The sequence below is a fragment of the Opisthocomus hoazin genome, chromosome 1 (assembly GCF_030867145.1).
Source record: "Opisthocomus hoazin isolate bOpiHoa1 chromosome 1, bOpiHoa1.hap1, whole genome shotgun sequence".
Lineage (NCBI taxonomy): Eukaryota > Metazoa > Chordata > Aves > Opisthocomiformes > Opisthocomidae > Opisthocomus > Opisthocomus hoazin.
The window spans coordinates 129,673,005-129,817,183 of NC_134414.1; positions in this window are offsets into that span (position 1 = coordinate 129,673,005).

The following is a 144,179-nucleotide window of genomic DNA, read 5'->3' on the forward strand; positions in this document are numbered from 1 at the left end:
TTTGCAGTAATTCAGCCTTGATTCTGAGAGTGGTTATTTGCAGCTGGACCCCTTGTAGAGCCCCAGTGAATTAAATTAGGTGAAGCAATTTCTAAGGCAATTTAAGGCCATTAAACATGACCAAAAGGTGATTAACATTGTTTGTGTGATTTACTGCCCTGGCTGAGCACCGTTTGGTTGAAAATGTCTTAGTCAAAGACACTTTTACGTGCAGCAGGGAGAGGACTTAATCCGTGATTTCAAAAACACTGATTTTAGCCAAATACGCAGGGCCAGATACAGACACTCTGACCATTACCGAAGTAGTGGCCCGAAGTATTCTTCTAAGGAAGAAACACTGGTCTCATTTCAGATCTAGCCCTGAAACCAGCAGGTCTCCACTGATAAACTGCGATGTAGTGTCAGAGCATTCCTAAGAAAAACCCTCTGTTTCTGCCACGAAGTTTCGTTCTTACAGGAGGCAGTTTTCAATGCAGAAGCAGACCCACAGCCACCAATTTGTGGAATGGCTGCAGTGTACCATAAACTTCCCCCTTCTCAGCCCCAGCATCTTCCCCTCCTCAGCCTTTCCAAAATGAGGAAACACACTTTGGAGCATATCTACACACACGGCTCCCTGTCAAAGACAGAGAAAATGCCTTAAGTATCAGAGACAACATTCACAATGCTCTCTAATCCAAATACTGATTTATGACAGTGTCCCTCTGTCACTGTTTCTCAAATAGGTAGGAAAGGGGTGTGCAGCAGAACCCTTGGAAAGCTGCTTCTAGTTGCTTAGGTTGTGCACCAAATTAAAAATCATCTCATTCAACAATTCTCTGGCCTAGGTTTGTTTGCTCCCTCTGCCAGATGCAACTTAGTGGCACCTGCTCACCTTCTGATTCGGAAGTGAGCTGGAAACACCTGTTCAGCTTTAATTCAATGAAGGTAAATCACTGCACGTCCCCTAGAAGCAAGGATCCATTATCGGTAACTACATTATCTGCAGCGTACTAAACATTTACTCTGAACACACTTACAGGAAGATAAGCAAAATAATAGGAAGCATCTCAGTAGAGCAGTTGCCAATCTAAATTTTTCCCTCTCTAGGAGCACCTAGCTGTGTGGGCAGGAGAGAGGAAAAGTGAGTTTACCATCAGGCTTTTGAAACCTGTAGACGAATCCAGATAATAAATCTGCATTAATGGATGAAGACTTGTAGCTCTACTCAAGAAGCAGTCTGCAGGAGGTGGAGGACTCATTTCAGGCTGCAAGAAGAAAAACATGCTTAATGGCTGCAGTTGTAAGAGAGAGAGCTGGTGTAGTTTAAGGAAGTAGGTTATCATGTTTCTCCAAAGCATGCGTGCCAGAGCTGCATAAGTGGGAGCAGGAGGTGGCCTCTTTGGGGTGCAGGTACTGTGGGGCACACAGCCGCGCAGGTCACTGCTTTTGCATCAGTGGATTGCAGGACAACTGTGATCTCGTGGCTGCTGCTGGGCTTGAGGGATTCAAAAAATGTCATGGGGGAAATAAACCCCGCTTTTGGCAGTGGAGGAAAATAGACCCAAAAAGGTCCCCTGAAAGAAAATGCAAATTGCATGTGAAGAGCGCAGGCACAGCTTTAGAACGTGTTTTCTTTTTGAGTCTCCCGAAGTCTACAACAATGCACAGCTAATGCATTAGCAGAGTGAGGCTTGCCTTCTCCTAACGAAGTCTGTTTCCCACCCAGCAACTACTCCATGCGCTGCTGCTTTTCGCTCATCCTCACATCTCCCAGCCCCAGTAACATCCAAGTCCCTTTCAGAGCCAAGCACATCGCAGTTCCCACTCTTCACCTGTTCACCAGCAAACCCTGCCTCATACTCTGCCTCAAACCCCATCCTAAAATCAGACAACAGACCTTAAAATTACAGAGCGGAGGTGTTTGCTCGGAGACGTGTCTCTCTGGGGAGCTCAGTGCAGCATCCACAGGCATGCTGCGCTGCTGGCCCTTAACACAATCGCTGGATTTTACTTTCATTCCTCTTTCTACAGCAGTCTCGAAGATGTTCATCTGCATCAGGACATAATAGGAGACAGTGCAGCTTTGCTCGCCGTTCACTACTTCCCATTTGACTCAGCTACCACCTTCTTTTTTTTTTTTACAGCTCAGTTTTGCAAAGCTCAACAGTGAAATTGCAACCCAACATAGTTCACATAAGGGGAGAATTACCTCAGAGGCATTAAGAGAGAGCGAAACCTTGCATCAGCTTTTGCGCAGGCACAGCAGCTGACATATGGCACAATGCAACAAGCAACCAAACCCAGAGCTATTTGGCAGTGACCTACACATCTGCTGGAGTAAGAACTAGGGCCTTAGGGCATAGTTCAAACCGAGCTAGTCTGAATGAGAAAATGCAACTTCCCCATGCTTTCTTATGGTGCATCCATCTGCGGTGCAGCTAATACTGGGAATTGGGCCATATCTGTTATAACACCCTATGTTACAAAACAGAACTCTAAAATTACGTTGTGGGGTTCTCTGCCTAATGCTGGATTAAATCTACTTAGTGTTCAAGTGACATTTTTTTTTTTAATTAAAATTTTCCTCTACTAGTAGACTGAAGATTCATTCTGGGGTCCCACAAAAGTCAAACCCAAACAGTTGTGTTCCACATTCCTAGCAGGAAATATTGCTTAAACAAAACTTTCCCCTGAGCAATGCCAAACTGATACAGTGGGTTTGGGAACTGGGGAGCAGAAAGACAAATTTTAGTTATAAAGGAACGAGGATTAGAATTTAGCAGTGGCCTGAAGGTGCAGAGTTGAAGAGAGGGGAAAATCAAGGTAATGCATCTGAGGAGCATGGAAAGAAGAACATGAAAAGGGAATACATTTTTTGCCACAATGAATTTAAGTGGCTGGCAATGGTATCTGGAAAGGCAGACACTAGGGAGGCAGTCAGAGGTGAGAAAGTAATTTGAAATGCATTGCCATAGAGATGCGCTGATGCAGGGATGACATCGAAGTGAATGTGAGAGCAGGGCTGTTGCAATACCAATGAAAAGCAAGAGGTAAGGACTGCCACAGGACAAGAGCAGGAACGGAGAGAAAGATAGGCATATGGAGGGAAAAGGCTGAAGGAGGACAGAGATTTGAGAAGCAAAAGGTGTCTGCCAGTATTGAAAGTGGTAAAGAAGTTCAAGGACGATATAACTGAAACAGGCTGAGCTCAGAGCAGTTCATATGAAGGGAGCTGCATGGTGCCTGGCTCATATCATCAGGAGACATGATACAGTCACAAGCTTACCGTCACAAAAGGGCTGAAACTGTAATGTATGTTTTCCAATCATCATTATGATTGAACTACAAGCAACAGTTTCCTCCCATGCTGAAAGAAGCTGCAAGTAGTAATCAGGGTGTTACTCTGTTCTCCTCTGAAAAGGTAGTCCTCTTTCTCACACAATTCAGAGAGTTGACTGGCTTGCGGTTTCTGCAGGGTGGTTTTGTGGTTTTTTTTTTCTTTTTTCTTTATTTGGAAAAATAATCTGCTGACATTGGTAGCATGACTTTAGCAGGTTCCTCTTTTCTCTGAAGGTCTTGCACTATTTCCCTGGGACACAAAACCAGCTCGTACTGGCAAGCACATACTAAGGCAAAGCAGGATAAGACTGCTGCTGAGAATTCCCTTGTGACAGAACGACAATGACACCACGGCAGGAAGCCGCCAGGAACTTCACAGGGTAAGTCCTAGAGTGAGGTAAGGGATGTTGCTGCTTCCAATACAGTGAAGTCACTTGAAAGACGCAGAAATTTCCAAAATTTGGAACAATGGCTTTCTGGAGGTGAACGATTCATAGCAGACAGAAAGAATTCAGGAAGAAGAGAATAATTTCCTTTGGGAGATATTTTCAGTGAAACTGGCCCCACTTCATAAAACCCAGGAAGCTATGGTTTTTCCTGCAACAAATCTCCATCACAGAAAATCAGTCAAACCCAAGACCAAATAAGAAGTTCCACTGCTAGGAGAAATATATTGTGTCAGGAAGCCAGCTTACTTCAAGGCCCCAAAGGATGGCAAAAAAATATAACTTAGCAGTGAACTCAGCCAATACATTAGTTTTTTGGGCTAGATCAGGAAGGCTCAAGTCAGCTTTCAGGAATTTCTGGCTATAAGCCCTGCTATTTGGAAGTCAGCAGGAAGAACAGAAAAGAAAGAGTCCACTGTGTGACGAAAAGAGAAAAGAAAACCCAGAGGACTAACAAGTAAAACCATGTAAATCCCAACTCTGAAATATGGAAGTTCACAGTCACTTCACCACATCATGCAGAAAATCCCTAGAGCAATTCAAGGAAGAAGGGTGCACTCATCATCATCGTCATCATCGTCATCATCATCATCATCTCTCTCAGACACACAGGCAAGCACACATACGCACAATAATACAGTTTTGTACTTACACACACTTCTGCTTCTCGGGATGAAAACAGGTACAAAGGGCAGCAAAGCCTTAATTCCTCAATGCAGAAGGGTGTCCATGTGCAATGTTGAGCTACAGCACTCTTGAGTGAAGTGCTGGTCGGACAGCGAGATGTTACGAATAACATCGTCTACTGCAGAAGGCCTGACGGAGGAAACCACTACGCAGGAGTGCAGAGCCACTGCTTTTATCCATAATACCAAACACTCAGAGAGGACAGAGTGTTTCCCTGTCCTTCTCAGAGATGTATGAGGGTGAGCAACCATCAGCACCATTTTACAGTGGTGGACATGCTCACAAATGTTGCCACATAGGCAATCATTGGTCTATCTGGACATAAGCAGCAAGTCTAATTCACTAGGTCACATTTTTTCACATACATTGATCTTTCGCTCGTGAGTCTGTAAAAACAAGAAAGTTGCAGAGTCCTCAACATCACCCCCATGTTACAGCAAGGGGGGGTACACATTTTCATTTAATTACACTCTGTTTCCTTCAGTGATGCTGGGGCACTGGGTAAAAGATTGTTGTGCTTACCACCTTCTCCACAACACTTGAGACAACCTGGAAAAGCTGCAACGAAAGCGTCTCATTGAAGGCTATGATATCCCATATTACAAACACACAATTTCATAGTAATTACATACATAATACAAATCACTTCTACATAAGGTAAAGAAAGCTATTCCTGTTATTGAGTGCAGAAGTCTGATTCAATTTTTTTACAACAGAATGCTCTCTAGAGCAAGCAAATTCTGTTTGGCTTTCTGCAGAAAACAATTACAGGCTTCAAGCAAAAGAGTCTTATGAAGGATTCAACAGTATCTCTCTGTAAATTATACTCTGGGGTTGGTGTTTTTCTCCCTGTTTGATGAGGTGAGGGGAACAGACACTCGCATAGAACATTTCAGTGAAGAAATACAATTCAAGAAAAAGCTTCATATAATTCAAAGACCAGGTATACACAGAGTTGGTCATTGACAGGCAAAAAATGGGGCAGAATTAGGGAACTGGGAGAGAATGAGGCAATGATCAAGGTACTTTTTGTGGGCTCCCATTAATCAGTACGATGCACTCTGGAGATGAGAGTGCATGCGTCTGTTTCCTAATGACTAGATTTGATTCCGCAGCTGATAGAAAAGAAACGGATGCAGCCACTAAGTGGCTGGGCCACCATGCTGGCTGACATAATTTACAGTATTAATATATCTATATAAAGAAGTCTGCTCATTCAGCATAATCATGGTTTTCTTGATTAGTTTGGTCACTATCCAGGTTTTTCTCACTGTTGTTTTTTTTTTTTTTACCTCTGCTCACCCTTCTCTGCCCCAGCCTGACCTGGCTATGGTTGGAGAACAAACACCTCAAAATTTTTTTTGCATTTATACTGTGAAGCCTAACAAGCATCTTCATTAAAAATCTTAGACATCATTAAGGTATTGTTTCTCATGTTGCCAGTTGTAATGGGGAACACAGAATGTATATTGTATTGCTTAGTTTTGCATTTGATTTCCCTACAGCAAAGCAGGAGAGGATAAGGAAGCAAGCAAAGTAGTAAACAGGAGTGGGTTTTTTTTTCCTCTTTCATAGCTGGATGGTCGTCAGACACCTGCTTCACGTGTCTAGTGATGTGCGTTCCCTCCAGCCTCCTAACACTTGATAGTCTAGAAATGATACCCACATCATCCAAATGGTCTATTTTATTCTCTAACCATAAATTATCGTTTCATCAGATGCGACCCTCGGTTAGATATGTCTCAACCTTTACACTACACACCTCCAGCCTTTATCAATGCTATTCTAAAGGGCAGGCATATTCGATTTAATAGTCTTTTTACTTTTCCCTTCATTTTTCTGTCTTTTGTGACTTAAACAATCAATCTTCTCTCTTTTCTCCCATTTTTTACTTGAGAACTTCTATATTTATTCTTGCTCCTGCCTGTATCTCCTTTGTCTCTAACAAACTGTCAGCAAATAACATTTTCTGCGTTGACACAGCTCTTTACCTTCTGATGGCAGGCCAGAGGCATTAGTGTAACTTAGCTCTGCCCTGGAGTCAGGGGAAAGGGGTTGTCACCTCCAGGGTAGTGACTTGGAAACAGATAAACTGCTTAGAGGAACTGGGACTGCTGCTCTTGCACTGGCGCTTCAGGATGCCTCCCTGAATCCCAGCTACCTTGTTCTCAAAACTATCCCCGTGTTTGGGTGTCCATCAGCTGGTTAGGACGATGCTGCAGGATGGTAGGTTAGGGTGTAGGTTAGGATGACTTCTCCAGCAGGGCAGTAAGATCTCCCCCTCTGTCACTTGCTTGCACAAACACAAATTTAATTTCTCTCACAAATGCCTCTGTAAGCAGGGAACTGTCGATGCTGATGGTGTGAAGTGGGATCCCAAAGCTATTCCCCAGTTTAAAGCCCATCACGACACAAATGGTAGAGGCCAGCTGAGGTCCTTGCAGCTTGCTGGAAATGGGACTAAACTCACCTCTAATCCCACCTCCCCTCTCCTCCCTGGCCATACCTGCAAAATGGCATGCAGAGGAACTCCCTGAGGCTGTGAAATGTTGAATGGCTCTTCCCATGTTGGTCACCCTCACTCTGTGCCACAGTGATCCAGTGCAGAGCTGAGTGGTGGAGAGCTTTTTCCTTTGTAAGCGTGTACCAAGACACTGCTCAGATGAGAAGCTGAGAAATGTGATTTGTCCCTTGTCCCCCTCCCTCTTTCGTTTATATTGCCTCCCCCTAACATAAAAGGGTCATTTCTGCAGCCTCTGCAGTCAGTAGAGATTTTATTGTAGAGCTCATCAGTCACAACATGGCTTATAAATACAAAACATCAGCACAGATCTGTCAAGTCTCTTCCTTGCTGCATGACAGTTACTTCTCTGTTCCCTCCCGGCGAGTCCCCTGCCTTTTCCACACTGCTGTGCAAAGTATGTTGAGCACCAAATCTTCAAGAACACAAATAGCTTGTGCAGTTCTTCAGAGAAGGGTGATTCCACAGAAACTCTTGGACTCCGTAATACATTCTAGAACTTTAATTCTGTTTGGACAATGGTTGTTTACAGGAGTGGGTGCAACTTGGACGAGAATGTGGAAATCCCTTTCTTCCACCAGCCACCACTCTGCTGGGTCATCTCACAGACCATGGAGTGGGATGCAGGATGTGAAGAGGGAGAATGACCCCTCGCTTGGCTGCTGTGCAGCTGCACAGCCTGTCTCTGGCTGCCCACGCCTGGGATCAAACAGCAGTGAGAAGCCTCTCCCCATACATGCACGACTGCTGTTGCAGGAGACGGTGGGCAAGTAACGGGCCTGAAGTTCTCATAATTCACCCCTTTCTATGACTTTCCCTTCTTCTCTTCCCTAGGTAAAGCTACACCTGATTTACACCAAACTAGGAAAGCACAGAAGTCAAAATGCAAATGCACAGGCAGGTTTTACTCAGAGGATACTCCTGGTTCTTTAGAAACCTCCAGGTTATGTCAAAACCTCCACTCTCTCTCACTGTCCACCTTCCTAGATCAAATTTCACAAAGCTGCAATTTATTTCCAGACTAACTTTTTCCCTGTAAGCCTGTCTTGCTGAGGTCCTGTGACTTGCACAGCAAGCACTTCTTTTAAATACCTGATCATGGTCACTGCAAGCTGATGTGGGATCCTCTGTCAAATCAATGTAGTGGAAATCTGGAAAGAGCCAACAGCTACCGTGTGTGCTTCCCTCTGACCCACTCCTGCACTGTGCCATTTTACATAGAAAGGTAATGTGTGTGACAAGGAGAAGGGAAGTCAGGTAACACACAGATGGTTACACAACAGGTAAAACAGGAAAACACTCTCCCTGATGAGGTTGTATACAACTTGTAGAAGTCATTCATTTCTGAAGGAGACAAGTAAAGCTGACTGAACAGTCAGAGTATATCTTGGGAATCTTCCCAGAAGTCCCATGTTTCATTTATCTCAGACCCTTAGCAAGGCTAACTTAAAGACCTTAAATATCTTAAAAACTAGGACTAAGCCACCTCGAAAAATACATTTCTACCATGTTGTCCCTAAGGCAAGACACTACTGACAATAGATTTCACATGGAAAAAATTAAGTTCTGCCTTTCTGTCCCACTCCCATTCAGACTCCTCTGCTTCCCAGGGGATGCAAACAGCTCCTCTTCCTCCAGGAATAGCTGAACTCAAAGAGCTCTCTTGTCTCACCGCAGGCTTTGGGTAAGGATCCCACCCTCGCCAACTTCAAAAGCTTCTGCTTACGACTTTCAGCATGAGAAGCTAGTCTTCATGTTTAGGTCTAACAAACCTATATTTTTCTGTAAAAGTAAGGACAAGTAGCTACCACTTGGTAAGGCCATGACTCTGCAAATAAAGTCATGTAGCTAAATCTGTCTGAATTCCCAAACCATCCATAAAATGATGGCCTAAAATCTGAAAGCAAAAGATGAGAAGAAGCACTTTTCACTTATTCTTATTTGGACCTCCATGTATACATCAGCAGAAGATTAACTTGTACATTGTACATCATGTTTCAGTTCTTTTACAGAAAAAAAACCTGTTTAAATATTTTCTTAACTGTTAAAGGGGATTTCTTTTTATAGGGCAGATAATGCAGTATTAAAGATGTAGTGGTCTGTTTAACACAGAGACAATAAAACATTTGAAGAATTGTAAATAAAAAATATAACCCAAACCCTATCTGAACTGACTACTGTACTGTCTGAAATATAAGGTTGATATTTTATCCCTTTTCCTACAAAGTCTCCCAGTTAATGTCTGTGCATATTTATAACATTTTAAATTAGTTACTCGCATTCTCCCACATTGTTCTACAAATAGAAGAAAAACTTATGAAAGAAGAGAGATTAAAAATTATAAAAATAAAACTTAGATTTGAAGTTTGTTTCCTAGTCCATATAACGAGATAAATCATGCAACATTTTGTCAGATTATAGTGCACTGTATTTCTTCCTATTTCAATAACAATAAAAAAGTGATTTAATGACAAAAGAGAATATTCCTACAGTTTCTTTCTAATGTTCTGTACAGCCTAATGACTTTTTTTTTTTTTTTTTTGTATGTAACATAAAAGGGATTTGGACTCTAGAGAAACTTAGTGAGAGACAAAATACCAAGCCTGGTATCTGCAGAGCCATCAGGTACCTGTTATCGCCATCAATTCAACAAATCACTTAAACGTGCCTATTCTCAGCACTGGCTGAAGCCCTATGGAGCTTAAGCACATGCTTAACGTTTTGTTGCATTAAAACTTGGACTAAGTAGTAATGACTGTGTTTTAATTTGGTTTGTTGCTGCTACCATTGATAAAGGCACTTGTTACTGCCTCTAGTAACAGTGTGTATTGCACTGTGGCCTTGAAAATTACTCCACAAGCAGAAATCCCACTGAAGTACATTAGCATGTGGTTCTTAAATGGAGCTAAGTAAGTATCCTAGTTCTCGCTATCTTCTTCAACAACATTGCTCTTTTGCATTTTTAGCTGCAGTTTTGCCATATTCTTCCCACACCTTCTCCCTGCAACCCTCTACAGCAAACACATCCTTGGGATGCTGCGGGAGCCCCATGAGCAGGCTAGGACATTACAAGAAGGTGTTGGTTCTGCTCACAAGGCTGGACCACAACGGTGGCCACCAAGGGAATGGTAGGAACATGACGTTGAAGCCAAACAGTGGAGGGAGTAGCTGGGAGGAGAGAAACAGTCTGGGAAACAGTTGTATAAAGCACTCACAGAACCAGTAATACAAGCTTAACTTCCCAAACTGCAAAGCTCAAGAGAGTTTGACAGGCAAAATGCATAAAACCAGTTCTGAAAGCAGGTCACCATGTGTAACTAGAAGAAAGCTCTTCAGAGATGTTTTATTTCCGAAGCTCTTACTCTCTCATCCACAGATCCACACACCAGACTTTTTGTGAGATAAATACATTTGCAGATAGGGGAAGTTTCTGGCCTTTCTCTGTGCCAGCATTTTGCAAGCTGCCAGGTCAAGTGTGTACCCCCTCCGCTCTCCCCCTCCCTTTACTCCTCACTCCCTGTTTCGGCTGCGGCTGCATCTGCTTCCGAAGGAAGGAGGCATATTTCGAATCTCTGGGAAACAGGAGACTATCAGTGCTCTGGCTCTTTCCAAAATTCACATAATTGATTAATGAACTTTTCCCCTCTGTTCATTTGCAGCAGCAGGAGGAGATGGAGGTAATTATGGCACTAGTAGCTGAAGGTTCAGTGCTGTGTGGTTACAATAGCCAAAAAGCTATGAAGAGAAATGCACATGATGTGAGGTTTTTAGGAGTTTGTCAGACCTCAGGAATGAAAGGGGTATCAGCAACAAGTCCTTGCAAGCTGTGCTGTTCATGGTCTTCTCATTGCCACACTATGCCTGACCGTGCAGAAGCCACGGAAATGGATGCCCCAGATAATTCCTGCCATTGCAGCTGAGCCTAACTGGAAGCTCAGGTTCAGAGACATATCACCACATATCTGGTCAAGTCCACTGCAGGACACGCTTAATCTACTTGTTACCCATCTCATAGTAAAGGCTGGAAGCAGACAAAATATTTGCAAGTGCACCATTTGCAGTGCCAAGCTCACAGCGAGTTCATTGGCATAAAAGCAAGCTCAGTTATCTTCAGGAGAAGGGACTTCAGAGGATAATTCAGCTATAATAGGATCCATGTTTTTTTCCTGCTGATCCCATGTCACTGTTTTACATACACGTGAGCATCTTTTATCAAACCTTCCTCCCGTCCCTCTTCTTTACAAAGAATACCAAGCCCTGCACAGATACAGAGTCACATTCCCTAAAGAGCCTGCAATTTGTAGATCTCACTTCTTAGAGGGGTTGCAAACAAACAGCTTGCTCTCCGTTGACAGCCACAGAAATCCACTGATATTTGCCATGACAGAAACTGGGGTTTAACTCTGTGCCTCAGCAAGAACAGGTGCTCAAGACCAAGTGGGGTACCCAGAGGCGCAGTTCTCTGACATCCAGGAAAAATGTCCATCACCTTTATTTCTGGGGGGTGTTGTAACGCATGCTCTGAAATCTTGGGCGCTAAGGGGATTAAATCAAGCCCTAGCTTATGGGTGCACTCTATTCATCCAGTAGTCAATTACCCCTTAACATTCCAAGCAAAAAGAAAGGTGTAATTTGTAACTAAGAGCACAAGAAAAGGAAACAAAATCGATATTAGAATATAACCAAGTATGGCAAGAGTTTCCAGCACAGGATTACAAACAGTATAAACAAAAACACTTGGAAAACAACTACACAGCAAGCTAAATCATCCTGGGATGATATACATCAAGAGGAGTGCTATACAGGAAGGCATAAGACACACATGAGCAACAAGAAATGAAAAAGGGAGAATGGAAACCATTTTTGTTTTGTTTTAAAACTACCTATCCAAAATTTTAGAATGTCTGTAAAACCACATAAAATGTGTACAAAACCACTAAAATGTTCATAAAACCATTACATACTTCTTCAAAGTATTTTAACCATTCTAAAGTTCCTCTTTGCATCTTTAGCAACGTGGGGCTTTCCAAAGGAACCTGTTGCCATACCCATTGCTCGAGACAAACACTTTGTTCAGCAGGATACTCACTTTCCTATCAGGTGAGTCAATCTTTGCAACTTTATGTGATGAAGAACAGCTGAAAATCTGTGATTTCCTCTTTTTTTTTTTTTTTTGCATGTGTTATTTTCCTCATTTCAATTAATTATCTAGAAGCACAATCAACTTAGCAGGGTGCCTTCAAAAATTCCTTCACTGCAGTGCTATACCACTGAGCAGAGAGTTTAACTAGATGATTTTATTAGGAAGCCAATTAACACTCAGGTCCCCAAAAAAGCAACTAATTCATCTTTTTATTTTGCCCCTCTGACCGAAATCCACATTGTGAGTCTGCAGTCAACCCCCTGTTACACATTGCTATTCCCTGACCAGAAAAGGCTTTTAAAGCCATGTGATCCTGGGTTTAAAGAAATATTATTGGCTTGTTCAGGGGAAAGCAGCCATCCCTTGTTGTACTCCTTACCAATAGGTAGAGAACAAATGAGAGAAGATGAATTAGAGTGCAGCTTCAAATAAGTGACTGTGAGCAATGACACTTGAAGCAAGAATTAGGATGGGTTTGCTGTCCATTACAGGAGACACAGCCTGAGCTACTCTGGTCAAAAAACAGGACAGTAGAGATGAAGGAAAGGGAGGGTGTTTCAAAGGAAAATGCTGCCTTTTGGTCAAAAAAATGACAACACCTCTTTGTACACAACCAGAAAATTTTGTGGGGTGCAATTTTTAGTAATAACACACCTTTTGCTGTCACAAATTGGTGCTGGACTTCTTTTCTGTTTCCTGAAATCCACATTTGCTGTCCCAAACTAGTTAGAACGGAAAATTTTTGATACAGGTTTTATGTCTTACTTCTATATAATTCCACTTTGACCTAATGTGTCTGTACAGGGGTTGCACTAAGAGGGTATTAGGTGGCAGAGAATTAAGTTTCCAAGGAGCAGAAATAGAAAAAAAAAATCAATTTAGTGGAAACTGAAATAGAGAAATGGAAAAGTAAGGAATGGTATGAAGGCATAGATTTACCAAGAGAGCACAATGAAGGGGCTATGCTACCAATATTAGCTCGGCCTGGCATACTGAATGACATCACAATTTAGCCTCCCACCAATTTGAACAAGGGCTGGCTCTGCCTTCCCCTGTTTCTGTCTTCTCCTGTTCTGTACCTTTATATTATCACCTGTGCTCAATACTTGTGTTTCAATACCATCTCTCCAGAAATGCTGTCTCCTCTCTGCAATGACCTTCAACTTTCTCCCTGTAAGGGCTTCTGTGCCGCACTGCTATTTGCCCATGCTGCTGGGGAGCTACAAAACCCAAAGGTCTGAAAGGAATTAACCAGGGCAGGAAGGAAGGAAGACATCAAAGACATTTATTTAGACACAGAAGTTGATAGAAGAGTTGAGAAAAATGAGATGTATTTTTACAAGATATCATATGGGAAAGCAAGTACATCAATAAATTAAAAGGAAGGATGGACTCATTAATAGCTCTGAAAGGCCAGATTTTCAGTTTCTGCTTCGGGAGACAGACTGAAGGAAACAATCTTGCACAGAACAAAAATAGCAGAAAGGTATGAAAAACACTTTCCAAACTCTCTGACAAGGTGACAAATTGCTAATAAATGGTCTCCAGCTCTAAAATGGTGCACTCCAAATTTGGAGTCCCCAAAACGCTAATAAAGGAGGAGGGGGATTTAGTCCAAGTCCAGATTACTTTCTTCAACTTCAGAACAAAAATCCCACAAAGCCAGGCTTTGTCTTCAAAGAATAACTCCTTTATCAGCAACCACAAGATATATGCAACTAACCCAACTGGTTAGTTGGCACTCTGTGAAGCCAGCTATCCAGGATCGATTCTAAACAGAAAGAGACAGGCACTGCCAGAAGACACATTGTCCTACTCCAATAAAAACTCACCTTCAGGAAGGAACTCATCCCGAGCTGCGTAAAGCTGGAAGCCCAGGTGGTTAGCTTACATAAGACACTTTTAGACAGTTTATTTCTCCACCCTCCAAAAGCTGGCCTATCTTTTCTTGGGATTTGGCCTTGTTTTCCTGTAGGTCTAAATTTTGGTTTTATAATGAAAAGAAAAGCAGTGAAGCTAAGCCCACTTTGGTTTTGCTGGGAAAGATTTGCGTATATTGAATCAGACACAAAGTAGCTAGCAGTATCTATGCCTGGCCAGAGAGATGAGGAGCAATGTTTTTAGCCCCAGTTCTTGGTACAGAGCTGGTGCAGAGCAGACAAAAAAACACCCACCCTAGTTATCTGCCTGAGTGGTGCTCAGATGAAGCAGCAGAGAGGACTGGGAAAACTAGGGCACAGTAAATTTAGGCACTGGCCTTACCCAGCTCCTGCTGCAAGGGGGTAAGTGGGAGACAGGCAAATCCCACTGCCTTATGGCAGCTCTCAGATGCTGGAGGTCTCAGCATCTTGCAAAGCCCCCTGACTTCTTCCCCCTTCTCCCATCTCATGATTTACTTTCTGACAGTGTCATAAGAATTACTGCTATCCCTTTCCCTAGCTTAGGTTAGCTGTATTTAAATTTCGCATGTTATTTACTGATGACCTTCACTTCAGAAGATATCTGCTTTTTGTAGCCTAGCCGTGTAAAGACTGACAGCAACCTTCATCAGAGGACAATTTCCAAATGAGGAAAGTATCCACGTGGGACTGTCAGAACCACTGAATTGATTTGTGCCTGCACCGCAGGTCAGATTTCAACCCATTTTTCTTGAAGACAAACTAGACTGATTTATCCTCAGGGGCCTTGCCCTCCACTCCTTACAAGCCTCAAAACCCAGAAATAAATGATGTATGTTCATTTAGTACACCCATATCATGTGAGGGCAATTGATTCAATTACATTATAGCTACTGGAAACAAAGCAGCCATATGGCGAGCTTTCTACCCCGAAGTAAAGGATGCTGCACAGCCACAGCTCTGCGCCGGGAGTCTGCTCCCCGCACGGACGCTGCCCCCGAAACAGGCTTCCTGTGTGGAGAAATGTCCCTGAGCCACAGCGGAGATCCGAGTTCAAAGCTGGTTAAGATAAGCGTCTAAACCTTCAGATACTTCCCTGAAGCTTCACCTGAACTATCCAGATCTCCGGAGTCTACAAAATCGCAATGAAAATTTCAAAAGGAAAGGATTTGTGTGTGCAAGTGTGTATGTATGTGCAGGCACATATGCACAGGCGTTTTATTACCTCGTAATGCTCGAAGAACAAGAAATAGATTGAGAGGAAAAGCAGTAACTGTACTATGTTTTGCTTCCTATGCCATGCACAGTGTTGGCTCTGAAGACATACAAAATTCAATTATAAGCCAAATCTAGCCTTAAATTGATACAGTTCTGCCGGCTTCAATGGAGCAACAGCAGAGTTATACTCCAGCCGCTGCTCTAAGCCCACCCATTTTCACACCCTCTCTGCTTTCCAGCAGGCAGTCTAGGCTGCCAGTTGGAGCTGGAAACTGCAAAGATTCACAGATATCTACAAAATCTGCATAGGAAGTAGTGTGGGGAAATTCAGCAAGGTTTATGAAACCTCGAAAATAAAGACAAAAAAACCCGAGGGCCCCCCTTCTCTATGAAGGGACCACTTGGTTGAAGGATTTTTGTCCTGATCATTTCAGCATTTAGCCAGAACCACCATATCAGGCTCAGGTTTTCTACATCTGAGCAAAACACCCTGTGGTCCAGAACAGGCCCACTGTTAAAAGTAGCCCTGGGAATAGGTATGAGTTGCTCCTAATGAACTGAAAATGTGACAGCAGCTTTGAGATTTTTGTGGTTTGCCTGCGAATTGGTTCTGACCATGAAAAGCCTGCTAGTTTACCTCAAGTAAGCAAAGCAGCTAACCTTAGAACAGGCAACATTTACTTGTACTTCCCAATACTTAGGACAGGAAATGCCTTAAATGTTGCACATACCGAGTTTACTGTAAACGTTTGCCTGTCGGAGGCATCTGACAAGTTTTTACAACCCTCAGCTGTCTGCAGGCAGAGTCACCCTAGCACTCGGGATTTCCCTGTCCTTTCCTTTTTGCCTGTTCTACAGACTTCTTCATGGAGAACATCTTTCTGCCCATTTCAGTTTCAAGGCTACTGTCCTAGCAGCGCTTGTAGAAAGGTGATTCTGGTTTCAACGGATCCTTTAATTATCTCTTTGTATTGATGGAAAGGTGAATCTCTCAGTTTATGTTTTGTTTTGTTAGCTGTCTAATGAGAGGCTCGAAGCCTCAAGACTATTCCTCAAATACTTTTCAAAGAGAAAGTCAGCAGGTAACATTTTACAGAATGATAAAAATGCATCTTGTACGGAACATGCCAGGACGCAGTGTCACTGTAGTCTTTTGCTACTATTTCTCTCCTAAAAAAAATTGGCAGAGGAGTCTTCCTGCCTGGCAGTTCACTGCGAACTTACCGGCTTGGGTATTTCCATGCTCATTCTTGCATGGGCCTCTAAGGAGCGACATTAAAACCTGCAGTGTGGCTTCTCCGCTTGGCCACACCAGCCCTGCCACAGCCGCGACCCCCAGCACCTAATAAATGCTTATAAATACCTCAAGGGTGGGTGTCAGGAGGATGGGGCCAAGCTCTTTTCAGTGGTGCCCAGTGACAGGACAAGGGGCAATGGGCACAAACTGAGGCACAGGAAGTTCCGTCTGAACAGGAGGAAGAACTTCTTCCCTCTGAAGGTAACGGAGCACTGGAACAGGCTGCCCAGATGGGCTGTGGAGTCTCCTTCTCTGGAGATATTCAAGACCCACTTGGACAAGGTCCTGTGCAGCCTGCTGTAGGTGAGCCTGCTTCAGTAGAGGGGTTGGACTAGATGACCCACAGAGGTCCCTTCCAACCCTGAACATTCTGTGATTCTGTGTGATTCTGTGGGTGGCAGCTGGGGAGGGGGGGACAGGGCACCCCTGCCCAAACAGCTGTGCTGCCCACCCAGGGACAGGGCAACGCTCCTGCTCCACACCAGCCGACACAGCCGCAACAGATCCATGAGGGTGAAGCAGGTCCTTGCCGGAGGTCGGAACCGGGGACAAAATGCCCCTGCCTGGGAAACGTAAACCAAGAGGTAACGCGTCACCACAGGTACTCGCTGGACAGAAGGGTGGTCTTCATGCACCTTTTCAAGGCTGTACTGGCATTGGGGTGATGTTTGGCTGGCTCTGCATACTGACACATCTCCCATAAGCCCTGGACACGACCCTGTGCCCTATATAGGCCTTATTCTCACGTAGCTTATACTGGCGTAACCTCACTGGTGACAGCACAGCTGTCTAACTGCACGTGAGGGAAGAACCTGAAGTCCCGTGTTCAAGGAATGAAAAAGTGTTGCTGGATTTACTCTACTGTACAAAAGGAGATGGGAATAGCATGTCAGGAGTTTGTATGATTGGCTACCAGAGCATGTCTGTAACGCATCCTTGTGCCACAGGTGAAACTCACCTAGGGCATTAAATCAGCACAATCTTCCCTAACTCAAACAAAACCTAGCAACCTAGGACTTAGGTCCTGCCACGATGCTGCTCTAGAAGTGAGAAAGGCAATTTCTAGATTTCTTTTTCAACTGTGAACCATTGCTAGTGAAGTCACGCAGTGTCTTTGTGGCTAGCGTTGTACCCAGGAGCAGAAGACAGGATGTCGAGGGAGGCTTTGCTAATCTCTCCCTTCAGGACCTTGCGTGATTACTCAGGCAGCTGCCTGCTGCTGGAGCCCCCCGCTGCCACCCCACCGCTGCAGCTGGGACACGTGCTGGCCAGGCATCCTTTAGCTCAGGCACCACAACTGCTGCTTGCTGCCACAACGCAGGTCTGGGGATGCCCGAGAGAAGGGAGTCAAGGCACTGGCATGGTTTCTGTTCTGGGTGGCCCCAGTGCTGCCCCAGGGATGCAGCCGCTATGGAAAGGAGCCTGTATCAGCCCAACTGTCCTCAGGGAAACAGCCATTTCTCAGAAGGGACTCAGGCAGCAACAAAAATAATAATCTCATTTAGGTGTGCTAATGACCCTGCCCCTGCCATCTCCGTCCTGAATACGTTTAGCTAACTACCTTCCAGAAAAGGTACAATAACACTCGAGCACCAGGAGTCCTATTAAATATCCATGGCCCAGCTGAGTACATTCTAGCTGAGTTTTTATTACAAACCACTATATGTCCTTGTCATTAAACAGGCTGCTAATTCATTATTTTGGACATTTACAGAATGCAGAAAGTATCTTAAAATAACATCTTAATTTATATTTTTAACATCTTGTCACCTCTAATTTTTATTTTATAAGGTCCATTAATGCTTAATGTCTGCTGCTGCATGGGAGCCTAGCTACAACGACAGCTATTGTTGCAAGTCCTTTATCTTTGATACATCCAATTGGTCAAACAATGAATTTAGTACAATATCTGTGAATCTAAAATATTCCTACTTTCACTATTGCTTCTGTGATAGGGGTAGATTTTTAATAATGCTCCACTTGAAGCATAAACCAACATACTACTTTTAAATTTTAGAGGACTTTTTGTCTTCTCCCAGGATCTCAGTATTTCATGTGTGTGAATGCAAGGGTAGCAAAATAATAATTGGTAACATTATTACATTATTTGTTAGTTGATAATACATTTGGAGTTTGGACAAGAAAAAGGCAAAACAAACACAACACTCCAAAGAAATAAAAATAACCTGGTTAGAAGGAAAAGGGAGAAGAATCTATTCTGACTCTTCATCAGTTGCATTACTCGTCTGCTCAAAAACGTGTTACTTATCCTTTATACACACACCATGTTTTCCCATTATTCAGAATTTTTGAAAAATGGACATACTTTTTAAGGTCTCAGATACAATCACCATATAGTAGGCTTGCAATCTTTTCATAACTTAACAAAAACGTATAGAATGTTGTAAATAACTGCATACATATAGGACATATTTTAAGCTTTAAAAATCTATCAGAATGGTTCTAAACCCAACATTAACTGGAAACCAGACAGTAAACATATTGAATGAGTCAAGCTGAGCCTGAATATTCTTTCTGAGTATGTGAGTTTTCCTTCTTTTCCAGCCTCTTGTTCCTTAACATAACAGGACCTGCCAGCCTCAAGTATCCTCCCTCTTATATGTGACCTTCATTAGGATTCACTCCCAGGTCTCCAGAAAGGTAACAAGGAAGTGGCTTCAGGAAATACCGCGTGTGGCATTACCGAAGCTAGAAAGACGTATTCCCTGACAACTATCTGTGCGCTGGCAGCCCACAGTCCTGCTGGTGAACTTTCATTAAACAATACGCTCCTTAAGTCTACGAGGCAGCAAGACAGTTTCCCTAGCAGCCAAGGAATTTTCTACCAAAACAAACCAAGGATCCATATATCGTAGTATCTTTCTTTTATACCAGTTAATGTTAAATACTTCAGAGGAAAGTGTAAACAATGGTCTTGATCTAGCGAAATAACATCTGCTTTTCTTTAAATGTGCTGAAGACCCCCAGCTTCAGCCTTCATTAAAAGAAAATCACAACTTCAGTAGCACCTAAAACATATGTTTAATATGTCAGTTCTGGGTTACTTGAACATATTTCTACTCTGCATGCAAAATGTTTCAGGAGGACTGAACCCTGTGCCTAAAGCTAAGTAGTACTTTAAGTGCTCCTCTGGCCAGGGAGAAATGAGAGCTCATAACTGTCATTGGTCAATCGGGTTATGTTGATACGACTGAATAAAAGCCAGTCAAGAACAGATCTTGGGCCCCAGGGCCGGAGAGTTGCCCTTTCTGTGGCAGGTTCGTCTTGGAAACAAATATTTGGAATAGTTCGAAGGGGAGCCAGGGGCTGAGCTGGCTCACAAAGCAGCAGGGACAAGGAGAGCCCAGGCTCTCCCTCCCTCCCTCCCTCCCTCTCTCCCTTCCTCTCTCCCTCCCTCCCTCTCTCCCTCCCACTTCTATTTAGCAGTACAGACATACACTCAGGATCCTACACCCCAGTTCTCCTCTTAATTTTCTGTTCAGGTAGCTCTACAGGTTTCACTTCTGTTATTCCTGCCTGCACCACTGCACGCCCCTCAAAGGCCCTAATAATCTTCTTACTTATGCAATCCTAAATCTCAGAGTTTTTATTTTTTTCAGGTCAGCATGCTAATGCCGTGAGGTAAACACGTATGTATATCCTGGGAATGTAAGGCTTCTTTGCATTACTGATGATGTGTCCGTTTCTGTTAATCCACCTCTTCCATCAGTGCCCAGGACCTGTCTGTTCCACTTTACTTATGTTCTGGAAATGTCAGTCATATACTTTGATTTGTTGTCAGATGATGAAAACAGAATTAAGCAAAACGTTCCTTGGGAACAAGAGCAAATCAGAGCTGTAACTGGACCTTCATAAAAATATGTTATTTAGAAACTTGTGGTTACCTCACTGATTTGATCAACCCAATTTACCTCAGGGGGCAATTACCATCTGAAATGTCATAGACTTTGTATATCATTTTGAATCTCCGGAAATAGTTCCTCCACTATTGATTTTCTTATGGCACAGTGGGGATGCTGGTGTAAAAAGCCTGGCTATAAATTGCTGGAGTTTAAAGCAAATATCAGTATTCTTGGAGCCACGTTCCAGACCTCCAACTGCTTGAGCTTGACAAGTTTGCCTTTAAAACTTCTGTATTTAAAATTTCTGAGTGCTGTAATCAGTGGCTGAAACAACAGCTACGATACTGTATGGAAAGAAGTAATGGTGGAAGTTTGGGGTTTTTTTTAATCTGTAAGTCTCATGTTTATTTTCTTCCCACACATTTCTAGTTTATAAGTTAAAGCATTTTTGGCAGTCATAGTCTGATTCTTTTTCATAAGGTGATGTGAGTGCTTCATATAATGCAGCCACACCAACATCCTTTTGCTCGATATTTCATAAAGAGATCTGATCTCAAAGGCAAAAGAAGAAAAAGGAAACATGATGGCAGACCACTGAAAACTGCACTTCAAACACCAAAAAAAAATAATTTCATCTTGCTTTTAAAAGTAAATCAGAAAGTGGTCCCCTTCTCAAAATTAAGGAACCTGCAGATCCATTTTACAGCAGCATGCTAACCAGCATTTTCTATCAATATTTTTACTGCTTCTGTTGAATGAGAAAAAAACAAGGCTGAGCTACGGAAAGAAACATAATTTACAATTTATGATTTAAACACACAAACGTCTATGGGAAAAAGACTGAAACATGTAGGAGAAAGAAGACTTAATTATACATTACATTTCAGAGGCCCTTTCAGCCCATACCTCAACAGTTCCTAGCTACTCAGTCAGTCACTTATTTTTAGATCTAAATTTCTCTCCATCACATAGGAACCTGTTATCTAATTTATAAGGTACTCCATCAAAACTTCCAATTTTTAACCACGAGGTAACAGAAAGCATCAAGCACGTTAACTAAACGACCTCTCAGGCAATTTTAAGGTCCACCTTTTCTAGTATTCTGTGTCCTTTATTTTACTCTCTTTGTTTTCTTTGCATCTTTACTGTAATTTTGCATCTATCACGCGACAGAGCCTGAGCAACATATCTAAATTACTTGTATTTAAGAACAAAGAGTCAAAAAACCCCAAAGCAATGCCACCCTGGGAAAAACAAATACTCATAGCTTCATGTGACAGAGCATAGGGTGCAGAAGTCACCTGGCAGCAACGGCCCCCTTGACCCAGAGATGCTCAGTAGCACAGTGATCCCTGCAAAGAAGGCAGCAGCCTCTGCGTACGTGTGAAAATGGTAATAACCACTGTGCAGTGGCAGCGTTTGGCCGGGGACAGGATGCAAAGCAGTGCTGCTGCTGAGAACAGCCCCCACGTTCAGCATCACCGCCATCCCGGGCAGCTGCCAAAGCCACCAGTCTCCTCCGCACCAGCTCCCTCCCGCTGCCGCTTTCTCGGGGCACCGGCTGGCTTTGGGAGAGGTGCAGGGCTCACACAATGCTCCCTCGCCCCCTTCACGCCACCGCAGCTGCTTTTCAGCTTGTGCAGAAAATCGCAAACCTGAGGCCACAGTGCAGTCCTTTCTCCTGCTGAAAAATTAGCTGGAGACTTCACTTTCCTGTGTATTGCAGTTGCCACCAAGATGTCACCAGACTGAAAACTGCTGTATAAAACAGGGCTCTCTTACTCCTCTCTGATGCACCCCCCTGGAAAAGTTTTACAGCCCTTGGACAAGTGCCGTTTCTCTGACAACCTCACCTTTGCTTTACGTGAACTGGGAACTATATACTAGATGGTGTGATCAAGAACTGATAATTACTGTCTTAAATTAATGCTACGGCCAGCATACACATAGAATATGTAATGCCTTCAGCAAAAATAGAAAGGCAAATACTTCTCTGCAAAGTCAAGGCAAGTGGTTCCTATTTGGCACTTCTAATACCTTTCTCTTACAGATCTGCTTTCATCCCTTAAAGCTCTTTAAAATAACACAGGAATATCTATTGTAACATTGTAAATAGTATTGCTCAGCTCTCTTTTCAGCAGAGGGAATAAAAGAGCTCACCTTGTAAAAATGGCTTCTTATCACTGTATTTCTTTTGTGACTTTCCATGCATTACACTTATCTTTCAACAAGAAAAAAAGGTATTCAGTCTCGTAAAATCCATGAAGCTTTTAACCATATTCCACTTCCTTTACATGTCCTTTAAAAAAATACGCAAGCTTTCCCAAATTGCTTCAGCTGGCAAACCCCAATCATCTGACTCGTCATGCCAAACTAAAGTAACTTAGTTGGATGCTAAAGAGATTGAAAAACAGCCTTTTGTGAGGAATTCTCCCCCTTACACCACACAATAACTTCCAGGCTGGTCAGTATCTCCCCTAGATCCAGTGTAGGCAAGATTGGTCTTATTCATTACCGAGGCGAAGTGAGAAGTTACCGCAAACTTGTTTTGCCAGTGAATTGAAAGACTAACATGAAGAGGAGAGAATGGCACTTATGCTTGGCAGAAACCAACAAAAATATTTAACTTTTTATTTTCTTTTTTTTTTTTTTCTAAGTCCTTTTTCCTGGAAAATTTTCTCAGTTAAAATAAAATTCAAATTTAGAGAGTAAGCTGAAAATACAACTTTTCTGATTCTTTATTTTTTTTTTCCCCCTCCCCAAGGACTATTTTGTCCACTCTCCCCAGATGCACTAGCCTCCTGCCCCAATGCCTCTGCAATCTAAACCCATAAATCAACAATACCAAAAATCACCATTCCTTGGTGTTACAAGGGAGCACCACAGCCCATGTCTCTCTGCTGGCAGGGACAAACAATGCAAACCAGAGCAGCGCATGCTGGGCACAAAACTTTCTGCACAACCCGTTTTAAACAGGCTCCACCTCTGCCCCACCACATCTGGTAAAACCAGCAGCATCTGGGCCTCAGCAAATGCAGAAGTTGGAACACACTTGCCCTTTATGTTTAGAGAAATGAAAGGGATCGAACCATCCCTCATTCTCTCTCCTCACCCCCTGAGGTGCACCCTGCTTCCGATCTCCGTGCTGAATGGGATAGAGAGGGGGAGCAGAGGGCAGAGTAGGGAATGCAGAGAGGATCAATTTCTGTGATTTTCACCACTGTAATTAACTGAGACCTTTGTACTACCTGACATCCTTCTGAGATCATTGTATACTTGTAGCATAGCTGTCAGTTCCTCTTAGCTGGTTTCGCTTATGAGTAAACTCAGTATCAGGAGGTGTGTTTTGTATCAGTGCCAGCCGACATACTTTCTGTTTGAGTTTACATCCTGCACTAAACAGTAGAAATGAGCTCAGTGATTTCCTATCTCTTTGCTCTCTTCCCAGCTTTTATTATAAGGAGGCAGAGAATAAATTATTACATCCTCCTCCCGCGTTACTTCCCAAGGTAGTAAGGTTAAACAGGTGGCTGAAAAATGGATGCTGACCCAGCTGCAGAACCAGGGTGGGAGGATGGCAATCCTGGGGCTGAAGCTGACGGAAGGAAGGTGGCAGAGCCAGGCTGCAGCCACCACCAGTCCTTCAGATCCGACAGCTTTGGAAAAGGGGAAGATGTCATCTACCAGCGGTGGGCCATCACGCCTTGAGACAGAGTGGGGCCTCACCAAGCCACAGCTCAGCCATGCACTCCTTCATCAGAACTGCTTGCCAAAGGGCACCTCATCACAGGATAAATACATTGTCCCTACTGAAAGCTGCCCAAATACACTGTCACACTCTCCTTCTCCTGTCCGAAAGGCTTGGCATGTGTGGAGGTGTGCACAGCAAGTTGCCCTTTCCACCATCTTAGGAGGGCTGTAATTCCCTTGGTGGCTAAGAAGGATACCTGCACATATTGGTGGTCTTGCTGTGTTGTACTTATGCACTACTTAAATTCCATTAAAATCTGATGCTTGTTAATTTAGGCACACAAAAAGGCAGACAAGTCCATCAAACAGTTGCTACTGACATTTTCCATGTTGAGGACTGGGCGACAGTAACAAGCAGAGGTGCCTATACTGCTGTGCGTCAATATTTTAAAAGCAGCTCCACAAATGCCACCATCTCTCAGCACCTAATAAACAGCTCACAAGGATGTCGTTGAAGCTGCCAAGCAGGGTTTTAAAACTAGAGTGTCTCGCAGGAGTCAAACTCACAGGTTGTGCTCAAAATGCCTCTCCCACCTTGCAGATGGATAAGGGAGGAAGACCACCACTGCCAGACAGCACAGGACTTGGCACAAGGAGGCCGAGGACACAGGAATGAAAAGAAATGGAACATGAGTGACACCAAGCATGACTGGGAGAGAAGCACTGGAAGAACTGCCAGTCTGGGGTGTTAGAAAATGGGCTATTTAGCAGGCTTGCCTGACCAAGAAGGACATGGAACTGTTGGAGTGGGTCCAAAGGAGGGCTACAAAAATGATCCGAGGGCTGGAGCACCTCTCGTATGAGGACAGGCTGAGAGAGTTGGGCTTGTTCAGCCTGGAGAAGAGAAGGCTGCGGGGAGACCTGATTACAGCCTTTCAGTACTTAAAAGGAGCCTATAGAAAAGATGGGGACAATCTTTTTAGCAGAGACAACAGTGACAGGACGAGGGGTAATGGTTTTAAACTAAAACAGGGTAGGTTTAGGCTAGATATAAGGAAGAAATGCTTTACAATGAGGGTGGTGAAACACTGGAACGGGTTGCCCAGAGAGGTAGTGGAGGCTCCATCCCTGGAAACATTCAAGACCAGGTTGGACAGGGCTCTGAGCAACCTGATCTAGTTAGCGGTGTCCCTGCTCGCTGCAGGGGGGTTGGACTAGATGACTTCTAGAGGTCGCTTCTGACCCAAAACTTTCTATGATTCTATGATTCTATGACCCAGCTGGGCAAGGCAGCAGCTCTGCAGTCTGAAGACCGAGTTCCCCCTCTCCTCCCCTTAAATTAGTCGACCCCCTTCTCTGCTGGCTGGCCTCTTAAAATCCCTTTCCATCAGGTGCCACTTCGGTAGGTGAACAACCCTCCCCAGGATCTCTCTTGGAAGCACAGGCAACACGATGCTGCCTAGTCGAGGGCGGAAGCCTCCACCAGGCACAGGGCACCAGCAGGCTCCTCTGCCCATTTGAGAAATATCTCAGACCCTAACTACTCAGGTAAAGAGTAGTGGGAGATTCAGGACGATGCCCATGAGAGGCACAGAGAACGAAAGTTTCCATGCCCCTCAGAGTTTAGCACTTGGGCATCGATAGAGACCTGTTGGCATGAAAAGAGATGTATCATTGTAAGACAAGGGTATGATTAACTTTATTGACAGTGTGGGTTAGAAGAAATGAATTGGTGCTAAGTGCTTTGAGACAGAACACTATGATGTATTTCCAAAGGGAACTTGGGAAAATAAACTTGACAAAACAAGCAAGGTTAATATGAAATCGGAGTTGGAAGCTGAATATAACATTTGATGCTTTGGTATTTGAATCAAGCCCGGATTTTGATTATCACATCGATCAGTTGATTAAACCTAGTCACCTGAAACCTGGTACTATGTGCTGTGCAGGACATCAGAAGATATTGTTTAAGCCAAGAAGCATAAAAGGTTATTGCATCTCAAATCTTCATTCCATGCTTATGCAGTGGTAATGCCATTTATAAAGATAGCAGGAATGTCACATTTGAACCAAGCAAGTGTTATGTATGGCTGAAAATGATGTTGACTTATTCTGGGTCGTGGGAGATTAACATTTTGGAAACTGCAGACATGTAGAAGACACGGTGTGTGCTGTATGGAGTCAGAGAACAAACCTGCTCTTGCAAGATTTCAAACTCCATTATGCAGACATGAAAAGTTTATCTAAACTTTTCAGATTCTATCAAATAAACTTTTGGTTGCTTATCTGAACCGACCCTCTGAAGACGCTTGGGATTATTCTGAATGCTGTCGTTGTTGCTGAAAATAATAACAAATTAAGAATTTAGCTTTAACTTTTGCATTTTTCCAGTCTGGGTTGCCTTATTGTGCAAGGGGGGAGGACAGATTCCAAAATCTTTGCCCATTTACATCAATGTTTCATTATATCTTGCTGGTTGCAGTAAATAGTTGCTCTCCAGTGCAAAGAAATCACAATTTGAGCCATAGAGTCACATTAGAAACTTTGCGAATTGAATTATGAAAGATTTTACTTGCTATTTCTAGTGAATATATTAAAAAACCCCCAAAACTGCCTCCCACAAGATTTCATTTTCAGAAGGACAATAAACTTGCTTCACGGTTTTGCTGATTTCTATCCCACTTAGGTCAGGAACTTCCCATAGCTCTGCGCTGTAAGAGAATAGCATCTGGTCAGTCCCGGAAAGCATAAAGTCAAGATGGACTTTCGATTTGCAGACTCCACCTCCTAGCCTGGATCAGTTGCCGCAAGGTCAGCAGATACTGAACTGTGCCTAGAGGTGGGGCTTTTTGTGAGAGCAGGGGTTGCTGGATTTTGCCTTTTTCCCAGACACTTCACCTTCTCCGCCCTTCCAGCCCTCCATGAGTAGGAGGGCACAGCGAAGCTGGGGCCGTGGTGACACCGGCCACCCCTCAGCTGGGAGGGCGAGGGCCTCTGATGTGAGCTGCAAGCTCGGAGCTTCAAGCAGAACGGGAAGTGCCGGAAAGGAGGGCTCAAGGCAATGGGGAATGGGCTTTAGGAGGGAGGTCTGCCACAGATAGGCAAGGGAAAGCTGCCAAGAAAGCAGGGTACCCAGGGGAGACTTTCTAGAAAGTAAAAATTTGGGGACAGTAAGGAAGAATGATGCATCAGTGCAGGGCCACCTTCCCGGTCAGCTGATGTTCTCTGGTCAGGCTGCCAGGGGAAGGACCACACATGCAGCTGCCAGGCACACATCCTCTTCTTTGTTTTCAGAAATGCAGCAATTTTGGGACCAGCACTGTGCTGCTGAGGCTGTGCTGCACTCAGGCATAGGTTCTTCACACACCACTGCCCTTCAGCTCCCATGGAGCTTCGTGGTCTTGGTGGAAACTTTCTTTCTGAAGAGCTCAAGCCACATTTTACAGCTCCTTCCTAGGTAAATAGAAGACCCTAACATCAGAAACTTGATCCTGAAACAGTTCCTAGGATTGACATAAGCAGAGATTTATAGCCTTAGACCATACAGGATCTTCCTCAGCTTCACCCTTCAATAAGATTCACTACAGCCCTTTCTAACCAGGGTGGCTGGGCTGTTTGCTCTTCTGCCAAACTGTAAAAAAATCCAGCTCAATTGTACCGAAGTTCTCCAAAAGACGGAAGGAAATACTGCCTGCCACTGATATCATACATTAAAAAAAAATAAAAACAAACCTCATTACCAAAGTTATCCAAAAAGTTACAGGATGCAAAAAAGTCATTGACTGAATTCTATAGGTACTGTCAACTGCAGTAAGGTACAGACAGAGCATATGGCTGAATTTACCAAATCAGTGCTAATACCTGTTCGACCACAATACGAAAGTTCTCTAATATTAAAGTTCAAATAAGTAACAAAATTTCACAAGGGAGGCCTATATGTACTGCACGTACTAATGCACACGTATGCACTGACTCTCCACAGGGTGGTAATTGACCATCAGCATGACGGCCTTTCATTTGGCTGTCTCAACAATAACGAACTAGTATGAGTTAGCTACTGTACTTGAAATATAGTTTGGAAATGCAAATAAGCTCAGCCTTGGAAAGGTCATGATTATCTAAACCCTCCTATTTAACCACAAGAACAATCTTTTGGCCTCCAGATGAAAAAGCACATAGAAATCTACTTGAAATCTACAGGAGAGAAATCTTTGCATTTCAGCACCTAAAACTCAGAGTGGATTCAAGGAACATTTGGAAATGTCTGTACTCTCTACACTCTGCGGTGTGCTAATGCCACCACATTCATAGCGTTCACAGACCTAGGCGTCAGCAACTAAACACAAACCTTACGTGTGATGCTGCAGTATTTACAGTAACCTGTGCTGCATGGAAAATCATGGCCCACAGCTGCAATTATACTTGTCACTCTCATTTGAATAAAAATTACACCTTGTCATTAGTACCCGGCAGAATAAAAAAAAAAAAAGTAAAACCTGTTTTTCTTAAGAGGAAAGGGGAAAAAAAGAAGCAATCTCACAGCAGAAGTTTAACATGTTCCCACATGTCAGCTGCTGGTTTTTGAGAGCCCTCACAGCCCGTGCCAGGTAGCCCTCTTTCATTCTCGAGCGGTGGCTTCCCAGCACAGTATTGCAGGGTTGCGCTTGCAGTGCTCCAGGCAACACTGGATGCTGGGGGTAGAAGGCTGCTGGTGAAAGAGGATCTCTACAGGCAGCTGCCAGCTGCATTTCATTAATATCGATACAAGCAGGGTTTGGGGTTGGTTAATATCAGTATGTTTAAGAATGTAAATTTCCTCCCTGACTTGTGACCGTAATGAGAAATTCCCATCAGTACCTCAAGCTGAGAGTCATTTATTTGTGAACAGCCAGTAAGTCATTGCCCAGACAGCTAAAATAAATCAGAATATCTATTTCCTGGAAATCTGAAGTAACTCTATTTGTTTTGCTGGCAAAATACACACAATAGAAATAATTTCAATGAATATTTTTGACCTTCTCTGTAGAAATCTTGATATTAGAGAAAGCTCAGAAATGGAAACATATCAAGATAGGCTTTGACTTTCAAAGAGAAAATACGTGGGTGCTGACACGAGCTGAAAGTGGCTGTCCACAAAGAGGCAAATGAATGCATGGCTCTTAACCCCGCAGCCCAGCTGAGTGCTCAGGATATCCTGACAGCAGTGCGAAACGTTTCCCTCTTTTACCCGAACAGAGGAGATCTCCCGCTGGTGTAGAGCCTGCATCATGGGGACACAATGGAAGCACACTGAAGGACATATTGTCCTTCAGCATGGCTGAAGGGCAACTTGCTCTTCTAATCCTCTTCCAGCGTGGTTTCCTCTCAGAGGTGACCTCTGCCAGGAAAATCCAGAATACCCATATAAACCATCCTCCTTCCACCCCCTCCTTCTTCCTGATTACAGAAGAGACAAGGTATCTTTAAGAGACTACCTCTTTCTCCTTCTCACCCTTCCTAGACCCTGCTCAGAGTGTGCATCACCTAAAACCGAGGGCCTGGCCATCACCAGGGAAGCAAACTGCTGGAGATCACCAAAGAGACACAGCCCTGCTGCCCACTAATTCTCTTACCCCATCATCCCTTTGTCTCCTCCCCAGCTGCCCCGCTTCCCATGGTATGTCCCTGTCCTGGTTTTTTGTTAAAACAGAACCAATTCTCTTTCAGTGAATCTTCCTTACAGCTGAGTTCTTCTAAGTAACTGCATTTCTCTGAAGCTGGCTGCACATTTTACAGACACTGTCCGCTCCAAAGCTGATAACACCTGATGTTTACAGTTACACTGAGCTAATGGTAGGAAAGGAATGCAGAAAAAGGCCCTTGTTTATCAGTATCACTATAGCAGCCAAAGTGACTGACAGATCTCTTAGGTGCCGCAAGTGAGGAGTTGGAAGGGGTTGCACTCGCAGGAAGGGGCAGACAGGACAGGTGACCCCACACTGACCAGCCAGGTATTCCATGCCATGGACATCACACTGAGTTTAAAGCTGGGGGATCACGAGGGTCTCGCTCTCTTCATCCTCGGCTGCCTTCTGAAGAGGACCCTGCTCGTTGTCCTGCCTGAAATCCTGAACCATATCCCAATCCGTGCATCCCTGAGTCTGGTTCCCGTCTGCTGCCAAGGCCAGTCTGGGACCCGAATCCAGGAAACTCAGTATCAGTTTTGTATATTTTGCATTATTTCTCTTATTATTAATATTATTAGTAGTACTATTAGTGCTATGAATAAAACTTTTTATATTTAATTTGTAAGTCTCTCTCCCTTTTCCTCCTTTTCCCTTCCTCTGGTGGGAGGGTGGGGTCAACAGAGAGCATCTGTCACTCAGTTTATTGACGCCCTGCTTTAAACCATGACTGTCCCTCTTTGGGTGCTTAATTCAGCTTTTCTGGTGCTAATAAGCGGAAGGCTTGCCCTCGCCCAGTGGGTTATATACAGCCACTGGCAGCAGCGCTGACGGTGGGAGTCTTCGTGCGTGGGAAACAGAAACTGCAGAGTGTGTTTCTGCTTTCCCTCCACAAGTGAACACTGGGCTGATGGTGAGGACTGTCTTTTTCAGCTTCTGTACAGGTGCAAGGAAAATTTCCTCTCCATCTCTTCAGGAAGCCCAATACCCCAAAGCATTTTTCAGGAGAGAAACAGAAACGTCTTTCACTGACTTCAGGGACAGCCGCTTGCAACATTTGAATGAGCCCGTATCTCTCAGCAAGGTTTATTTATGGGGAAGTCCCACAGAATCCCAGTGGAACCAGCTGGAGGTTCATATAAGGGCTCTCACCATGCGGTGCAGGATGCTCACAACAACAGCTGGGCAGAAGCTACAGGAAGATGTAAAGCATTCAGCGTGTTCTCAGACAGTAACCAGTAGCTGGCCAGCCATCTGAACTGCCTAAACTACAGGCTCCTCAGGCATGCCTTCGCTATGCTGTAGCCACTGCTCCAAGCAATTTCAAAGAGTACACAGGTTTTAAAAGCCCAACCAGAGCTGAAATGGCATGGAAACCTGCAAGCTGAGGGTACCTGCTGACTTAGGAGAGCAGCCAAAAGGAAGACTGACAGGAAGTACCTTAACTTCTGACAATAGCAGGTTCTGAGGCACTTAGTGTTTATAACAATTTCCAATTAACTCAGAGGTGGCTGACAGTGAAACTATAATGCAGGAATTTGAAGCACTTTGCATGAAAGGGAACAAGGTATGGTTGAAAACAAGCAGGTGCTGGGGGAAAGTGGAGAGACAGAAGAGCTCAAAACATTTCAAGAGCTCAAAACTGTCCTTATCCTGAAGAGCTCAGGGTAGCCACCATAACTAGAAACCTCACCAGGCACCGTTCCCTGTGTGTTGGTCTTAAGCGGCCAAAACCACCTTGCTGTGTCACACTGCAGGGCTGGAGCAGCCAAAGGTGCTAGTGGAGGAGGGCTGGCTTGGGAAGGACTCCTGCCCATGGTATCTCTGAGCATGCATGCGTTGGGTGCCTATCTGTGTTTGAACTGACTTGGTGGCCAGTGAGCACCTGCCTTTGTGGAAAGCTCATGTCAATGGGATGTCTCAGCCTTGATGGCACCTGCTCCAAGTGCTGGTGTGGGCTGCTCTCCCGAGACTGCTCCACATTAGGTCAGGGAGCCGACAGATTTTATTCCCCTCAAATCTGGTCACTGGCTATTTTTGTAGCTGACGTGGTCTAAATGACCAGACAACTCAAAATATGCAAAGCCCCATCTTAGAATCTGGAATCAGATTTCACTTTTTCCTGTTCGGACAGCCAATCTAATCCAGCCTGAGGGCAATGAACGATACCCCAGTGTTATAGAGGATCCCATACTACAGGCAAGGAGCAAGAGCAGAATGTGAATTTGCAAGCACTGTAGTGAAGAGCAACAGCCAAATCTGTGCCCAGTATTCAGAAAAAGAAGAAATAAGGTAAATATATAAAGCAAAACAAGTGAAAAGGGTCTGTCTGGTGGCACAGCTTCTGGATCAAGCTAGGCAGAGATTTACTTGTTTTGGTGGAGGCACCTACCCCTTGCTGTTAAGAGAAAGCATTAGAAGAAGACGCTGACACAAAAATGGAGATTGAACATATCTGGTTTCTCTAGAAACTCTATCCCCTACATAGTAATAGCTCACAATAGGTCTAAATTTAGTAGGTATGAATTTTAGCAATAAAAAGAAAGAGATTAAACAAGAAAACTCATTATCAGCCATCCAAGTGGTTGGTAGAAAGCAAATATCGAGTCGGACTCATATCTGCATTTAATACTGCTGCGGAACAACGCCAATGAAGGCAGCTCGTCACCTGTTTTGTTCAGTGAAAAGCAGAAAGCAAAACTGCCTACACTTTTGGAACCGATGTCAGAGTTACTGGAGGCATGCAGATAAACAGAGACAAGCAGAACAAACCCAATTAATGTGAGAGTCAGCACTCTGGCCATGCCAAATGAGGCAGTGTTTCCTGGTAGTTGGAAACAAATAGATATGAACAGCAATAATAATACCAGGAGATTAGAGGAGGTTCCCCCTCTCTATCAGACGTAAAGAACATCTGTATCGCCCCCAAGCTGTTTTTTCACCTAAAATATCTTGGACACGTTAAACCATAGCAAATATAGATAGCTGAGCCCTACAACATGATGATAGACTCAAATTCAGTAGGTATGAATTTGAGCAGTGAAGTATAAGTTCAGATGCTCATATCCAGAACTAATCCACTTATCTCTACCTGACCATAGTGATGGTGATACTCAGAAGGACTCAATAAACTACAGGCACTCCAGGGATTATTTGAGCATTGCTGTTTATATGTATTTGAAGAGGAGTTTTATGATATACTCAGGCTGATGAACCGTTCATATTTCTGACTGTACCTTTAAAAAGTCCTCACTTTGAACAAACTGAACCTGTTTATTGTATCACAGATGAATTCATATTGCACTGACACAATTGGTTATAATCCAGGCACAGGATGAAACCAGTCTCTGTCAGGCTCCTCGCCCCTGAACCACTGCTGAATTGCACACTGACCTTATAACCTGTTTGCTAGTCCAGCAGGGAAAGTGATGATGAAGCCCTTGACCCTGCTCCCCATCTCAGCATACTGCTTTTAGGCTGCAAGGGGGACCACCACACACCCCCTACTTGCAGCAGTCCTAAACCTGAAGCTGTGCCTGCCCCTGCCAATGCAGCTGGCATTTCTGCAGCTGCAGTCTAGTTCTGGGTGGGGAGGACAAGGAAGAGATAGCAAGAAATAATCTCAGTGATTATGTGAGACAGAGAATACATTCCCTTAAATAACCTCATCTGCCTGTTGAAGTTATCCGAGTATGCCTTTCTAATGTTGGCTAATGCCAGGTTAAGTTCAGTAGTTCACAGCTGCATATTGTGTGTGAGATTTGTCCTTAATTGAACAGCAAGCTCAGGGACTGCAGCTACATGTAATATCTGCTATGAAAACATATCCATCTCAAAAGATATTTTTCAAAGAGGCACATGCAATCTTACTAAAAGCGGGAACCCTAATGGCCATTTGCTCCATCATACACCAGCAGCATGTATGGCAGGAAAGGGAAAAGCTGCTTAGTTGCTTCTGTGATGTTTTTTATCTAGATGTTTGTATGTTTGGGAGAGTGGTCTGGTCCTGTTGCAGCTCTCAGACGAGTCGCTCTGCTAATGGACAGCAAGTGCATGGATAATATTATCAGCGATGCAGACCATGGTTCCTATATTGCCTTAATACGCCTCCAAACGAAGCTGGTAAATTACTTCCATTATAGGATTTAGATAGTATCCCATTACAGATCAAGCTTTTGGTTAAATGTCATTTCTTTGAAAGACATATTTGTTGTCAAGGCCCGCTTGTCAGCTTCAGCAGAGACTGAACAGAGTCCCAGACTTCCTTATTTAGTCCTTGAAGCGTTCCCTCTCACTAGCAATCAAAGGGTGGAACCATGAGAACCACAAAAGGCACGACGAGAAGAATGTCTCACATCAACGGAGGACTGCTAGCTAGACAGGTTTTTTCTAAGGTCTATCCCTGGACTACTGTAAACATGCAAGTGTCCTGGTCACATACTGAAAATTGTTTCTAGGCTGCATTGGGTAATTCTAAAATTAAAGGGACTATCTACCACTACACTATTATGCTAGAAAAATAATTCCATATATAGGCTGCTGATAAAGCGACTGGCCTTTCAGTACCTTTCCAGTGGTTTTCTCCTGACACCTCAGTGAAATTACAGACCCCATCTCAGCTGCGAAAGTACAGCCAGTCTATGCTGCATTTATTACTATATAGTGTGATTCTGTGATTCTGTGAAAGCAGATCTAAACAAAATAATTTTACACTTGTACTTGGAAAAAAAAAAATCCTCAAGAAAACCAAGCCATGAAAAGGCTTCTATTTGTATTAGAAAGTATAAATGTTCTTCCTTTTTTTTTTACACAATGAAGATATTTGTGTCCAGCCTATGCATTTTTCCAGAGTCTCTGTCATAAATTTTTACTTTACAGTTAATAAAAAGAGGCATTTCTTTTTAGCAAAGTCCCGGTGTATTAAAACTAAAGTGATGTGGCATATTAAAGGGACTTGCTAGTGTTAACTGTCTTTAAATATGGAATAAATTATGATGTATTCTTCAACATTTGTAGTATTCAATACAGCTAAAGCATATGGTGTTGTTTTATTCAAATGGTAAACTATGTGATCAGTAAAAATATATGGAAATTTAAACATCATGTCAGAGTTCAGAAAGGAGCTGTTAATCCTTGCAAACAGTTTTATTATAATAAGAAGCCAAATCAATTAATGATTTTGTTTCCTTATGTGTTTACTTGGTATTATGTATCCATTTAGAGGAATTAATTTGGTTATATTTCAGATTTACATATATATTTATATTTCTACATTATTATAAGGGAATGTGTCATTTTAATTTTGATTTGATAAGAAACAAGATTGGCAAAACCTGCTTAACTACTAAGCCTGGAGCTGAGATCAATCTCCATTTCACTTGAGGATTGAAAGCAGAAAGATTCTGGCTCTACAGCAGCTTTGTCAGCCTTGGCAATTTGCATTGTGTTACCCATGATAGTATGCACAAGGATCCATCTCCACAAATGCAATTTAAGAACAATGCTTTCAGTTATTTTTACTCCTTTCTCAGTATTTTTGGCAGCTGGAGTGCCTTTTTTTCCCTTGTTGTAGATAGATTACTTTTAACTTGTATTTAACTGAATAAAAAAAAACATCTTGAAAGGTAATAAATAAGTTGAGTTCCTGAGAGAAACTTTTCAGGGCTATTCATGCAAAGAGTGAAAACAAGAGGGATCTTGCTGGAACATGGTAGCAGCGTGCGCTGCTTTGGAGACTGAGCGTCTCTGTTGAGCAGAGGAGCAGGGAAAGCCGAGGCAGGTGCTCTGGGAGCGCTTTTCACCGCCCCCTGCCTGTTCTTATCAACCTGGTACTACCTGGATGACTTCTAAGTGCAAGCTGGCCACCGAGGCTCTGTGCTCCGTGCACTTCATGATGGCATTAGTATAACATCATAAATTTTCAGCTATGGGTCTTGCAGGAAGACGTAGACATTTGGGGCTGACTGCTGTACTGATTAGTATGCAGGGCTAGACATTTATGACTGCTAGGCAAAAATGTCTCCATCTTTACTGAGATGAGATGAGGATTACATCCACAGAACCTGAAAATTCAGTACAAGCCAAATACAAGAGTTAACCAATGCCCAGTACTCATCAAACACGGCTGTTGATGCAAGACCCTTTAACTACTTCATCAGGCTACCTGAGGGTTTAACTGTTGTGGAGGCATCTCCCTCCAAATCTGACTTCAGTCCCCTCGGTGTCCGGTGTCCGCTTGACGACTGTGCTCCTCCGACTCAGCCTGACTGCCGGCTGAGGCAAAATGCTCCAAATACCTCTGCTGTTCAGACAGCAAGCAATCGCAGAAAAAAGGCAAGCCTTATCTGTTGCCTCTGGGCAGAAGGACAGTGATAAGGGTATACTCAGGATTTTGCTCCAAGGCACAAAGAGAACAGTGTATTAACTTGCAGCTTAGCCAGTCTGCAAAGCGAGCTAGCCTTTCACCATCACCGTAGAAGCTCTCCGTTTGCAGGCAAGAGTCACGTTCCTTAAAAGAAAAGCCTGTATCACAAAGGAGATGGTGAAATCTGCATGTCTTTCTAGGAAATCACACAGATTCTGCTTTGATCCGAGCCAAAAACTCAACACTGGGGTGACTGGGTGAAAGTTTAAAACTGAACAGGAGTTAAAACTAAAAACTCAGTATTGTGTTACCTGCATGAGAAGTGAAAGTCGGCATTCAGCAAGTCAGGCTCAGCGCTCTAACTAAATCTTCTAACTTTAAATTCTCTGAGACTGGGGTGTGATGCCTCATTTTGCTGTCAATTGTTTGTCCTCAATACTATGCAAATTCAGCATGAATATTTCTTTCTTACAGTCATTTAATTTACACCATCCATTACCCCTGCCCGCGTGACTGACGTTTACTGCATGATGTCTGGTAAGTAGCGCTGGCGGCTGGGAGCCAGGAGACGTGGTGTCTATAGCTGATGTTACTATCTTTGGTAAGTCGCTTCATCTCTTCTATTGCATTCACTTGATCACGGTCATCATCTTCAATTGAGCTGTTTGAAGGGTCTGTATTATTACAGCTGTTACACCCAATACAACAAGGCTTGAATTATTTTCAGGGAACACAGCAATACAAGACTGTGAATTATTAGGTAGCATGCCTGACCTAAACTATTTGGCAGATACAGTCAGGGTTGAATGGCACGCTATCCAGGTCTTTTTTTCCACCCAGTCAGCAGTGTAGATAAGCAAAACATTTGCTGTCTATATTGAAAAAAATGTGCCTTGCCCATCGGCTGCAGAAATGGAGAGGAACAGGTGATTCATTTTGCTCCTTCTTTGATCATTAGCATTTTCTTATGGGCCTGACCCAAAGTCTGGTGCTGTTGACTGGAGACTTTTCCTTCTTTTTGTTCCCCTTCCAAGTAGGGAAGTGTTCTCCTAGTTCTCCTACAGATCTTCTAGCTCACTTACACTCCCCTGTTGAAACTGTTGGAAAACAGGTAGCAAAGCTGACACAGAGGAAGCCACAAATCCTGTTAATTACACAAATTTATACCAGGTAAACACGCTAGACCATCCTTTTCGCTCTTGATACTTCCAAATAGTATCCAGTGATACCTCTGATGTTCCTGAGAAAAATCATGATGCTGATATAAAAAAACCAAAGAAACTAATTTAGAAAATAGGAGAAGCCTCCAGTGCAATTCCTTTCACGCAGAATCAAACTTTAACCAGAAGTCTATCATAAGTTTGACATGGTTAAAGAGATGTTTTATGTTTTTCAGCCATTAGGACAAAAAGTCCTGAAAAGAGCTACATGACATCTTGCAAGAATACCTGTATCAAAGGCATCAGATTGTTTTCTAGTTCTCTTTTTACAGATCGGGTTTTAGAGATGTTGTGGATAGCAGCATCCTAACATTTGAAACTGAAATAAAACTTTGGGAATTCACACATCTCCTGAGATTTATTTCACAGGGATTGCAGCAAAATAAAATATTCTGGGTCCCCTAAATCCTCGTGCTAATCAACTTTCATCAAACTGTTCAGATGCACAGACTTCCCCAAATATTCCCAATATTAAAAGGACCATTTCTTATTTACTGAGCTCTAACCATGTCCTTGACATTTGGCAATTCATGAAGACCTCCCTACTTAGAGGAGCTGAGACCTGCTGGAAAGTCACGGGCAGGAGGAATTCAGAGACTCCCTCCCTCCTGCTGATCCTCCACCACTTTCCACTCAGGTATTGAAACTATTTTGAGCAAGTTGTTTCTAAAGTCTCTGTCTCACGGATGTTCCCCTACCCAAAGCTGTGATGGAGGGCACGCACTGTGCTACCTCCCTTCCCTGGCACCACAAGGCTGTCACCTCCCCTTGGCTTGTAGCAGTCCTGAAGCAAATAGACTCTGCAGCCTCCAATTGGCCTGTCAGTCCTCAAAGTACGGTATGTTTTTGGAGGAGTTGGTGTTGCAGAAGGCAGGTGTATATCACTGAAAAAGGAATCTCATTTCACAGCTATTTTTCTGCATCCTTAGTGCTTAATTTTAAGGTGATTTTTGCCCTGTTGTATTTCTGTAGCAGGCATAACTTAATTATTTGGCCAATTATAATATCAGGGAATATAACAACCATTACGTGAATGGGTGTTGAATCAGCAAATTTTCCACTCCACAGTAAGCAACAGGAAAGAGAGAGGAAAATGTATTAACTGAGCAAAATCTAATAAACATAATGCTACCTACAGATACGTGCTATTTAATCCCATGAAAGGATTTTATGCTTCTGTTCACATGGCAATATCAGATATCATCTCACTGAAGGAATTATTTACTCCAATGTGCAAGTGAAACATGAGGAAAATAATGTTTTTATTTTAACACCTGCATGCAAATAAAATGTTGTCTTTCTTGGTAATTCTCAAATGTGGTGGGAAATAATACTTGGGTGTTAACACATTTTAGGCTAGATCCAAGTGGAAAATGGTGCCATTGACTTCAATCTGAGCTTTCTAGACAAGTCTGTGAGCTTCTCTAGGACACAGCACATCTTCTATTTGTCTGTACAGACCTTCCCCAGCTGGGAGTAGACATGGGGTGTTACCGGCTACTGCCATACAGTGAGTAAGGATCTCTCATCATGAGTTCAATTAAAACGTGTCTGCCACACTTACTCTGCTGCTGTGGACAAGTCCAACGGTTGACAGGTTCCCCCCCAAATTCAGATATTTCAGTCCAGAGAAGCATGAATAATGAATTGGTCAGAAGCTGTGCTGGAAAAGGAGAAGGGGTAAAAAAAAACATACCAGGTTTAATTTTCCTCTGTATCCCCCACCTTGGGGGGCAGGGGGGGACACAGGACGGGACACAGACACAGAAAAGGGGATAGTTAAGCCTTTAGAAAATCAGCTAATTTTAGAAACAAACAAAATTCAAAAGAACTGGGGCTTCAGTTCAAGTGGCAAATGTCTGTACTGAATCTGAAGTCATCCAGTGTTCCACAAGTGTTAAATGTCTTTTCATTATTATCAGTTGTTACAGCTACATGTGATATTGATTATGTTAATAATTAGGGTAACATTTTCAAGAGGAAGTGTTAGATTTTCACAATCATTAATTGCGATTGGCTATACAATTACAGACTTATTAAGGTGGTATTTGATTCTTTAAACATGGTATTTTACATCAGCCACTATTTAGGATGTCAACGGGTCCAAGTTCGAACATTGACACTTTTAAAGCACACAACATTTTCTAAATATAAAATTGTCTGTAAATGTTCATTTACTAAATAGGATCCTCAAGTAGAAGGATTCTGCATGCCTATTATTAGGAATGAAGTCCACAGCATGCATCCAAGTCTTAATCTTTTAAAAACAACAGTTGGAGTTATGGTGACCTCCTCCAAAGCCCAAATACATATTTAAGCTGAATTTACTATTTTTGCTTCCACACAGGAAAAGACATCCTAAGAGCCATATATTATGTAGTCCTTGTCCAGAGCCTACTAAAGTAAATGGGAAGGGTCCTTTTACTCAGATACTTAATGCAGATCCTAAATTGGTCACTTTGAAAAGTGAAATTTTACACCACTTTAGATTACCTTCTCGTTTTAACTCCAAAGATTCAAACAAAGAGATGACTAGAGTGTTAATTGGAGATTTTTACTGCAGCTGGAAGTATCCATCTGTACAAGGTAACATTAGATATCAGGCTATAAATTCTGATTTTTCGTGAACTACACTTGGATTGCACATTTGTTTTTCTCATGAAAAACGGCTGACCCAAGAAAGATTTCAAGATATATCAAAATCAGGAATTTATTTATATTTAGCACTGACAAATCAGTGGAGCCTTGTTTTTAGTGTTTATAAAAGGCAAGAAAAATAAAGATGAGCTGTCACATTGCAAACACCACCTATTTCACATACCTGCAGCAAGTTCTATGGGGGCAGGTAAAACCAGATTTTTATCTTTTTTATACTTAGACACATCAGGCATCCCTAGAAGTGAAAGGGAATCTTGATAAAGCAACCACATCTAACTGTATTTTCAAAAGAATAAGCACATGGTACTGTAACACACGGCGTCTCCTTGCAATAAAATAAAAAAAAGGCTATGCTGAACGAGTCTCACATTTTTTCAGAATGTACTGTTATGCTGCTCTTGCAATTGCTCCTTCCTGGCCACATTTAGCACAGTGACAAATGCTTCCATAGCCCAGATTCACACTGCAAAGTTTTAACAACTGGTATACAAGTCCTGACAGACAAATTTCAGGAAACTAGCAAATTTATTTCTCTTTTAAGCCTGATTATATCTCCTTCCTTGAATAGCACAAGGTCTCAGAAAATACATGGTCATCGATATAACCTGCATAGATGTTGCACTGTGTCCCAGCAGCCCTCAACAAACAGTCATATACAGCATTTATATCCATGATTGTGACAAAGCCAATCAGGATTTTTAACTCCATCAGTCCCGTGACTCAGACAGCAGACACCTACATGTATTTCGCCGGTCTTTTGGAAATGCCTCTTCTCCAGCGGCCCATTCCTGTAACCCAACAGACAATGGTCCGCAGAAGACAAGAGCACCACTTCAGCTCTAGGATAAATGCAAGATCACCTCTGCCTGTGGGGACAGGAGACTGTCTCAGCTCCCCTCCAAGGTCAACCAGAGGAGCAAGGACAGCAGTTCTGATGTTGCAAGGAGGACAGACACCACCAGCTATGAGGCAGAGAAAGGTGGCTAGCACTTGGCCAGGGGAGCCCGCCCTGGCGAAGCAGAAGCACAATGTACACGACTTCTGAATTCATCAAAAACTGCCCTGATTCGGGAGCAGTCCTTCCTCTTTGGTGGTGTCTCCCTCTTCATGCTCAGGACCATTAGGAATGCATGAATGGGATGGAAGAGTCTCTGGGGAATAGGAAAGGGCAGAGGGGTGACACTGCCACAGGCCTTTTGAAAATCACCAGACTGAAACGTGCCATCAAACGAGGACAAGGGATGATGCGTAGATGAAATTCTACACTAGTAACATCTTGTCCCTACACACAGCACATAAACCTGTCCTCTCTCACATCCTCTTTAAAAATGGCAGTCTTTTGTAAAGTTGAAAAATAATGAACATGGAGAGTAGCTAGTTTATTTGAAAAAACCTGTCCTAGCTATGTCGCAAGAAACAGCAAGCTGTCTGGTAGGGTTTCAAATGCTGCAAAACAGAAATAACCCAGGAATCTATGTAATAAATTGGTAAAAATAATGAACTGGGTCCCTGAGCACCAAAATAACTGACATAAGGACATAAAAGTGTGTTCCCTGAAAAACTCACCCTTTTTTTTTTTTTTTTTTTTTTTAAGTCCCCAGTACTCATGCACTGAAAAACACAGAACTAAGTTCAAGACCAACTTCCCCACTCCAAACAGACAAAGCTGATGCAGAAGACGGCAAAGGAAATACTGGTTAAATTCCTTTCAGGAAGAATTACTTTCACCTGTTACACTATGCTAGCAAGGAATAAGATCCCTCTCTCCTTGAGCAGAATTTCTTGACCACTCTAACATTATTGCTTTTTAAGCTGATGTCCACAGTGTTTGCTAGCAGATGCTCATCAGTCCTTAGCTGCCCCGCTGCACGCTGGTAGAAAACATAGCCATGACTATACGTAAACAAACTGGCTCCATGGGTAGCTTGCACTTCTTTAGTGGTGCAAGAATGGGTAACAGGCAACTCTCGCATTCACAGATTCTCTTCTTTGCTCTGAATGAGCTAAGTTTGTTTATTTTTTAGATTTTTTGCACACACTAAAAATGTGTGATAAAGTTCAGTATAAAAGCCTGAGAACCAGTAGATGTTCCGTATCACCTTTTTTCCTTCCTTTTGACATAATCAACAACAGTCTAAACATTTCAGCTCTTTACACATGAAAAATTCCAAAAATAAGCAACAATTAAGCGTATGTTAAGACACAGTAGTAAAGTGATATTTTCCTCAGCTTCAGCACTCTTCAGTGACTCTGCTTGGTGCTTTGCTGTTGAAAATCAACAGATGGCACTTTGTTTCCTTCTCCCAGTCACCACATTCTCTTTGTTACGCCAAATACTCCACGACACATAAGAAGCAGCAGTAGCATGAAAACTGTATGCCTCAGGAGAGATGCAGGCGAGTCAGTCTGCTAGGAGCACACCAAAACGTTCCTTGGCTTTGGGGTGGAGTGAGACAACCTGGTCCCTCTAAGAGGAGCCCTAGGCTCACAACAGGATTGCTGGGTTCAGTATCCGCTTCAGATGGTGAACACAGGCATGGACTACACCAAGCCTGGCTTTTCACACCTGGGACTGGCCACAGCAGGCCTTGAGCTCTCTCTCGTCACCCTACAATAACGCAGCATTCACTGCTGGCATTACTCGGAAACAGCCACCGGGCTGAAACGCAGTCCTCTCAATACAATGGGCACCTTATGGTGGAAAAAAGAAAAGAAGGCAAGAAATAAATTATGCCTTGAGACTGCAGAAGTATCACAGGCTAGTGGTCTGCATTGGAGGGCTGGGTAAAATTCCCACCACCCAGCCTCCTGGATTCTGCTAGGTCTTCCAGGCTCCACCACCCCTACCGCCTGCAAGCCACTCCTGTGCACCATCTGCTTTTTCTTCCCAAAAAATCCCATCACTCTATCACACTGGTAATGATCATTTAAATTACACCAGAGCCAAGTGACACGATCATGGACAGGAGAGGTAGCTGCTGGGTGCTGAAGATTTTAAGCAATGAAGAAAAGAAAACATGGAAAGCCATCCCCACACCCACCTATGATTTCGTAAGGTCTCCTCTGTGCTTTTCTGTAAACCATAAAAAAAGCACATCCTGCAGGATACAATGCCAGAGGGCAGTTTGGGGAATGCTTGTGCTGTATGACTGCAGTGTACCAATCAGCCAGGAGACTGCACAAATTATGAGCTCAAGCAGCAAAATTTGTTTTTTTTCTGAGCACTTGTCAGGGTCAGCTGTTTGCATGCTGACAAAATTTGTAGCAGCAAGCTTTCTAGCATAAACATAGCCTCACTCACACTAAAGTGAACGGTCCTACAGCCCTCCTCTCCTGGGGTGTAAAGCCATCACTGAGAAGTGGGAAAACATGAGAATCAGACAAGATGCCTGATGCTTTATTAATAAAATGATACAGGAATGAGATAACTCATAAGCGCGGTAACCAATTTACTCCATATGGCTCAAACCCTGTTAATGTTTGGGATTATCTCTCACAAAAATGTATACAACTCATACCAAGAATTTGCCTCCCAGACTACTTTTTAATACACAGAGATTTTCAAGAGCATTTTCTGCTGGGCTAAGCTCTGCTTCCATCAAAATCGCTAGCACTCCGGTTTAATTTTGATGGGAGCAAAGCTAGGCCAAAATCCCACCCACAAAGTTTTCTTTACTAAATGCAGAGTGCTAATGCTGATATCGCCACAGTCATATGAAATCATGTGGCATACCCGTAGAAAAGTGAACTCAGGACTTTCTAGTAATACAGAGCCTCAAATAAGAACCTATTCCAGCTCAGCACAAATTATCTCTTCATGTGAATGACTTCTCATCAAATCCTAGTTACAAATGCTTAGGCAAGAGTATCTATATTACACTAATGCATTGGGGAACCAGAAATAAAGAAATCAGAGAAATCAAACACCAGCAAAAAGAGAACAAAAAAGCCTGGACATGCTTTGCATTCCTTTCCGAATTAGAAACATTGGCTGTTCTCGAAGCAGCCGGCTCAGCAGCTTGGAGCACAAGTCTCCCTTACAAAATCTCAGTGAGATAGGACTATCAGAATTAAGGAGGAGAGATAATGCATAAAAATGGAATTCAGCAAATAAATAAATGAATAAAAACATAGAGGACTAAACTTAGTTCAGCTCAGCAGACCTACCAACAAGGCACATCTTATCTCTGTAGTCTTATTAAAAAGCACAAAACCCCAACTTATTCGTTTTCAGTACACACTGAAATCAGTCAAAGTAAACTGTAGTTTGGTTGGAGATAGAGTTATTGTGGACCACAATTACATACAAAAAAATTGATATATCTAACTTCAAAGCTTTCTACACTGAACTAAAATGCGATAGCAAAGATAATTACATTGGTCCTTAAGCCTCTTCTACAAAGACAAAAATCTTGCCAAGTTGATTCTGCAATTTTTAATGTCTTTTAAGATAAATCATTTCCCCCACTACCCCTCATCAACCAGTAAGTCCCAGATTTTTGTAAAGAATTACTTAGAAAGACATGCCCACTTAAAATAAGAAATGGTTATTTTGCTTCGTTTTTTTCTTTTTTCCTTTCCTTTCTCATTTCTCCTCTCTCCTCTTCACTACTCCCACTACACGTAACACTTAAGATACCTCTAATTCGAAAGTTATAACAAGGGGAGCAAATTCAAAAATCATATTTGTGGGGGTTTTTTCCTCCTTCTAGTTATGTGTACTATTGACAAGATCTTGTAGAATTAATTGCCAGAGGTTTTTGCCATCGACATGTTAATGTGATTGAAATTGAATAAAATAACAACAATATTAGTCTTTTTCATTGCTTCTTATACTTAAATTGTTTAGTTACTTCCTCTGTTGTGTATAGGAAGCTCTGGTGCTGCAGCAAGGAAATTTTTTTTAATCTAATAATCCAAAGGGGTTGGTGTTGAATGGTGTACATGGGACCAGCCAAGGTCAGGGGACCAAGGCATCTTTAGAGAGGCATCTGGCAGAGGCAGTGCTTACAGGTTTACTTGCATTAATTTACATAGTATGAAGTTAGAGGCATTTCCCAATACCCATAACTGAGACCCTACGGACCAAGTTCTTGGAAGCCTCTTCCTCCCTGACAAAACTTATCCAGGAACCTTCTAAAGATCCATTTACATGCCTTATTTCCAACGTGGAAAATTAAAATCTGACTTTGTACACAATTTTGCAAAGACTGCTGACCTTTCCAAAAAACTACTGGAAAACATCCAACTGTTTTAGCCATGTACCCCCACGGAAGCGAGACTCCTGTGATTACAAGAAGGGGTGTGTATGCGTGTAAATGCATGCCTGGGCACTCACATGCCTATGGACATCTATCTCTTTTTCACCTTCCCTCTCCATCCTCCTCACAATCTTTGAGACAATTTCTAACGTATTTCACAGAGGAATAAAGCTCTTGAAGATACTCATCCCCTACAACGTAGTGAAAAAGAGGAGGTGAGTAATGACGAAAGATCTTACTAGACTCTCTGGTGAGGGAAAGGTGCTAGTGTGAGTTCACTGAGTATTAAATACCAAGCAATCTACACATGACATCATTCTTGAGGCACAAATTTGAAGAAAAAGAAGCCCCCACTGTTCATGCAGCTGCTTTTTTGCCTGTAACTCCTTGGACTCCTGATAGGCTTGCCTTTAGTTTTATGCACCCACTGATGCATGAATTGACCTCAGCAGCACCATGTACTTGAGCACTGTGAATAGCACAACGTAGGCTGCAGGTGTAGCAGACTGAAGAGTTTATATTAATGTAGTACCTGTTCAACAGCTGGTTAAAATCTGTCAGTTTACACGTTACTGATGTAGGAAAAATTTGGTCCAACACTGCAGTGGATTTTGAAACAACACTCTTGGCATGAGGTATAAATGGCAGCAGAATGTGGATTGACTTTTTAAATGTAGTTTTGAAGTAGGAGCTCAGGCTTTGGATACAGTCTTATGTACCTACCCCACCACTCCACAGGAACGCTGGCGGACCACATTCCCATAGAGGGATGGTAATAACCGCATACATCTGATGTGCCTGGTTATGCTGCCCAGATGTATTCACCCTTTTCTCCTGTGCAGACTGTGTGAAGCAGAAAAGGTGGCTCATACATTCGGTACTGATTCTCCCCTTTCTTCTGTAGGCTGTCCTGTATAACTAAACAAGCAGGGGAATTAAGTCAGCAGCTAATGACTGTCAGCCTGGGAGAAAAGCAGAACTGGAAAGCAATCCATGCTTGAGGACACAGGCATAAATTACTCCAGGTAAGCCCCACACATCATGTCAGCAGCTCTGCAGGATCTTCCTTCATGCATCTTCTACCCTGCCACAGCCCGTGGCAAAGGTTCATTTATCCCTTTGTCCCTGCAACTTTCTGAAGCAGAAGTGCCTTCAAGGGCTGTCCCTGGAACGATGCCACTTCAGCAACGTCCATAGCCCTAGAATAATTCTTATCATGCTTATTTCCTTCCCTCCTTAAAGTTGAATCTGTTATGGACTTTCATACAGTACCTACTGTTTTCACACTCATGTAATACAGGCTTTTACTGTCATGAATTCATGCATCAGCAGAGATGAAGAGAATAATTTGAGCTCTATACGTTTCTCTGTTTACATCCATTTCTTTAGGGAGAATACAAAATTCTCATTTGAAAGCCACAGGAAAAAGGGTCTTCAGGGAGTATTTCAAGCATAGTACTATAACATTATTACAGAAGTGCCCAGCGATTCTAAGGACATGCAATATTCTGGCTAACCTGTTGCAAATGTTCTGCTAGTGAGCTGATACAGCATGATCATGACAAATGAAGGCTTCTGGCCCACTTTATAGAGAGGTAAATAAAGACAACAGAACACGGCTTTGAGTTCAGGTTTAGACTTCAATGCTATGCATACAGTAGCGAAACAAGCCTTTCTGAAATGATGCACAGCAGTCAAAAGTGGCTCTTAATTACAGGTGTGTTGTCCCAGACCCACAGATTTCTGACTGTTAAATATTAGGTTGAAATTAAACTATACAGTGTCACGGGAATAATCTGTTGATTTTTCTTCTCCTTTGAGAATACATAGAGAGAAAGAAGTCTCAGAAGTTTTGCTCTTTTGTCATATCGAAGGCACAAGAAGCTTAGTGTTTAACACCAAATTTTATGGTTTTAAACCATTGGTTTACATTCGTCAGGTAGAGCAAATGATTCCATTTCATACTTCTGCAGGTGAGCTAAGAATCAGTCCCAGCTGATTTAAGCAGCTAATATGCAGTTACCTTAAGAGTTGATCAAACTCTTTCCAGTTTTCCATCCATTTTTTTAAAGAAAAAGGCAAGACAGTTTTGGGGTTTTTTTTGGTGGGTTTTTTTTTGGTTTGTTGTTTTTTTTTTTTTTTTAGGATCTTGGACTGGGTATTTTTTCACAGAGAATCTGTTTTCATCAAACTTTAGTTGCTGTCCTGTTAGAAACCTGCATTTATTTGCAAACAATGCAAACAGCTCTTCAGATAAGGGGCTACATACTGACACAGCCCCTAGCACGATGGAGTCTTGATGTCAGCTGGATGACACTTTAATGGAAACAGCAAAAACCACAGCCTGAGAACGACAGAGGTTTTAAGTTTCTATTGCCTTTTTCTTGTTATTCCATTAATTTTTATCCAGACTACGTAACTGACTTTGTTTTTAAATGACAAAGGCCTTTTGGAAGATTTTCACTAAGCTTTCTGTAGCTGCTGGATTAACAGGACGCTCGGACGCATTTTTTTTTTCTGTAACGCGAAGTATCCTGTCACTTCAAATTCAAAATGCAATAGCATTAGTTCAAGTACAGTTTGCTTGGTGTGAGTGAACACTTTACAGCACCTTTGACAGAAATTTCATTGTAAGTACAACGCAACATTTACCACTACAGAAACAAATCGCAGTCTTTAAGCAATGGGGCTACTTCATGTAGCAGCAGGGACTTTCAGAAGAACCGGAGGGTTTCATGAACTGGAAGGGGCACTACAGAAACGGCATTAGCAGAGTGAAGAAGGTTTAATGGAAAACATGGCAGCTCAGGATTAAAGGGCAGGCAAAGGTGAAACTACTTCAATGTGAGCTCCTGCTTTCTGCTCAGCAGATTTTGACTGGGCAAGCCTGAACTCTTTGCAAATACCTGTTGTTCCCTGTCCAGAAAAATCTATTAACTTCATTTCCTGATAATTTCTTTCCTCCCGCAAATACAGGGCTTCTTTGTGTACCTCTGGTGTAGAAAATATAACTCCTCAGCAACTGTCTCTCTTCAGCTGCATCCAGGGTTACGGCAATGCTCTTTTTTCCACAGAGAAAATTGCAATGATGCCACAGTGCATGGTGCCCCCGCAAATGATTTTAAGTAACTAATTAGCAATCAAGATTAAAGGAATATGGGCTGACCAGGAAAAGAAATTTATGAGTAGGCCTCCCACTAAATGGAAAGTCTTAGCACAGACATTTCCCCCCATATTCTACATTTATGTGTAGTCATTCACAAATCCCCACTTCCACTCCTCTGCTGGCTAGTTCCTGTCTACTGAACATCAATGCTTTCCTTTCTGTGGTGCTACAGAAATGTGCTTTCCCATGTCCAGCTCTAGTATGTGTCTTGCAAGCTTCCTTCCAACAAACCCCTCTCTTCATAATGTGACGTTAGATAGGAGTGGTGGAAGCATTTCATCCTCTACAGACTATTCTGAACCTTTCTCCTAGCTGAGAAAATAAAAGGAAAAAAAAAAAAAAGAAATGGTTCACTGGGGATTATTTGATCCCGTACTGCTTAACCATCAGCTGCCACTGGAGCTCCTTAGTGGGCCCTAAGACTGAACCCATTTTTCGCTCCCAGCACAGTTTCCCAGGCTGACAGCCCTGAGGATAGGCGTGAGAGGATGCGTGTGCTGCCTGCGACTGCCTGTGGTTCCCTTCTCCCACAGGGAGGGAGAAGACTCCAGTCGCCAGAGATGTCAATCAAGTGTTAAATCTGCAATAGCAAAGCATACTTTTAAGCCAGACATCTATTTAATAACACTTACTCCTTACTCAAAATTGCAGAAAAACCTGTCCATAATCAGATAACACGAAAAAGACTCTGACAGATGGCTGGTGACGTCTGTATCTGCCTCCTTCCCCCACACTTAGCCAATTTGCTGTGGCTTGCAAGAATCTGAGAGAGGCAGCCTCCAAGATGCAGGCACACTTGGCACCCCTGACCAGGCCGTTCATGTCACAATAGCGAGCGTAACCTGCTGGTTAAAGCTCAAAAGCAATTATTAAAAGAGTTCGGATGCTGTTCCTGGCCACACTGATCATTCGAGTGTGCTGCACAACCTGACAGGTGGTAGTTGCATAAGTTTGGGGATATTTTTTTGTAACACTATTGAAAATCTCATATCCTAACTTTTTTTCCCTGGGTTGGTAAATAAAGAATGTTGTGCAATGGATATAACTTATCTTTGACAGCATTGTGGCAGTTATACTGAAATTACTGAAACAAATAAAACCTCTGCAAATCTTCCTGCACTTCTGAAAACCAGAAAACGTACTGATGTCTATGGGTGTTCTCAAGGAACTGTAATTCATACTGGTACACTGCACATGAGTAAAGCCTGATGCTTACAAGCTGCGTCTGTCATGCAGTCCATCTGATTTGTTCAAGTGGTCATACTTGACCAGCACTGCATCTGAGCTGGTGAGGTTATTAATTGGCAATAAATAGAAATACACAATTTAAAACCCTTTCGACTAATGCAAACCCAGATAAAAGTGAGTTGGCAGATTTATTAGCAGCCAATATTATACTCAAAGAATGATTAGCCAGGACCCTTGACAGGCTGGAGATATATGATCTGGTATGGCAGCCTTTTTCCACATCTATCGAGAGCTGACTTTAGGTATGTGGTTGTTTATTTAGTGCTTGTCTAAATTGTTAGACTGATAGCCGTGAAATATGAAACTTTATCTTCAAAACTGAGCACAGGCTGGGAATTTTTTTATAATGCTGTACTGCACCTTAAACAAGGCTCTGGGGCTTATTGCTAAGAGCAGGACACGCGAGGGACTTGGTGCTTATTCACCAAGGAGATAGTGAGGAAGTCTAATGAGGTATTTCTTCACAATGTAGCAGGTATGAAAATACCTGGGGTATGCTTCACATATTTGATGTGTTTATGTCGAGTACAGAATTGGTCATTTTTAAAGTATCTTACAAACTTATCATGCTGCACATCTATATTTGCTTTATGTTGTACTTCGTCTTGAAGAATTAGGTATCCCTATAGTGATATCTTCGTGAAAACATTAGGGAGAAAAAGCACAAAGTAAGCTCTCCAAGGATAAAGAAAAGAGGAAGTGAGACACTTCTTCGCCCTCTCCCTCTTTTTCCCTTGCAAAGGGAATCAGTGTACAACTTGCTTAAAACTGAAGTCAGCTTTGCAAATTCACATTTGAGCAATAGCCTGATCCAGAAAAGTTAACAGATTAACTAATCAGAGTATCCTGAGGAAAGAGAAATTTGATTGTTTGCAGAAATGGGGAGTAAAGGAGAGTCATAAGCAAACTCAAGATGACAAAAGGGCCTTGAAATTCCAGTGAGCATCTAAATTTTGTGTGCCATCCTCAAATCTAAAAAGCATATGTTACTCAAGCATAAGTAACAGGACTGCAGCTGAGCTCTCAATAGAGCTGTAATAGAAAGAGAAACGTAGCATGGACAGAGGGAATTAACAGTTATTTTCTTTTATTATTCCCTGCTTTCTTGAATTCTTATTAGGAAATTTATAAGCATATATGGTTCTCAGAACAAATCCAGACACTAGGAACTTCAGAGAGTACTTTTTTTTATTACTAATGGCAATTATGCCTACAGGTGAAGTAACAGCTGAGTGATTCAAGTTACCCTGCTGTTTAATTTAATCAAAGGATTCATGAATCCTTTAACAAGACCTTTCAGAAAAAGGACAAAGACAATTTCCCTTATTAATGGGTTACAAAGAATACAAAGAATTTATTTCATGACACCTAATATATAGCATAGGTATATGAGGAGAGAAAGAGAAAAGGAGAGGAATCTGAAGGCATGCTGATTTTTTCTTCTGAAATTTTGTGGCATGTTCTTAAAGTACTGTCATCATCTAGAGGGTTTATAGATGCTACAAATTAGTCAAGACAATTGTGTGTTAAATTCACAAATTATGATTTTAACAGAAAGAGCATTTGACTGCTGCTTGTCTCTAGAGCACACAATACACATTAGGAAGAGTCAAGAGCCCATCTACTAACACTAAATCTTAGGAAGCTGGCCTGATATTTCATTATTTCTGCTGTTCCAAAGCCTATGGCTTGCATAACAAACTTGCAGTACTTGGGAATCAGAAGAAGCAGGAAAGATCTACTGATCTTTGGTGTGTTCCGTCTTCTCTGATGTCCAAAAGTATGGGAAATTTGAGACTAGACAATAATTTGAGAAGTTAGAGCAAACATGGTATTTAATAGAGCTCTGGTAGATTTTGAGCACCTTTCTTCTTGAGCACTAGTGCTCCTGAAGATAATAGGGTAGAATAAACCCTGGCTTATCAATAAGACAACTCAGTGCTACTGCTGTGTTCCTCATTTCATGAAAATATTGCAAGTTAACATACCAGCTCCAACATCAGAACAAGAGTTGCAATCACTCCTGTCTCTGCATTGTTTGATTTCTACCACTCTCAACACAAAGTTAACAAACAAAATACAAGGAAAGAGACAAACAAAACCAGTCTTTAGCCTGTCTCTTACAGTGACCAGCAAATAGCAATAATCTTCACAGCCTCCAGAAATACTCCAAGACGACTCACGAGTCTCTCAATTACAGAGGACCCTGGAGGGCTGCCCAGTTTCTGGCTGCATGGCCTGTCTCTCACTTGGCATAAGCATAGCCGCTACTCCTCAGACTGGCTATTTTAGCCATGATGGAGAAGTTACACTATGTGCAGCCCACAAAATAAATGCTCTGCCTTGGTGATTGATTGCCCAACAGCTCAGGTGCATGCCACATGGCTCTGGTTTCCTCACTGCCCAAACCTGAGCTCAGCAGGGCTCCTTCCCCAACTGTACCTGGGTTTTTGGAGAGAGGCATCATAGAAAGGTAGAGGCTACATGCCTACAGTCACACAGCAGGTCAGTGACAAACGTAACAGTAGAATAGTTTTCTATCCAAGACACCCTTCTTTCAAGATCCAACCTAGAAAGTCAAAGAATTAACAAGTGTGGCAACCTTTCACCTCAAGAGCTCATCTGTAGAAATTTCTGTTATGTTAAAGGCTAATTAGGGTCAAGCATACCACACTCAACAAGTCTTCCTATGTAAAGTCATTCACTCTCTGGAGGAGTAGGATTGGTTTCCACAGGACACTTGCCAGTATTTTGTTCAAACTACTTTCAGAAGTCACAAGCAATAGGGGTTTTTAGTAGTTCTTTTGCAAGATACTTCAGGTGTCTTGCCACCCGAAAACTCTAACTTGATTTTTGGCTTAAATGTATCTCCACTTAAGTTTTGTGTCCCCATGCCTCTTGATCATGCTTGGGTGCATCAAACTACATGTCTTTCATTCCTGGATATTTTTACAGCCTCTTCTAACATCATTTCTCCTTAGTCATTACCTAGTGATAGGATTGAAGTATTGAATTATTCCAATTGAGTCATTCCAATATTTTGTCCAAGTTCTTTCCTTCCACTCCCAGTATTTACTGCTTCCTACTGAACTCCCTCCAACGTGTTTAACTTTTTGATAACACAGGGCCTTAACTGAATTCAACACTCAGTGTACAATACGATACTGATTCACTACTTTTTCCTTTCTATCCCCCCACTATTTTTACACCCTTCTGAAGATCAGGTCCCTTTTTGGCATCTCAGTAAAACAACCAGATGAGTTTACTATCCAGTCTATCCTTTGGCACACAAAACATTAAATGTCCTGAGCTCCCAAGAAGAATAAAGAAATCTGGTGCTATATTTACACTCCTGAGGAGAAAGCTGGGCTCCTTTTAAAAATCTGCACCACCCCAGCACCACTGGAAACAATCTGAGACTCAGTGACTGTTGCCACCTTTGCTCCAAGAGCAAAGATGAGGATGATGTTTCTTAAGTGCCTTGAGTAGCTCGTGAATGAAGGCTGGGGTGCAAAGGAAGCTAGTATATACTGCTCTTTCATCATCACGGAAGAATGCAATAACAATGTTGGCGAGGATGGGCCAGGAGTGTGGGGTGCATCGCCGCTTCTCCCTTCCCATGCAGCAAGAGCTCCCCGACCTGCACCTCCTTCTGCCCACGGCCCCAGGGTGGAGGGCTGCTCCCTGGCTCTTCCCCAAAAGGGAGATGAGAGCATTTCAACTGGGGTGCTTGACATTCCCTCCTGGCCCAAAGTAAAGCTTTTAGCCTGTGCAGCCTCAATGCACAGGAAAATAGCGTCAGCTGTATTTCTGCAGGTAGAAAATGTATACTTCAGGAACAAGAGTTTTCAGTCAGCATTTATAAGCAAGCTGTTAATCAAAAGCTGAGGGGGTCTCCTGCTTCCCCACACTTCTGTTAGATGAGAGATGCCTGGAAGAGACTGGAACGAGGAGAAAAGTTTCAAGGCACGCTCCCCACTTAGCGTTTCTTGTGGGGACAGACCAAGTGCCCTGAGCAACTCCCGGCACTTGGCAGTGGGCACCGCGGCAGTGGCTGGGTCACTGCACGGAGCTGTGGCAGGAGGCTGAGCAATGGGCACCCGCGTCCCGCCGCCAGTCTCGACACCAGGGAGAGCCCAAGGGCAATCCCTCCCCAGCTCCGGCCGAGACAGGACGAAATTCTCCAACCCTGAAGTATCACCACATTAAATTCAGGGCGCTGGTTTTACTCCCTCGAGCACAGAGATAGGTCTGCCTGGTTCAGATGTCTGCTGCTGCTGCAGCAGATGTGTTTCACAAGTGTCCAAAATGAAGCTTGCCATAATTGCTCGCTGTAGCTTCACGCTGCGTATCCTTTATCACACTCCTTTTAAAATGCTGGTATTTTCTGAAGGAAAAGAAAACATCCTGTGCTATCTGGAATTTTCCATGGTTACACTTTGCCCTGAGGTAACCTGTCCCTCCAAGGAAACTTTCAGCATTATGCAATATTTTTTTAATTCTGTTGTTTGTATCTACAGAGGCAGGCACGTGAATGGAGGAACAAATAAGTTAAAGAATATCCTGAGATTTTTATCAGAGTGCAGAACTAGGATGACTCAAGACAACCACTCTGGAAAGTTTCAGACTTTTGTTAACAAAGGATTGCTGAAATTCCAGGATGATGGGGGGTCATCCTCAATCTTTCTCACAGAGGAAAATGTAATTTTAAGAGAGGAGTGTGACTGGAAATACCTAAAGGGAATGCCATTTTTAATTTTGAGATCCTGTCAAATTTGCTTTCATTAAGAGCTAAATGTTCAAGTAACTGCTTGAAGATAGGTTTTTTGTCAACATTTAGAAAAATGCACAAATATTAGCAGTTTAAAGAGCCACAACTTTGAACCCCACTACTAATGTTTAAATATACAATTCAGTTGTAACCACTGTTATCCAGATTGCACTTTTCTGAACATTTGAATCCCTAAGCTTCATGCACCTTTTCTGAAAGTGTGTTTATTCCTCCCAGAAGCAGCTCTAAACTCACTCTTCCCACTGCTCTGTATAAATATTGGACATAAAGTAATCTTCTGTGTTATTGTATAATTCTTGGACACACAGATACTATAATAGTATTATTACTAAACAATATGCTTACTCACACTGAACCTGCATGCACACACAGTCTGCAAAAGAGTTGGGGATCTGGTTCATCAAGATGAACAAGACCATCCTGTCATAAATGTATTTTTATTGTGAGATGGTTTGTATGTGGACAATTTAATTACTTGCTTGAGCAACAAAGTTCCCACAACAGTAAAGGCTGGCCAATCTACCCATTTCTCACTTGATTAACCTGCTGAAACTCGAGACACCTGTTCCAAACTAACAGATTTTTACAGAATGAGTATCAAAGGACTTGACTCTTTACCACCACCTTAGCATCATATTTCATGTGAGACAACCTTCCCAAAAATGCCTTTTATTCTCTGCGACAGACACATTTGCCTGGAGCTGTTATCAGGAAGAAAGCAGAACACCTTCTCAACAGGCAGATTTTTTTTTTTTTTTTTTTAAATATACTATCTCAAGGAAAAAAAAAATTAGAAAAGTATACTGATTAGCCATATCCAGAGGCTAAGAGGCCAGATCCTTTTGTTATTGATCTACTTGGATTAGGAATTCAGGAGATACATGTGTGCCTTTGCATGTCTGTGTTCTGCTGCTCTGTACTGTGTTTCTTTTGGGACTCATATGAAAACCTAAGTTCAAGGGTCTGTCATATTCATCTATTATTCTTAATATTACAGATGCCCATGAGTTGTAATACCCAAGATGCCAGAGGTATGTAAACATCTTCCAAAGAATTGTATTACACCCTACCACAGCAAAAAGTTACTCAAAAACAGAGGAAAGAACTGTAAACGTTATATCATGGGATTTAGAGCATCAATCCATCTGCTCTGGTGGTTCAACTTGCTTACCTATCGAGATCAAATTTTCAGCTGAGGGAATTTCAAATAAAATTAACCTCCTGCTTCTCTGCTATACCAGTTGGGGATCACTTTTCTCTTCAGCAGCCTGGGAGAACTCGTGATGTGAGCCATCCCTCAGGGCTTGCTCTGTGGTGCCTACTAAGTAATACTGCAGAGGCAAGGAGACTTCTGAACAAGCCCTTCAGTGGTGCTGTCCCAGCAGCAGATTTGCTGCAAGTAAAGAGACTTTCTGGTTTACAAAGGAGCAACAGTTTATGCCATTATATTAAGAATTCAAAGTAAACTATATAATTAAAATTAAAAAAACCCTTGTTTGTACTCCAGCTGTTGATTATCTCTGAGCCTGGTAGCAGTAGGTACTATTTACAAGAAATACTGCAGAGTTCATGCCAAAAGAGAACATAATGAGACAACCAGGCTAAAGACTAGACACTCTACACTTCACTCCTCCACAGACAGATATCCTAACGCTACCTGTTGACTCCTTACTTCTGGCATGCATAGGTTGCATCTGACTTTTCTCAAAGAAAATTCAACTTTCATGACAGACTAGTGACAACTGGGGAGTTTAAAGTCCTCTGTTTAGCCATGCAGAGATGCAAGCATGGATAACCCCACACACGGTTTTGTACATCATCCCAGACTGAAAGAAATGCCTACTGGCCAGTAAAGACAACTCTGCCTCCAACACTCAGCCCTTCACCCACCCATAAGATCTGGGTGAAGCCTCGACGAAGCCAGCACATCCTGCACTGTGAGAGAGTGAGCCTGATAACACCGTTAGTGTTGATATAGCTTAACCTCTAAACTGTGCCAGCCAAAGCAAGGTTTACCACCAAAATCACAGTTTTACGATGCCTATGCTTGGACTTTCAAATATAGAAATGCCATCACAAATCATAACTCCCATATAACACTGCTACGCGACTCACATTTTCAAGAACAGATTTGGCCTTCAGTCACAAGCCTTCTTTAAGCAAAACCAGTGCTCTGATGCAATTGCGGGCTGGTGTCAGTGGAAATTAAACAAACCCAGTATCCAAGAAGGAAAAACGTTCCATTGTCCATCACCAGTATGATGAAGTGCCCAGTCCCTGGTGGGAAACACAATTAACACTGGGTATGAATGAGTCATTGAATGATTTTAGCTCTCTGAAGGAAACGTTATTGCCTGCTTTTCCTTCAGATGTTCCACACTCCCCCAAAGACACCTAAGAGTACAAAATGTATTAAGTCTTGTTCCTAAGGGTCAGTATAGCATACCAACAGAAGAAATACATCTTATTGATAACTTTCGGCATGCATCATTTGCAATTCCATTCCACGGGCACTTGCTGACTGAAGCAATCTCAATAATAAAGGGGAAAAATATATATTCCTAGAAGACTATAATATGGAATGATCTAGGATGTAATACCCTTTAGCCACAGAGAAATGATGACTTTAAATGAATGAAACCAGTGCTGCTTATGTGGTGACAGGAGGATACTGCCTTTTTAACAAAAATATATATCTGTAATGAAAGCTAAGCTGTTATTATGTGTAAAGCAGCTGCAGAGAAAGTGATAGCATTAAAGGCATTAGAACAAAGATTATCTGTTCTCTGTAATTAAATCCTGTTTGCTGCTTTATACCAGATGACTCCTCAGGTCACACGAGCCCAATTCCAGCATCATCCTTGAAACTAGCCTGAAGAGGTTGGAGAGAGTCACTGGAAACCGCTCAACCTACAGGGATTTACTTGTTCTGTGGTTTCCACCCTGCCTTCTCTCTGTGGGAGTGGAGAGCCGTGACAGTGATCCCAACAGTATCTGAGAACAGGCTGGTCTTTGCACAGCTTCCACTTCCCGCACACCTTTTGCCAGTGACCTCTCATACATTTGAGATGATGACACATAAATATCACTTCCTTGCCAGAGCAGGCATATTATTCATATCCTAGTGGCAACAGCTGTATGACAAAACATTATCTCGTGGTCACTGAAGGGGGAATATCTGTCTCCCAGGAAGTGGGCACAGTGTCAGGCTATTCTCTGAATGGGTTGGGGGGACAGAGGAGTGTGTCAGCACGTCTGTGGCAAACACAGATACTCCTCAATGGCCTTTTGTCAGCCTGTCACTCTGGCCAGGCTATGGGATGAGCTCCACGGTCTCCAGCTTTGCTCCTCATTTGACACCACCTCACTTATTTCTTACCTAACACTCTTCTGCTAGAAGTAGTCACACAGGTTTAAAAACAAATAAAGGTTTTGCATGATCCAGGAGGAGGGGAAGAAAGACTGCTGCTAGTTCAAACTGTGATCCACATCACCGGTGATTTAAAAAAAAAAAAGAGGAAAAAAAAATCACTGCTGCTTGGTGGTTTATATGAGCTGCTGATCTAATCACAAGGGGAAAAATCTATTCACATGGATGCCCTCAACCGAGTAAGAGGGTCTCAACACTTGGAGGGCAGGAAGGCTGAACTTACCTTTCCTCCACCTAGGGTCCCTTTGGATTAGAGCTGGAGGTGAAAAGATGATAATGATGGAGTCAGACCCGAGTTGTACCATATCCCTTTACAGACAGAAAAAAAAGCAAAGGCTGACCCAGGCCACAATCCTTCCACTCCAACCATTCTTCTGCTAGACAAAGTAGCCTCCTTCTAATGCAGTCTTAAGGAAAGCAAGCTCCGACATTTACAATCCGTTTCACTTTATAATCACACCCAATTTTCAGCTTACAAGGCAAGGTTGTCCCTTCTTAAACTTAGCACTGAAAGAAGAAAGAAAAAATAGAGCAAGTTTGACTTGGGACACACAGTAGTTTGAAGAAATTCAGATATGAAATCCCTCTCTTTTCTCTTTTACACAGACAAAACAGGAGCATAAATGAACCAGCTCACCTGGAGCCAAGACTGAAGGAAAGCCTGGAGTCTTGTTAATTCACCAAGGAGCCATAGTAGTGCTAGTGGTGAGAGGGCACAGAAAATGGAAGAACCCCAGTTGTCCAAGGAAGCCTAGTGTCATCTGCGGCATGAAGCCAGGCTGGACTGGAAGCAGGCAAGCGTGGGGTAGCCTTTGCAGTTCAGCTGAAGTTCAGTCTCTGCTCCCTGCCCTCATTTTCCTTGACTTGGCCTCTCAGCTTTCTCCTTCTACCACCACTTCCACCCACATTCTGAAGGACATGGTGATCTGCCCAGGTGCTCATCACCTCCATCCGTTTTCAGGATTCCCCAGACCTTTGGGCTGCTTTACAATGAATGTAATTTACAGTGTGTCCTGACAGCCCTTCTTTATTATAAGAGACACACACATCGAGGGGAAGCCAACAGCAACACATGAACTTGTCAGGTAAATGAAGCCACCCCTTCTGGAGGTAACTCTGATGAACTGGAGAGAGTCAGAGCCAAAGCAAACAGTGAAGTCCTGGAGAGCCCAGGCCTCAGTGGCCAGCACAATAACTAACATGAGGAATGTTTTTTCTTAACCTGAACTTTTCCTCCCAAGCTTACAAAGGCTAATATATTCTACAAAACTTTGTAGCATTTACTTTCAGAGCTTTATTATCCTTTTTGCTGAGCAGTTAAAGGATATTCTGAGAAGCTATGCAGATGTGTAAACTAAACCAGAAAACTGATGAGAGAAAAAAAGAGAGCAAATGAAATTTTATGTGAATATGCATATGAAGCTGTGAGTGTTGTACAAATATAGCTTTCCTGTGCCACTGTTTCATGCTTCACAGCAGAGGACTGCTCAGTTGGTCCCAGGGAGCTAGGAGAGGAAGGCAGGTCAGCCACTCTTATTTCGCACAGCATGGCAACATGCTGCCAAGCCAAGTCTACAAAATCTTTTACAGCTGTAATGTAGGTGACCACTTTCCTACAGCCCCCATAAATTCTGTTTGCTCTCTGATGGGTCTTAGCTGCAAAGTATTATATGGCTTTTTTTTTTTTTTTTCTTTTTTTTTCAGTAGGGACTCTGACTTGCTTACTGAATCAACAGAGGAAAAACACAAACTATATAAAAAAGTGCCTACTGGAAATGCGGACAAGACTGGGAATACATGTGTGTAGAGAGGTAGAGGGTGCAATCAAAAGCAGAGAAAGAAGTAGGTCTTTTGTTACAGACCCTTATAACATATTTCAGGTATTGAAAGCCAAGGCAAACAGGAATGATAAAGACTGCTTTCTTGTACCCTTTTTACAAGGGCATGGTAAAATCAGGCATTCCAACTATTTAGTCCACTAGCCTGTCTCTGACACTTCAGCACAATGCATGAATAAATCATATGTTGATAAATCATGGATTTAACAAGAGTTTATTTCTTAATCAAGGGAATTAAAGGTTAGTTTATACCTCAGAGAATGAAGGTACATTTTTATGTTTTCACCCCACACAAAGCAATAAAATATTTTTAGCCATACACAAGTTGCATGTGGAGTCCTGTCTTTTCACTCTTCTTGATACTATCTAGCAGCATATATTACATGTTGGAAACATGCCACATTGAAAAAAAAGCAAAACAAAAAAAAAAAAAAAACAAAAAAACAACAAACCAAACTTTTCCAATCAGTTCCTTGTTTAACTAGATATTTGCATTCTAACATTAGCAGATTTTATTAGTATTAACATCCTTTAGGAGAATCAGGGAGAACATGATGTACAAAGACAAGCTGGAGAAATGGGTTTGTTCAGTCTGAAGAAGTGGCAAAATCATATACTATAACTTTCAACTACCTCACAGATATGTATAGAGAAGGCAGAGCCGGAGTCTTCTCAAGGGGTCAGATTTCTACGATGGGAGGTAACAGGTCCAAGTTGCAAGAAGGGAAACTTCAGTTAGATTTGGGGGGGAGAGGGGGAGTCACCGTGAGGGTGCTTTAAGACTGGAGGAGGTACATGGGAGCCTGGAGAACCTCCATCCTCAGAGATACTTAAACCCCACCTGGAGGAGGCTCTGATCTAATTTGCCCCTTCTTTGGGCAGGATAATCTCCAGCAGTCCCTTCCCACCTAAATTATCCTATGATGTTGCTGCCTCCCTTACTTTACTTCACATTAGTGTAGCTTCTTACTTGGATTCTTATAGTAGACTTTGATCAGTGTTAAATCTCTAACAGTGGAGAAAACACACCTGGTGTAAACAGCAACAGCACCAGTATTCTCCCAGAGTTTGTTCCATGACATGCACTTCAAAGAGCTCCAAGTTCATTGAAATGTATAGGTATTAAGTTTCTGTGACAAAAAAATTCACTCCAGATTTCATTCTGTATCCCAGAATAGATTCCAAATGGGTATCACTCATTCCTACCCTCCACTCCTAACTGTGTGCTGTAAGTGCATGGGTTTCATCCAAAACTATCATAAGGGCCATCCCAGGCAAAACAATCCCCACAGACATTGCCTGAAGTGTTTCAGCTAGCAATTTTTTGCAATGGAAGGAAATTCCTAGGAAAGCCTGTATCCTCCTGTCTTCAGGACGCAACCTCCAAGATTATACGCGAGTCCAAAACCTTGCCTCCAGTAGAGGAGCGGGGTAGGTAGCTGCTTAATATTAGATGAACGAGAATATTTTGGTGCTGAGGAAGACTTTCAAACTTGTTTTCCTTTTAGGAGGCATTAAGTGCTTGAAGGACAAAAAGGGCTTTAATATAAGCAAGTTTGAAAATACCAGAGAAGTATTATTATCAAAATGACTGAACATATTGCATTATGGACACTAGTCCATTTATCCCCAAGTTAAAATAGACATTTAAATCCAAACAAGGATGTTCTCAGTCAGACGTGCAGCAGAAGTTATTCTGTATTTTCTACAGCAAACCAAGTCCCATAGTCATTAAGTATTCAGATTCCTACCCTGTTAGGCTTCTGTTGACATACCTTTTCCTCTGCCCTCATTGCCACTTCACCCACTACCCTCCAGTCTCCTCCTCTCCGCCTTCTAGTTTTCCATGGGATAAATGTTTCTAGCATATGACACACTTCTACAGTTTCTGTATACCCACTCACACCATTGTGCTCTGTCTTTGTTAGTATCCTACCCGCTCTCTCTTCCTGATGTTTTTCCTCTTCATTTGTCATTGATATTTTCCTTTGTGTAGTTTAGGCTCCTTCTCCTCCACCCCATGTGCTTTCATTTTTCTTCTATTGTGATTAAGATTTCATTTTAATGCAAATTGCAAAGCAAAATATTGTTATTCCCAAATGCTATATACACACTCATATTTGAACGAGACAGAAACACTTCTCATCCCTTACCTTTTGTTCTAGGTTTTCCCACCTTGCTATGATGGTTTCTTTCTTCCTCTGGATTAATCTCCCATTTCTTTCTTTGATGCTCTTTTCTTTAATAGCACAATTGTTTTTCTTTGATGGTAAGTTAAACTTCTTTTCTTTATCAGTATTTAAAGCTTGATTGATGTTTGACTTCTTTTGTCACCATTTTCTTTGAGTACCTTATTTATTCTGTCCCACTCTTAGTCTGCTATTTTATTCCATCACCATTTATAAGAATACTCCTCAAAGATAATACTAAAGGAAACTACATTTTTTGAGGGCCAAATAATGTTATGTCCTTCTTATGTGTAAACACTAAAATTAGTAATAGTGTACACCTGCAAGATAGAGTACATAAGCTTTTTTTCTGTTTTTTTTATACTCCAGGCAGGTCTAGAGTCTGGGCTGCCACTAGTTTGCACTTTGAATATGCAAATAAAGAGAAAAGCAGGTGTTAAATATTGCACTTTAGAGCCACTTAGCAGTGTGAAAGCAGAAGCCCTACTTTCCCTTTCCCTCAGCCAGGCCATAACTGCAGCTAAGTAGAACACTACAGGTCCCCTTTCTAATGGAGTCTATAGGTCTGCAGTCAATTCATTGAAAAATGATGTTTGTGACCTTTCATTCTGGCATGAATGGCCACGAAACTCCATTTTCCATGAAGTATTGTCAAACATGGATATTTTATCAACTTAACTCTGAAAACTGGAAACCAGAAGCTCTGGAATTTAAATAACACCCTGATACATATTGAGATTGGTAAAATTACAGTTTTGCTTATTCAGCCACAACTTTGGACCTGATCTTGCATGTGCTGAAGTACATGGTTAACTCTAGGAAGAAAAGGAAGTTACAAAACCTACAAGAATTGTTTTCTATAGAAGAAAGAGGGTGTGGAAGATTTAAGCTAATAGTTCTGCTCTTGATAGTAATTGCTCCAGGCCTAGCAATTCCTTACAGACAATTCAATTAAATGCTGACAGGAACACAAATAGAGCTCACACGGTCTTCTAGTTCTTGCAGTTTTGCACTGATGCCGTCTTGTCTGGAAGTTACTGCGAGAGGCTGTTCTTACTGAACACATAACTACTAAATAACACGTAGGTGTTCAAAGCAATTAGAAGAACAATAAACCTAGGTTTCAAAACTTGAGTTTCCCAATCTCCAGAACTGACCTTGTCGTACCTGGCAACTTCATACTGGATAATGTATACCTTTGCATTCCAAACTTTTGATGGATTTTGCATTTCTCCCTTTTGGGTTTACGCTTGCATTCCTGAAGAGTCTTTGATGGTAACTGAAAGAGAATGCACTTGCTGTTGTGATGAAATTAGCAGCAATGAATCACCTGGACTGGAAATTTTTCAGTGTATAACCAGTCTATTTGTTCTAATCTCCTGTTATTGCACAGATATTTGCCTTTCTGAATTTAATCTTCTCAATGAATACCATTCAGTCACCACTTGTCTTTCCTAACTTAATGATAGAGTACAGTATTACACATATATCTATATAAAATATCAAGCACAGTTTTGAAATGCCAGTGTTTTTAATGGTAACAATTGTTTGCAAAGCAAGGCAAAACAGTGTTGTAGAGACATACAAATAGTCATGTAGACAGATCAAGTATTGTAATTTAGCATAAATTGACACAGCATGAAATCTGGGCTAGTTTTAAGTCTGTGGTAAAAAATTCCAAAGCAAGTATACCTATAATTAATGTTATAATAAGACAGACTGAAAATTTAGAAACTGCACTAGGATGGAAGGAAATTTGAGAGTATTGCTTGCAAAATTAATAGCAAGGAATTTAAGGAAATACTTCAATCATCTCAAAACAGAGCCTTATAAAAGGAGGTTAAGCTTAAAAAATATCAAAAGCTGTTAACATATGGAAGTGCCCACTTACGCCTCTCAAAAACCTTTAACTGACTGCCAGCAATATTGTTGCAGAACCTTCTGATGCAATTAATGCATGTTTGTATTTATCGTCTCCAACTAGGGAAATGTGCCTTTCAGACACTCATCAAAAATACATACGCACATGCATAGCATCACTACACAACAAAATCTGTGTGTGGGCACAGCAGTTGTTCATTGCCCAGTTGCGCTGGATGAGTGTGATGTAAAATAACTGGCAACAGTTTCTGAGGCAGATTAAGCATTTATACTCAAAGTAGTCAAAATATATTAGAACATAAGAAATCCACATCTACATCTGCTTAAATTCTGGGGCTGAACAGGTTACTGCCCATAGTGTACTTGTGACTGACTCTGATACCCGTTATTAGTGTTTGGCAAATATGTATAGAAACCAGTAAGCCCTTGCCTATCAAAACTGGTGGTGAGGGTGGGTTTCTGCTTGCGTCATAAATTTTCATGTGAATACCCCTGTTGAAGCTTTACCACAAGATTCTGCAGTATCACAAAAATATCTAATGAACCTACCTCCAGCAAGTACTCGCCATAAAAACAACTCAAATAGTATCCCATGATTCAAGCAAGCAAAACAGTGGTATTATAATAGCTTTATTTGGGTCTACGTTTCACTAAAATTTCTTGATGTACTTTGCAATCCCAACATTTCTTGGACTTCTTTGATGAGAAATCTGTCCTCAGATCAGCTCTTTCTCATTACCTGAAACTTTTTTATACTCTTTCTTTCATAACTGAGACTATAGCTATGCTTACTCTTTCCAATGTTTCACTTGCTTAAAAAAAAAAAAAAACTACTAGCAATCCAAGTTGGTTTTATTTTTGTATCTCTCAGCAAGTTCTAATAAAGTAAATTGAGCAATATTCTCAGTTTATTGTATTGATAAACAGACTGTAAAGTGTTTTATGATATGGTACTTCTCGTATGAAAGACACTAGACTAACATAAATTGCAATTGTAACTGTAAAGTACTAAAATATATTTTCCCTCTAGGGCTCTCTAGTATATTTGGCTGAAAAAAATAAAATAAAATAAAATAGACTTGTTTATTGTGTATATTTTTTGTAGTGTAATTAAATGTCTCTATGGTTTCCACTCAGAAACTAAGTCCTCTTTCCCTACTCAAAGCAGTCTAAAGGCCCACAAATAACTTTGCACAGAAGTCTCATTCCAAATTGGAGGTGAAAAAGCACTTTCTTTTTCAGTTTCTCCAAATTGTCTCCAGAGGAATGGATCTTTCAGCACTTGCAGCCCTGTCATTTCCAGGCCATGGTAATAGTCATTATTAAAAAAAAGCATCAGACTCTTGAGTCAATCTTTCCTACTGTCCCATTGATATTGTCTCACTGTAATCTGGACCTACGACGCAAAGAATTCCGTTCTCCACCCGCACTGGTGTCAAGTGGATTCTTTGTGGTGATTACTTTGGATCCCATCCAAAGTGAGTATCAGGCTAGAACGTATCTTCCCTCCAGGATTAGGACTTCTCAGTGTGGCAACTCCTGTACCCTAAGGGATGTAAAACCATCACACCACCTCCAGTGGTGGCTGGAGGCAGCTGTCCAGACTGGTGAAGACACAGCGGTGCTCTGCCTCTGTGGCGGGACACCCCAGCCCAGGCACAGGTCCCACGGCGCTGGATCACACCAATGCAACTGGAGCTCCGCAACACCTACACCTACAGTGAAACTGAGGACAAACTCAGTCCTTGGTGGTTTATTGGAGAAAAATAGAAATTTGCAGGGATGTGGTAACATAGCTACAGACTCCACTTCGCCACGTTTTGAAGCCGAGCTCTTCAAAGACATCAGGACCTACTCTGATCCCTCTTGCAGTGCTCACCAGCAGTAAAATTACTGAAGTGACTGGAACTACTGAAGGGTGGTGAGAGGAAGCAGCGTGAATCAGAGCAGTATCCAGACCCAAGGGTAGTAGTCTTTGTTCAGTAAATACAATCCTTCCAGTTTCATATCTCCTTGCTTTAAGAGCACTTCCCACCCAGACCTCCCATTAAGAAGGAAGTGCTAATGGAGCTGTTGTAATTCTTCTTCACACAAAAGGCAGCAGTTGAAGTAATGGATCACTGAGGAAAGAACACTCACAGAAAAGTCAGAGGACAGGTAATGCATCTTTGAAATAAAGGTGGAGGTGAGATGCTTAAAAAATTAACCTCCTCCTCAATTTTGGTCTTCCTTTAATATAATGATGATAAATCCATTACTTGTTTGAAGGTTCAGAGCAGCTGCATAATGAATCTGCCTTGATACACAGGAAAGTGCAAATTCACCATTACACTTCAACAGCTTGTGCTCCACTCTGAATGAGATGGAGGATTATACAAGCCCCAAAACACTCCCTGGAGTAGCTGAATTGAGCTGGTAGAATTAAAGCTGAAACAGTCACAGCTGACTCCTGTTACATGTTTAAGCACACAATGTTAAGCCCTTCTTTTGACACAGACTTCCATAAGCTTTGATTGTAGTTACAGAAGATTTCAGATGGGACTTCCCTCAGTCTCAGCCCAACAGCTTGCCTAAAAAAGGGAAAAAAACACCTCCCTAGTCACATAAGAAGGATCTGCTTGATTCTCCGTGGCTCTTTCTAGATCCCAAAACTCTCTCCTATAATTCAGGATGAATTTTGATGCCTGGAACAGTATTATTTCCTAAATCTTTCTTGAGCAGTGGTCTATCTTGGATCTGAACCTACAATTTTAATTCGAAAACATTATTGTATCACGTGTATTCTCCAGTTCTTACTCTTGCCTAAGCCTTCTTTAATGTTCTCCATCCACTTCTTTTTCTCTTTCCGTGAGCATCTTTTAACAGATAAAAACCTCATTGCTCAAATATAGCATAGAATGAATGTTTTGCATTGTCCCATTGATTCATTCTTCAACCAGAGAATCATGCTTAACGGATTGGACACCCATGAGGTACAATTTGTCTCACGTCTGTATCTCTTTGTACCCATCATGACACTATATTGGCTCACAGCAGCCAACCTCTTCTATCCTGGACTTTCTGTAAAGGTCATGTCTTACGATAAAGCAAAGTCTGATAAGAGCACAGAATTTAAGGCTTGCAAAGCTGATCCTACACCTCCATGATAAAGCTGGAATAGCAGAAGTAATATTAGCAGTACAGATTACCTTGCTCTCCCAAACTCTGAGCAATGTTTGAAGAGGAGGAGAAAAAAAACCACAACAAACACAGGCAAGCACATATCACAAAAGTGTTTAAAATCTGAGGCAGTGATAGAATTTAGCCTTAACTCGTACATAACTGATACAAGCCGTAAATTGGGCCAGAGCAACAGGGGCCCCCTTGGCCACGCAAGTGTGCTAACTGCTGAGATTGACTTTGGGTAACACGCAGCATTTGACAAGTAGGACTTCTCACCACTAGCCTGAAGGAAGGAGGAACAGGTACCTAAAGTGACACATTTCTTCAGCATCCTAGCAGTAACTAGTGTGTGCACCAGGTTTTGCACTCTGCAGAATCTCAGTGAGGAAAAAAAAGAAAAGGCAGATCCCCATACAAGCCCACTTCTCTTCCTCCTCACGTACACACATTTCGGGGAGAACAAAAGGAGGAAAGATATCCTATCACAGTATGTTTTGTGATAGCCCTGGGTATGATCAGAATTTATCTATGTTCTTACTGAATTAAGATGGTACTATATTGCAGACCTCCTCAAAGTACTTTTATTTTAGAATGAGAGTTTTCCTTTAAGGTTTCTTGAGAAATCTGTTGGTCGGTGCACACAAAATCCATCTGTTCCCCAAAGATCACCTCCAGACTGCAGAGCACTGACTTTAATAATGCATACCCTTCTTGTTGTGTGTTTTCCTTTTTACCTGGGAAGTGTACTGAGTGGTTTTGATGTTTCTTTGTAGTCATGACAGAGGATGCATCAAACTTTAACCTAAGCATCTTGCACGTGGGGAAAATAAAACACCCCCCCCCAAAGGAGTCCTTATGTACACTTTTTGAGATATGAAGGCCTCACTTCTATCACCATTTCATCAGCTAAAATTTGCTACAGTCCAAAAGCAAGCAGGTAGGTAGCCTACACCAAGCGGAAGGAACACGTGGTTCCTCTGTACACTGCAGAACTAATGAAGACTAGCTGCCCTCTGTGTAGATTCCCAGGTGTCTAATAAAGGATGAGTATTTTAGTTGGCTCCCCAGAGGCAGACCCTAACAGGATCTTTCTGCTCTTCCTGGTCACCTATCTGCACAGAACTTACAAGATAATCTGAGGTCATTTCTCTTCTATGCAACTAAATTGAATTTTGCCACTGAGTTTGCAGATTGCTTGGAAGGGAGAATGAGCATACAAAAGCACAACTGAGTCTGCTCTTTCCCTTAGAACACCAGGCTAAAAATCCTGTTTAGGTGGGGAGAGGTGGAGGGAAGGTGACACACATTAGGGGTGACAAACATCAGCAGACAAAGGAGAAACAGCATTAGGACAAAGCAAAGAAAGGAACCAAAAGGCCAGTAAATCCATAAACACCAAATGTTTATTGAGAAGCCTTTTAGTCCTTTACCTCCAAATTCCACTTTACAATACAAACCTGAGTAAGCAATGTTTCTCCAGGTTGGCACGAAAATACAAATGTAGCCTTTTTTCTTCAGAATATAAATAATATACTTATGTCCAAGGAAACAAGGAATTACTTATCAGTAAATAAGGGATCCCGTGCCTTCATTTAGTGACTTTATTGCTACTTTGTTCAGTAGGAATAATTCTAAATTATTCCCCAATGCATATAGTTGTATGACAATTCTGCCACTTCCTACCAGGGTCTAGGGATTGAATCTGGCCTTCTTCCACCCTTTCCTATTGGAGGTAAACCAGCTGTTCAGTCAGGAAACACTTCAGCAAAAGACATGCAGATTTCTTCTGATGTTTGCTCACAGAACAATGCAGGTTGCACGTTGCCTCTATTGCTGTAGCTTCTGGGGAAAAGGAAAAGGGTGAGCATCTGCAGAAGAAGAAAAGAGAAGAAAGGATTCTAAACGGGGACTCTGTTACAGGTCGTAGCCTATGACTTCTTTCCTGCCATGACCCCGCCCTAGCAAGAAGAGAGGATGATGCTTTAACCAGGGTTAGTGAACAGTTGCTGAGTGAAGTGGTCTGAGGGGCATGGATAAAAATTTCCAAAGGCAATTTGTCCACTGTGACTTTAGGTCTGACCACAGTGCCCTATATCTCTAGTATCTGGACTCCAGATTAGCAAACTCTTTATACGTGCTGCTATTCTGGTGCCTTCAATGGGAAACTACTCAAAGAAGAAGCTAGGAATGTGTTTCAATGCCTGCATGTAGACACCTACATAGACGATGCTGTGGGATGGATTAAGTCAATAGAAAGATCTCTACCCAGCAAGGCTTCCCTTTGTTTTAATTCTGGAGATATCTGCTAGAGACGACCGGAGTGCAAACACCACAAACTCTTTGGGACTTTTAACTTGTGAGTTTTTAGGCACAAAGGTGATTTATGGCAGAAAGAAGGGGCTATTTTCAATGCCATTTGTTGACAGAGGAGATAAGCATTTGACCTGGTGCTGTAAGCTCATTTTGTAAGCATTGTGTATTACAGCGTTTTAAGAGCATAGCTAAACTGGAGATTTGTCTGTTTCCCTTAGCTGGGTTGTTCCCCTCTGGATCAAACAGTCTCCCTGAAGAGACAGAGAGGGAGATTGTCTGCTCCTTGAAGAGTAACCACCATGCTTAGGTCCAGCTGTAAAGTGAGGTGAGAGGAAAGGATAGCTGCAGGAAGAGACAAGCCTGCTGCACAATTCCAAAATACTATGTGCAGCTGAGTGGACATTCAGACAATCATGCTTTACTAATAGAAGGGGGCTTGCGTGTAGACTGGAAAACTAAAACCCTTTATCCAGGTTCAAGGCAACACTGGAAGAGATTGCGAATAAGAGCCAAAGACTTCACAGGAATGTTGGCTCTCCCTCGAAACAAAAGAAACTTGTGTTGTGCATTTGAGGGGGAGAAGAGGCAGGAAATCTAAGTCCAGTTTGACGTATCATGGTTTTTTATTCTCTGCAATGAAAACACTTCTAATGGCTCTATTTTTCCATTTTATGCCACATTTTTCTGGTTGACCAAAGCCCAATCTTACTCTCTACAACAAAGAAACTGGAAAATGTCTTAAGTTTGCTGGCACACCTGTTCATTCCAGTGCAATGCAGATGGGCAGTATGAAATAAGCTTGCTATCATTATAGAAGACCACATTTAGCATGATTCAGTGGGGCTATTTCAATACTAGCTACAGCAAAGACAAGGATCAAATGCAACTGAACAGCTCTGAACAGCTTCTGAAATAGATACCTCCATGTAACATATCTTCACATGGTGCCTCCTATTATTTTTGCAAAATAAAATGCAATGGAGCAAGTTCATTAACAACATTCTTCAGAATGTGTAGGGTCTATATGGAGAGGGTGGAGCATTTTTCTGAAGTACTACCAACCCTCTGAACCATTCGTACCCTCCTCCCAAGTGTTGCTGTGACTCACATGACTGTTGGCTGGAAAACAAACATTGCTACCATTGATGACCTTGTTAATTTAACCCTCATTCTACCTTCCATTCTGATTTTTTTTCTCCTAACTTTTCTTCTTGGTCCTCTGGTTGGGAAGTTGCAGGTGAGTGGGAGATCCAGGTGCACTCTCTGTGTACATGGCAACTTGCTGTGAATGCCCTCTTCCTTTCAGGATCTTATTGCACACCTCTTCGTGGATTCATCTGGAGGTGCCACATACTCACTCCCTCCCTGCCTCCCTGTCCCTTGAAGATAAAGTGTGCTGCACAGGACAGAACTAACTAAGGAGGGATGAATGGAAGGAAAAAGAGGATAAAAAGTTTTTGCAGAGACGCTGTGATGTATCCAGCTGTTTCCTCTCTTGCGCTGTTTCTCAAGGGTCTGTATGGATTGGCTTCCTGCTGAGCAGTGGAAAGGGGAAACTGGGCTAAGGTAAATGCAGTCTCAGAGGGACACTTGTAGTTCTCCTCATTTAGACCAAATTGAAGCCTCACTCCTCTTGCCAGGCCTCTGTCACTAAGTTAGTACCTGACTCCTAATATCTCCCTGCAGCTGTTAACAAAATATGCCTTCACTTTCTCAGATGCCTGGTATATAAACGTGGAGCTAAATTTTCTCTTCAGCAGTTCTAAGCCATTAAGCTTTCCACATTACTCTACCTGTCTAATCATCCAACCCTTCATCTCTGGGGAGTTTAAAATAATGCCCAAATCACAAGTAATGAAAATGAGTTTCTTTCCTAATCTCACATCTTGCCAGCAATCCTTCACAACAGGTGATGCTGCCTTTATGATACTGATGAGAAATAAAAGCAGGTTCTACCAAACTTATCTTCCTTCTCTTGGTCATCTCCACATCAAGCTGAAAAGACAGAACTAAGAACTGTACAAAGGTACAGCTAATGGGGATAAAACTACGTACAGCTGAAGACTGTAATTGTTCTCTGTACCTTAAGCATATGAGTTGTCATGTAATGTGAAAATAAATAATGCATATTGCGTGTATTGACTTGAATCCTAACCACATTTGTAAAACAATATTAAGACCAGTGACTAAGCATAAAGCCCATGATTACAAACCAAACCTCAGTCTTTGTATGAGTCACATTTTTTTAAGCAGTATAACAACTTTAAATGTACACACTGAGAGGCAAGACTCACTGGCAATGGAGAAAGCTCTCCCAAAGTCCATTCCTATTTCAACCACAAAATAAAGACTATATCTACAAAATCTACCTTGACTTTTCAAAATTTAAAACTTCACTACACAGAAAAATTACACTTTATGCCACACCAATGGAAAAATGTATTCTTGATTTATTTTTACTGACTGAGACCTTTCTCAAGTAGCTGTATTTTCTAATAACTGGCCCAGCACATTATAATCTCTTTATTTCAAAATTATGTAAGTTTGACAGATGAGAAATGCTATTTGCCACTGAACAGGAATTGATACATACAGTACCATTAGTGCTTTAATACTCAAAAATATTATGGAGTTTAAGGGTTTGAGCTTCTTATTTACCGATCTAAACATGACGGGGCAGTCACTTTCAACTTTTTGTCAAAATGTCATACTTGGGAATTCCGGCTCGTCTAGCTCAAGACTACAAATTTTTCGCTCTTGTTCTCCACCTGCCTATTTCCGCAAGGTCCTGTTCATGCAAAGTTTTGTGCATGAAAGGATAGAAGGAATCATGATAAGGGAAAATGCCAGTAGAATATTATCTCTTTCTACATATACTTGTACTTTATGACTACCAATAAGAAGTCCTATTACACCTCGCTTTTGTCTACTGTGTTATGTCTACCTTTCCAATGCAATACGAACGGAGAAGGATAGCTTTGCTTGATGCCTTTTCATAATTACGAAGTCTTTAAAGTCACTCCTTTCAGATAAATATAGGTAGACAATGACTAGTATTCAGTGAAACTGATGAATACTACATTGAATGCAAAATGTATGTAAAGCCACAAAGAGAAAAATGTCATATTTCACACTGAAGCCTTCACATGTCTTCAGGCCTTTGTGTGACTTTCTGTCTTCATTGCTGAATATACATAACTTTTCAAAGATCTTTTCAAAGAGCTGCCAAAGAGGTAATTCACATTTTTATAAAAGGAGAGGATAAAATGTTTAATTCTAGTGTTAAATGTATTCATCCCCACCCCTGGCATCACCCTTTTCTGTAAATAAATGATTTTTTTGAGAATGAATGTTTTGAACTGCTACATTTTTCTTGGTTTGAGTCAAAACTGATTGTTGAGGTTGCTAGCCACACAGGAAAACAGAGGGGAAAAAGCCAGACCATCCTACACCTGTTACAATTTTTTCACACTGAATTTGACAGGAAAACTGTCTGTAGTTACCATTACTTTTTTTCTTACCGAAGACCAGAACTTTAATTGCATCCATAACTTCTCTTATCAACACATCTGTATCCAACTGTGCTAACACTTGCTCACCTTCAACTTTTTTTGTTTTGGGAATGTTTCTTTGTGGTTCTAAATGACATAAATTTGGTTTCCTCATCAAGAAGCTCATTTCGTTGCAGCTTGATTGCAAGTAATTTGCCCTAACTGTCTCCGTCTTTTAATTGTTTGTGCCTTTTTCTAATCTATAAACTGTAACTTCAGGCAGGCCATTTTTGTCTTACCATTTCCTCTTTGGAAAGGCATATCTAATAACCCACCTCATATCCTGTGGCTTTAGGCATCTGAAATCATATGAACAGAAGGGATAGACCATTGATTCAACTCCAAGTTCATTTGAAAAAAATACCTCCATAAAATCTCCTTTTTAAGAAATAGGAAAATAAAACTTCATCCTTGAAGTTTCGTTTGGTGGAGAATAAATATGCATCATCATTGGTACAGAACTGACTCCCTATTCTGTTTCCACAGCATTTCCTTGTGACCTCCAAGTGCCACTCTGGGTACTGCTATAGTCCTTGAGTTAATCAGAGTCCAATGAATTTTATTCCCACAGTTTTGAATTGGCACCATTTACCCTACTGGAGACAGAATACATGATCTCATTAGAGTCTCTGGACTTCGTCAAGCCTATGCATAAGGCAGCTTTTTTTTTTTTTTTAAGTAATCTCATTAGAAGTTCTACTAAATACGGTATCCATATCAAATCTTTTTAATTCCTCCCACCTAATCCCCTTTACCCCCAAATTGTAACATAAATGTATTAGCCAGATTAGTAGCACATTCAGGAGAAATCTCTTCTAAAACAAGAGAACTATATGTATTTTTCTTGATCCCCAAACTTTGGTTTGTGTTAATTATTCTAAAGCTGGCTGACAGTGTGAATAATACTTCCCCCCCCCCTCCAGTCTGAATAGCAATTAAGGAATTTGCATTCGTTGCTTCTTTTTCTTACAAAATAAGATTTTCTCTGCATTTTTTGTTCTGAGCAAGTGCCTGCTCTGACTCCCACTGAAGTCTGTGGCCAAGATCCCAAATGAATGTTTTCAGCTGTGTCTTACTGTATAGCACTTGCATAAAGCACTAAACACACACAGGAGTACGGCAGCCTTGGAATGGGGAAAGAATGCCAAGCACAGCAGGGTTTCCTTCTCTGAAATTTCCTTAGACAGGTGTTTTCTCACATGATCTCAAGCCCATGGTTAGCTACTGCCCTTGCCTGGTGGAGACCAGGGATTCCACCCAGAGGAGTACTCTTGACAAAAAGACTGAGGAGCATTTTCTGACTGTGATGATAAAGTTTGGAAAGCTTTATCACAGTCTTGAGAAATTTTCCTTTCCATTGTTTCAACCATTGAAAATATTGAAACTACATTACAAAATGAAGACCACATTCATGCAGTCAAGCTTCAAACAAATACCAACGAAAAGCTTGGAACCAATCTCTGGCAGCTTTCTGTGAGTGAATCAGCAGATGCGTGCACATATACTCAGAGAAACGTGCACTAGACACATGAGTGTATGTATTGTCCCTTCAGAGCTCTCTTGTCTATTGTCACATGTATTCTTCATGGATAAATAAAAGGAAGTAAAGTGACTAGACAGTCTGCACAGATTATTGACATTGCCAATAGTCAGCTATTTTGAGAAGAACACATACTGGCTGAGAAGTTCTATATTATAAGCTAAGTGGCTCATGGCTTCTTGTATGACCTTGAAAATTATTAAAGTGTTCCTGAAGCTCTTCTAGTTTTCTTCAAAATGTTTTCAGATCATACTGGAAGCCTCATGAGTTGATTACACTGCAGTATCTCACACTTAAACTATGGGGAGACTTCCATCTGGCAAAGCCAAATTGGGATGAAAGAATGCCAAGATCCCTCATAACCAACATAATCAAGTACTTTATTATATTACTAAAAAGAAGGTAAAAAATACTTTTAATTCTCAGAAAGAGGTTAATTTTATGTGAAAGCTCTGACTTTCTCCCCACCCGCCATGCATACACACACACCTGAAACAAGGATGCAACTTTCAGTTCCCTGAATCCAGTTAGGAAAAGAAACTCCAGCTAGCTTATGGAAATAAACTGCTTATGCCTAAAAGACTCAGAATGCCAAGTCCCATTTTCAAATGTGATATAAGTTCTTGGGAGCCTAAAGGACACAGGAGTTAACAGGACTGAATTGTTAAAACACTTCTAAATAAGTAGTATTAGCATAACATTTCTGAAAGTCCCTTGGTGACAAAGCAGTGCAAGTCCCATTTGGAGACTTTACAATGGGCTCCCAGATCTCATTTGCAGGGGGACCCATGCTCTTCCACCAAATGAAATTTCTGTATCACTTACAAAAAGTCCTTTGGGCTCCTTTACTCCCTATTCCCATCACAGCTAGTGAGAGACTGGGCTGTCTGAGAATGCAGAATAAGGTATTTAGGATGTTAAAAATATTAATTCTACAAGTAACGTATCGGGTCTCTGGATTAATGAAGAAGATATGGTTAATAACAGGGAAGACACCAACAAAATGCCACTAGCATGCTAAGTGGGAATAACATAATACACCATGACCATATGGACTCAAGAGAGTGATTACATATGAGTAACCCATCTGATCTTTCATGTTTCCAGGCTTTTGTCTCAGATAGCCATTTTTCTCTGCTATTACCAGCTTTTTGTTCTAATGAAGAACATCCTTCCCTTTCAGCATCCTTATTATGTCTAAGTAATCATTATACACGGATACAGAAGCGGGTGAATTCCTCAAAGCAGATGCATGCCAAGAAACAGTAAAACTTCCTTTCTGCAAGACCAGAACAACAGGCTCATTTGATACTAGAAGATAATTTCAAATTTGTCTGGTTTTAGTGGACACTCCCATAATTTTAACATGATTCACACAGTGGAGAGAGTGAAGAACTGCATTTTAAAAAAATAAAAGCTTTTATTTCTTCTAGAATGATATCTTTCATTGAAAAAATACAGAAGGAAAGAGACTTGTATTTGGTCATTGCATCGATAGACTCGTTGGTTAGATCAAGTGAAGGGGAAGCACACTGAACAAAGCAGGACCTGGCTTGTGGAGATACAGAGTATATCCCATTGTGGAATAATATCATCTCAGGGCTCTCCACAAACATGAATTTCCCTTCTGTCTTTATGTCTGCATTGAAAACCAAAGAAACAGCTTTCTGTATGAAATTAATGATCAGCCCTTAAACAGATTTTACGCAAGGGGCAGAGGCAAGAAGAATGGAATAGCAGAATGGAAGACATAATTGGGACTGGAGGATAAGAAGGCAGATTGTGTTTTCCAGGAGAAAATAACAGACTTCTACTTTTCCTAGCTTTGTGGAACTTCATAAAAATGTCCACACAGAAATGCCTGCTAATGTCGGTTTCAGGCATTCCTACATTGTTCACTTTGTTTTAAAAAGAGGCGAAGAAGAAAGGGCCAGGTCAAAGTTGGGGGACATTTAAACAAGTGAAGAGATGCACTTGTTCATCTCAAGTGAGGAAAAACCTGGAATAATTCCAGCTAGATCTGAGTCAGAGGAAATTTTTCTACTATAAAAAGGAGATTAAAACCAGGTGTCACTGCAGTCAGTAACAGCTTCTTTGTAGTTCATCTTTTAATATTCAGGGGAGCTATTCAGACCCAGTGTACCCCTTTCTAATGGGTGCTGCAGAAACATGAAAGATTACGGTTTCATACGACTTGTGATACCAAACTGTAGCCTTTTGGGAGACTTTACAACCTGTAAGAAGCTCATCCTGTGTACGATAAAGAATCCAATACACCTCAGAGTAGCATTTGGTTCTATTGGTTACTGGCTGTAGATGCAGAACTTCAGAGCTTGCAGGAGTGTCTTTTATGCCCATTTATAAACTGATTACACCATGCTGGTACCAAAATTCTTAAGACAATTTGCTCCGTTGCTGTAAGGCAATGATTTTACTCACTTGCTCATGTTTGATGTTGAATGTTTTCTTAACCCAGATGAAGGAGTCTTCTGGACATAGCAAATCTGATTGAAAGAAAATTTTCCTAAAATACTGGCTAGGGAGTTCCAGCCATGCCAGAGAGAGACAGATCTCTGACGAGTTCCTCTCTGTGGCTCTGAGAAGAGCTATTTGCTTAGACTGAAGGCATAGATGGGCAAAATTCCACTATGTGATCCAAAGCATATTCTTTCGCAAAATTGCATGAGATCAAAGTTTGCTATGCTTTTAGGGAAAGAAAAATGTCAATCAGCTGACTAAAAAATGAGCTCTTTGCAGCAAACATTATTTTTTTTTCTTTTCTGTACACAGAAAAATTCCTCTCCTCTATACAGAAGAAAGGGCATTAAGAAAACACATTTTTGCTTTCTCTGAAGGTGTGAGTTCCCCACTGAAGACAGGTTTTCCCATGTAGTTGTGGGTTTTTGAAATCTTGGAACCGATTTTTTTTCTCAATTAGTAGCTTGTAGTCACTTTAACCCTATTAAAACCTCTTGTTCTGCTCCAGATTGACACTGGAGCATCTCTGACAAAGACCAGCGCCTGCACCTGAGGATTAATTCCTTTTACCCTGTGCAGCAACAAAAGTTCTCGTTTTCTTGGGAAAGTTTGAGACAGTCTTCTGATGTGCTATGTAGTTATTAATGTTGCTTGATATTTGCTGTGACAGTTACTCTGTACCCTCTTTAATCATCTTCATCATGGTTCACAGCTCTTTTTTCCCTTCGTTTCACTTTTGCCTATGCTTCTTAGGGAGAATGATGCAACACAGGAGTTGATAAATCTTTCAGCCCTTCATGTATTTCCCCCCTTTATATCCACTTCCAAAATTTCGCTATCTGGCAATTTTTTCCTACTGTTCAATAAAAGAACAGAGAAATGTTCAAGATGCAAATACTACTGGAGTATAGTATTTTTAAAATATTCTGACTCTCATGGGAGAAAACTAGTTTGCAGCCCACATCCATTCAACAGGTAATTTGGTTATGCATTAAAAGGGCTCCTGCAATACTTCAGAAAAAGTATTTAAAAATCATATTGTGAACATTAGCTGCCTGCCTTTATTCTGTCTGGCTGCCTTTCCTTTGTAGTCATTGATAACACTTCAAGAAGCAATCTCTGCTACACAAGAGCTTTCCCCTCTCATGACACTTTTTGGGATGATGTCATACTTCATCACCTACCTTCCATTTCCCAGGACAAACTGTTCCCTGTGAAGCTGTACCTGTGTCCTTCTCATCTGCTGTCAGTGAGGCTCTCATTTCTGCCTGACTGGGTGCAGTGTAGGAGTACAGATTCTCCAAGCAATATCACTGTCATCTACAACTCCCCCAACAGCCTTGTTCCATCAGTTGCTGCCAGAGCAGGGGTACAGTCTGGTTTGGACACCCATGCTCTGGGCTTAAGATTTTAGGTCCGATCAGTTCCCCAAGAGGGACCGGCAAAGATTTTAGGCTATGGGCTAGCTCCTTCCAATACGATCTAGGGGTCAGCAGTCAGAGAGGCCAGAGGACTGCAATCTTTCAACTGAAAAAGGAGTGACCTTCAATCAACTGGAGTGATTGCAAAACTTCCCAGAGGGCCAGGACGCCATCCACCTTTTCAGTCTGCCTGGAAATGGCAGCAATAGAGACAGCCAAGAAAACCCGTTACACAAAGCTTTCTTCCAGCCCTGTTAACCTATTTCTTACGTCACGGGACAGTGTCCACATTCCATGAGGGTCTCTATTGAATCACGTGTTTGTGTTTACACATGCTCTCATGATTACACAGACAGGGATTTGCAAAAACTCATGATACTCTACGTGGTTGGTATTACTGAGAAGGCTGGTGAACAGCCAAGCTTTGACATCCTTCACAACAGTGCAGTTTGGAGATCAAGAAAACCTGCACCAATCTGGGGTATTCACAAGAAAAAAAACAAAAAACAAAATCCAACCAATCCTAATGACAAAACAAAAAAATTGAAAAGGAGAGAGAAATTCTCTAGTCATCTGTCAGGCATGTAAAAAATGCTGTTGTACTTCAAGTTTTACAAACAGCAACCCTCACTTCAATTCTTGGGATCAAACTTCTGTTTCTCTCAATCACATTAAATGCATTCTTTTCATGTCAGTAGATTGCATACATCACAGAAAAGAAATGGCTCTTGATATCTGTTGGTTTCAAAGTCAGATGATTACGATCAAAGTTTAGCATCTCTGCGCCTTACAGGGAAAATCCATTTAGAAATACGACAGGGGAAGCAAAAGCGGAGCTACTCCACTTTGATTTCCAGTCAGGGTATATATAGGAACTGAAAACACACAGGTATGATCTTTTTCTTGTTCTTCATGCACTGCAGTATTCATGGGAGAGTCTCAGGGCGGCTGCTTTCCCCACACGCATACCCTTTATGTCTCAGCTTACAGAAAAACCACATGTAGGTGGAAATGCAGAGCTTTTATAAGGTGACTTTCTCCCTTTCAGTAAAAATTTCTGTCCAGCTATACCCTGCCACATGTGACAACAGTCTCCAGCTCAGCTGCTGCATCAAAACACACATGAGACACTGCAGCCTCCCAAGCACCTCTCTCTATCACAGCATCTGACTCTTTCTAATTAATTTCCTTTGTTGCACAGAGAGCATCCAGGAGCTAATTGTTCTGATGAGACAGATAAAACATCAAAGGATGTTTTAAAACGTGTTTAAAAATGTGGCACGTTGACAGTACTGCAGTCTGAAGCCCACCAGAATTCAACCAGCCTGTGCCAGGGAAAGCTGGTCTTTGGGGCCTCGTCAGGGTGTTGGAGCACTGCCTCAACAGCCCGCCTTTGCAGGGGAGTAAGAGCTTGTTGTACGGTTCAGTCTCCATACTTTTGCTTCCTTAGCTGAGGCTGTTGATAAGCGTGCAAGCTCTCTCAATTTTAGGGGAAGGTTTGTATGTGAAGTGATAGAAGATGACCCCTGCTCTTTTACCTTCCCACTCTAAACCCTCTCCCTGCCCCCCACGCTCAGTCTCACTAATTTCAAGTAAGCCTAAGTGGCCGTCAGACATTAATAATGAGTTTTTGCAATTGGCAAGCTGGATGGATTTGAACTACTGACCCAAGAATTAAAATGCTTCGTATGTAGTTATCTGTGCATCCAGTAATTTGTCTGTATCTCACTAAGAGCACAGCAGATAGCTTTGATTTCTGATCAGATCCTTCCACTTCTCTACAAAAATAGCAGTACCTCAACCAGAAACAGGATGCACTCAAGACCTCGCTCCCTGATGTTTATTTCTACTCTAACAGAACAAAAAGGTAATATAAAAATCTGTCAGCCCAATTCTAGCCCCTTAAAAAAGTTTTTCACTTAAAAAGATTGTTCACGCGATGAACAACAAGAAGTCTGAAAAAAGGAAAAGCCAAGGAGAGGGAGAGATTAAGACCCTGATACATTACATAGGACATGGTCATTTGGCTTCATGGGACTTACATAGATGCACAAGTGCCATCACAAACAGTATTGCCTCTTTGAAATGGGGCCTTGGAAAACAGGGAAATGGAGCAAGCACAAAGAAAACATGGGAGTCTTTTAAACTATCTGAAAAGGAAGCAGAGGAAAAGAAAAATGGCTGAAAGAAACAAAGGAAATGGGGAACAAATGAACTGTGCACAAGATGCTACAAAAGAAAAACACAAAGTCACGGTAGCATGGGGAGAGATGCAAGGAGAACATTGAGCTATACAGAAGGAGCTGCTGGAAACCACAACACAGATGAGGCACTGCACCCTGGCAGAAAACAGGAGCCCTCACACTCTGCAAAACAGCATGTTCCTTCCCCATCTCCTGTGCTCCCAGCACTGAGGGACTTAGTCCCAGTTCCCCACAGCTTTGTAGGAAAGAGGAGTGGAAAATTTCTATGCAAAATGCCTTTGGGCCCTGCAGAATTTACAGCAGATATCAAGACAAAATTCTCTCCTGTCCCTGGACTGTCAGCATTTTTTTCGGGATGCAGGTTGGTGGTACTGTTTTGATAACAAAGCTTGTTGATACAGGTACAAAGGAGGCTCTTGGAGGTCAAATGCCACCCTTGGAAATGGAGCGACAAGTTTAACAGACTCACAATGTTGTTTTTAATGTTTACCTTAAACAATACATGAAGCTTGCAGGATAAAAGAAAAACAGAGTTATAAACATGAACTGGAACAGGTTTTTCAGAGTTCTATTTAAAACACAAATATGAAAAGGAAACAGAGAAAATAATCATGTATGAATAGAAAAAATAACAAAACTGAAAAGCTGCTATTAAAACTGCAAGGGGGAAAGTATTCAGAGCAGATATATGTCCTGTCACTTAGTATTTTTTATGACTCAGGCTGAGTAACTGAAAGAACCAGCCAGTCCAATCTGACTGGAAAGGCTATTTTCCCGTGTTAGATCTCAGACTTTGTTTTAGGTTATTTTCAGCGCTGTTGATGGAATGAGATGAAGAGATTAAGTTTCACCTACACTGCACTAAAGATATGTGGACAGAATTCATCTCCAGATCCAAGCTCAGGCCCAGGCCCAGAGCTACGGCAGTACCAGGCACAGTGTTTTTGGTGGCCACCACTGTGAGCGCTCACAGCATGCTCAGCACCTCTCAGCATTTGGCCTTACAAGTGTGGGTTTGAAAACAAGTTTTGGCTGGATGGTTCTCTCCCAAGGATAGATAGAGTTTCACTGAAAACTTTGCCACATGCTGTGTGACATTATGTTCATAACATGTTCTGTTATCCTGGGATTTTAGACTTCTTTACCATGAGACAAACACCACATCCCTAAAATATAAATACTTAAGAGATACAGAGAGAACCAATATGAGAGAATACAGATATTTATAATGAGTGTTTGAAAATAAACCTTTCTGACCTGGGATCTGGTTATATTTTTTCCTTTTAAAATGGGGACAAAATGTCAGCAGTTTCCTCATTTTCTTCCCTTCAACTACAATTCTGAAATGTTTCCAATCCGATGTTGACTCAATAGAGTCCTTTTCAACATACATTTTTAAAGCACATTTCAAAAAATGAAAAGTCATTGCAAAGTAGAACTTCAAGTTTCTGATTTGTAAAAAGGCCTTCAAAACTTCTTATTAGAAATGATGAAATTTCAGCATAATTGAAATGGTATTATATTTATATGAATCAAAATGGAAAGTGTTCTTGAAGAAAGTTTTACAGTTGGCTATAATATTCACTGTAAATTTGACACAACAAGAAACACATTGATCTTCTGACCACACGACCTAGTTAGCCTGGGCAACACAGGGGCTTCATCAGGATTTCCTCCCTGGAAAGGAAGTACATCCTGCTAGAAGTCGAGCTCCCGTTTATCAGCTCCATCTCACTGTGAGGTGAGGGGTCTTGCCCAAGAACATGGAGAAGACAGAGATGAAGGTGGATTGACCTCCACTGCTGTTGATTGCTAATCGTGCATTCAGAACATGGTTTCCCCTTACGGGGAGCAATGGAGAAGAGAAAGAACCAGTAGTACATACAATTTACAAGGAACCTGGAAGTCTCATTACGATGACAGCAGTTCCTTGGGATAATAATGCATGAAAATGGCAACACATCCTCATGTGATGGAGATGATATCCTTCTGTAGCAGACTTTTGCAGCTGGGAACTCAGGTACACTAATTGGAGGAATTGGCCAAATTTACTTACATATCAGCATCCTGATGTTGAAAAAGGCTGTAACTAGTGTTTGGCTCTTCCCCCCACTCCCCTTTTCAAACCGGGAGATATGCTTCATGTCTTACATCCTCCCAGCCCTACTCTGTAGCCTTCTGTTTATATGATAACGGTGAAACATTGCTTTTTTCACAAGCTAGAAGCCGGATTTCTTTTCTATTCATCTATTACAGAGCGAGAATAAGAAAATGAATACTCTTATATCCATTATATATATCAAGAGACTAAATCTACCTTTTTATTCCAAGAGCTAGAGATGACTGCATAGCTCATGAATTACAAAGCAATTTTGAGACACAACAGCAGCAGAAACAGTAGTAGTGTTTGGCACAATGTACCACACAGATGCAGTATCCAGAGATTGACAAGTAAAGGGAATTTCTATCTATTTATCCGTCCATCACATTACTGTGTGGCTTTTACTTCCAATGTAAGAAAATGAAATCTTATTTTACATGCTATTTTTTTCTATGCATACTCGACTTAAACGCTGTTGATTTATGAAACCTATATCAGTGGCATAAAATATAACTGTCACAGAATTTGGAGAGGTATGTTCACACAAATATGCTGGAATACCTGAATCTGTGAATTAAGATGCATAGTATAAAAATAATAAATATATTGTTACCATAAATTAAAGATGTAAAGATTTTTTTCTTACTTGTTGGCAAAGGAAGCGATCTCTCCAGTGTCAGGATTGAACTGCAGGGCACTAATAAAACATGACACAAATAACAAATAAATTTCCTCTGTATTGAATGGTTTGAGATTTATTGAGGTCTCTTATACAAAGATCTATTGGGAGTTATATAATCTAACATATAAAATTTACAGCTAGGAGATAAAATGTGGGTAAAATAACCATTACCTTACAATATTATTTCAACTCTTGCATCTAATTTGAATATTGTTTAATACAAAACATGCAGCTTTTGTGTAGAAAGCATTTACACTGAGTGAAAGTCATGACAGTATTTTGAAACTGAATTACGAAAAGAAGCGAGTACATTAAGTTTTCCTGACATTTTACAAGTACATAGATTTACATATAAACTAGTGACCAACTCTCTTTAAGCTACATGGGCTTTTCATTCATTTGTACACATGCATTTTCTTCCAGTTCTCAACAGATTTCTACCATTTTTAGCAAACAGTTTAAGTTATACAGTTAAGTATACTGTCTTGGCTAATTTAAACTGTATGGAGCAGATCCTCAGCTGGAGACAGAGCACAGAGGTGAAATGATTTATGCCATCTCAAAATCTGGCCAAGTTCAGCCTGAAAATAAATTCTAACTAACCTGACTGCATGGATATCAGTGTAAGTGAGTACAGATTGTAGCTTTGTTTTCATTCATGGTAGTGTCAATTCAGAGATAAAACAATGACTTTCATATTGTCTTGAATATAAACCAGCATGACAAAAAACAACAGGTTCTTTAGACCTAATTTTACTTCTGCTTGATTCTATGCTCATGAAACTGCACTGACATAAAAGTGCGGTCACTCCCTATTTATACAAGTATACATAGAAGCAGAAATAACTTCACATTTTATTCTGCTTCTGTTCTGTTTTGCAGAGCTTGCCAGGGCAGATACCACATTTCTCCAAACTTCATTATCCTTTGATATTGTCAATCTAACTGAAAAATGAATTAACCCCTGTTCAATAAGCATAACTTAATTTTCAAGAAATTTCCCATATGGAAAATTTGGATATAGAAGATTGCTACCAGCAAACCTGAGCCTTTTACTGTGAAAGTTATTCAGGAAAGCCTGAGATACAAAAGATCCTTCTTTCCTGCAAATTTAAAAAGGTTCTCCGTATTTTCTGGTTTTCAACTACTCTCATTTAAAGAGGTCCTGAAAAATATTGTCACCCACTGAGGAGACCAATTTGCTTTCCCCTGCAACATACAAACTTTTTTGGAAAGAATTCCACGTTAAGGCAAGGCACACTGGAAATCCAAATCTTCCCTGGAAGCCCAAAGAGGTTGGTTATTTGCAGTGATGGGGCAACCTTCCTCCATGCTATCAGACCACCTTTCAAACAGTGTTCAACGCTGATCTCCAGAAGGTGAGAAGCAAACAGATTTATAGATTTTCCAGATCCCCTGACTGTTCTGCCCAGATGGGTTAACAATATTAAATAGCTGTTCACCTAGATGTTTATTTATCAGAAAGTTGACACCTACTCTAGATTATTTAACAAAGAACTACCAGCGGCTGTCAGAGGCAATGGTGTGTTTAGTGTTTACCTTGAAGCCAGATGCAATCATTGACCTTGAGGTTAAAGGCTTGGTAACCTGATCCTAGTCCTCTGAGCCCTTCCCGTTACAGAGTTTAGGTAAGAAGTATCTTGATGAGTTTCTTTACAAAGAAGCCCCAAAGATTTTTCTACTAATGCTTTCTCTGACCGTTTTTTACCACTCTAACTCTTCTTCTCTGTGGGCTTAGGGACCCTGCTGTTCTGAGTTCTATAAAATAGTATAAAATCTCCCTTCCGCTCTTATGTTCAGGCACTTATTTTTAGTTTGTGAGCTCGTGTGTTGCTCAGCAGAGACAAGATCCTATACCTACTATAACGATGGACTGAGGTGTTCCTCCTTCTTTTCTCCCCAAAAAGCGTGCGGGGAATGCAGGCTGTTCTAGCCCAGTCACGCGCAACAAACCATCCCCAAAGTCATGTGCTCTGCTGAGGTCAGAGGTACATAGACCTTTTGGTCCAAAGGTTGCCCTTTAGGGCTTTGGTAATGATCTGGTGTAATACTGTAGTGTTCATCTTTCTGCCAAAGATAGCCATTTATCTTATAACTCTTTCGTGCCTGCTTTTATTTGTTTGATATTTGACTGCCCCATCTGCAGAACTGTTCAGGGACACTTTGACAAATAACCTATCCCCAAAACAACCCTCCACTTCTGGATGAAATGGTTTGCCCACACCATTCCCTGTGGGAGGACCCACATAGTGTCAATCACATGTCTGGAGTAAGCTCATGTACCTCAAGGGCAATAATTTGGGCTGGGACCATAATGGTTAATGCAAGTTAACGGTTTGGGCAACTGGGGTGCCTCCTGTCATTTTGATATTGCATTTTGTTGTCTCCATTTTGTTTTACCTTTTAATTTATCTGTGTGTAAAGTGGGTTTGGTACTTACACTTACCTCTCCATAAGGAGTGGTGTTTAGACCTAATGAATACATGCTTTTTGAACTCCCTGGATGAAAGAAAATATGTAAGAGCAAATTATCCTCTTGTCTATCCTCTCTGAAGTCTAACCTACTTTGATGTGATTGTGATTTATGTCACTTGTCGTGTGCATTGTAGGAGGAGTTCTCACAGCAATGAATGTAAGTAAACCTTTGAGTAACACAAAGTAACTCGTGAACGTGTAAGTTGAAACACAGGATGGAAATTATTATTTTAGGCATAGTTCCAGGATTTGGTTAAAGTATAATTAGTTTTTAAATTATTTGCTCTGCATTTTCAGATACAAGCTAGATTTCATATCCTCCTTGACTCATTAGAGGCCAGAGCCTCAGGCTGGTATAAATCATCAGTACTTTATTGATACCAGTAGAGCCGTCCTGTTTTGTACTTAGCTGAGCACCCATTCCAGTGAGGTGTATTCACAAAACATAGCCAGGGGCAGTACTCCATCGAGATGGTCGGTAAAAGTAAGGTGAATAAAAGCTGCCAAATATGAAAGCTGAAATTTCAAAATTTTATGGTCTCATTAATAAAGTGGAGAGAGACTGACAAATATGAAAGTTGAAATTATTAAATTTTATAGTCTTACTTATAGGGTAACTGTACAGGTTAAGTAAAGCATCTCTCGATTTGTACCACCATTCACCTTTGACCTTTGCACTAAGAATGCTTTAAGGAACTGTTATCAATTCCTTATAAATATATTAATATAAATATTAATATGTCTATTGCTCTGATGTAAGCCTGAGAAGGGCTGAGAATTAATGTAGACTTTGAGAAGTAGTTCCTACTCTTTTATCTCTGCAGGTGACCAAATTCGAGTCAGTCATGCAAGCAGGTGAGCAGGTTTGTTCACACATGGCTATCCGGATTGCCTTGCTGTTCTGTCTGTTTAGTTAGCACTGGAGTACCACATTGCTATGGGCTCTCTCTGCAGGAATAATATTGATTTCTGTTAAATGCTTTCCCCTAGGAGAAAACAAAAGAAAAGCTTCCATTTTTCTAGTCCTACAATGAAAAGTTAATGGGGAACAGAGTTTACAGCAAGGGAAAAGGAAGAAAAAAAGGGGGAAGAAAAGAGGAGGGAGCATATTTGAATGGTGCAAAGGAAGAAGGATGGATGTCAGAAGGATCTATATCAGAAAGGTAGTTTTTCAGTTCCATCTCTCCTGGAAAGTTCACTGGCTCGGAAGAACTCAGGTCCTCATGAACTACTACCACAAAGCTTTCACAGGCAATCCGCAGGATTTTTCTTCTTTTTAAATCTCCAAAACCTCAGTTTGATCTCCCTGGACTCCTTCATGAGTGCATAATATTTCTAGAGACAGTATACTACATGTACCTTCCTACAAGGTCAATACCACATATGTGAATACAGGAAGCAAGAGGAGGAGAACAGCAGCTGGAACTAGAAGACCAAATGCAATTCAGTGACTGAGCTGGTTTTTCCTTCACACCCACAGTTTCCAAGAAGTAGCTGATTCATTACAACAATTCTGCCCAAAGCTCTGTCTTTTTGTGATTATTTAAAAAAAAAAATGGCTCTCAAACAATCTTGCTTTGATGGAAATTACGAGCAGGTAAAATATGCCTACAGATTCAGGCATTTGCCCTATTTACTGCTCTTCCTTTTCACCTACCCTCTTTCCACCTTCATTTTAAATGAGAGGGACTTGCACTTCATCCCTGTAAACTCAATAGCAAAACCTTAACTGGCTTCAATGGAACAAACACTTTCAATCATAACAGAATACTGATGATACTTGCTATTTTATTAAACTACTGAATTTTTTCCACTCCATGAAGCATTTTCCTCCCCTCCTTTTTGTTCCACCGAATGACCAATTTAATCTGTTTAATCTGTAATTAAACACAATCTTAAACATGTAAGTTCTTTCCCTTGATAATATTCCTACCTTTGAGACTGATTTTCTTTACTGCCAAAACATCTTTCTGCCAATGAATTTTTTTTTACATTATTATTACAATCAGCCTTAGCTTGTACAAAAAGCACAGCAGAGTCTCCTTCCAAAATCTGCTTTTAAGGAAAATAAGACTCGGCCAATAATAAGAACGATATTTTTTTCCCAAAGATGTTCATGAGGGGAGGAGGGGTAATTTTCCAGCACACTCTCAATTCTGATTACCGTAAGAAGTATTTGAAGTGTTCAGCCCTTTGGTTTCAATGTGTGCTCTAATGAGTGCACTTTAGTGCAGACTCTGAAATACCAAGTTTCTGAAATTAAAAAAAAAAAAGTTCCTTTGTGTGGTAGTAATCCAGATTAAAAGTTAAGGAGTCTGAAGCCTAGACAACACTCGTTCCACCTTTGCTGATACCCATTCCCTGGATGTGTAAGCAGAGGCTGGTTGGATCGCAACAGGTAACAGACAGGAGGCCGTTCTGCAAGAAGCATCATTTTGTAAGTGTTTTGTTTATATAGTCCTCTATTTCTGGCCATGTTTAGGGACAGGATCCAGCTAGGCTATTAGGATCTGCAGTCTAATTTGTATATTCTTCAGATTCATCCCACCACAAGAAAATAGCATCAATACAAATAGCCTTGAACAGTGCCCCTTGTCCAGGGAACTGGGAGCATTTGGTACTTCCGAAAATCGGACCACTGATTCAGAAATTGATGAACACCAAAGAAGTAGTTAAAGTCTGAACATTTAAGACCATCTGTGCCACACTGCTCCATTATCTTCTGCAATGCCATTACAGGGATGCAGTTTAAAGTACAAAAGGGTTTTTTCATCAGAAAAGGTGACAGTACCTGATAGGCGTAATTCCCCTCTAGATGAAATTATGTCACTGGCTCCATTAGACAGTGGGATTAGGCTTCTGTTGCTCTGCATGGGCATATTTTGAATTTCTGCTAGCTAGCAGTGCTCTCAGACAAGAGATTAATAGTGCTAACCATTTTATTTAATATTAAGGCAGAGACACTCCTTTTGATATGCCATTTAGGTTAAATGCATTCTCCTTCCGTTCAACTTGTCTGATACTGTAATGTTAAGCCAAGAACTTATCTAAGTAAAAAGATTAAACATATCTCTGAGGAATGCACAACATCATTACAGTTGAATCATGAGGTTAAAGTGTTGCACTGAGGTTGCAAAATATCAGATAGAGAAGAGATTGAAAGGATAAATCCTTACTCATTTAGCATAGTTGCCCTATTCCACCTGCTAATGAACTCAGTATGTAAAGTGCATTGGAAAGGGGCTCTGGTAGATGTTTCAGTACAGGTTACATTGCACTCTTCTATGGAAACTGATGGCTTGTTGTAATCAATTTTTAGGCTTGTTTTTCACTTGGGATCAGAGGAATGTAATTCAAACATAAAGAGATTTGCCAATAATTCATTCTTAAAGAGCCCTATAAAGATATGTGGCCAATACTGTGGCCTCTTTCAGGAAAAATAATGGTTAGACATCTTGCATGAAATTACCATTTCATTAACGTACCGATTGTTCTGAATTAAACACAGTACCATATTCATCTTAGAGCTGCAGATATAAGCCTTATCACCTGCCATAGCATTACATTTTATTCGCCTCTGGAAACAGACTTGTGTTTATATACTTGAGCATTAAAAGCCCAATGAAGAAAACCACTTCACCACATGCTTAAGCAATTTAGTGGAGCAGGGTCAAACTTGGGCACTAACCCTCTTCGCTGGTGAGCATTTCAAAAGCAAGCAGACCAATTTTAAAACAATTAGGGAGACATTGTAAGGTGAGACTGCATCAAAGAGTAATTAAACTGCACTGTTACTGGATAATATTAGGGACACAAGGATATTTTCCAGCCTTTCCCAGCAAGTTTGTATGCATAAGCTAAATGTAATGTTACTTTAAGGCAGCACATTCTGCAGATGGGAAATACAGCCTGACATTGCCTTAAAGTTCAGGATGGTATTTTTTAGTCAGTCAGAAATGAGGGGATTCTGCCACATTTTGCATTATGCAAGTTGTACATGACAATACTTCTTTCTTAAGCTGCCAGAAGCATCCAAATGTGGGCTTTTAACCAACAGTCAGACTGAAGGTGTATTGGAAACAGATCACCAAACTTATCTAATTTAGACAATGAGTACGTGCCTTGAGTGTTGTCCAAATGAAATTCCCATGACCTCATGGCTGTGGCCTTTGTTTCCCTTAGAAGTGGATGAAGATTTCAGTGAAACAGTTGATAGCTATCTCAGAAAACAGTCTGTAGGTCCATGAAAAAACTGTATTTTCTATGAAGGCTGAGCTTCTGATTTCACCATACAGCTCTGCTGGGTCTGTGGTTTCCCGGTGTATCCGCTTTGAACAGGGTCTAAGCATAGCCAACGGGGCCAGGAGCCTAAATTCTACACCCACTTCTACCACGGGTTTGTCCTTGTAGTGCTAATACCCAAAAAACAAGTACTTCCCTAGTCAGGAAGACTAATGAGCCTCATTTCCTGTAAATTTATGGCTCATGGCTAATTGGATTTGGCTGTTGGGAAGATGAAAGAGCCACCTGAAGTTTTTCTTGCAGCTGTAGCTGCTCTATGAGCTTCCTGAGTCAGTGGATTCTCGGGTCTCTAGTAAAGATTCAACTCTTCCTGCTTCTTCTTCCTCATTTGTCAAAGGCACTTTCTCCTGAGCTCACACATCTATTTTCATACAATTTTTTAGGATTGCTTTTCCTACATTCCACCCACATCAAACTTGATTGGAATTGGACAGTACGTCAGAATATCCTAGTGTGAGTACAGGTGATGCAAGAACAGAAGTCTTGCTTCCATAAAAAAATTAGCTTTTAGAGGGCAGCCTAGGTCTACAGTGCAAACTCTTTGTCCCATTCCAGAAATAAGGAGTCAGGAGCTCAGAAAAAATAGAAGTGAAGACTGGGCAAGCAGCACTAGCATCACAACAAGGGCTAAGAACCGTGACCTAAATTTGCAGCATGCAGCAGAACTGAAGAGACTGGGGCAGGGATTTCTGTCTGGAAATTTGACAATTTCTCAGCATCCATAACAAGCGGTCTTCAGAGACACTTGGCCTTAGGTGCTGTCTTATCTGGCTGTTTATTCCCTAGGGAATATGTTTCACTAATTAGAAATCACTATTACTGCCTGGAAACTAGAAGACTGACAAGAGACCATTGCTTTACCTCATACCACTCAGGAACCATTGGACAGCTGCTGACGTGACTTTTCAGGGGGGTACGCAGAAGGCAATGGAGGGGAAGATCTTCCTTTCCCCTCTTCTTCTTTAGCTCTCCAAAACTTCTGCTTCTTAAGTCAGCTCCTGAGCCACCTCCTCCTCCCCTCTCCCCCGTCAGTGAATTATTTACCCTTCCTGTGTCTTAGATTCCTCTTTGGCACAATGAAGTCAGTGTTACACTATCACAAACATCTGCAGCTATCCTGATGGGTACTAAAAAACTCCAGGGTGTATTACTAGCTGTATTTGATAGGTAAGAAAATTAAGATTGAGAGAATTTCACTGACTTGGTCTGACAGGAATCATGGTTCAATGCCTTCATACGAGCCTTACGTGACAACACACATCAAAACACAGGGGTTTGTGTAACTGGGTTATAGAAAAGCAACAGCGACTTCTGTTGGTAGGGCTGTCATTCGCTTAACAGGTTAGTCTAATTCTGACCCAACCTCCCCACTTAAATTCCTCTAGCAACCTCTATTTACTGTGATCTAGAAAGTCCAACACAACTTACTGCTAGCTGGCAGAATGCTTTGGGCATGTGTCTTAAGCTTTGAGATCCCTGAAAATCTTCTAAGGGCTTTTATGTCTGCTGACGGGTGAGAAAAGAGGCAGCAGAGAGAGAGAGAGAGAATGGAGGGGAAGAACATGAGATCCTTCAAAAAATATCTTTGACTGGAGATGTCAGAGTACAGGGAGTCAGAAAAAGGTTGGAGATTTCTGGAGTTTTTTCTCCCCAGAAAATTAGAGGTGAATGAAACAAGTACCTTCAGTCATTATTAAGGATGAAAACTATCACCCAAAAATATCCATGAAAAGGAACAAATGAATAAATGCAAGCGAAAAATTCGTAAACCAGCACAACTCCTGAAACATCAATTTAATATACTCCACTGGGAAATATTTATATGCATTCAACATCAGCTGAAATTTCACAGGGGTTGTCTTATGTAACCGCAAGGTTGCATTAACAAGTCTGAAGGTGACAAAAGCATGAATGAATGTGGTAAATTCTTTATGCGTGAAAGAAACAAGGCCAACAAAGGCCTAAAAAAATCCCCAGACCTTTAGTTTATTTTGTTTTTCAGGTGCCCAAGGCAGTGGACTACCTAACTGTATATTTTTTGCTGTGCTGGGTTTGCATTACTACAAACCTTTACAGCATTATATTAAATTCTAAAAGTGAGTCAGGGATTTGCCTCTGCATTTCAAGCCGTAATTCAAGAGGTAGAGAAAGAATTATTTAACAGAGAAAATGAAAATATTATTTTATTAGCACTATAGCCACAAGTGAACAAGGAAAACAAAGCAATTAAAATAGGAACTGTGGATATATTGGCAGAAAATAAAACACATCAAGCAAGATAAAAGCCACAGTAACTTAGTGTGGACCCACCTAGCTTCTTAATGTCCATCTATGAACATACACAAACTGAGGAGGTACAAGTGTATATAGACACACTGATTTTAGAGAGGTCTGTGCAGGTTTCTATGTTGTTGCTCTTATGGGGTTTTTTGAGAGAATCCTGCCCAACATGCTTTCCTCTTTCTGCTCTTCACAGTGATATGAAACAGAGGAGATCTTAGCCAAAGCTGAAATGAATGCAACAATTTTTTCATGACAATTACAGTTACTAAGTGTTTGGCAAACAGATCTAGAGTACCCATGCTGCCCGTTGCTGAGGCCAGTCTCCCCTCCACTACAGTCAGCCAGGTCACATAATCCCACTCATGGTACTTACTGAGACCTCCCACACACGCATTCAGTCCTGGACTTCCAGTACTCTATTGCATACACTGGATGGAAACCTGATTCTAACCCTAAGCTGTGATCCACAGCCAAATTATGCCACTTAGTCTTCTGTCTGCATTGTGTTTTTGCTTTTGTGGCTTGCACTTTCCTTCAGGATTATAAAGAGTAAGCAGATACTTCTTAGACTTTATTCTACTAGGCTAAGCCAACCAAGCCTTTTCATCTTCCTTGTAAGACAACTCTTCAGTCTTTCAGTGATCTAAATACTTTTCTTTTTCCGTTTTATATGTACCAGCTTCAGTTCTTCTTCTTGAATAAGACACTTACTACACAAGAGGCATTGCTTTGTCAGTGACCTGTGCCTGTGCTCAGAGACGTTCCCTGCCTCCACTGCAAACACCCTCCCAACACTTCTCTGCATCACACCTGCCTTCCTCACGGTTGGAAAGCACTAGTTGTCATCATTGTCTGTGCATTAATTACTGCGTGCAGATCTTTCCCTTATTTCCAAGTGCCAATACCAGGATGACAGCAGGCACATACACACAACCCAAACACCTGTAGTATCACTTACTACAATATGTTATCTCAGCCCATGATACTCTGTTGCAGTAAAAACCAGGTAAAATAAATCTCTACTATTCAGACTCATAATATGAAATATTCAACCCGTAATACCCATGTGTTATTAGACAGAGTGCTACTGGGCAGCTTCGGATACAAAATTGGTCTCCAATTAGCATTTTCTCTTCTATTTTTTTCACATCAGGGACCAGCAGGAAATCAATGAATGGCAGCTAAGCAATGAGAGAAATAGAAGCATTTGAAAGGAAAAATCATCAAGTCAATAATAATGCTGTTCCTATTATTAAGGAAAAACATAAGTGTTGTATAAGTGAGCCTTATGGTTTTGTATGCCAGTCCATAAATATGTAGTTCTACAGACAGGAATCAAAACTAAGTGATTCACTGCAACAGATATTATTAAAGAATATGTCTGGAAATACTTTCTCCCTCCCTTCTCGACAAAAATTTTCTTCTCTTGCATACATACGTCATTGTTGTCATACCAGAGAACTTTCAGTGGAGCACATATGAAACCTTAGAGTCACTACAATGAAATATGCAAAAGAGAGAAGAATGGAAGACAACTTTGCAGTGTTGATCACAGTAATTCCTTCTGTAGATAAAAGCTGGAGGGATAGTAATTAATGGTGTAATTATCGAGTTAGAAATTGATAAGCACCCTATAGGAGCTTGGAAAAAGAGGGAGGAGGCAGGCAGAAATCAAAGCTTCCCCAGGACATAACCTAATATGTAAGAACGTCATACATTTAAATACAAAAATAGATCAGCTTCCTTTTGATGCAAAATTGGAAGATGTCTCCTGAATTTATCTTTAAAATGAAAATAAAACCAACCACCACCATAAAATGCTGATATTCCCTAATGAACTGTGGATGTTAGGGAGAAAAAATAACATCTAAAGTATGCAAACACTCTAAGACACACATATATATTGCTCTACAGCCCACTGAAGCTGCTGCAGGGATACTCTGTGTTAACCTAGAAGAACTTTGGATTAGTCCAGGTTGTACTGAAGCAAAAGCAGACTTGCAGAAAATATCAAGAGTTCAAGCGTCTGGGTCTTTCCAATAACGTTAAATAAGAAGGGGACTCAGATGCTAAAGATGCAGGAAATTCCATCCTAAGGTGATCCTTGTTCAAAAGGCACTTTAAAACATTTACCCCTTTTTCTGGTAAGAGTTTGAAAATAGATTTTCTACTCACAACAAAACGATCAGCATTCCCACTGGCCAAAGGCATGACTGAAGTTCTGGGGGAGTAGTTCTTTCTTCCCCTGCTACACTTCATCAGATGGGTAATTCTCACTAGTACAAGTCGCAGCCACGGGATGTCCTCTAGATGTAGGTAGGAAGGATGAAAGGTCCACAATATGTAGGAGTGTTAGTGACCTCCTCATGTGTTTTGAGCTATTCAACGCACTGCCGCTCTGCTTCTGCTACCTGAAAAGAGCTCAGCATTTTTCGTTTTTATGTTGCTATTTTTCCCATTCCTCCATTTCAGGTAAAAAGTCTCTATAGCAACTGGTTTGCATCCTGATGCATCTGAAGTATGGGGACAAAAGAGACACAGTTTACTTCAAAAGATGCTTTCATTTCCAAAAGTCACTTCTTAAACAGTGTGTGTGCCATGTATGTATAGACTTTGTACATACTAAAAGGTCTAGAATTCACCTGGATACCTGGGACCTCCCACAAAATGTTAGGAGTAAGTGCCTTATCTGAGATTCCTGATGGAACCTGGCTCAGCAAGCTCTGTGCTCCCACCCTCTGGAAAACTGAACCCCAATGTCTGGTCCAGAAGTAATCCAAATGAATAGTCATGTTCATTCTTCAAACTGCACAGAAGTATGCTGGAAACATGCAGGAGCTTTTAGCCCACGGTTTCTCAAAGGTAAAGCATTATTTCCTTTCCATGTGGTGGCATTGCAGTAAAGTCTTTACCTTTCATTACAATGAGAAAGAAAGACAGTGAACAACAGCTTTGAAACGAACATATAATAACAATAAATCAGTTATTTAAAGTACTTAATTCAAAAGTATTTTGTCTCTAGTTTATAATGAAAAAATACGCATATGAAAGATTTCTCTGTTACAATAACACTGTTCCCAAAAATTGCCATTTTGCCCTCACATTGGCAATGCTTACTTATCAGCTGCAGCTCTGAAAATTAGCAAGTACATGCCTTTTGCCTTTTAGGCTAATTTAATTAAAAGCTATACTAGATTGTATTATACCACCTTAAAATACTGTTGTAAGAAACAGTCAGGGGAACCACTCCCCAGCTGCTTTATAACAATGCATAATTCTCTTTAACTTTCCAAGCAGCGAACAATGCTGGTTTATCATAACTACTTGGAAGGTTGCCATGCTACAACCTAACACTTCTTTTCTTTATTATTGAAATTTCTTGCTTCTTAAACTCAGAGAATGGATACCCAATGGACTAGGGAGAATATTTGATGTGATTCTGACACCTTTGAGAAAACCAGGCTTCACTGTTTGCTTGTCACTCATCGAACATGGAAAAGCTCAGGAAATACATAAACACTCCAATAATTGTGCAGTGCCTTTGGATGTAAGCATCTGTGATATATAGCTATATAATGGTTACGGGGAAGGTGCACTGAACAGAGAAAGTATGGTGTGTGCAGCTAAAACATCATGTTTGGTGTGTCTGCAAGTGTCTGCTCTCTCCAAAACCACACATAACATTTTGTTGAGTTCACATAGTTCAGAAGTAGTTCAGCTTGCACATTACATGTAGAGGTTATCTACAGAGGTAACTAAAAGTGACCATAAACTTCAAGATGAACAGGTATAGGTCAATTTTTATAATAAGGCAGATTTCTACTGCCTGAAATATTTATTTGCGTATCAAAGATTACAGAAAAGAAAAGGAGTTGCTCTAGCTGGAACTAGCATTAAACTACCTCACCTCTGTCAGCCTCACCTCTGTGCCTGGGAAGATCATGGAACAGATCTTCCTAGAAGATACGCTAAGGCACATGGAGGCCAGGGAGGTCATTCGAGACAGCCTGCATGGCTTCACCAAGGGCAAGTCCTGCCTCACCAACCTAGTGGCTTTCTATGATGGTGTAACAACAACAGTGGACAAGGGAAAACCAATGGACGTCATCTATCTGGATTTTTGTAAAGCCTTTGACACAGTCCCCCACAACATCCTTCTCTCTAAATTGGAGAGCCATGGATTTCACGGGTGGACTGTTCAGTGGATAAGGAATTGGTTGGATGGTCGCAGCCAAAGGGTAGTGGTCAACAGCTCAATGTCCGGATGGAGACCAGTGACGAGTGCAGTCCCTCAGGGGTCTGTACTGGGACCGGTGCTGTTCAATATATTTATCAATTACATGGACAATGACATCGAGTGTACCCTCAGCAAGTTTGCAGATGGCACCAAGCTGAGTGGTACGGTTGAGACACCAGAAGGACGGGATGCCATCCAGAGGGACCTGCACAAGCTGGAGAGGTGGGCCTGTGTGAACCTCATGAGGTTCAACAAGGCCAAGTGCAAGGTCCTACATCCGGGTCGGGGTAATCCCCGGTATCAATACAGGCTGGGGGATGAAAGGATCGAGAGCAGCCCTGCTGAGAGGGACTTGGGGGTACTGATAGATGAAAGGCTGGACATGAGCCAGCAATGTGCGCTGGCAGCCCAGAGGGCCAACCGTGTCCTGGGCTGCATCAAGAGAAGCGTGGCCAGCAGGTCGAGGGAGGTGATTCTGCCCCTCTACTCTGCTCTGGTGAGACCTCACCTGGAGTACTGTGTTCAGCTCTGGAGCCCTCAGCACAAGAAGGACATGGAACTGTTGGAGCAGGTCCAAAGGAGGGCTACAAAAATGATCCGAGGGCTGGAGCACCTCTCCTATGAGGACAGGCTGAGAGAGTTGGGCTTGTTCAGCCTGGAGAAGAGAAGGCTGCGGGGAGACCTGATTGCAGCCTTTCAGTACTTAAAGGGAGCCTATAGGAAAGATGGTGACAATCTTTTTAGTAGAGACAGTAGTGACAGGACAAGGGGTAATGGTTTTAAACTAAAACAGGGTAGATTTGGGCTAGATATAAGGAAGAAATTCTTTACAATGAGGGTGGTGAAACACTGGAACGGGTTGCCCAGAGAGGTAGTGGAGGCCCCATCCCTGGAAACATTCAAGACCAGGGTGGACAGGACTCTGAGCAACCTGATCTAGTTAGCGGTGTCCCTGCTTTCTGCGGGGGGGTTGGACTAGATGACCTCTAGGGGTCCCTTCTGACCCAAAACTTTCTATGATTCTATGATTCTACCTTGTGATCTTACTTTACTGAAAATACAGTCCATGCCTCATAATCTTCATGTATGTTTGTTTTCATTCTGTTAAGTAGCATTGCAAGCATTTAATTCCTGACAGGGGAAAAAATACCTAAATTCCTTGGAGGCTGGGGATTTTAGGGAACATCTCATCATGGACAAGACTGATTTTCACTGCCAGACAGAAAAGCACTGATACATAGGCTGGCCAGCATCGTGTTTGACCCACAGGCTAAGAAAGTTTTATTTCACCACAAGCAGAAGAGAAGGAGTTGACTAGGAACCCATGTGAGCGGTGCAATGTGCTTAGCACAACTCCTTGCCTGCGTAGGAAACTGTGGATACACCGTTGCAGGACTGGGTCTACTGTATTTTCAAGAACATTAACAATGGAAATTCATGGCTGAGTTCAGATAGCTTCTGGATAATTTGTCCGCTAGGTGACAAGGATCTTGATGCTAAAAAGAAATAATACTGAAATGGATGAAAAGATTTCTACTTTTGGTGAAATGGAATATCTGCAGTTTAAAGAACAATTTTCTTTTTACAGGGCTCTGGTTCATTCTAGTATTTGAATACCAGAAGGTTTGGGTTTGGATTTTTGGGGGGTTTATTTGGGTTTCTTTACTAGTTTTACACTAATATCAATGATGACACCACACAATACTGCAGATTTAGAGAGACATAGAAATGAATTAGGTTCTTTGTATTTTTCTTTTTTCTCTTAGATATTCACTTATCTCTGTGAGTAGCCAAATCTACAGGAGAATCACTCAGATACTTCTATTCATTTCAACTGAAAAAAAAAGAAAGAAAAAGAAAAAAGAACTCAAAGATGATGAGCGTCATTGTCGCTGATGAAAAATCTTTTACCTTTAACAAAAAAAAGGCCACCAAATTCTGTGATCTCCATGAATCTTTACTCGGTCAAAATTCCTATTAAAGCCAATAGGAATTTTACCTAATAAAAGAGAGAAAGATTTTCCCCAAAACTACAGTATTTTACAAAAATATTTCAAAACCTGCACTTGTGATAGGGTTATCTAGAAACGCTTCTGGAATGGTTATACTAGTTTCCCATAATAGTGTTGCAGCCAATGTTTGTACAAATGTAGACATGAATCAGGTTAAAATTACCCTCAACTTGACTTCAAAATTCTGGAATCAATATTTAGGTTAGTAATTAATTAAGCTAAATTACTTACATTTAATTAATTAAACTAAATGGACTTAGCTTAAACTTTGGAAGAACCAAAAGAAGGGTATCTTTGTCAGGCAGGGTTTTTCTGCTCTTCAGATTTTCTGTTGTCTTTTTCTGTGCCTTAAAATTACTACGTAGCTTGTCATGCCTGAATCTCTCTAGTCTGCTTATATTGCAACTAGGATATACCTAATAGTTACAGAAAGGGTTCAAAGACAAGTTGTTGGTTTTTTTTTTACCTCATTGATTCCTTACATGACCCCCAGTAAATTCCTTAATTTCAGCCTATGTATTTGTTTAAAAAGCAAAAGTTACACCCACAACAATAATTGAAACCTCACAAATGGTGACGCAAAATTTAATTGACATATAAACATGCTTAGGTGACAGAGAGACTAAGTACCTTGTGACTTATCCCTTGGAGTAGTGCACAACCACAAAAAACAAAATTCCCCACATAGTACACCTGATAAATTAGACACATGTAGCTTAGACGCTGTATTGGATTTGCATGGCAAGGTTTCGGAAGCAGGGGGGCTACAGGGGTGACTTCTGTGAGAAGCTGCCAGAAGCTTCCCCTGTGTCTGATGTAGCCAATGCCAGCCAGACCTAAGCTGGTCCCAATGATGGCCAAGGCCAAGCCCATCAGCAAGGGTGGTAGTGCCTCTGTGATAACATATTTAAGAAGGGAGAAAAAAACCTGTGTAAGGGCATTTTACAGCAGGAGAAAGGAGTGAGAATATGTGAGAGAATCAACTCTGCAGACACCAAGGTCAGTGAAGAAGGAGGGGGAGGAGGTGCTCCAGGCACTGGAGCAGAGATTCCCCTGCAGCCTGTGGAACAGACCATGGTAAGGCAGGCTGTCCCCTGCAGTCCATGGAGGTCCATGGTGGAGCAGATATCCACCTGTAGCCTGTGGAAGGGACCCCATGCCAGAGCAGGTGGAGGCACCCAAAGGAGACTGTGACGTCCTTTGGAAAGCCCGTGCTGGACCAGGCTCCTGGTGGGACCTGTGGACCCATGGAGAGAGGAGTCCACACTGGAACAGGTTTACTGGCAGGACTTGTGACCCCGTGGGGGACCCACACTGGAGCAGTTTGTGAGGAGCTGCAGCCTGTGGGAAGGACCCATGTTGGAGAAGTTCATGGAGGACTGTCACTCATGGGAGGAACCCCATGCTGGAGCAGAGGAAGAGTGTGAGGAGGAAGGAGCGGCAAAAATAACATGAGATGAAGTGGGCGGAACCCCCATTCTCCATCCCCCTGCACTGCTCGGGGGGAGGAGCTAGAGAATTCAGGATTGAAGTCAAGCCCAGGAAGAAGGGAAGGGTGGGGGGAAGATGTTTTTAAGGTTTGGTTTTATTTCTCATTATACTACTCCGATTTGATTGGTGATAAATGAAACTATTTTCCCCAAATTTAGTCTGTTTTGACCATGACAGTCATTGCCGAGTGATGTCTCCCTGTTCTTATCTCGACCCACAAGCCTTTCATCATATTTTTTCTCCCCTGTCCAGTTGAGGAGGGGGAGTGAGAGAGCGGCTTTGGTGGGCACCTGGTGTCCAACCAGGCTAAACCACGACAGATGCCACTCAGTTTTTGTAGCTAGGCTATAAAGGTCTTTGTTTGTGTGCATATGGATTCGAACACCAATTTATATACTGCTGTTATTCTTACTATTCCCATGTATTTTTCTTTTACTGAGAAGGTTCCAGCCATCAGATGGATTAATGACATGTTGCTTCATAACAACAAGTCAAGTGTTCCTCCTCATGAAAAGATAAAATAAAATAAAACACTTCACTAACAAGATTCATTAAAAGGAAAAGCAGCCTGATTCAAACCGAGATCCAGCCTAGTGCACCTGCTGCACAGCCTGCCTACTAGCTCCAGCTGTGGGTGGTGAGGAGGGTTAAAGAGCTGGATACAATCCAGCGGTGCTTGCTCGCACACAATGTGTTATCCTTTGGAGAACACACTAGGATGCAGAACAAATCCCCACAAAAGACTTTATGCAATTTCCATGTTAACTTTTTTTTCCTAAATCACAAAAGAAGGTCTTGCTGTCAAGAAAATGTGAAATTAACTAATGCATTTTTCAGGCCTTCCCGTGCTGCTATTTCCCGCCTCCTCTCTTATCCACCAACACAAGCTGCTAGAAACAGTAAAAGCACAAATTGCAGAAACACCAGGTTAAAGATCTGAGCCTGCTAAGTGATAGGAATCCTCAAGTCAAATCAGTGAACCCTGGGGATGCTCATGTCTTAGTTCAAACCTTCAGCAGCTCCTAGACCCAACCTCCAAAGCATCAGTTGCAGACCTCTTTTAGCCAATCTACCATGACACAGTGAATATTTTAGCATCTGTGTGACATTATCATTGCATTTTTACACCTCTCCCATCCACCCACACCTTTACCATCGTGACATAAAACACATGGGAAATGGCTTCAGAAAACTGGTAGACACAAACAAGTGGCACAGGTTTTTTTTTCTAAAGCAACACATGCAAATCCACTACAGGTCTCATTATTTATGTTTCCCTTCTGTTTGTCTAGTAGTACAGCTATTTGCACTGGTTCTGTCATAGGTTGCAATATAGGCAGCTAAATGTCGTCTTCCTACTGAAACAGCAAAAGCTTTGATTTCTGAGCCTGGATCCATGTGCAATGCCTCCTCCTTGTGTTTTCTTATCTTACTGATTTTAGTTCTGAGCTGATGCATCTCTAGATCGCATGGCACGCTTTGTAGTGCCAATGTTGTGAATAAACAAGTACTCGATGTCAGGTGCGGTAACTAACATCCATCCAATGCCACAAGTACCAGGGTTTTTTCCATACTCTTTCTCACAAGAGATCGCTGTGATGGTTCTTAGCAAGCATCAGGGCTGGGACTGAAGACTATGACGAGCCTTTAATCTTAGAAATGACAAATAGAGAAGTCCTAAAATAAAAAGGTTGGAAGAGATGGAAAGGGATCTTTCTAAGCCTGTCAGACTGCTAGAGCTAACTAAAATCTAACTCATCTGCTTCGGAGCACTTCAGGAGGTAAAAGATAAATTTTTTTAGTGTGAGACTTTTGAAGTTATCCTATAGGGCACAGTCATTGCAGTTTCATGTGTTAGGGACAGATTCTGGGCTTCTTAATCACAAATTCAGTAATATAAGTAGTCCTCTTAAATCCCGTGCTGAGTAAGAAAACAATTTTTGAATACCCTATGTAATAAGGTATAGAGATCTTTTTCAGCGCTCAAGCTGAATGCTGCTCTGAGCAGCCACATTTTCAGACATTTTGTGAGAAGGAAAGAAATTTGGCACGTATGAAGGGAGAAGCTGTTCCAGCCATGAGGGCCAGCATGAAAGGCTGGCTGAGGACACAAAGAAAGCAGTCAGATAGGAAGTGAAGGCAAACTGGTGTGAAAGAGAGGGGTGTAGAAGAACTGGGGAAAGGAGAACAGAGCAAGCTCTAGCTGCAGTCTGGTCTATGTGACCAGTCCACAAAAATGAGTTACCGAACAAACTTATGAGGAATGACTGAGAAAAGTATCCACCGCACAAACAATCTGCACACAGCTAGAACTTGGGATCCAGCTTCATTTAAATTATTATTTTTTCTTCAGCCCACACATTTGTGTGTTACTGATGAAGATTTATTTTCTCTATTAAGTCATAGCAGACCTCAGCCTAAATAATACCAGTACTGAACCCATGACCTTTTAAGCCCTGCTGTCAAGCAGGGGGGCTGCAATAATGAGAAGCAGAGCTAACATCGAACTGGCAGGGTACAATGGCCCCATTATCGAGTTTGCCTGCACTTGTCTGACACTGGGTAAAATCCCCTGAACGATGTCAAGATCTCTTAAATGTCAAGTCTTCCTGGGTCTGGGCACTTCTGCCTGAAATCTCCTAAAAGAGCAGCAGGGTCTGGACTGCAAAGAGTGATTGCAGGCTGTTTACAGAGGAAAGCGAGCAGGGGTAAATGAACAGAAGAAAAGCATGCCTGGGAAAAGTGATTTTTGCAGCAATCATCTGTGAGATTTTGCCTGGTAATTAACTTAGGAATCATGCAATTGTTGCAAAGAGTTGACCTGAGGCTGCCCTCTGGTTTGTGAGCTAAATTTTGTGTTTACTAGCTACCTTGGGAGAGGTGGAGCAGATTGAAAGTAGTGGTGTTGAGGAGTATTTATTAACAAATCACTTTTAAAGTGGAGGGCAAATAGCCAATGAAATCTGGCTTGTGTATTTAATAAGGTTCTGTCAGCATATGGTACCACTCGGGGGACATGAAGGAGGCACTTTTGTTACACATGTACGTGTGACTGGCAAGGAAGCCATAATGAGAAAACTGAAGCAAAAATAAATGTTTCTTCTAAATACATTTGAGCAGAGGAAATGAAGCAACACTGAAACTATTCAAACATTCATTAGAGATCATACTACTTCTTGTGAATTTTGAGCTGCACCTTGCAAGATGAATGCTTCGAACTCCCTGTAGTAGAAATGGGAATATGCAAAACAAACAAACAAATGCATGAGTAGAACTTTTTTTTTTTGTTGAAGTCATTTGAGCAAAATACTATTAATCACAAGTCAAGACTTTGGAAAAAAAAAAATTATCCACAATAAAGTGATTTGATACGAATGGACTCATCCCATGTCCATGCTCCAAAACTCCTGCTAACTTCACAGGGTGCCCATCCCGAATCTGTTGCATCGTTTTTGTTCTTCAATCAGAGTCCACTATTTTAACAACTTAACTGAGAGTCACAGAAAACTCATAAACTGCAAAAGGAGAAGAAAGAAGAAAAATATGTCCAATGTGAACTTGGAAATGTTCCTAGCATTCCCGTTCTACTCTTGGAAAGATTTCAAAGGACTTTGGCTCAAGTTTGTGAACATGGGGATGGTATTAAGAACAACAGAAGTCTTCAGCAGATTAGTTGTTTTGCACTAATTCCCTAGAAGAATATAATACTTCAAGAGTGCTAGTTGATCCTTGTGGTAGGTACTCTCAATAACTGCAGTAACTTCATTGTAGACAAGTCTTTAGTCCTTCATTTACTACCCACCACACACTGTGGGCACTTACACTTGTTTGGCAGAGTATTGGACTGTTTTAACTGCAGCACACAGCCCAGCTGAACTAGATATTTGCAGAAGTAGTGCTATGATCAGGAATTATTCCACTTCTTCTGATGTATCTTGTATTGCTGGATGAACAGTCCAAAAAAGTCACATCTAAATCCATGACACATACAGGTAAAATGATACAACTATCTCCTGCAGTCACATTTTTCTTTGCTCCTTATATCTGTTGTGAACTCACATGGAACCAGAATGGATTCAAACTTTTTTTTTTTTTTTTTTTTTTTTTTTAATAAGGAACAGAACTCATAGCACACTCCAGAGAAAAATTACAATAATATGAAGTTGAACACGACACAATTCTTTCACGGTCTGATACTCTTCAATCTTGAATCAAAGGCGGAAAGGTAAGGAGAAGGAAAGCTAAGACCAGTGATTCTTCCATGTGCGAAGCCAGCTCTGCTGCCAGATTTAGTAGTTACTTGCCTCCCAAAAGCAGCCATGGTGTGTGACCAGAAATTCAGGCCACAGAAAATTACAGCTCCAAAAGACAAGCCTCATCAATTATTGTTTAGAAAACACTTCCATTAAAAGCATGTTTTCAAGTACTCGGAACATTCTTAAAAATTAAGAAAAAGAAAGAAAGAAAGAAAGGGTGGGGTAGGGAAGAGAAACTACCCTTGGACAGAATACCTATAGTCCTGTGTCCAACAGACTTTTTACGAATTCTTTTTAGCTCTTTTAGAGGTTCCAAGTAATTCTTACAAGTTCATTTGTACTGCCTTATTTTTATGTTATTATTTTTTTCTCTTTAATAAAATTTAGAAGTAAATCCAGGCTCTGATTTTATTACCTTTAGTGGCCTTTATCTTATGGTCCCTTCTCTTTGTTCTTACTTTCTGTGTCTTCATTTATCAAATGCTGCTACATTTGGTGATCAAATATTTGAGTAGGATCACTATCCATTATTTTACAGCTTTATGGCTGACATTCACTTAAAAAACTACAGGGTGGAAGACAGATCTTTTTTGTAGAGCTCCTAGTAAATAGGCATTAATCTAGTTTGAAGATCTCATTATTTAAGTCAAGATCTACTTTTAGTTCTAGGAACATGCATGCAAAATGTTCTCAACAATATGTCTGATGATTCTTTTAGGATGTGCACCAAGAGGCCATGAGTCTCCTGAAAAAAAGTATTCATTATTCACAAGTATTCACTGAGACTTATCACTCATCTTCCGCATTGCCTGCATGCAGTTCGTTGTGCAGACTAAGATCTGAATTTCCAGCTGCTTTTACTAAACACAAGTCATAGTGTTCATTTCAGTTTTTTGGTTGGCCAAGTATAGCCTGTGAAAGAATTAGTTTGAGCAAACACTAATGACGGAGTGTAAAAAACTCCACCACCTTCCAGTGATGACTCTGCAATACAAATTTGATATTCACTATTGTGAAATATACTCATATTTTGGATGACAGAATACATACCACACACAAAAAAATGCACCAATACTGTAAAAAAGAATTTGCTTAAGAGACTCTTGGCTTTGTGTGTAATGACCCAGCTGTCATTATTGCCATGGCTACAAATTCTGCTTGCCTGTTGGGCTGCAGAGTGATGTTGTATTGGTTGGGTATCAAGAGCCTGATCTTGCTGCTGATCGGCATGGCTGGGAGTGTGCTGCATACAGCAGAATGTGGCTGGGCTCTAACTGGCCCCAGAGCAGAGCTGCAGACACGGCAGAAGGAGGAGAGGCATCTTTATTAGGAAGGAACATACGTTGTGAGGGCTTGGGGTCTGCTCGTATCCCGTATGGACATCTTCCCATTCACTGCGAATCTGCATCTGAAAGCGCTGTGAGCAGCTGGAGCAGCTATGTGAGCGGGAAGCAGAGGGCCCAGGGCCTGACACCACCCACTGCACCACTGCTCTCGCAGGTCTCATTCCTCCAAGAGTATCAGTAGGCTGATCAACCTGGTCTAGTTGAAGATATCTCTGCTTATTGCAGGAGGGTTGGACTAGATGACATTCAAATGTCCCTTCCAACTCAAACTATTCTATGATTCTACGTTTTCTTTTTAGAGGTGTGCAACTGCAACAGTAGTGCGGCATGTGCTCTACCATGAAATTCAGACGTGCCTAAGAATTTCAGGACAAACAACAGTAACTTCTTCATCCTCTTTGCTTTATTTTTTATCATTCAAAATGAGGTTTTCCTTTTAATGCAAATGACAAGTTAGGGTTTGGCAGTAGATATTTTGCTAAAGCAACAGCCTTAAGTTTCAAAAAAAAATCTTAAAATAAGTGCAATCTTTGTAGAAGTCCAGAAAGAAAACATTTGTAAACTTGAAGAGAAAGGGGGAGCGAGGGGAGAGCCTGATAAGAGAGAGTGAACAAAAATGTCTAGCTTGATAGCCATGGTGAAAGCACTCCACAAAAAAGTGCAACATGGGCAACTGTACTCCCATGCCAGTCACCTACAGCTGTAAATAAAATAAGGTCCACTGATATTATGGTCTTCTAAAGAATTTGCTTCTGCTACACTTAAAATGCTTGGCCAGAGCTACCCTGAGTATAAGTGGGCCAGGACTCCAATGCTTTTGACCTTTCCTGGCCAGAAAAAGTGTTTTTAGAAAGTAACTTTAAAGTTGTGCATGTTGAATACCTGCTGACATGAAATTTTAATTTCCCACTGGCAGATGAATGAGCCCTAAGTGCTTGCTTGTCCATCCAATTAGTAGGAAGAGAAAAAAACAAAAGAAAAAAGAAAGTGGAAGAAAGTATGCTATTTGAGTTCTCTGAACAATCATAACTTAGCAATCTAGTTCAATGCTACAATATTTGTAATCAGTCTATACGGTAAAAACAAAAAGTATTTTTTATTGAACAAGTTTGAATAATGGATAAATTTAAGGAAATTGTAATCTGTTTTGCTGAGAAGAAAAGCAGGCTAAACTAATTGAATAAATTATTCATCGTAAATTATGGGCTCAAGTCTGTTTCTGTGTCTTCATATATATACATTCATTTTCTGTCATCTCTGCTGAGCTTGCTAATGAGGATACCAATTAGTAACAATGGTACTGGCAGTTTTATTTTAGATATACTTGTCTCTGCATTTCCTGGTTTTGTCTGGTACCAAAAGTTGATGTACTAAAAGGACATGGATTCTTCCATTTCAAACAAAATCAGAAAATACTCAAAGTCTAAAAAAATAATAGCAAATAGACCACTTGTCTGAGCTTTACAGCTTGATCCTTCGGTCAGAAGTTTGAATCCATTTCAGCAAGCGCCCAGGCTTTGGTATAAGCATTTGGAATAAGCCTTCCAATGTTCGCAGTTGTTGCTTATCTCTAGTTATGAAACAGCAAAACACGTATCTGCCCGCAGTAACAGAGAGACCTCCAACTTACGGTATGTAAAATACAGCTTATTCTATAGCAAATACTTGTGCTTGTGTAGTGATTTGGAAAGATACATGCTGCATTTCTGACTTGGGTAAATCAATGTAAAGTCAGCCAAAGAAAAACCCATCTGAGGCCTCACAAGAGACTCACTGGTATGGGGACTTGAGCTGCTTCACATACAGACAGTACAGCATGAAGTGTTCAGCAAAGCCCTTAGTTTTTTAAATTAAATCCAAGTCTTCCAAAAGCTTGAGGCGACACTGAAATAAAGAAGTCTAGGGTAGAACAATTTGATCTGATTTTATTTGTCTACAATGTAAGTTATCTGTCAGAGACTGCCCTCCATGGCTGCTTTTATAACAACGCTTTTATTGCAGTTCCTCCTACTTCAGGTGTCTGCTCAGGCTGAGGTGAACTACTGGGCCAGCTACTTTCACTCCATGGACTGCAAAGTAAAGTATGGAGGTGACTAGCTCAGGTGAAGTCAACCACAATGTAGATGCCGGGCTGACCACAGCCCCTTGTGCCTCAGGACCAAATTAGAGCTGGATGAGGAACTGTATGTGGTAATGCCTGTGAGCAGATACTGAACAATAACATGCATTGTCCATTCATAGAAAATGCTGTCCTCAGTATTCAGAAAAAAAATTATCAAATGCACAAATAATGAGCAAGACATTTAAAGGCTCAGTACCTGCTGCCTTCCTCTAAAACCAAACTAGGATGTGAAACCACTAAAGCCCAGAAAAAGATGACATAGAGTATTTGTACAAGTCTCAGTTATTTCAACTCCCTTGCCCAGAGGAAAAAAATTAGATAACTGAAGCAACAGAGACTACATCTTTACTGATAAGTAAAATTGTCCAAGGTCTATTGTGTTGTCCAAAGTGAGGAACATGGCTTATGTCTGCATAGCTGAGCTGTCTTTGACTTCCCAGCCCAGTGTGGCCTCACGCGTGTCAGTTGTTTAAAACACTTTCTGACCAGCAGTACTCTTTGAATTGTGTCTAGGCTTTGTTTGGAGAAATACTAATTGTCATGGGCCAAATCTGCTAGGGAGCCTGCTAACAATTTAGCAGTGTGCGTCTCTGGGGAGCACCAGTTCAAGATTATCCCTTTATCTCCTCAGCTTCCTAGCCTAATCTCATTAGGGCTAGCTTTGATTATCTGGCCTTAATGTACCTATTCAATGAGGTAAAGATTAAATGATTAAATTTTCCCAGGAAAGGTGATGGAGCAGCTTATCCTGGAGGCCATCATCAAGCAAGTGGAGGAAAAGAAGGTTATCAGGAGTAGTCAGCATGGATTCACCAAGGGGAAATCATGCCTGACCAATCTAATAGCTTTCTACGATGACATGACTGGCTGGGTAGATGAAGGGAGAGCCATGGATGTTGTCTACCTCGACTTCAGCAAGGCTATCGACACAGTCTCCCATAATATCCTCCTAGGGAAGCTCAGGAAGTATGGGCTGGATGAGTGGTCGGTGAAGTGGATAGAGAACTGGCTGAATGGCAGAACTCAGAGGGTTGTCATCAGTGACGCTGAGTCTATTTGGAGGCTGGTAACAAGTGGTGTCCCCCAGGGGTCAGTACTGGGCCCAGTCTTGTTTAACTTCTTCATCAACGACCTGGATGAAGAGTTAGAATGTACCCTCAGCAAGGTTGCTGATGACACCAAACTGGGACATGTGGTAGATGCACTGGAAGGCTGTGCTGCCATTCAGCGTGACCTGGATAGGCTGGAAAGCTGGGCAGAGAGGAACCCGATGAGGTTCAACAAAGGCAAATGTAGGGTCCTGCACCTGGGGAGGAACAACCCCATGCACCAGTACAGGCTTGGGGTGGACCTGCTGGAGAGCAGCTCTGCGGAGAGGGACGTGGGTGTCCTGGTGGACAACAGGTTAACCATGAGCCAGCAGTGTGCCCTGGCTGCCAAGAAAGCCAATGGGATCCTGGGGTGCATCAAGAAGAGTGTGGCCAGCAGGACGAGGGAGGTTCTCCTTCCCCTCTACACTGCCCTAGTGAGACCTCATCTAGAGTACTGTGTCCAGTTCTGGGCTCCCCAGTTCAAGAAAGATGAAGAGCTACTGGAGAGAGTCCAGCGGAGGGCTACAAGGATGATGAGGGGACTGGAGCATCTCCCCTACGAGGAGAGGCTGAGGGAACTGGGCTTGTTCAGCCTGAAGAAGAGAAGGCTGCGAGGGGACCTTATAAATGCTTACAAATATCTGAAGGGTGGGTGTCAGGAGGATGGGGCCAAGCTCTTTTCAGTGGTGCCCAGTGACAGGACAAGGGGCAATGGGCACAAACTGAGGCACAGGAAGTTCCGTCTGAACATGAGGAAGAACTTCTTCTCTCTGAGGGTGACGGACCACTGGAACAGGCTGCCCAGGGAAGCTGTGGAGTCTCCTTCTCTGGAGGTATTCATGACCCACCTGGACAAGGTCCTGTGCAGCTTACTGTAGGTGACCCTGCTTCGGCAGGAGGGTTGGACTAGATGACCCACAGTGGTCCCTTCCAACCCCTACCATTCTGTGATTCTGTGACAGACACCACACCAAGGGTAAAACTGGAAACCTTCAGGCTTTATGCAGGTACATCTTCACCTAAAACTCATGCACTTGCTTTGTTACACTCTCATATCCTACATCAGTCAAGCTTGCGGAGCCCCAATCCTTTCATTGGTTGCTCTGTTTATATAGTGACTGGGAAAGGTCTACTTTGTACTCTTCCTGTTCCAAACACTATCCTTTTCCTTGGAAAACACATACAAATACAGCTTACACAGTGTGATATGAAAGAGCCAGTGGAAAAACTGTAGACTGACAGTGTCTCTTCCAAAACTCTCCTCTCGACTCTTTCATTGAATTTATTTGAACAACATTCATCGAAATGTCAGCTTGCAGTTACCATTTCCATGGCATTTTTATTTGGTTTTCAAATGAGTTGACTTTATCTGCTAAGCTAACTCATGACTGTTCTCTGTGTGGTCTGCTGACTTCTCTTCATATCTGCATAGCTCACCCTCAATGTGTGCCTGATCTCACACAGGGCAGTCACAGACAGGCAGCCAGCTGCAGCAGAGACTGATACATTTTCTTATGGTAAGACTACGGACAGATCTCTTGCCATGTGTTGCAAGGTTTTGAGCCAATGAAATTCAACACAAACTCTCAGGGTATAGCACTGCAGATATTACTTAGTCACATAATTGCTCAGTCTAAAATGACAGGGAATCCAGCTAGTGCATTGAGCATGAATACATGGCTACCTTTGTTATCTTTCACAAACTCTCGGTTGTTATATATCTCTTTGCAGTCAGCTGGAACAGCATCTCTGGTAAACTCAGAATTTCTGAAGAATGATGAAACTTTTTGTTAAGTAGTAATGTAATAAAGAAGGAACACTATAAAATCAGAACAAAACTTCCTCATAAATGAAAATGTCAGAACAACAGCTTATGCCAGGGATTTGTTATCATTTGGCTCCTAGTCCTTTGACTTTAATCAAGGTTGGATATGATGGTGTTCAAATCCCTCACTGACTGTGTCTTTAGAGAGAGAGGAACTCAAAGATGTGGTAGCAGAGTGTATTCTGTTCATTCTCAGGTAGTAGTCAGCAAGAAGGTTCACCTGAGCCTGAAGGTTCTCCTGGTGGCACTGGTGTCAAGAGAAAAATCCTAACGTCACACTAAAGAATAAGGCTGAGGACTTGGATGTGGGCACTGCTGTCACTGCCATCCTTTCCTGAAGGTCACTGATGTGACCACCTGGGCTTAGTATTCTCCAGAGACTGCCTATCAATCTATGCTGTCTATCAAAATACTTATGGGATTAATTGCTATACTTTTCTGTGTAGCCCTGGGGAATCACACTGACAGAGGACTGTTTCAAGGGGAATGGCAGGGAAAATGATCCTGAAGTTCCTTTCTGTCAACTGCTCTGCACGGATGAACACACTTGTTAGAGGTGTTGACCAGGGAGGGGAGGGTGTGTGCATGCAACAGGACTTCTCAAAGATCTACAGAGACAGAAGGAGACTGCTTTATTTTCTATACTTCATAACCTGTGATTTGCTGGATCATTATTCAGCTTGGTTTCTGTTGCCATGTAAAAATTACAGAGACCCAGTACTCCCTGGTAAAGTGTGAATGCCAGGTTATCTTTGTTTCCTGCTTACAGATTCTCTTAGTTCCTTGCTAAATGCCCCCAGTGACAGCAGAGTTGACAACGCCACAGTTTGCATCACATAGACAAGTTGTTAGGAGCCAAAAGAAAGCTGATTCTTTCCTACATTAGTGTGATTTTCAGTATAATTAATCTCTGCAGTCTAAATGGCATGAGACTGGATACATCTTCTTGTTTTTAAACTTACCAGCTACCCTTGCTGAAAAAGCAGTCTTATTTTAGTTGCCTTTTATGTTGCAATCCCCTAAATTATGCAGATGGTATTCTGCATACACTGTGGTTCATCATTCATCCCTGTAAATCTTGTTTTAAAGAATAGTAAAAATCATACTTTTTACTGTGTGAACAGTAAGTAACAAATAACACAAAACCAGAGGATTGTCATTCTGCAGATTACCTGCTGCAAAACAACTTCAAATTCACTTTATCCATTATTAACTGTTCTTTCAGATATTTGAAACTTACTCAGCTCTTCAACCATCTGCCTCATATCAGCTAAACTTAAGGGCAAGTAACTAGCATGAACTAATGAAGTAATATTTATATACTTCACTAATTATAACTACAAGAGAGGGAGAAAGCAGCTATTAAATGACAATCAGATCTCTGAAGGACTTCAAGAAGAATGAAGAGGGACAACACTTACAAATCAATGAGTAAGTGGAACCGTGCATTTATAAAATCTTCCCCATTTAGTAATCACAAAGCAACGTAGCTCCTTTGTCCCACTTATACAGGAAAGTGGCAGGCCTCTAATTCTGAAAGACTTAGTGAGGAAATGCTTTTTTGAAACCCAAAACAGTAACCCGCAAGTATGTTAAGTGTCAAAAACTGTTTTTTACTGAATTTGAGTTGAAAGATGATTTTTCAAAATCTAATTTCTTATCAAGATGCATTACTAACTTCAGCTAAGGGTTTTAACTTGCTCAGGCTTTAGCCTGAACTAGCCTTCAGAGAAACACACTTAAAGCCCAAGCAATAAAGAAGCAATCAGGTACATCAGGGAGTAAGAACTCCTGTGGACTACACAGTTGTTGGATCAGTTCAATGTCATGTTTGGTGCAGATGGCCTGGAGAAAGTAATACAGTCCAATATGAGTGCTTAAAGCCAGACTCCTAAATTCACTCACCCATGAAGAACCTGAAATATATGTGCCCTGTTATACCAAGGAAGGACAGATTGAACTGTTGTCAACAGGAGACACTCGACAACTTTGAGAAAGTTAAGCATTTTCATTCTGGTGCTTAAGTACATATTTGTGAGCCTAAAGTGGGTTTCAATAACCTGGCCAGGATGTATGGAAACACATACAAGGTTTCTAACACTGTCCATTCAGAGCCAGCAGTCCCTGACCTGTTAAGGTCTCCATAAATTGCACCTTCCTGTTGCTGCTGAGTTGCAATTGATCAGCCTTGTTCGGGAGTGTATGCAGAGGCACTGCCCTTTGCTAACCTGTTGCATTTAAGGGCTGTGTCTTGAAAATAATTTATGGGACTTTGTGCCCATCCATCAGAGCACAGGAGAACAAGAAGCAGAGTTTGCAAAACATGACCTGACACTGCTGGAAACTGCATAGTACACTAAAACCAACCATCTTCTCCCCAGAGCCCTGGTTCAGCAAGGTAGCTACCCAGGTAGCTACCCAGGTAGCTTCTGTGACTTCAGTACAATCAATTACGCTCTGAATTCTGCATGTATTGAAAACTTTGTTGAATCATGGCAGCTGCTGCTACCAGTGTGCACACTCATTGTGTGGACACCTACTAAAAGAATTCAGCACATGAGATTACCACAGCCCAATTCAACTGAAAGCTTAAAGTTTCACTGCAGAGTTTCACAGAGCAACTGTGGGGAACCAGAGTACCCAGCCACAATACCACAGCAATGTACATTTGTCTGAAAACGACCCTAGCCGAACAATGCCTGCACAAATGGTTTTTTGCATTATTTCAGTCAATGGCAAAAGGAAAAGAGTATTTGTTGCAGCAGAATTAAAATGAAGAAAAAAATTACCCTGACAATATAAACATGGCATCTAATTTTCTTTAGTTTATGTAGCCACTGCTAACCTCTCTTAAAAATGCATCAATTTCTAAGGAAAATTTTCTACATTCCCTTTCATTCCTTGGCTAGTATTACTTTCTGATTTTAGTATGAATGTGTTTATTGCTTTGGTCAGGATAAAAATATTACCCCAAAATAATGTCAATACCACCACTGATCTAGCTGTGACTGCTCCCTTCAAAATTACAGGCAACAGGCATCTGTGCCCAGAAAAGTACAAATTTTCAAAAATATCAGAGCATTTATGGAAAGCCATGCTGAACATGGCAGGGAGGTACAAGACGAGCACTGTGCCAAGCACACTGCTCACAGTAGCATGCCCACTGCATTCCTTAACACTGTATGTACAGTGACCTTAGTACTGGTTTTTGAGATATAACACTACAGCTTTGATCCAACTGCTACTGTCTTGCAAACTGTTTGCAAAATTCTTTGCCTTTTTTGGGAAAAAACAGGTAATCAGACGTGCACACAACCTAGGCCAAATTCTAGATATCTCAAAGTCATTACACAGATGCTTAAAAGAGGAAAAACCAAATATACTAGCTAGAAATAAGAGTGACACAACGGGCTAAGGAAGACTGGCATTCTGTTTTTAATGCTACAGCCCACTGGTGCTTCTCTTGGGCAGATACATCTGATCCTAAACTTTGTGTTGGAAAGCATGACCACACCAATTAATATATTGATGTTATTGAAAGACAAAAGAAAAGATGAAGATTTTCTATAACCAGTCAGGAAATGACACAGCACTTATTACCAGAACATGGCAATTTCTGTTTGCTACACTTTTAATTGACTACTTGCACTAAGAAGTTAAGCAGATTTTGTAGATATTTTCTAAAACATGCGTGACAGCTTGCTATTCTGAAATTCTGCATGTACACAGGGATTTTTTCTCTTGGGAAAGAGACATATTATAAAACTTCCTGAGGCCACAGAAAGAGGGAATTTTTTTTCTCCAACGCTATCATGGACTCTATCTTCACCGCCTGAGTAAGTGTTCTAATTTCTGCTATTTATAAGCCTGGTTGTTCCTAGCACGACATTAGCACAAGTTGCCTTGACAAATGCAGAGGGGGAATTATTCTGAGAAGGGTGTTAGGAAAACCATCCAAGTGTGGCAAATATATTAAATAAAAGCCTTATTGAAATAAATATATGAGATGAAAGGCTACAATAGTTCCTTCTTCACTGACAGGTTAATATCTCAGTGTTTAAAGGCAGATAAACAAGAGTGGGTGAGAACAGTTGATGGGTTTTGAGATGCCAAACCTGAACTTTTCTCTATACTGGACTCCCATAACTCCTGTTTCTAGGCTGTACAAAGTGATGACTTTTAGAGAAACACAGGCAGCCTAGGAGCTCAAGCCTCTTATCTTGGGTACATAATATTTTGAGTCCTACTTATAGCCTTCCAGGTTTACAGGTCTCAGTACTAGTATCAAGCCATATCCTGAATTTACCCTGCTTAGGTTTAGCCCCCACAGTTCCAGATGCTTCCTACACCACTGCTTGCAAGTGGTTCTACAGACTGGTCTCCACAGTGCTGTCACTGGAGAAAAAGCTCTCGCTTCGTGCACTGCTTTTGCACCAGTTTGTATCTTGGCCTAAGGTAAAAGGACGGGGGTAGAGACTGGGAGACAGAAATACAGAGAAGGAGGTTGGGCTGAACACCAGAAAGGAACAATTCTGGCAATAACCCTCCAAGAGTATTCTGAATGTGTAGGTTCTGCTGATGCTCTTACTCAATCCAGGCAAAAATTGACCTAAGTACAAACCATGTTATAAAAGGCATAAGTGAGGACACAAAGATTTTGGCTCATTTTTCTTCTTTTTTCTCTATTTAAGGAAGAAAAGTAGCCAATACCATCATTCATGGCACTCAAAGGGCTCTGGAAGAGACGTTTAAATCCTTATGCCTTAATCCAGTGAGTTGTTGTGTACAAGCATGACTCTAAAAAATACTCACCTCAAAGCAGTCAGTACATTAGGGAAGCAGTAAGGATTGTTATGGGTTTGCATGGCAAGGTTTTGATAGCTGAGGGGCTATAGAGGTGGCTTCTGTGAGAAGCTGCCAGAAGCTTCGCCCATGTCTGATAAAGCCAGTGCCAGATGGCTCTAAGATGGACCTGACACTGGACAAGGCCAAGCCAATCAGTGACAGTGGTAGCGCCTCTGTGATAACATATTTAAGAAAGGGAAAAAAAAAACCTGCAGGGAAATGGCAGTCGAGAGGAGTGAGACGATGTGAGAGAAACAACTCTGCAGACACCAAGGTCAGTGAAGAAGGAGGGGGAGGAGGTGCTCCAGGCACTGGAGCAGAGACTTTTCCCTTGCAGCTTGTGATGAAGACCATGGGGAGGCAGGCTGTCCCCCTGCAGCCCATGGAGGTCTACAATGGAGCAGATATCCACCTGCAGCTTGTGGAAGGGACCCCACGCCAGAGCAGGTGGATGCCTGAAGGAAGCTGTGACCCCGTGGGGAGTCTGTGATGGAGCAGACTCCTGCCAGGACCTGTGGACCTGTGGAGAGAGGAGCCCACATCGGAGCAGGTTTTCTGGCAGGACTTGTGACCCCGTGGAGGACCCACGCTGGAGCAGCCTGTTGCTGAAGGACTGCACACCATGGAAGGGACCCACGCTGGGGCAGTTCGTGAAGAGCTGCAGCCTGTGGGGAGGACTCATGGTGGAGAAGTTTGTGGAGAACTGTCTCCCATGAGAGGGATCTCATGCTGGAGCAGGGGAAGAGTGTGAGGAAGTCTTCTTCCTGAGGAGGAAGGAGCAGCAGAGACAACGTGTGGTGAACTGACTGTAACCACCATTTCCCGTCTTGTGCCGCTCTGGGGGGAAGAGGTAGAGAAATGGGAGTGAAGTTGAGCCCAGGAAGAAGGGAGGGGCTGGGGGAAGGTGTTTGAAGATCTGGTTTTATTTCTCATTATCCTGCTCTGGTTTGATTTGTGATAAATTAAACTTTCCTTTTGTCCCCAAGTTCAATCTGTTTTGTCCATGACAGTAATCGGTGAGTGATCTCTCCTTGTCCTTGTCTCGACCCTCAAGCCTTTCATCATATTTCCTCTCCCCTGTCCATTTGAGGAGGGGGAGTGACAGAGAGGTTTTGGTGGACACCTGGAATTTATCCAGGCCAAATCAAAGCAAGAATCATGCAGAAAGAGAATTTGAATCTGAGTTCCCAAGACTGCAGATCTGAGCTCCAATCAGAATTATTTTCTTTTAAGACAGTTTTATGGGAGAGGAAAGCACGTTCTTGCCCAGATTGGTTAGAAGTTGGCACAGCTCTCAGATTTAGAACATCTATTTGCAGGGGGACGTAAGAAACTGGAAGACTCCTACCCCTGCATGGCCCTTCACAGCCATGTGGGTCAATATGGCTCTATACCACAATCTCTGATGGACTTTGTCGTTTCCCTAAACCAAGAGCTGCAAAACTTTTTGTCATTTGGCTGAGAGCATCAGGATCTAATGCTTTGAAAATGCAAGTGGTGAAATTTACAGGTCTACATAAAACATCTCAGAGATATTCAAATATGACCAAAATTTGGTGAGAAAGACAACATAACTTTGGGTAAATATTGGCAGTAATAGCAGCAATGGCATGAAAAAAAAACCAAAACAAACCAAGTGAACTAAGAGAGCAGACTTGGGAAAAAAATACCAGACCTTATATCAACAGTGATGGTATTGATTCTTTAAAATTCATCCACTATTTGAACAGAGAAGAACTGAATACTAGACAGACAGATAGACTGTAAGGGCAATAAAAAGGAGTGGATGAGCTGGGAGTTTCACCACTGAACTTCTTTCCCAGTAACAGCAGCAGAAAAAAACCACAATAGTGTAGGTTTCCAGAGCACCAAAGACTTTGTTAATTGGCAGTATAATCTGTGCTGCCTTTAATGATGGTTTATTCTGCTCTGGATGTCAGGAGAAGAAAACAAGAAGGGCATTTGGAAGCCGTATGAAAAATAACCACAGTTTTAGGGCATATGGACTTGAAAAATGTACAGCTGTTGATGGATTAAAACACACACACACACACAACTCCCATAAACATTCAGAGAATAATAGATGGAAGGAAAATAGCTAATAAGAGAGTGAAAGATTTTGTTTATAGACTTGATTGGTTGACTAGGGTGTAATTAGGGGACCTGCTTCCAATCCATCCTATGTAAAATAATTGGTGTGTACAGGAGAAGGATTTGCTCATAATAAATGGATCTTCTCACGATGGAGCAGAATGATATCAGTGTGAATACACTAGAATGACAGCATAATTTAACAGGAGTGATGCTGGAGGGTGGATGTTATTAGCTTCAGAAATTCTGAAGGCATGTTATACTTGCAGGCACATCTTACTTTCACACAGAAGGTGCACAAGGTAAAAGAAATGGCAGTCTTATAGATCAGAAGTTTTAAAGGAGTTAATTAGATTGCACTAATCTTTCAGCTGTACTGCTGCCAAGCTGTGCTAGGTGCTGCAGAAAGAAATGTGGTCGGCCTTGGTTCAGGCAAAATTGTTCATGTCTCTTTGGAGAATGTCCTTAGGTGTGGAGAATGTCCTTACTGTTCTCCCAGAGCTGAGCCAACCAAGGCAGGTGAGAATAATAGAGAATACAATCACCCCCTCCCCCCAAAAAAAACCCAGATGTAAACAATCATTGTGTTGTTCTGTCCCCACCCCCCCAAAAAAAAAACCCTCAGACTCAGGGATGTTTTATTTAGTACCACTGGCCATTAGATTCAGGAAGCTACTCTGATTCTTTCTAGCATACTTCAGGTTCCCACAGCTGCTGAGCAGTGAGGAGCTAGGTCTGGCTACAGAAGAGGCACCTAAGTTGATTACAGGCCTTGAGTAAAATGATCTTCATCCATGACCCTAGTGGAGTTTTTAAATCTCCTCTGTATTTCTAAAGGGTTGAGATGTGTTCAATGCATGCACTGCTGTCAGCATTGTCCTTGCGTTTATGAATCGTCTTTGACGAATTTGGTATTCTGATCAGAATTAGAGCAGTTCAGATGCACTCTGACTTAGCAGTAACCAAGCATTTAGCATTATATGTTAAAAGTGCTCTTACAGACAGGCTTGTGAAAAGCTATCCCCACCAACCCTACCAAAAACCCTACCAATCGCTCTTGGGGACTGAGGATCTGGAGACGGTCCTTCCAGTTGAGAAGGGTGATATAATGGCAGATCAGCATTCCAGTACTTCTGTCACTACTAGGTATTTTTTTCCCGCAAGCTGTGGGCAAGGCTACTGAAAACAGAAACAGATTGTTAGATCTGGACAGTCCAAATTAATGAACAGAACCCTAGACTAAGAGTTAGGAATCCTGGGTTGTACAGCCTACTGGGTAGCCTTCTTTTTTGGCTTGTTGTTGTATGATAGAGTCCATCTTGAGTATTTTGCTTGGGTGTTGCAGATCAAAATAAATAGACACTGTCATTGTCATATTTGCTGATACATTGGTAGACACAAGTACTAAAAGAAATCCAGAAGTTAACTGTTCTGCAGTGTGCAATAAATAGTACTACTACTACTACTAGTGACAATTAGTCGCTGAGCAGAGAGTTGCAAGGAGTTACTTCAGGGTAATATACTGTCATCTATACCTATATTCAGTGGAAAGAAATAACAGGGTATCTCTGTGGAAAAGCCATTCAAAAATATATACTGTACAGAAGAAAATATAGTGAATGATTTATGTAACACACTAAAGATACAAAAATGCATATAAATAATTTATTTATTTTTGTTAAATATCTCTTAATTTCATTTTGGAGGTCTTCATCCCCTACTTACAATGCTAGGTTGACAAATCCTCCAAAGGTTGGCATAGATCAAAGCTATAACTTATGTTTTAGTTGTCTGCACTCCAAGATACTTGCTCCAATTTGAATTTATTAAGAATAATTAAAAGTGTATGTCAGAAGGGAAAGGACGTAAAACACACTACAGCTAAGTCACAAGCCTTGCCAAAAGTTAAATAAAAACATTCCCTTCCACCAGCTTTCCAAGGAAGAGGAGCCAAATCTATCTCTGGAGCAACTCCACTGCAGTCAGTAGGGTGGCACAGGGAATAAATTTGGCCAATGCTAGCTGGCGTATGGCCTTCTAGGAAGCATTGTGATTTATTAACAGGTTGGCCACATCACTGTCTTCAGTCTGTCAAGTGCACCATACCCATCCTGCGGAAAGATTTCTCCATTGTACTATCCCACTCACACGAACAGAAAACTAGCAAGGAATGGCTGACCACAAAGCGCTACAGTAAGCAGTCCGATAAGATCTTAGTCAGGTGATTTGCTCTTTTCCCTGGTTTTATTTCCTCGTCTTGAAAAAGTCAAAATTTAGGTCAATGGTTTCAGGTAAACTCTGGGCTCTGGTCAATAAGCAGGAACAGGTATCCGGGTTGGCATGTGACATAACAGCCCAAACTTTGCTGCACAGATGCCAGAACTGCTTATGTTACAGCTCCTGAATCATGGTAACTTACCGTGTGCCAAATTAAGACAACACAAAATCAGTGGTTGTTCACTGCACTGACAACTGACAGTGATAGCTGAAGTAGCATGCAGTTGCTAGTGTAACAAAGGAGATTTCCAAGCAAGAACTGCTGCACTTTTAGCGTAAAACATCACCTCCTCCCTGAAGGGGAACACCCGCATCATTTCCTTCCTGTTTACTTGTCTTGTCTTAACATGGATGCTGAAGTGTGACCTGCTGGAGGGGGTCCATGCCACCAGAAAGCTTTCAGGAATGGCCACAAACAAGGATGTTCCACCTTATGCCCATTTACACACAGCGGCTCTGAGTAGTCCAGCTGTGAAAGGTTTTGTAGCCATGAGCAGCAGCCAAGCCTAGTCTCAAGGAGAGTCTCAGTCCTCCTCATAACATATTGGCTGTCCACTGAAAATCACTCTCTTTTCAGACACTTTGTAGGAATAAAAAACTTTAGGAACAGCTGAACACAGGACTGCAACATCAAGGCTTTCTTCTCCCTACCTTAAATTGCAGGACCAACGCCAGAGAATTGCCTTCTTCTAGAAAGTGGTGTGGCCAAAGATCAAAGCAATAAAGTAAACTTGCAGCTCAGAAAAGCCACTTCTTTGTAATAACAGCCTTGAAGAAAAGCCCCAGGAACATAATGCTAACAATCTGATGCTGAAATTAAATCTAAACAGCGATTTAAAGAAAACGGCAAAAAAACCCTACATATCAAGTCTAAGGAGATGAATAGCATAACACAGAGGAGAAAACAGCTTAGAGCTCTTCAGAAAAAAAAAAAATAATATTTTTTTCTACTGCTGTTGACATATAAACATTTTAAGAAACAGGTGAATTAGGGAAGTGTTCTACAGACTCAGATCAAAAAAATGTTTCAGAAATAGGTTTGCAGGTGGGGTAAGGTGGATTTTACCATGGAGATGCTTATGCATATTATGGCCTACTTCTTAACTTCCAACAAGAAGTAAAAGCACTAGTTAAATAGTGTTCTCCTTTCCATTGCAGACTAGACTTCCAAAGCACATAAACACCCGTAATACATGAGTAAACCCTTAGTTACTAGAAAATTAGCTTAGCTGTCTTTGAGTCACATGAATGTGGGTGTATGAGAAAAGCACATATATTCTGAAATGCCTCAATAAGCATTAAACTTGAAATCAAAAGCCTACATATTAGCCTTTACTGATGAACAGAATATCAAATTCAAACTAAATAAAATTAGGCAGGCACATAAAAATTAAGGCTGTAGTAAGTTAAAACTGTAAAAATCATATATTGAACTGTTTTCCTATAGATTGTTCTCTTCCTCTCCTCAGTATCCCCTGTGGCTGAACTTGGACTAGTCTGCAACACTGCCAAACAAATTTGCAAATGGTGTTTACAGTGAAGATGCCCACAGATTCCTCCTGAAAAGCTATGTGTATGGATGTTGTCACTGATACCCGTTCTCATTTCTTTCTTCCCCCACCATCTCTAATCCAAGGAAATAAAATGGGAAGAATTATGAAAAAATGAGAAACCTAGATCAACACATAAATACAACAGGAAATGCAAAAAGATATAGCAGCTGACTTTCCACTGCTTCATAATCTATATAGTCATTTAGATCTATGCAACATGATCTGAAATCCAGCTGTGCTCTTTCAATTACACTGTCATCAATAATAAAAATTCTGCATTCAGAATTTATCTCACAGTTTTGTTGCCGATACATGAAACAGCAGTGCACAGCTTTTTTTGCCTTTCTGTCAAGCATAAATAATATGCAAAAACTAAAGTACAGGCTCAAAGAAGGAAGATTTCTCAAATAAAAAGAGCCTTTTTAAACAATTATTTTTTCCACTGAAACTTGTTTGTTTTTTGTCCTCCTTGTGTTTTGATTGTTTAGATAAGCTAAAAAGACAAAGGACTATAACAATCATTGTAAGTAGTAGTGATAAAGAAAGTCCATGAGTACGCTGTACATACAAAAACAACCACGACAGTGGGAGGTATTGTTACTGTTCATGAAATTTTTTGATTAACCATGAGGCAGATTTCCCAAATATATGTTATCAGAGTTCCGCAGAATAAATGCACAAACAGCATAGCTCAAACAAACGAGAATGCACCAGCAGGTGGGAATATGGGAAGAGACAACTGCCTGTAAATAAGCCAAGGTACAGAGAACGACTTGGGAAAGAAATAAACCTACAGTATGACTCAGGCGAAATAGGCAGAATATAACAGAAACAGCCTAGGAAAGAAAACATCTGCTGGAAGCTACAGACAGCGGTGCTATTTGCGCAGCCAACTAAGTAGGTTGAGAAAATACCAGTTGTGTCAAGTACCATCGAGCTAAGACCCAAGAGAAGATAGGAGGATAAACTTCTGCTGATAAAGGGCAGGAGGATGGGGACTGGGGCAGAGAACTACAAGTGGACGTGAATCAACTACATTGACCTACCTTTTGTGTATCTACACAGCCTAGAATCATGGGTTTCCACTGCAGTATGAGCATTGTAGGATGGTGCAAACCCAGCATTAACCAGGGAGAATTGATCGTGTTCATCCCCAGTCCCTTTGTTTGGGCCACTACAGGGGATGTCCTACTCTAGATAATTACATGCTGAGGAAGAAAGGGAGGCCTCACTGTGAGATGGGACACTGGTGGTCCACAAGACTCTTGTGCAACCTTGCAGTTTCTCTCCAGCTTTGGTTTGAGGAAGCGATATCCTCCAGCCATAAATGACTTCCTCTGTCCATTGCTGAAGGAACTGCCTCATTAATATATACTAACTTTACTTGGTTATGAAAGTTCTTGTAATATTGTGTGATCACGGTTGGTCACTAACTAGCATCTCAGACAGATCCCAGTTCAGTGAAGCCCCTATAAGTTCTCTCTGCAGTTGTAGGTATATGCTGTAACTCTTCAATTTCACCTGCCTGCCACCTGCACGCAGTTGCTATGCTCTACGCTCATATTCTTTCATTGGTGAGTAGAATGACCTCTAAGAGCCAGTTATTATTAATCAAAACTGCTATTAGTCATCCTTCACCAAAGACAGTGACAGTAAATCACCTAATGATCATAAAGGGCTTAAGAGAGATTTACAGGGAAAGATGCAATAGACATGCAAAGTATTGAACTGAAAAGGAGGAAAAGCTGAAATAATCATAATTATATTTTCTTTGAAAGGAGACACCATTTCAAGCACAGTGATTGAACAGTGGATTTCAAGAGAATTAATCTCCTGCATGTTAGTCAGCCTGATTGAATCATCTCGTAATATTCTACTTAGCTTATAATATTCAATGTTATAACAGCATCCGGAAATTTTCAATCAAGAAAGTTGTTTGGAAGCCCACGTACTAGCTGAAATCCTAAATATAAATATATTATAAACCAATGAATGGAAAGATACTTTAAAATCCATTTAATAGCTCTTTTTTGAGCACTATAAATATCCTGTGGTTCTCAGCTGGGGGTTTGAAAAACAGCTGATCCATCATTTACAAAACTGTACCTTCAGCTTCTCACAAGCAAACTTCATTACTTACAAGAGGCACAAATTCATTTGATGTTTCCTTTCAAAATAAACCTGTCTGACAGTAGAAGTTAACAGGGTGGGAACCTTGTAAACAGACACTGTAAAGGTATTTACTGAAATTCCTGATTCCATGCGTTTCAAGATTAAGTACAAAACTATCTCTGTTTAAGATAACACCGGAACTTACATCAGAATACACAAAAAAATGAGATTTAAAAATATGAGGGCTTTGTTAGTCTTTGTCTTCTACGGAAATTCAAGAAGTGTCAGGGCCTGCATGAAAGGGATATGCTAAACCCCTGCTTTTTCTCATGTGCTATTTCTGAGATACTCCAGAAAGGAACTTTTCTCAGTATAGCTTAATAACTAGAGAACAACAAAGGAGTACAGAAAGTTCCGGATGCTTTTGGCACTATAGATAATGCAGGCAAGGCAGAATGCTCCCTGAGTAGCTTATTGTTTTAGATTTAGAAAGGCAATTTGCAGGCAAGTTCTAAAAATCTAAGCAGTAAGTAAAATAAGCATCCCAGAAACCTTAAAAGAACACAAGCCCTAGTGCTGATCTCTGAAACTATTATTTCAAGGGGAAAAAGTCCCAGGATGTTTCTTCTCAGTGAGTGCATGCATTTATCTTGCTCAGTTTTCAGAACTGTTTCTTCGGATTATTACGTCTATAGCTTCCCATCCCTGTTGGGCCTCTTATAACTGCTTCTGGTAACGTTTATGAAAATACTTTGTCCGAATTCTCAGCGCTGCTGGGATGGGCACTGGCACACAGTCAGGCAACGTGGGCAGGCAGCAGCTGTTTCTTACTTCTCCTCCTCCTCCTCCCCAAATCCAGGGGATCCTAGACAGCACAGAGCAGCCAGCATTGCACTAGGAGTTATATATTCCGGTGGTGGAAAAATGTTTTTCTCCCCTGTTTTTCTTTACTCACTTCTTTAAATCTCTTCGTTTTGTTGAGCCTTAACTGCAGTACTGTAAGGCACAGCCCAGGCCTCAGGCTGCATCATGAAGGCTGGTACAGAGCTGGTCAGCATGGAAATGGAAACTTGGGTTGGCCGTGTTCTCATCCCACTTGCACCACTGTGTTATTGTATCACCTAGGGCAAGTCAGCTCAGCTCTCTGCATGCATGAAATAATACATATCTTTCTCACAGGGGGGCTGCAAAGGCTGATTAATTAATGAGCACTGGTAAAGCATTTTGGGAAGCTTGGATACAACCTGCTCTGTAAGAGTAAATTTGGGGTGTTTATTTTATTTCCAGACTATTTCAGTTTCCACTTCATTTCCCTTCACTATTATGTGGAGCCTTACCCAAAACATGAGCACTGAGATAGGGAAGAGTCAGTTTAGCAGACCCTTCTATAGAATTCATGAGACATGACTTCTCTTAGCTCAAGCAGTAGCAATATATTGTACACTTTCATCATGCACTCCTGCTTTTGTTGTTGTTTGTTGGGGTTTTTTAATATACCAAGGTTTATGAAGGTAGAAAAATAAATGAATTGTAAACTGCTTATAAATCTTACAGTCAAGAAAACACTTTAAGAGACCTAGACAAACTACACTGGTACACCTAAGAAAATTAAGGCTCACCTAAGATGGCATTAAAAGAAAATAAAAAGAAAAGCCTCAAAAACCTTGACTCTCCATCCCTCTCACAGAATAGCCTACTGCAAAAACGTTGCAACTCCATCCTGCACAGGTAAGAAAGGAGACCTTCGAATGAGTTACATTGACCATGAACTCTTCATAGACAATCAGTAAAAGTTATTTAGAACAGATTTTGCTGTAATTGTGAGATACTGGGAAAATCAATGTTTAATGGCAGACTCCCAACTTCACCCTGGCAATGCTCTTGAGTTAACATTACCAAGATAGAATTTAAAACATGTAGAACAAAATTGGCTAAGTCCTCTAAAGTTGTTATCATCACCGACAATATCCCATGTTTTTTTGATCCCTGAGTCACCCACAGATAAATACATTGTGATTTATATCCAGATTCTTCTTTATTTTCTACTGCCAGTTTAGGGATGACACTTTTGTGAAGTGCTGTGCATACATACAACATTATTCTTTGGTTAGGAACCATCTTTCTGTTGTGTTCAAACTGTATTCATCACAGTGCACGCTGTTTCAATACAAGGAATTATCCTGAATGCTGAGCATCTCAGAAGGCCCCTATTAATGAAACACATAATCATAATGCTTTAGTAAAAGGTGAGTACAGAAGCAAACACAGATAAATAAGTGCTGTAAAATTTGGTAAAACATTGCCGGTGTAGCATTCTACTCATACCAATTCTGCATAAAGAATGAAGATGTTGATGACACAGGTGACATCATTCATTCTGTGTTTCATTTAGCAAGAACAGGAACATCCTAAATGAAATTCAACGGAATTTGTTTCACCTCTCACCCTCATACGTGGTCTTGCTCTCGCTCTCCTAAACAATATGTGTGTAGAGGACATATATACAGAAAACATAATTTTATAAGCTCAGTGACATTCCTACACGCCATATGGGAGTCTTACCAACAATTCACAGATGTACACACCACACAAAGGGGTAAAATGTAATTTGTGGGGATGACTGACTGATCTGTATCCATCTGTATGTTCATCCCAGGATAAGCACTCCATCTGCTGCAGATGCTAGCCACAGGGGTTTTGCAATATCAGCTTTCGAGGCAGGGAGGCATCTACAGTATACCTAAAGGGCTTGCTAAGAGAGAGAGTTACAAGCGTAGTTGAGTTGCACAGAAGGGCTTTAAGTGGGTCAGCCATCCAGCTGCAGAACTGCATGACATCTTCTATCTGAATTAACAACACTTAAATCTGCATGATCAGTGAGAGCGCTGAGAGGAAATGTCCTCTGCAAAGGTTTACTTTTCTTTGGTGTTCACATTCAGAAGCAATTCTGTTTATAACAGAGGGACTAGGATCCAGATCTCTTTGTTGCTTTATCCCCTTGCATTCCCTGCATGGGAGTGTTTATTTTTGTGACCTGTCCGTTTGACCTTAATTCTACTGAATCCCTCTCCCTGTGCCCAGTGAATTTAAGAGCATGCTGGCTAAAATTCTGACACTGTTGACCAGGATTCCTATCTGCTGCCTTGAAGGCTTGCGGCTTGCCTATTGCAACAAAAGTGGTCTCTGCTGTCACATATACAAGTACATACTCAGAGCAAAAAGCAGAAAAGACAGACAGAACCAAAATAGTGCCTCAGCTATCAAAACAGCAGCTGCAGTACTGAACCACACAGGACCCCAGTCTATGGAGTACAGCACATTTTTACAACCTAGAACTGGAGTACCTTTCAGTGCACTACAACACAAAGTGACTAATATCTGCCACGTGGTTTGCATTTTCTCTCCCACACCCACACCCACACCCACATGTACAAACTGTGTGACTTAGGAAAAAAACAAACCTGTCAGTGCAATATGTCTAAAAGCTGAGGGAGAAAAGAAAGAACTTGGGCACATCTTGATCAATGACCAGAGTTTACGGATTAACCAAAAATGCCACTATGACTGCATAACCACATAACTTGTTTTGCACACTTCTTTTCAGGGTGTAAGATATTTCTAAAAGTGAGGCAAAACTCCAGGCTGTTTCTGCCATGGGAAGAGTTACATTCTTCAGCAGACACAGTCACTGGTACAAAAAGCAATAAAAAGACATATAAGAACAAGATGCCTGTAATACAGTGCTTTTCATGTGGAACCTATTCCGACAATTAGCATCTTATTCCAAAAGGTAACTCACTGAATTTTGGAGAAGTATTCAAGAACTAAGATGCATTTCAGTGGGCAGAGTTTTGTTACAGTCTAGCTGTCACTGAAATATTCGGGTAGAGCAGGGCAGTAGAGCCATTAGGAAACTGCTAATTGCTGACCGCTTCCCTTGTGGAACTATTAATACAGCAAGCTATAACTTTCTTGTTCCATTTTAGGAATAACTGATTAACTAGTGACATTATACCTCCAATGCGATTTCACAAATGTATCCAACCTTGCCAGAATTTCTTCTCTAACAAATAAACTGCTCGCAATCACCAAAAGTTCTGAAAGAAAAGACATGATTTTGCCCAGTAATTTTCCTTCTTCAAAACTAGACCTCAGTGGGACAGGTTCACAGGAAGTTCTTCAAACGTTTTAGGGTGCCCGTGTTCAGTAAGATGCGAAAGAAATGGATAAAATTATTTCCAAATCAGTGAAAAGACGAAACACTCTGGATCTTTCAGCTGCTCTCACACACTAGGCAGTACACTGCCAGCTGCCAGGATCAAAGCTTAGCGGGAGTTCCTAAAGGGGCAAGCGACTGCATAGTGTGACTGCTGATTACACCTTCCCCAGACAGCCTTGAAATGGGAATGCTGTTAAAACAGGATTATTTTAAGGCTGTGTTCTCGGTGTCTCCGTCAGGCTGAGCTCACACAGTAAAAGCTGTAGTTAATGGCAGAAGTAAACCGCAGGCTGAGATATGCCCGGTGTAGCCTCCATCCCTACCTTTGATCAGAAAAATTCCAGCCAGAACATTTAGTGTGGAAATATGGATGCATATTATGGGATACCCACTGGTATTTTGTACGATTTACTTTCTTTCTGCAGTTGACTTGTCTAAATTGGACTCCTGCTGCTCAGCAAGTATATCCATCACAGTGGCCAAACCAACAGGTCTGTGAGGATTGGTGCCACTCTTGCCGGTTGCTCAGCCGAGGTCCGGGGCCTGCTGGGGCGAGCGAATCCAGCTGGGGCCAAGAGGGGCCTACTGAGGTCCAGGGTCTGCTGGGGCCAAGCGAGGCCTGCTGGGGCTGAGATGGCCCTGCTGAGGTCTGGGGCCTGCTGGAACTGAGCAGGACCTGGTGGGGCCAAGTGGGCCCGGCCGAGGTCCAGGGCCTGCTGGGGCCTGCTGGGGCCTGCTGGGGCCAAGCGTGGCCCATTGAGGCCAAGCGAGCGGGGCCAACTGCCGCCCACGGTGCTGCGTAAGCAGCAGTGCATAAGCAGGTGAGGAGACCTCATACAGCTCTCTCCTGGCTGAAATGCACTGAATGTGTTTTGCCTGCCTAAAATAGTTAGGCTTCCACTTCTGCCAGCAAAGAATGCCTCAGTAAAACTCTCCTTGCTTTCAGGATAAGGTTGAAACCTTGACAACAGGGGAATTTTAAAAAGTTTGTAGTTTCTTGGACAAACCCCTTAAGTTACAGTGTGTCCTATTTTTTTGAGATACAACCCTTGCAAGGTGGTTCTACTTCTAGTTTACCCAGGTATATTGCAAGGAACAAGAAGCTTCTACAAAATGTTTTGCTTTCCTTCTGTCCCAAATGAAATGAAATGATTGAGATAAAGAAAGTAGAAGGGGAAGAGAGAAAAAGTTCTTATTTTTATCCCAAATTTCAGGAAAACTTCTTTCTTTAGGAGGGAGAAAATAATCAACATGCCTAATCTCAACAAATAAGATGACATTGTTATCTTACTCAAGATGGTGGGTAGGGCTGTGATGGTACTTCTGTCCCCTACAATTAAACTGCATTTTGGAAAGCTGCTTCTACCTACTGCTTCTGAGGAAGAAGCTCTATCTCCCATAGGACTCCAAAATTCCATCAAAGGTCTCCCAGCTGAGTCTGTCATGTTCTGGCAAGGTTCAAAATTCACTTATCCTTCAGTACCTGATAGGAATACATCCCAAGATCCACAGAATTACACAATCTGCATGTGGAAATGATTTCATACATTTTCTTTTTCTGCAGAAGCATGCTATAAGTTTAATACTTCTCTTCAAGTCTCATTTTAAATATTTCAAGTCATAAAGTTCCCAGCACATCCTTTGGGACATTATTAGACTCAGAAATTTCAATGTTAGGGAGTTTTTCCAAGACATACTACCTAAACTTCCACTTGAGTTCACTCCATCCTTCCCCTTATTATGCCAAGTAATTCTTCATTTCATGGGTACACTCTTCCTTTGTCTGTAGACTTCCCCACCTGCAAGTCTGCCTTTGCTTAAGCAAACTGCAGCTACTTACCTAAATTTTATGTTGGAACACAATCCCTTCAGTCCCCTCAACCTTCTCACTGCTTTCTTTTTTAATAGTTTTCTGGTACTAATGTGCAGCGAGCTTATATGTCCTTCAGTTTGTAGTCCTTTTGAACAGAATACCTGTCTCTACAATTACAGCATAGAATTTCAGAGTCTAACTCATCTCCAAAAATAAACAAAACAAATCACCATATTTTTTCCCTTCTGGGTATGTTTCAGAACTATAATTAGATTTATTAGCACTTGCAAATGTTAGTGAGAAACCAGATTAACTACTTCCATTTTATTATTATTTCTTCACTGCCCATTTGCCAGCACAAATTATTTTGGTAAATTTTGTACTGTGAAATACAGAATTCCTCAGGTGTGATGAGACCAAGATCGGACTGAGAGGTTCAAAATCTCATTTCTACCATTGCAGACTTCTCTAATGTTCCCTATGCTGAGGGGCAAAGCAGTCATTATAATTTCATGCCTGCTCTGTGCACATTTCCGATAGGAGCAAACTGTGCTTCTTGACCCACAACTGAAGTAATCTCAAACCCACTTTCCAAGTGCACGCATAGATATGTTCACTTTGGTGTTTGATCCTAAAACAGAAAAAATCCAGTCTGAAATGAATGCTTGCTTTGCCCAAAATGCAAGAACTTTCTGTTTTACATTTCTGAAACAATGCTAGAAATGCCTTCTCACTGTTCACTTAACGTAGAGCAACACAGTTCAGTATGCCGTGTGAGAGTGCAAATAGTGCAAAGCTTTAGCAAGCTCAGACACATACAAAAGCCGGGATGAAATTAAACGCATGAGGAGACTCCAGTAAAAAAGTGATTTTCTACCTGAGCTACAATACTTCTGACTGAGTCTACCTGATTTAGTACACTACACCAGTTAAATATGGGGGCGGGGGGGAAGCAGAACTTCCTAGAATCTTGAAAATTCAAGGAAAGAATGGAAAGTTCAGTCAAACTGTTCATTTTATTCAAGGATTGGTCTAGAAGCATGTTGCAGGTTTTGATATGAACGTTCCTATAAAAGACAACCCTATTTCTTTGATCTGCTTTTCTTATCATGTATTTCTCCATTGGAAAGGCCCCACTATCCGACCACCTCTTCCCAATCCAGTCACAACATCAAAAAAATCCCTTCATAATAAGAGGCACTTTCCTCTTTGCCAAAGGCAGCAATGGCATTTTGGTGATATTACTGAGCAAGGTTAGTCTGGGACGTAAGGGATATAATGAATAACCATGTACCATGCTGTAAAGAGGGACAGGAGAAAAAGATCCTCACAGAAAAAAGAGAAATCAAAAGCAGCTTGCCCTAATTTTAGCAGCACATCACATTCCATTTGTTGATCAAGTCCACTTAAGCTATCCTTCAAACCCCATGTCACACATCACTATTAATTAATTACTTACCAGTTCTTTCTTGTATTTCAATTATCCTGCAAACACCTAAGTTCACACTCAGCCGTAGATTCAGATAAGCTTTGAAACACAAACAGTATTAGCCAAAACCCAGAAGTACAGCTGAGCACCCTCTCCCCATACATCTGCTGTGTCCAGCTTTCTGGTGTTAAAGTAAAATTTGCCTTGACACAGTTAGGATTTCAGACGGTATAAGCCTAAATTAGTTCAAACTCTAACAATATACATTTTAACCCTCCTCCAGGCACATACTTGGATACTTTATCATATCAAATCTAAGGATCTCCCTGGAATGTTTATTTAATGACCTTAGCGTTAACATCAAGAGATTAATCAGTCAACTGTAAATAACTCCAGACTGTCCTCAAGAGTTCAAATTCTGTCAGAGAAACTAACCACAATGAACAATAGAGAATTGTTTGGGTTTTATTGTGAGGACCCCTAGAAGAAAAAAAATGTTTTGGAGGGGGGAAAAAAGCTAATCCCAAAGGTAACCAACTGTATTCATTTTGTCACTTCAGCATCTCATTTAGCTTATACTCTGACAGATTGATATTTCACTCATTATTTCCTATCTTCTCATCCAAATATCAAGATGGCTAATTCACTTTAGAAGAGCCTTTATTTATGACTCTCTCCCACCCTGCTTTAATTTCAGGGGGTGGGACCGGTAATGTTTTTTTTAATAGGGTTCTTTTAATGGACTACAGGATATTGTTGTAAGGTCACTGACCACACTGACAGGAGAAAAAGGACTGTGAATCTGTATTATTTTCAGGTCACTGAGTGACCAGGAGAGAATGGGCTGTGACTGGGAAGTGTCAGCTTTCATTATTCTGCGTAGGTCTGACTGACCTTTCATTTCCACCATCCTTCCCTACCTCTGCTACAAGAGCCTTCATTATTTTCAGTTTTTCTCCATAGTATCCATTTTCCACCGTAAAGTCCTCATTCCAATGAGGAGCACTGGAAGTAGTCTGAAGCAGTTTGTTCAGAGCTGGTTTTGTCCCAGGCCTCTCCCCAGTTTGGTTCCCAAACCCTTCTCTGTAGCTGTCATGCATAATTTATACAGCGGGGCTGTAACAGACTGCAGTTTCAGCCTGTGGCATACATCCATATGGCTCACGCTAACCCTGGGTGAACAACTACTGCTCACGCAATTGCCTCAAAATGCTGTGTTCACTAACACACAAAAATACAACCTATTTTTCAAATAATATGATTTCTCCAGGACACTTGGCTATTGTGAAGGTTGTTTTTTAATAAAATGGTTGTGCCTATGACTGCTCTGCCTAAAATAGAAAATGACTTTGCAGCAACAACACAAAATAGAGTGGTGTGGGCTAGGTGACAGTTATATGTAAGAGAAGATGTTCTGCCTCCAGGCTTACAGAAAATACCATACTCCTCCTACTTTTTATCCATCAATACAGTTCTGCTGAGCATCTGCCTTTTCTACAGCACTGCCAGTCTCCAGTCTGCACAGTACAGGTGTTGTAAACCATGTAGCTACAATATCAACTGATAAATAACTGAGACAGATAAATTAGGAAAGTTTCCACAATTAGAGAACAGAGTGAAGGAGAAGAGGATGACATCTGAAGCAAAGCAGAAGAGGAGGATCACAGAAGAGGCAATTGAGCAACTGCAAGGTGGGGAAAAAATTAATGTTGCTTCAAACTGTTCTTGCAAAAGTATTTCAATCTTTATTCTTCGTTTATCCAAAGTACTCCTCCTTCATCTCTGATATCAGTGACTCTTCCTCCCAAACCAGACTTACATCAAAAAACAATGTAACGAGATTTCTAATTCTTAATTCAGAGAATTCTGAAGCTTTGTAAAAGAAGATATTCAGAACCACAGCAGTTAACTGACATTTGGGGTGGGGGGAAAGAAAGCAAATATAAGTAGTATACACAAACAACTGAACACAGATCTTTTACATTCTCCCTATGAAACATTGTACACTACCAGAGAAAAGGTAATGGATAACGTGGATCATAGGCCTAAGTCTGTTTGGTTTGGGGGTTTTTTTGGCAACAACAAAAAACTACTGCAAAGACACGGATTGAGAACTGCTGGCTGGAAAAATCAAGTCTCCCAAACTGTTCTCAAGCAAGAGACTGTTCTCAGCCCTCAGCACTTCTTGTAGTTTACTGTACACTTTTTCAAATATAAAAGTGATGTTGCTCTGTGCACCATTTAGCAAGTTCCCAAAAATCTGGAAACCTGTTATTTCTGAAACAGGTTTCTGTTCCTACTAACCTGTGCATTTAGAGAAGAGAAGGGCATTTGGTCTATATAGGCGAGACACAGCACATCAGAAAATTTGTCTTTTCCTAAGCATGAGATGTCTAGGACAGCTGAGAAAGATCAAGTGCCAAGCATAAACAGTCTGGCAAGCACAGGCCTTACAGTAGCAGAGGAAAGATCAACAGGCCCCAGGCTTTTGGGTGAGAGGTAAGACAGGCTAATTATCCAAGTGGTGAGTCAATAGCGAATGTAAGGACTCACATCACAAAGTTTTATTGTTGCAAATCATTGATTGCTTACACACGATGCTATTTACTTTAATTCCACATGTTTATCACCACATCTGTCATTGGTGAATTGGTTCATGTTTTTTAAGATGCTCACATATTACATTATAGCCACTCCATTTCACACTAACAGCAATACTACATAATTCATCAGTGTCACTTCAGGCAGTGTTCTGTAGCTGTCTTGACCTGTAAAAAGAGAGGCAATAAAGATGTAGAGCAGTGTGGCTCTTTGAAACCCAGTGTGTCAGGCCCTGTGGCAACATGCTTTCAGTGTTAAATTTCTTTAGCAAACTCCAGCTCAAGACAATCCTTCAGTGAAAGACAGAGGAAAAGGAGAAATGTCTGTCCCTGTTGCCAATGATTAAAATCACCAGTCTGCTAGGGACCGTTACACAGATGGGTAGGTAATTCCTAGACAGAGGGCTCCACAATTCTGAACAATTTTAGAAATTCTGCACAGCTCAGAGACACGTGACTTTCTGCATCCACCAGGTAGCGGCTGTTTTGGTGGAGGCACGTATTTGCCTATGCAAGCCGAAATTAGATAAGGCTGAATATCAGACATCCATCTGTACACTCAGGGTCTGACAGCCTGCAAGGCAAACACATTTTCAAAAGCAGCTATTGTGATCCAAACCATCGGAATTTCAACACAGTCACTGCAGCAGATCAGAGTGTTATGCAGCAACTTTTTATTTCTGCATCCATATAAAGTCTGTCAGACTTTGCATGGATCATTGTAAACCCACGAAAAGAAAATGAGAGGAAGAAACTGTAGGCAAGAAAATACTACTGTGTTTTAAACAGCAACACCTAGAATAAAGTAAATTCTCAAGTATGTGAAAGGGACGGCTAGAGTACTTGGGCCTATTTCCTTATTACTTTCCTCTTTTACGATACTGCTCGTTTCTTCCAGTAATAAGAGTGTAACTATTTCAAAGCTCAACACAGCCACAAAGAGAGCTCACCAGAATACATTAAAGATGCTTTTTGGTCTCTTGCATGACAGTTGCTATTAATATTGAAGCAATGAGGAACCAGCGATATAGAAGAAGCAGAGACATACAAAGCCTAACATAAAATCACCCACATTTTAGGCACACCACATTAACCAAAATGATGACCATTGAGGCTTTTAGATATAAATGCAAATAATGACTTTTTGTCTTTGACCTCACCTATTAAAAAAATAAATAAATAAAAGAAAGAGCAAAAACTACACTTCTGATGAATCTAGCTATAAATGTCCCAACAAGGCAATAATATGACTCACAGAGAAAAAGGAAATAATTCACTGTTGGAAGACACAAAGCAAAGTGTCAGCTGAAGTCAAGTTTCCTGCCAAGGTATAATCCTTCTGTCCTGATTGTTAGAATAAAATACTTGCAAGTTCAGCCCAGGAAACGAAAAATTGGTCAGGAAAGGCTGGGATTAGGGGACCTACCGAGATAGAATTTGCTCTCATAGCCTGACATCCAAAAAAGGAGCATCAGTGCCTCCTAGAAAGAGACATCTGCCCAGGAACAGCAGTTTGAGAATGTTTCCCTGATACAGGTAAACATTGCCTACTGCTTGGAGTTCAACTTTGCAGCTCGGCAGAGTGTGGTAATTTTCAAACAAGCTTGAATGACTTAATGACAAGTAACAATAACATGTCTGATTACCCTTGCCTCAGCTTCAACATTTTTCAGTATTTGGTCAGTTAGAGAATCAGAGCCGCAGAAAGAAAAATAAGGTTTCCATGGGAAAAGAAATATTATGATCTCTCACTCCTGTCAATTAAATACTCCAAAAATCACATTAACTGCCAGGTCCTAAACCTTAAAAACCATCCCATTCCCATGGGTGTTATTCAACATGTCAATCCTTCATGTTGGAAAGAGTAAGCAGCTAATTTAGTTCTTATCACAACTATTCCAACACTGCATGCCTGACAAAGACATCATCCAGACTAAGTGAATAGGTAAATAATTGTCCAGTCCTGACTTTCCATCTATATTTCCATTTAATCTCCAAGACTTAATCTTTTCATGCCTTCTATCAAAACCTTTGTCCATGCATTCATTTCTACACAGAATGCATAAGAATAATAATTAGCAGTGAAAAAGAAGAGGAAGAATGGTAAAGCTAATTACATTCCAACATAAAGAAAAAGCAGCTGTCCCCCCCAAAAAAACCCAATATCCAGATGCTTCCCCCCCCTCAAATTACCTAAAACATTACTTATGTTTACAAAAATTAAAAAACAAACTGTTCTTCTAGAATTAAAGCTTGCAGTTTCTGAACTCCTTAGAAACATGACTTGAGAATGTAAATGCTAGTGGGTGCTTACGTTACCTACTGTCATTAAACAGTTTAACCTTTTATAGTAATTCAGCATATTTAAAAAACAAAACAAAACAAATAACCCAAAATGAAAAATTATTTGGGAGAATAAGCAGGTTGCTTTACAGTGTTGTCAGCTCCCTCCTAACCACCTGGCAGAGAATTTTATGCCTAGCAATGAAGGTATTGAACCTTCAAGCTGGAATTGATACACCTTCTCAGAGCCATACAGACCTATCCATGCTGAAGCCTTGACTCTTTTCTAGTTATAGAATTCTCACCTGGAGAGAGGCTGTGGAGAATGATGGGCAGGAGATTTGATTCTGTGAGAACACTGACTGTAAGTACACCTCTAAAGTGGAATAAAGGACTTTCAGGGTTGATGAGGCCAAAAGCTGAGTTCTCTGTAGATGGCTCTGAGTCTTTGTGTGGCTCTGAATTTTTCTGTGGTCTGAATCAGCACCCTTTCTGCTGAGGTGGAGCAATAGCTCATTGAAGAGATTCTGACCATCATTTCTGTATAGAAGATGAAGCCAGGAAACCATTCCATGGCTACTTTTTTCATCTCCAAACTCAACATAACTGGAAACAAGGAGGGGAAGAAAGCAGCACTATGGAAAGTAATCTGAGGCAGTGAGAAACCTTTCACAGTGCTTCTCTTCTGACTTCCCCTCCTCCTCCTCCAGACCTCCTCTTTTATGAGTGTAAACACTGCTGGTTATGTAGCCAAGGGTTTAGCTTTCAGAAAAAGTCACGGCTCAGGACCCTAATTTTGAATTTGCGAGTACAAGAAGTCTGAGAGTGCTGAAAGAAAAGCCCCTCCAAACACTAAAATAAAAGAGACACAGGTGTCTGATCAAATGAAAACTTAAGTATAAACATGGTCCCAGCGTGGCACCTTAAAAAAATTTTTTAAAATTCTTCAGTGAAAAGATGCAGTAAAGAAGATAAGCTTTCTTTTGCTCCCCTTTTTTTTCCCACAAGAGTTTGTTTTCCTTTGCATAAAAATAACTTTGTTCAAGAAAAGTAAATTGTGGGCAAAGTTCTCTAATAGCAAAAGTATTTTATTCAATTTTATTACTGATGCTCAAATTCTATTCCTTCTCTGGTCCTCACATCCAGTTGTCATGGCAACAAAAGTGCTGAAAAATCCTCTGCCCATTTGATAATCATTTAATCATTTAACAACAAAAGAGATTGGGAATGGGAGAGTGGAGTAGTGGGAAACACCAAAAGGAAAATAAACTACGGTATAAAAAACAAACCCAAAACAAATCAACAAAAAAACTAAAGGAAAAAAAGGAAGGTGAAGGGTCAGAAGTAAAAAGAAACAGTCTACAGGATCTCTGTGTCCACACTGAGAGTAGGTTTAAGCCTCTCATTATGCTTCTGCTTTTTTTTTCCCTGGGGAGCCTGCATGCTGTCTGAAATGTCCTTCAAGTAACAAAAAATCCAGAGAAAACTCCAGAGGATCTGTGTTAAGAGTCCAGAACATTAGTGGAGAGCTAAGGATGTTCCTAACCAACAAAACCCATGTTCTGGAGTTAGTCTTATTTCCTCCTTCCTGTCAAAAAAGGTAGGCTGGGCCTACAAGGGTATTTTAGTAGGAAACCTCTGAAATGCTGAACGTAAGCCACTGGGAGGATGCCCTGGGAGAAGTCTCTGTCACAATTAAGCAGCAGGGCTTATGCTCCCCTGATGATGACAGCATTGTTGAGCTGCCGGTAGCCTGGATCAGGATGCATTCCCTCTCCCAGAAGAATAATGCCATTACCGGCAGTTTTCATCAAGGTGGAAACTCTCCTGACAGGCAGATAAAAAAGTTCCCTGCAGCACGTCCTTGCCCCTGACATCCAGATCAGATGAAGCCCAGTTCAGCTCTGAATACAACTGCAGTTACCTCTTTGACCTCACTAAATCTGTGCCTTGGATGGAGCTACAGGATGGATGAGACATGGAAGTGGGGACATCAAATGAGGCTGTATGCAACTAGACAGATACATTGCACTGGTTATGCTGCAGTGGCCAATCAACTACAGGAGAAAGCCACAGCATTGGTTCTCATGTCCAGCACAAGCCCTCCATGTCCAAACACAGGACATGCTGCTTTTGCTCTTCTCAATACCCCTAGTACTGATAAAAGTAAATGATTGCTTCATTTTTTTTAACAGCTTCATGATACCCCTATACCCCCAAACAACTTCTCCCCCCCCCCCAAAAAAAAAAAAAACCCAACAAAAAAAAACCAAATGGGAAACATACATGAAGGACAGTCCATTTATCAGAACATCCAGGTCAGCTTTCTACCCATTAATCTAGATACAATCATGGAACCTATCAAGGTAGCAGGTAATTTAACGTACACTTTCCCCTCATGCTGAGATGGAAAGCTGCATCTATCTTGACAACATTTCATTAAACAATGGTTCATCTTTTCAAGTGAACTCAATGGGAATGGAAATTATTTTTAAATCTTGATGCTAGAAGTCAACAGTTCTTATGTCACTGGTAGCCCATTTGATATGGGAAACTGCAAATGATCAAATGTTCTTGATGTACTCTTGGCAAAATGTTGCATCCCAAAGAAGGTGGTGAGGAGAGGGAAGAAATTTGTGTGACAATCTTGGCTACTCATGCCTGCCAGAGAAGAGCAGCTTTGCTCTTTAATGGATATTATTGCAAAAATCTTGTGAAAAATACCTTCTGAGTATGCCGCTAACAGGGAAAGGTACAGAATTTTTACATGGCATTGAACTGATAAGCCCTAATATTTTTAAATAATTGCTATTTCTCTGTTAGGAATAATGTATCTTCAGGCTTTTTAAATTATTTGTAATGATTTCTCTGAGGTGCCACATCACTGTGGCATGTCAGCATACAATGTAATTATCCAAAGACACCTATTACTTAGGAAAAGCTACATTATTCCCGCCACAAAGAAAGGGAATGGCATACTACAAATTTCTCCTTCAAAAACAACATATATGAAGGTCACTAGTACAGCTAGGAATACAAGCCTGAGTCTTGCTTACATTTTACAGTGCTTTTACTACAAACCTCCCCTTTTTTTTGTATAATGGAGGGATGGTGAGCATTTATTATCCTCAGAGCTTATCCTAAAAGGTCTTCTTCATTAATACTTTCTCTTTAATCAGGAAAGTTTGAATATGGATCTACATCCATTGGCAATGTTGACAACCCATTGTCCAACAAACTAAAATGCAAAATAGGCAAACTCCAGAACTAAGGATCTTTGCATTTAACTCCCTGCCTCAAGTAAACAACCACATAAGATTTTATTTTTGTAGCTGCTTCTAGATTTGCCTTGCTTGACACTCACTGTGATTTTTTTCTGCAACCCAAGGACATGTCAAATCTAAATTCTTGTCACAGATGTTGAGGTGAGCACAAAGGCAGATATAGACCCATGGGAATTTTTGACCTGATCTGCAGTCCTTACTCATATTTTTTTGAACGTTGACGTGCATAAGGGCTTCTAACACTGCTTTGTTTAGTACCTATCCCTGACCTGAAACACAGAGACACAGCACAAGCTTAGACAGATGAGCCATGTTGTACCTGAAATACAAATAAACATTCAAGTAGCTTTCCTCTGCAAGTCCCCAAGTGTTTCACACTTCCAAGCCTCATCAAAGTATTTTAACCAGACATTGTCTCAATGTTTCCAGAACCCCAGGATAATGCCACCAGAAGGTCAATATTCCATTCTATGACAGTCTGGACCAAGATCTGACTGATAACTTCCCAAGGTAGGCAAGCTTCAGTGCAACTTGAGGTTTGCAAATTCTTATCAAAGTCTGCTGTGCATTTCCCTTAGTGATAGCTAGCCAAACAACTGTTCCGACAAACCAGACAAGGTGGGAAGGATTGGGCTAAGCACTGATATTTTCATGCCACCATTGCAATGGAGAAATTCAGGGTGGGGTCACCAATGCCAGCAAGAGAACACATGCATGAAATGAGGTGTAATTTCTACAAATAAAGGCCTCATAACCAAATCATAACATCATAGTCTGCAGACGCCTGTGCTGCAGAGCAGCCCGGAAATACACCATTCAGCCTTAGCTAACTCATTTAACTTTTTGGCAGGGTAAATTATCCCATGCTGAACTCCATGCTATGAGGTCAAAAGCATGAGCTAGATTCTTTAAAGTGATTTTACATCTTTCTGCACTGCATTACATTGTCATACACAGACATTCCTTGCCTTACTTTGCACACATGCATGTACCTATTTAGTCACTGAAATCTTAACCAGATCACACAGCCGTTGGGCTGAAGTCACAAGAAAAAGGCTGGAGTACTAATATTTCACACCTGATTCTGTAGCTCTGGAGAAAGAGGGCAACAAGAGGGTAAGGAGAGAATACGAAGCACATGGTTAAAACCCACCACTGAATTCTTTCACCTGCACTTCTCTCTTTCTTCCATCTGTGTTATGGAGCAGAAAGGGCAACATAATCAAAGATAAACAAGAGAGCAAAAACCAAAAGTCAAAACCACCAGTATACCTTCTTATGAATTCTGTCTCTTTGTACTACAAGTATTTTCTAATATCCCCTGCCAGGCATAGGATACTGGGCTATTCAGACCTTTCATCTAATCCAATCCATATTGGGTCATTGCTCACCTATATCTTGTCATCATACTGAAGTCTTATAAAGCCTAGGTGGACTCTAGATCACTATTACTGTGATTTTACTAAGCGTGTGTCATGATCACCTTGGTTAGGTACTACACAGAAACAGAAAAGAAAAAGTGACTTCAAAGAATTGTACTCTAGTTAGCATCTGGCTTTATTTTTATTTTGTAACTTAAAGAAAAGTTAGGTTGAAAAACCTTCTTTGTATCGTAGGCAAATGCCATCTTCAATGTATTGAAAGGGAAATTCTACAAATTAAGCATAGACAGAAGTGGGTAGTAATCTCCCTCCATACACATAAATCATAGCTTGTCTATTGTTCTCCAAAAGCAGGATTCACCATTAAATCCCACCGAGAGGAGTGTGCCATCATTTCCTATGCAGGTGGACTTTCCAAGATGCAGAAAAGGCTAAAAAAATTTTAGCTTTCTTTCCAACTATCTTATGCTTCTGTGAGAAGTTCATCAGTTCCATGATCACAATCACATGATTGTCTCCTGTTCTCTCAGACATCATGATTTAAGTCCCCACAAATCCAGGTATTTAACAGTTAGCACACTGAAACATCTTTATTATTGAAGAGGAGCTGGCTGTGTTGTAACACAGCTGCTTACTGCTCCAGTAGGATAAAACAAAATAATTAAAAGCAAAGATGTCTGATATTTAACTAATGCTATATTTAAATAACTCACTATTGCTATTTTATAGTAAGACAATTGTCATTTCAAGTAAATAGTATTGTTTCTACCTATATTTAAAAATTACTCTTCAACATTTAAACACTACCTTTATTTCAGAAGGAACCCAAAATGCTGTGGAAACTGTTTTGTTGCAGAACACTTACATATGACTTTACCCACTAGGAAATGTAGCCACTTCTATGAGAGATTCACTCCATGATGGGTCAGACTATGGGACAGGGAGAAGAAGGGGAAGTATGAGGACTGTATTCTAATTTCAAACTACAACAGGAATTTTGCTGTGGCAAAAAATAATTCTCTAAGCCAGAGTCCCTCCAAGACACTGGACTGAAAACTCTAAAGGAAATGAAAAATTACTATGTTTTCCTTTGATAATAGTCCTGTAACTAATCACTTGCGTTTTATATAGCATTATACTAATCACACATGAAGTTCATTTACATAGGTGAGGGTCAGAGCTCTGGTATTTATACTCACATGATTTTTCAGAGGACTTTTTATTTAAAACCAGTTGCAACAAAAATCACAGTGTTTGATCTCTTACTATGTAAACAAATTCAACACCTGTATATGTTAATATGTACAAAACATTTAGAAATAAAAGATAAAAGTGAAAAATGGACTTTCATTCCTTTGCAGTTAGGCAGGTTTTCAGTAGAGAAAAGTTTTCCAGTTTTATGGATCATGGCTGTGACAGCTGAGATGTCTGTGCAGCACAGAATATATTTTTCTTGCAGAAATAACATTCTACTAGCTGTTCCAGGAGATTGCAAGTTTTATGTGCTTATTTCAATTGAAAACATCTGCACTAGATAATATAAGCTGCTGGGTCACATGTTAAATAACGCTGTTATATGTGACTGCATATAACGGCTGTTTTGCATCTTCTTTATAATGGTTTGTAACTAAGCAGAATTGTTTTGGATCATTAATTGAAGTTGCTGTAACATTAACCCTTCAAGCATTTATACTTCTTAGTTTTTCAAGTAATTAAGGTCTGATTGAGTTAAGTACTTGAATATGAACCTTTTCCAGAATTATAACTCAGGTACCTACATTATAAATGAAGTACAAAAGGCATTCTCAAAGCACCTGCTTGTCTCCTAAATTCTCAGATGCCCACAGATTTTTTATACAGAATTTCCAAACCATCCAGTTTTCTGTTCCTGCGTACATCAGTGCTATAGGGCTCCTTGCCAAAAGCTAAGTGAATCTTCTTTGAACTGACAATGTCTGGAGGGCTGTCTAACCAGATTTTGGAAACCTCAGTTGCCAAAGCAAGCCAAGGTGCTGGATGAAGTCTGCAAGAGTGGCAAAACATTGATGCAGTACAGGCCTACTCCCACCACCATCAGCATAACCGCTTGCATCTTTGCAGTTAGGCACATGCTTGAGTGAGTTCCACCTCACTGGAACTTGGGTAACTGTGGTTATCCAGCCAGGATTTTCAATGACTGACTTAAAATCCAACATGTATTTTGCCTTCATCAGAAGCCAGCCCACAGTGGAACTCTAATGCAAAATTAGCATGCGCCCTGTCAAGTTCAGGCTCACTACATTGGAGTAAATGATAACGACAGCAAGTGTGGAATGGGAGAGGAGGTTTCATGTCCCATTTGTCCTAAGACTTCTAGAAGTTCACGATTACATTCTAATTATACCAAGTAGTGGCTTGTTGTAAACTGCATCTTTTTGGTTTCCCAGTTCTCCCTCACTTATGAAGTAAATCTGGAAATTATATTCCAGATAAGAGTTACATCAACGTAGGACTGGTGTTTGGCCTTCTTGACAAATATTTATAACACTTGAATCCAACACATTCCATCACATGATTACAGATTAATGGGTGGAGAAAAAATGAAAACATCTAAAAAGCAGTGTGCCTTCTATAAACACTTGGCTACAACTTGTAGGAACAGGTTTCCAAAACATGGATGCAATCTTATTCAACAGACACTGTTAACCAGTCTTCTCATCGTGATATACGTACAGCTGGTTTTCTTCTGCTAAATGAAGGCATCGATGATCTAGTCTACAGTGATTTACTTCCTTGGAAGTCTATACTGAAGCTGATAAAGGCTAATGATTGGAGGCTATTTTAGATAGCCCTGTCCAACTTCTCTGCCAGGCTGGTGGAAGTAGAGATAATAGACTCTCTCGTGCTTCATCAGTGTGGATCGGTTCTATTCTAACAATTATAGTAATGAAAGATGCAGAACAATGAAATGAGGCATATTATTGTACCAGATGGTCCATTTTAGAACAACTCTCATGCAGGTCTAGAATAAGCTGTGGCTCTTATACCCATTAAATGCATCTGCAGACTGTTCCAATAGTTTCAGTCCAGTTTCCTTACTTTGATCAGGACTGAAGAATTGAGACATTTTTAAGTGTTGGTTGCTTTCAGGATTTAATCTCATTTGTTTAACAGCATTAGAATTTCCACTAGCAAGAGTTTATTCATTTATTTTTACATTCACATGGGCTACTATTGTAATAGTTTCACTATCTCAATATCCATCATAATGGGATCTCAGCAGGATTTTCTCTTGGTAATCTCGCTTTATAATTAGAGATATCCAGTCTGCTAATCAAACTAGCAGAAGTATAGTGATTGCACGTAAATCATTTTATGTGCATTCCCAAGCTAACAACCTGTGAAGCCCAGATCCGACAAGTACTTAAATGTATTTGTACTCAGTGAACTACTGCTAGTATCTTCATGGTATCTATTGAACATGGCTCCAAAAAGACATCTTCCCCATTTCTGAGTAACAAAAAAGGCTTTGTTTAGGACTCCCAACAGGGTTCTCCATTTCCTCCACTCCCCCCAAGTCACTCTGCATTAAATAATATTGCCTT